General features: G+C 54.8%; 1 protein-coding gene across 2 annotated transcripts; it reads left to right on the top strand.

Annotated features, from left to right (window-relative positions):
• The first annotated feature begins 16,318 nt into the window (after nt 1-16,318).
• Nucleotides 16,319-94,556, top strand: MID2 (midline 2). Of its 2 annotated transcripts, none has more exons than XM_082770425.1 (10): nt 16,319-16,392; nt 40,569-41,290; nt 72,851-72,946; nt 76,743-76,850; nt 81,538-81,686; nt 82,128-82,255; nt 82,761-82,904; nt 85,193-85,354; nt 90,688-90,895; nt 91,427-94,556. In XM_082770425.1, the coding sequence occupies exons 2-10, from the start codon at nt 40,625-40,627 to the stop codon at nt 91,827-91,829; spliced, it is 2,064 nt and encodes a 687-aa protein (XP_082626551.1). In that variant the 5' UTR covers nt 16,319-16,392; nt 40,569-40,624; the 3' UTR covers nt 91,830-94,556. The 2 variants fall into 2 exon arrangements, with proteins under 2 accessions (XP_082626551.1, XP_082626550.1); XM_082770424.1 differs by lacking the exon at nt 16,319-16,392 and adding an exon at nt 27,544-27,612.
• Nucleotides 94,557-113,279: the final 18,723 nt, after the last annotated feature.

Raw genomic sequence — 113,279 nt, 5'->3', positions numbered from 1 at the left:
GAAAGGGTATGGATGGCTGGAACCCCCCCTCCTTGGCTGCAGCCCTCTGCATCCACCGCTCCGAGCATCCCCTGGCAGCCAGAGCCAGCTCGTGACTCCTCGCAGGGCGGGGGAATCGAAGAAGTACTGCAACTTTCAGATTAATTGCGAGTTCAATGACTGTGTGCATGAATATTTAATTACGCACATCTTTCATGAATATGCACGCTATGCAAATGTCAGAGGGAAGAAGCAGTGAGATGGGGCGTAGGCGTGGATGCAGGGGGAGGACAGGCAGCGGGAGTCAGAGCTGGAACCGGCAGCCCAGATCCTTGGGGACCCGCTTGGCCCTGCAGTCTGGCACACTGGGACCACGGATGGAAGGAGCTGTGGGCTGCAGGGGAGAAGCTGGAGCTGGCAGGACGTACGCCTGGGGTCCTGTGTGCACATCGGTGCAACCTGCAGGCACACGTCCCTGCCGTGGGCTTGCACTGTGCAACATGGGCATGTTCCTTTGTGCCAAGTGAGGAGACATCCCGGGCTTTCCTCTCATCCCAGAATACATTTCCCAGCATCAGCTTCAGTGCATGGCCTCTCAAAGAGCTCCAGCAGTGCCCCAGGTCACCACGAACCAGCAGAGGCTGAAGCCCTCGGAGCCCAGCTCCCCAGCACCTTCCAGTTCAAGGTCTTGCTGCACGAGGCCCTTCCACACCCAGCCGTGTCCCAAACGGACCCAAAAGCCCCAAAGCACCAGCCCAGCTCCAACAACTCCCCCTGACAAAGCAGCAAATGGCCAAGGCACCCTCTGAATTGGCCTTAGGACCTGGACTTCTGCACCTGCTGGGTGAGGAGGCCAGGATGGTATCGGCGAGGCCATGGCTGGAGGACAGCACTGCACGCCTCGTCCAGCAAACTGGGGCCACGGTGCGAGGGCTGGCAGGGCGAGCCTTATCTCTAATTGCTGCTGGGATCGTTATCGTGATGAGTTTCAGTGGGGCCTGGCTGCCAGAGGCGCTTACTGGGGTGCTGCGTATCTGTGTGCATTCTTCTCATGACTTGTAATTACGGCATGAAACAGTTTTTTGTTTGTTTGTTTGTTTGTTTTAATTTTATTTCGGTATTAGGGAAAGCTGTTGTGATGTGGGGGTAAGGCTGCTGCTCTCCTTCACGTTCTCATGAGGAACACGGGAGCAGAGGGGGCCGTGGGGGGACAAGGGAGGCGTCTGGCAGCCGGGTCCCACCTCCAGCCAGGACCCCAGCGTGGCTCCTCCAGCCCCGAGCTGCGGGTCCCACTGCTCTCCCCACGCTGCACAAGGCAGGCTCGAGCCTCCCCAGCACCTCCAGCAGGAAAGGTGGGCATGGAGAAACCGCTGCCCCCCCCGCTGTGCCTCCATCCGCCCCAAGCACCTGCAGCCCCCTGGCCGTCAGCCAGTCCCCCCAGTTCCAACGCCACTCGGTTTGGGTGGATTTCCTCTCTTTGATACCATTTCTTTCATTATTTTGTGACAACTCATCTCGTTTTTACATATTTTTGGGATATTCCGAAGACGGGATGTCTGTGCACTTGATTTGTTGGCGTGCAGCCTCTGCAGCAGGGCAGCTAATTGCACCGCGGGGCCTGCTGCGGAGCACTAACACCTCCCGAAATGGGACCAACACCAGAGCAGAACAGCATCTTTTCTTGGGGGTTTCAGACACGTTTGTTCAGGGATCATCATTTGTGTCCAGGAACACCAACGTTCCCTCTGCATCTCTCTGCCTGTCTCTCCTGACAGGGCAGCTGTCAGATCTGTGCCGGGTAGCTGACGTCTCCTGCTGTCATTTTCCACCTTAAATTTGCAGTTCCTCTAATCCTAGCTAACTTCTCCGGATCAGCCCCATCATTATTACAGCCCGGGACTTTCCCCCAGAGGCAGTCTGATTTCCCTTGGTTATTTGCTGTGCTGTCACCGTTTCCCTCCAGGCTTTCCGGAGGCGCACCGAGCCTGGACGCATCCATCCCAAATGAGGCCCCGAGCCCAGCTACACCCACCAGCTCCCACTCGGAGCCGTGTCAGCTCCTTCCAGTTTCCACTTCCCTGAAAAAGCTTTTTCCTTTTTATTTCTCATCCAGCCAAAGCCTGGAGTCCTTATGGAGGAGCCCCCACGGTGTGAGGTTTCTGCTTTAAAGCCGCCTGTATGGATTCCTCTCCCTTTCCTTGGACATTGGTGAGACCAAGCCTGGGCAGTGGGCCCAGTTTGGGGCTCCCCAGTCCCAGAAAGCCCAACTTCTGTCCCCAGCCCTTGCCCACAGCGGGTGCTGCCCCACAGCTCTTTGCAAAGGGGCACGGCCTTGGTGCTTGCTCTCTGCAGAGCCCAGCCACCGCCCGGAGCCGTCAAATTAACCCAGCCGCCGCACGTTTGGATGTTGGAAGTGGGCAGCCATCCGTTCCCGGAGAAATGAGCAGCCTCCTGCAGCACGAGATAGCATTGACGGCCACCTAATCCCTCCTTGGACAGGGATTTATCGTCCACGAGCACCGAGCATGCCTCTGCCTGGCGATGAAAGGAGCACAAGGAGAGGAGAGCTCGGGAAAGCGGGAGCAGATAACTCGGAGGCTGCTGAGCTGGTGGCTGTGCTCGCAGCCCCGTCCCAGCCCCATTCCGCTTTTTATTCCATGCGTGTGGGAGAGCACAGAGCAACGTGCTGATGTGCTGCATGGCTAAAAGGCAACGTTTTGTGTCTCGGTGCAAGCCAGAGTTTCGTACGCATCGCTGCAGCTAGGGCAGAGAGATGCCACGAGCTGGAGCTTTTGCCCCAGCATTTTCCAGAGCGAAGCTGTCCTGCAAGACCGTGGCTTGTTTGCTGCAGGGGTTTTTAAAGACCTCAAACCATCTGGGGGTCATTTTGGTGCATGCACCAAGACAACCCATCATCCGGGGTCACCAACAGGCACGGTAACACGGGGACGTGCAAGCGTCTGGTCTGAGGTTTGCCCGTGCCATGTCCCACAGCACGCCGGGAGTCTATAAAACTGCAATTATATACTGGGGCTGAGCTCCAAGAGGAGACCTCGTCAATACAGAGTCAAGCAGGTGAATACCATCAGCAATATTTGAACAGCATGGACAAGTACAGGCCCTTTTGTATGGTCTGGAGATCAAGCTAAGCCTGTCCTCCTTTCTTTGATGGGGATTTATTTTTACCCAGGCAGTGGGAGAACCAGGGATTGTCCTGGGCACGGGGGTCTGGCCCCTCTCCCCCCTTGAGCATGGGCAGCAGGGTGAGTGCTTGTGGGCCCAGCCACAAGGCAGAAGGGCCGAGAGAGGGCAGCTGCCTGCGGGGTTTACGTGTAATCCCCCCAATACTGGGTGTTTGGCCTCCTGAATGTGTTTATCCCATCCGAAGCCATCCCCGGGGGCACGGGAGGGGGCTGCTCTGCAGGCGCTCGGATGCTTGAGCTGCTTTCCCTTCCCCAGCCCCCGTTTGGAGGGGATTACTGGAACACATCAAAAGCACTCGCTTCCAGCCAGCAGCCTGATGTCCCCTTAGGCAAGCTTTATTCTGGTGTGCGGAGGAGGAGCAGGCAGCACCAGCCCCTTGGGTGTCAGCCGGAGCGATGCGGGGACACGAGCAGTCCCGGGGCTCCTCGCTGGGACGCTGACCCCGCTGCAGCCAAGCCCATGGGTACTGCAGCTTCCACAGCTTTTCTGCAGACAACGTGCCACGAGGGCCTCACCAGCGATCCTCCGCTCTGAAAAATGCCTTTAATATCCCTGAACCAGCCGCTTGCCGAGTGCTTGGCCTCTGGGACCCCTTCTCCGCCCGGCGCCGTGTCATGCGCAGCGTTTCTGGAGAACAACGGGTATTGAGAAGGAAAGAAATGACATCCTTGCAGCTCCCCAAATAACAGGACTCGCTCTGTAAATGATAGGATTATTGCAGCTCCTTCGAGGTTTAAAAATCAGGCACAAGGCACTGTCACCAAGGGCGGAGAGGGGACAAGTCTTATTTACCCACGGAGGGGATGCTCTGGCTTTGAAGCCGCAGCTCTCAGAGGTCACCTTACCAGCAGGGCCACCCCAGCTGGATGCCCAGACCCACATCCAGGTGGTTTGCTCGTTTTTCCAAACCAAGGGCTTGAAGTTTGCTTTGACATCAGAGCCTGTCCGCTTGGACACCGTGGTGAGGCAGGGAGGAAGGGCAGGGCTTTGCAGCTTCTCCCAGTTCTCCTAATATATAAATAAATTGGTGGAGGTTTTTGCTAGCCCAGGTCCTCTCTGTGCTCTGGTTTGCTGCATCCTCACATCAGCAGGAGGCAACACGCACCCAGAGGTGGCCAGGTCCGCAAGCGAGGAGGGCCTGAGGGCTGCAGCAGCGACTACAGGACGTGCTGGATGTGATGGCTCTGGGATTCGAGGGTTTGTTTGCAGATCTCCATGTTAAATGTGAACGTAAAGTTAACTGCAACACAGCCCTGTGGAGCAGAGCTGGGATTGTTGGTCATGGGGTGAGGGGCTGGGTTAAGGAGCACACTGGGGGTCCTGTCTCCGTACGCTGCTGCCTTCCTCCCTGGTGATGGATGGGTGCTGAGGGAGTGGCCAGGATGGGACCTCGGAAACTCCTGCCCCTGCCGTGGTTTCTGCCTGTCTCTGACAGCTTTAATTTTTAAGGGAGCTGAGGGGGATTTAGGTTTGAAAAATGAGTCTGCCTTGGAAAAGGGAACTGTTACCAGAATGGCCATTTAAAAGGAGTCAGCAGAAACAGGATCATAAACAAGATGCTAAAATTAAACCAATTTCTTCTATTTTTTTTTTTTCTTTTCTCCCCACCCTGAGGACTGGCAGCACGTCGTAAGCAGCTGCTGCGCCCTGAGGGAACCACGGAGCCAGCTCGCCCGTGTCTGAGCGGAGGGGAAGCACCGGTGAGAAAACAGCAACACCAGCGGAGGGGAAATTCAGCTTCCAGACGCTGCCTCCACTTTGCTGGCCTCCGGCATTCCTCCTGATTCGGAGGCCACGCAAAAATAAATAAATAAATGGAATAAACTCAAGCGGGAGTATCCCATCAGCACCCCACCGCTCCCCGTGGGCAGGATCTCCGTTCCCCATGGTTCCCTCCCAGCTGGGGCATTTGGCAGCGGAGGAGTGTGCGGGTTGCAGATCAGTGTCCGAGGGATGCTCTGTGTCTCACAGTCTCCACGTGCCCGGTTTACGGGACAGCAAACCCCCGTGAGATAGCATGGGGGGAACAGCAGAGGCGGAGCTGGGGTTGCTGCGCTTCGGCTTTGATGTCTGTTTATTTCCAAAGGAGCTGGATTCAAACAGAAAAGCAGGGCAGAGGAGAAGATCTCTTTAATTAGAGACTTTTCTGACATCACTGGAAGCGTGAGAGATTCGATCTTTCCGTGCTGGCTTCCTTTCAGACTCAGAGCCCTTCGCGTTGAAGCCTGGTACATTTGCAGGTTTGGGAGCAGCACCACCGACAGTGGAAGGAGAGGAGAGGAGACGCAGCCCCCGACGTGCCCCTCAGCCCCCCTGCTCACAACTGGTGGTGGTTGCAGTGGTGGGAAAAGCAACCCAGGGCACCACAGCCCCTTGTCCTCCCCAAAACCACGCTGTGCTCCCAGAGGATATACACATCAGCCCAGGTGCAGCCCTGATCTCTGCTCCTGGTTTCCTGCGAGCCTCCGGCCTCCCCATCACACGCAGCACGAAGGTCAGCCTCGTTTGCTTTTGTGCCAGCGTTGCTTTCAAATAACCCCCCAAATAACCCCTTTCACCTCCTCCCCTGCTGTGTTTACAGCCCCAGCTTCAGCAAGCTCTGGCTCGGTCCCATCCTGCACATCTCCTTACAAGTCCCGCAGCGCACCATGCCATTAGCATTAGGATTTTACCTTTGTCCCTAAAGACCTGCCTCCTTCCGAGAGCTCAGAGCCCCCGGTGAGACCTTTGCAACCTTCGGGACCGACCCGCTGTGGGAGGACTCCCCCCACCCCCTCTCATCCCCCACGGGATATTTCCAGTGCAATTAAAAACTCGACGCAATTAAAAGCCTGATCCTTTCCCAATCAGCAGCAGAGGGGGAACGCAGGCTCGGTGTGCTCCAGAAAGCAGGCAAGTGGTGTCAGGTTGGGGAACCCTTTTCTTTGTGTACCCCAGCGATGCTGCACATCACGGAGGCGCAACCAGCCCTGTCCCGTGCTGCACCCGTTTAGCGATGGGCAGGAATTCCCATCTTGCAGCGACAGGAGAAAGCAAAACAAAAACACACACAAAAACACAACACAAAACACCTGTTTTTTTTTTTTTTTTTTTTTTTTTTAGCCTGTAGAGAAAGAAACAACAGCAGTGCCAGAAAGGTATTTAATTATACCTCATGATTGCAAATTTTATATCCCCAAATTGGAATGCACTGTGTTTAATTCAATTAGACACCGTAAAACTCCCGTTATCCCCTTCAGATGTTAATAAAGCCAAGAACTTCCAACTCGCTTTATTTGTAGCTCTTGCAACACCGAGCTGCTGTTATTTATATGTTTCTAAACATAACAGATTTTTATTACTTTTTGGCCATGTGCCCAGAATCGGTAAAATTTGGGGAAGAAAAAAAAAAAAAAAAAGGGAAAAGCTGGGAACTTCTCTTCCTGTTTTTCTCTCCTCTGCCACTTTCACGGAGTGACTGCATAAACTGTGAAAAAATGTAATAATAAAAGCGGGGGGGGGGATTAATTGCTGGAGAGGTCTTAATAAACGCCACCAGAGGTTGCTCCTGGCCGTTGGAAATCTTGGACGGGGTCTGGTTAATGAGGTCTGGTTAACGCTTGGTCTGCATTGACCAGCCCCAAATCGGGCTGCGTCCCCCGGGCTCGCCGGTGCCTGGAAGTGGCAGAAGCCTCGGGGCAGGGGCACAAGACAGGCAGAAGGCCCCCGGCCCCAGCCGCACGTTCGGTGAAGCGTGATTGCAAAGTTTAGCCAACGAGATCGCCAAAGCGAAATGTTTCCCTTGTGCTGGAGGTGTTGGCGGGGCGGCCAGATCCCACAAGGATTTTTTCCCAGAGTTGGGACGAGATCCTAGGTGACCTCGGGGTGATCTCTGGCGTGACTCAGAAGAGGCCTGGCCACGGCCAGACACCCGAGCCTGGCTAAGCTGCTGCTTCCCCAGGACGCAGCCCACGAAGCCCAGCTCCGCACTCGCTGGTGGAGCAGAGCAGGCGGCTGGAACAGAAAATGTTTCATAACCGAGCAACGGCAGAGGGGATGATGAGCTGGACCCAGACATAATTATTTCAGACACTTTTTTGATGATGCTCCGACTCCAAACTGTTTCAGCTGTAGGATGAAAAACACCCGGCTATTAGTTCACAGCGCAAAGCAGAGCTGCTGGGAGACTTCGGGGCTGGAGGGAGATGTTAAGGGATAATTTTGTACTAAGTTCTTTTTTTTTTTAACTCCCCTGAGGCTTTTCAACTTATAAATTCGTGCACTTGTGTGGCAGCTGCATTGACCAGCTCTGTCACATCAATAACATGTGTCACGGAGCATCCTGCGGAGCTTACTGATATGGGAGAACAGAAGGGCCCAGCCTGATCCCCAGCACACTTCCAGGGGCATCTTCCAAATAAAAGTTGCCTCGAGCGTGCAGGGTGGGAACATCGGGGACAGCTGATTCAGGCCCAGAGTTTGCTGCGGACTGAAAAGCTTTGGCAGAGCTCAGCGGGGATCGTTGGGCACTTAAAGCAGAAGTCAGCAGATAGGAACCAAGACGAAGGGCAGGGCTGGTCTGGAGCCAGCAGCGGGACAGCCACATCTGGTGCTGGATCACAATGGGAGAAGTAAAAATAGGAGCATGGCAGCGATGGGTGCCGCCCAGCAGGGAGAGCTCAGCACAGCTGCTGAGAAGCTGACATTGTCCCTCCCCAGCCTGCTGGTCCCCGTTGGCATGCCAGCCGGTGTGTGGAGAGAGAAAATCCAGGTGGTGACATCTCATGGGCCCAGCAAAGCTTCCAGTAGGTGCCCTTAGCTGAGGGTACTCACAGAGCCCAAACTATCCCAACGTGGTTGTGCAAGCACCAAAACCAACGACACCTCTGCGCTGCTGCGGGCTCAGTGCCGGGGGACTGGGAGTTAGCAGCACGGTTTTGGTGTGCAGAGGTGGTTGGGTGGCACCTGCTTGGTGCCAAGCTTTTGCTAAAATTCACCCTCCTGGCAAGCACACCCTCCTGGTGACCTCGGGGATAAAAGAGATGGCTTCAGATGCATCCAGGAGGCAGCAGCACTCCTTGTTAGGGCCGTGGGACTCGGAATGGGAGGCCTGGGATTCAGGTCAGGCGTTACGAAAACCTGCGTGATGCAAGAGCAACGAAGCCCTGGAGCAAATGGCTGGCGGCCAGGACATCGCCACGCTGCAGGCCCTAGAGAACAGGTTCGAGGAGCACCTGTGCAGACAAAGGTGCCCTGGGGCATTGTCTGAAGACTCAGATGCCCTCGGGTTCTCCAAGCATCAAGCGCTGCGACGTGCGGGCCATGTGCAGCGGTATGTGGAGTAGGTCTCGTGCTTCCCAGGAGCATCAGATGTGCTGCAAGCATGCTGCGGACTTGCATGGAGGTTTTTGTGCCTCTTGCTTGTGGCTTTTGTGCCTCCTGCTCGCAGTCACGTGCAGCTGGCAGATGCTGTCCCTGTGCCCAGGAATCTGGGCTCACCAGATCGCCTGGAGGCAGCTCTCCGGGCCACGGGTGCGCCATGGCCACCAAGTGAACACCTGGATGTGTTGAAGCCACCACGGAGCTGTACCCTGGCACCCATCCCGTCACTGCATGGGCATCCTGGGGAAGGATGGGGGCTCACCCCGACATCCCCAGCATGGCTGCAGAGCCCAAAGCACGCTGCTCTGGGTGCCCCTCATTAAGGGGAAGAAGTTTCAAAGCACTGCTCGTCTACCCAAAGATGAAAGAGCCTCCCCTTACTCATCGCGCTCTCCCCAGCAATTAGCTGCTGAACCCACTTTAATGCTTTAATGAATTCTCCTCATTAAAGAGCAAACGTCTCGGTGCTGGGGGCCGGCAGGGTGAGAAGGCAATTAGAGCAAGCCAAATCCATGCCCACCCACACTCCTGGCTGAGGACTCGGGCTGCTCTTGGAAGTGCCTTATCACCAAGAACTTCTTGCCTGTCGTTTCCTAACGAGGCACGTGAGCCCTAAAGCACCTCCCCGCTCGGCACGGCACAGCTCTCACGTCAGCCACGAAGTTCCTTGAGGGCAGGACATGTTGGGATCCCGACGTTTGGGGTGAGCATCAGTACCTGGAGGGTGTCAGCACATGAGATGAAGCTCCACGTGAGATGAAGCCGTGCACCAAGGCAGTCGGCGGTGGTGAGAACAAGCTTCAGGTGGGAGACCCGGTGCCTGCAGGAGTGGGAGAGGTGCTCCCGGTCTCAATAGGGATGAGCAATTGAGACAAGCGTAGGAGTGTGCTGTGGAAAGTGAACAGGAGGCATCTGTGGCATCTTCACACCGGCCTTTGAAAGGAGAAAGTTTTCCCTGAACTGCCTTTGATTCTGGTGCAATAAGAGGATTAGCACCCGGCAAGCTAGTCCGGGCCAGTGACTCATGTGAGGAATTCAGACGGCAATTCTGTTTGCAAATTGCCAGCTTTGATTTGGAGCAATTTGGTCATTATTCTCAACTATTCGGGGAAAGCATGTTCTTGCTATATCAGCACTTCGGCTGGCGGGCGTTTTGCAAACCCTTCGCCTTTGTGCTGGCCGCACGGCGGGGGCTCGGTCCATCACGCCTTGCGGGGTCTGCACCGCCCTTCCCATTAGCGACAGCCAAAGGAAAATCAGCAGCAGAGCTTTCCACAAGGGTTTTCTCGAACCCATTGGATGCACGAAGGTGTCACCAAAAGGGCAAGGTGTGCGACAAGCGGCTGAGGTGGCTGGGTGCCCCCAGTGACAAGCTGCCATGGCTTGAGGTGGGAAAACCTGCTTTTACAGATATTTTCACACCCCATGAAGGGAATGAGCTAGCAAGCGGGGAAAGCAGGGCACATCTACCCGGGAGCTGTTGTTTTCTTGCTCCTCGTTGGTAGCACAACTGGTGTCTGTAGCAGCTGTCTTCACCTCCCTCTGCTCGCGGATGGGCAGCGCCAGGTCCCAGCACCTCTCCTATTTTGCTGTGCAGAGATCTCACCACGAAAGGCGCTGCAGCCGAGGCTGAGCCCGTCCTAGCAGCAACAGCAGCTCACGAGCACTGGTGGCAAGGTGGCCAGAAGCAGCCATCTGCGCCAGCAGGGCTCAGGCCCACGCCACCTGCCCCAGACATCTTCCCGGATGGTCCCTTCTGAAGACCAGCCGCTATTTATAGTTTGTGACACAGAAACAAGAACATTTGGGAACGCTTCTCCATGAAAGCGCAACCCAACATTTTCTTTTAATTTCTCCGTGTGAAACGAAAGCCAGCTCACCGCTCTATTTTTAGCTTCCCCATAACAAGCCACATGAGCAGGCGAGAGGAACAGCATGTTGATGAGGAAGGTTATTGCACTCCAAACCTCCCCTCGTTTCTGCAAACAAGCTGTGCTGGGAGAGGCTTACCAGCAGCCAGCAGAGGGGCTAGGAAAGCTGTCGGTCTCCTCCTTGTGACAAACAACAAGTTCAGGGCTGCCAGAGAGGATGGGGACGGACTGAGACCTGTTGGTTCTGCAGCAGGGTGGCCTCGAGAAGACAGCCCACCATGGCGGGCTGCTCCTGGGCACCTTTGGCCTCTCTTTTGCCTTGCTCCTGCCTTCAGCTCGAAGGTTTGAGCCCAAGAACGTTGCACGAAACTCCCAACGTGAGAGTGAAGAGGAGCCTGCTTTGGGAAGCAAACTCTCCATAGCCAGCGTTGGCAGTCATCCTGGAAAGAGATGACAAAACCCCGAGCGTGTCTGGATGGCAGGGAAGGGCAGCGTCCCCTGCGACACGCTAAAAAAGGAGGAATACGCTTGACCTAGATACATGAAATAACATGGTCCCTGGCAAAGTGCTGCAGCAAGAGGGAGAATTTCACATTCATTAGAAACCCAGCTCACTCGCCGCCCCCAGATACAGACAGCCCAGAAATAAAGATGCGCGGGGACAAAATGGCTTCAGCACACGCCGGTTCCAGGTTGTGAAGCTCCACAGTGATGCAGCCACCACAGCCACAGGTGCCACCTGCCCTGTGCCACCAGGAGCCACCTCCCCTGACCCATCCTCCTGCCTCCTTGGTGCAGAGGCTCCCAGCTTGCTGCCTTTTGTCCCCAGACCTAGCAGACCATCGTGGGGCCATCTCACACGGGGTGGCACCAGAAGGGCTGTTGCAAGACTGGAAAGGCTGTGCCCATCCCCACTGCCGCCAGGAGTGATGTTTCAGGGGTCCATCCTGGGTTTCCCCCCGGTGCCCAAACAAGCTTGCTCGGGGGTTTTCCTCAGGCCCTGGAGCTGGCAACGTGGACCCGGAGCACGGAGGTCTCTGATCCTCCTGCCACGTGCAGAACATGCCAAGGCTGGCGGAGCCCGTCTGGCAGGCGCTTGTAGGCAGGAGCAGCTCCCGCTTTGGTGCTCCAGGTTCTTATTAAAGCTTGGGCACTGCCTCGCATCCCCACCCAGGAGTGTGGGAAACGTAATTGCTCCCTGGGCAGCAAAGAGCGAGCACGCAGGGCGTGAAACACGGGCCAGGGAAAGGGGGGAACCCAGGCCAACAGTAATTTGGGAAGTGCAAAGAATTTGTGAAAGTCTCCCCATCCCCACCCACAGCCCAAGGGCGTGTTACAACAGTGCTCTCCCAGGTTTCCTTCCACCACCAGGGATGACTGATCCCGACCATGCAGGCTCAGGGCGCCGGGGCTTTGGGGAGCTCTGCTCCGTGTCCTGGGGCAGAGAGGTCTGCAGAGCCTTCTCCTGGGAGATCCATCCTCTCAGCCACCACGAGGTTCTTCCCAACAGCGAGGTTTTCAGCAACCTGGAGGTGACGGAACCTTGTGTGGCGGCAGTTTGCCATGGTCATCAGCATCTCCAGCAGAAACCTGGGTGCGCACCAGCCCAGCGGGGACCTACATCAGTCCTGTCATCCGTGTGGGAGGAAAGGGCTCAGGAAGGAGACTTTTGCGAGGGTCCAGTGTCTCTCAGAGCTGTGCAACATTGGAAAGCAGGGGAATGTCCCAGCCCAGCCCCTCCTGGACCTCTAGGGGGGCACCACTTTGGTAAAGCTGTGCAGAGGTGCAGCTGAAGGCTGCTGACCGCAGACCCACAGAGTGTAACTGCAGCAGGCTGAGCTGGGATGCCCATCCCTCGAGGGCACCATCACATTAATCTAGAGTGAAAAGGTTGAGGGCTCGGTGGGCTTGGCATTTCCTGCTTTGATGGCTCCATTTTTCGCTCTGTCCTCTCCTGGCCCTATGGGAACCTTTTGATGAGCACACTGCTCAGTGCTGGCTGCGGGACCTGCTCCACGTCCCATCCCCTGCTGCACTGGCCAGGCAGTGCTGCTCAAAGGAAAGGCTTTGCTTAAGCAGAAATGCCACTTCCCCTGTCCTACACGGGGCAGAAACTCCCACACCTGGTGCTCACCTCTGGCATTAAGGGGCTTTATCTCTGGGCTGCACCAGCCTGGTGCAGGGATGGTAGGTAGAAGGGGATCCATCGGATCCATCACCCATGCCATGCTGATGCTGCTCTCGGGGGCTGCCCTGCCATGAGGGGAGCACGAGGTTAGTCTGGGAGCAGCCCTGGACAGGAGTCACCATTCCTCCTCTGCAGCAACCTTCCCTCAAGCATTTTTCTCTCTTGAAGCAGGGTGGAAAGCTTCACGAGCTTTCCCCATCACTGATTGCCCAGGAAGAACTCAGCCTGAACCACCTACATTTGTCTGTCTGAAGCCTTCCACGGTGATTTAGAGCCATTTAGAACTTGTCATCATTTTTTTTTCTTCTGAAACGAGTTGAAGTCAACCTTTTCCTGCAGACGGGCTTGGCCTTTTTTTTTTTTTTTTTTTTTTTTTCAAACTGGCGATTTTCCAGCTAGGAGATTTGAACCCAAAAGACCCAGGGGCCATGCAGAAAGCCTGCAGGAGCTCATCTTGCAGGAGCTGCGTAGCCACGGGTGATCCCTGATGGGGAACGGGGAGATCTGGGGCAGGACACAAACAGAGCAGGGCCAGAGGAGAGCGCAGCCCCCTGCTCACCGAGCCAGATGCTGCATGGGCTGCTCCAAGTCCAGGAGCCTGTAGCATGCGTGAGAAGTGAGGGGAAGCCTCAGCTGAGGCCACAGCAGGGATAATAAAATGAAATGAATCAACTCTCATCACCCAGCTGGTGGGGCAGCTGTGCTGGCTTGCCGTGCTTCTGCCTTCCTGATCAGCCTCTGCTGATCCCACCCAGCTCTCTCCCCTGCTTCAGAGGGTTTGCTGTGCAAGGCCAGGGCCAGCTGCATCTCCAGGGGCTGGTATGAGCCTGCTGAGCCCTCGGGCTGTTTTGTGCAACCGGGACCATCAACTGAATGAAGGAGACCACGGCGTCCTGGAGGCTTCAGCATCCAGCACTGAAAGGAGTTGGCAAAGGGAGCGAGATCCAGGTGTGTGCAGTGGAGATGGAGGAACAGGGGCAAGCAGGGCGCTGGGCACAAGCACCTCCTGGGCTCCATCCTGCTGGGACACAGAGCAGAAGACCTCAGGAAGCTCTGTCCTCTCCTGGGGGATTAATTTACCAGGAAGAGCTGGAGGTCAGGGCCGAGGAAGAGAGTGGGGCTGATAAACCTGACAGATTGAAAACCTTTGGGTTTTCAATCATCTCCCTGGCATCGAAATTGGTGAGCAGCAGCCGTGCAGACATGTGCCAGCCCTGCTCCTTGCCCCGTGCAGAGCCTGCAGCTCCACTGGGGAGCGAGACCACCGCCAAGCCTCTGCTGCTGGCACAGGCTCCCAGAACGAGGAGCAGATGCTGGTGTCTCCCTTTCGTTCTCGCTCAGCTCCCTTTCTGCTCCTCCTCCTTCCCGTCTCTGCGGGGATGGTCCCTAGGTAGCAGCCCCGTGGTCCACTGGGGGGACATGGGGCCAGACTCCAGGCACGTGTCAGTGGGGGGCTGGACCCCCCAGATGCCTCTCTTCTGCACCGTGCCCCCAAATAAGGCTGCTTCTAACCCAAAAAGGCCGAGCAGCTCCCAAATCCCCAGCAGGACTCATACCAGCACCAGCAGCGCTCAGCCAAATGGTGCCTGGTTAGGGACATAGGGCACAGGACAGGGACTGTCAGCAGCCAGAGACAAGGCGAGGTGATGAACCCAGTCCAGGTCTACCTCGGGGCAGCAGGACATGGGACCAGCTGCAAAAAAATCAAGACGCAGCCAATGGCCTGGATCCAAATTCCATCCAGGAGACAGGAGCGGAGACAAAGCTACTATGAGCATAGGAGAGGCCCATTGAAAAGACAACACAGGTCCAAGGTCCATGCAGGAAACTGAGCCAGACGCAGACCCGAACGTGGTAAACCTACCACATTGCTCAGGCAAGGGCTGGCAGCCCGCGGGCAGAAGGTGTGAGCGGAGGCAGTGAGCTGCATCCTGCCCTGGGCACTGCTGGCACGAGTCAGGCTCTGTCCTGAACAAGAATGGGGCAGGTCCCATGGGGCACCGCCAGGGTACGAGTCAGAGCAGGGTTTAGGGGAGTGCTGGGGAGTGGTCTTGCCTGTCCTGGAGATGCTGGTGTGCAAAGGCACGGTTTTAGCACCCAGGAGAAGCTGGGGCTGCTGGAAAAGCTCCATCTCTGTTGCACAATATAGAGCTAGACTAGGGCGAGCGTAAACCCTGCGTGGCCACGGTGGAGTCGTTTGCCTTGGGGCTTGGTTCATGGCTGCAGTGGCAGGCGGGTTAATGATGCTGCTTCCAGGAGGCTCCATTGCAGCACCCTGGGACTGTGCTGGGAGCAGGGAGGGGGTTTGTGCCAGGCTGGGGACCCCTATCCTGCCTGGGAAACACCGAGCAGGTATGCCAGCAGCTCAAGAGAAATGAAACAATCCTCCTTATGTTGTATTTTCCTCCTGAACCACGCCAGTCCTGAGGATCCAGAGGGGATTCAGCCCCACGCAGCCAATCCTGCTGCCAGCGTGCCTTTTGCAGACAGCATCGCCCGGTGCTGCAGGTCCCAAAAGCCCTGTTTGCTCCCACCCTTCAGATGATGAGCATTAAGCAAAAATACTGTGCAATACAGAATGCTCTGGAAACGTTTTGGGGCTTTCGTATCTGAAAGAGAAGTAAACGAGGGCCGAAGTTAATGTTTGTAAGGTGTCTTTTGGGAATCCAAGCGAAGAGTGCAGGCGAACGCGTGTTGTAAAGGAGAAATATATCCAGCCATTAACGAGGGGCTGGGGAAGTGCTGCTGCCTCGCACTTCCTTCCCCGTGGATGAGGAGTTTTACAAGGTACCTAAACGTTATTGTGCTTGTTTTACAGCAGGGGAACTGAAGTGTTTGCAGGCAGTGTGATTTGCTGGAAGTCACCTGGCAGCACCCAAACCTCCTGCTGTAGATCACCCTGCCGTGCTTACCCGCTCAGTCACGTGCAGCCCCGAGCAGGATTGGGGAAGCAGCCCACATCGTGCAGCTCAGTGTGTCTGCTTGTACCTACAGGGACAGAGGGGAAAGTCTGCTTTCCTGCACTTGCAGCCAGGAAGATGGAAACAATCAGCATGGGAGCCTTTCGGGGGGGTTCTCCACACGCTCATCTGCTCCTGAGCCCTTGGGTGCCCTGTGGTTTAAGGGAAAAGGTGACACTGGGTGTCACCAGTGCCAGCAGACCTGTCTCCTCCCTGTCTCTGGAAGCAGAGCCCAGCCCCAAGCCTGTGCTACAGTTCCCAGCCGCTGTGCACGTCTCCTCCTGAGACCTCCCAGTCCCTGAAGAAATACGGCTCCAGCAGCACGCAGGCATTTCCGAGAGCTTTCCTGGAGCCCTGGATGGAGAGAAGATGCAGTGCAGCTTTATGCAGTGATGCCCAGCGCCAATAAAACCAATAAGTGCTTCTATTTATCCTTCCTGGTACTGCAGACCTAACTGGGTTTGCACGAGGACAAGGAATAAAACCGGAGGGCGGTCAGGAGCAGCAGCTCCCTGCCCACTGCTCACACAGACGTGTCCCTCGTCCTCACTGCCAAATTTTGCAGACCTCACAGCAGAAATTAAATCTTCCTGCCCTCGAGTTGCTCCTCAAAATCTCAGCCCAAGCAAAGGTTTATTCCCAGTGTTGCATCTTATTTTTTTCTTCCCCTTCTATCTAGCCTGAAAAGGGCTTGGCATTTATCTGCATGCAGGCACCTGATCGGACTGGACTGGTGCAGACCATCTGGGGACGGGCTCTGGGCACCAGCACTGCAGACAAGAAGCTCCTCCAATTAATCCCAAATCTGATGATTTGCAGATCCAGAACAGTAAGGATAATTTTGTTAAGTTCGAGTGCCTGGTTTGGGGGGGGAAGGGGGGCGGTAAGGAGGATTTCACTCCAGGCACTCATGTCTACATGTCTAATGAATTCACCCACTGTGCGCACCCCCGGGACACCAGCTTCCCCTGCTCTGGATCTGTTTTTCCATCTCTGCAATGACTCTTCCCCTAATTAGGAAACCATAAATACAATTTGAAAAATCAAAATGAGACTAGGCTCCATGTATAAAGCAGGGAGGAACTTGTCGAGATAAGACTTAAAACTGAGGAGTGGAAAGGAGATCTGGGCAGGGATTCCAGCCTGGGAACACCTTAGCTCTTTCCGAAAGAGGGAAAAATCGATGGGGCAAAAGCATAAATGACACTGGTCGCTCAGAGCTGCTAATGGAGGATTCCCTGAGGAGGCGAGCAAGCTGGCAGCCCTCCTGCTTCATTTCTTGACAGGTTTGTCTCCTTGATGGCACTGCCCGCTCAGACACCCCAGCACTGGGACACCGAGGGGCTGGCAGCCACTCTGCAAGGGGACAGCAGGGCACGGACAGGACTTGACCCCTGCAGATGCTTCCTGGCTCTTCTGTCCTTCCTTCTCACCAGCTCTTCGTTGAGACGGGTAAACTATTTTATCTCATTCATGGTCAAAACTCAGCTGTGGTGGTGTTTCCGATGTGCAGTGCTCAAGGTGGTGGGGTCTTGGTATGCAGGAGTCGGGGTGAAGGCATCGGCCCCACTCCAGCTCGTGTCTTTCCCTTCCTGCGGATCTCCTGCGCAGCCAGCACGGGGGGTGCACGATGGGCAGTGACGCCTCTCCAAATTGCAGTTGGGCTTAGTGTTCATGGGTTTTGCTTAAAAGGCAACTAAAAACTGTGAAACTTGAAGAAAATCAGCCTGGAGCCTCCTGTGCCTTAGGGCACTGGTATGGGGACAGACCTCGTGTCAGTGCATCCCAGAGGAGCAGCTCACGGCGCTACGGGCGTGCAGCTGAGCTCCAGAGGCACTCGCTGCACACACGAACAAATTAATTAGTGCTCACGGTCTGTCATTAATAGCCTGCACGATCACGTTGCCCTCTGGCGTCTGGCCGTCTGGCTCGAGGTTCAAACCGCTCCCAGCACGCTCGGCTCCGGACGGTGAGTTTGAGCGCTGGAAGTAAGGAGCAAAACCGTGTGTTGGCTAATTTGGGGCACTACCTACCAGGTCCAGGCAGCTGGAGGTGCGAGCGTGTGTGCATCCACTGTGGCTGGTTAGGATGTGCCTAAAATCAGAAATTTGGATGAAAAGCTGAAAGCAGGATGCTCCGGCACTGTGAAGCGCAGGCAGAAGAGCGATTCCCCCTCCGAGGTTGCGCCCGCTTGCAAATGGGGATTTTCAGTGAAAAACTGGAAGCTGCACCCTGCATCAGGGAGTGCTTCTAGCAGGCGCCAGCACGCCGGGCTGCCAGCCCCGCTGCAGTGTGCCAGGAAGCCACGGGCTGCACATAATTGGCATGGAAAGTGCTGATGATTATTAATGACTCCAGCTCAGATTTCACCCTGAAGGAGCCCGAAGCCTTTTATGGATGGAGTGCTCAAGTGCTTTCGGTGTTGGCCTCACTTTGCTCTCCTTTAAGTTGGTAACGAAGCTCCCACAGATGGTGGTGGGGCAGAGCTGGGCTGGCCTCACTGCTCTGGGTGCAGGCTCCTCTCTTGCACAGAGGTGCACGGGGCTGTGGTTTTATTTGGGATGCAGCAGGTCCTGGCCATGGGGCCAGCAGATGACAGCCAGGACCTGTGTCCCTTGGGTAGCTCGGGCACCATGGGGAAGGACACCCCCTTCCCAAGTATTTCTGGGCACACAGGTGATTACAATGAGCTCTCAGCAGTGGTTCTTCACTCTGTTTTCAAAAAGTGCCCTAAAGTGGAGGTTCTTGCTGCCAGCAGCTGGTCTTGCAGTGTTCTTGCAGCATTGCTCACAAGCTGGGTTTCCTTGGGGGCATCCCACAGGTGTCCTCCAGCATGCTGCGAAATTTGGCCAGAGCATTTTAACTGCCCAAGGTGGCCAAATGGGCCAAGTCTCCTTGCTGAGCACCTACACGAGTGAAAGGAAACAGAGAGGCAGAGCAATTGATGTGGTGCCTCCTAGGCAGGCGGCTGCAGAGCGTCCTGTGCCAGAGGGAAGGAGGATGTTGCTGCTGCAGGGCAGTGAGCCCTGGCGGAGACACCGAAGTCACCTCCCACAGCGGGATGTGTGGGCTGCTCTGCATCATTCCGGGAGGTTCATAAGTCCTTCGGGAGCACGCAGCGAGAGCTCTGCTCAGTTAAGGCAGAACAGAGCCACGGCCACTTGTGGAGACGCTGGGGGCTCCCAAAGCCCCGCATCTCCCCCATGCGCAACCAGCTCCAGGTGTCGAGAGGGAAGGCGGTGCGTGTGGCTTCCAGGCAGCGAAACTCCCTGTGGGCTGCAGGGTGAGGCCGGTTTCTGGGTCTGGGATGTGCTGGAGCAAAGCCGAGCTCGCCCCACGCTGCAGCGGGCTATCCATCCCCCCCCAAACAACCTTTGGTCTGGGATGCGTGGGACGCCCGCCTCCCCACAGGGCGCAGAAAAGGAAGATAAGGCAGCGCTTCAAAGGCTGCGCTGGTTCTGCAGGTACAGGGGGAGAGAAAGTCCCTCTTCTGCCAGCACGTGCAAGAGCAGGCAGTGAAGCCCAATACGGGGGACATGGAGTGGCATTGAGGCTTGGGCAAGTGCTGGCCAGGGCGTGGGGAGGGTGATGTCCGTGGGGAGGGAGCTGCAAAGGCAAACTGCTCCTCTTGCAATTGTTGCCAAAAGGCCAGAACCAGCATCACGGCATCTTTCTGCACGTGGGGAGCATCGCCTGGATCATCTCGCATACCTGGAAAACACAGAGCAAAGCTCTTGCACCTTTTTAAAGGACATATTTCAGAATTTCCCCGGAAAATACACTTCAAAATCCTAATTGTGAGCCTTGCACTCCTCTGACCTACTCACCACCACATGGTAAATGCGCCAAATCATCTGGATCCCAAATAATTACAGCCCGGCGCTAATAAGCGAGCAAGAAACCCGTAATTATCTGCAGAAGTTATTTGGCGAATATTAAAAAAACGCAAAACGCAACCAAGGCAAGCACACCAAACCCAGGGGGACGGCGGTGGTGGACGGGCTGCCCTCGGTCGGTCTCGCACGCGGGTGACTCAGGCGGCAGCGATGCTGCCGGAGCAGGCTGGGCGTGCGGGGAGCCCTGCGCCTCCAGCCGGGAGCAGGGAGGGACGGGGCTGGTTCCCAACCCCGCTGCTGCCACAGGGCAGGGAAGGGCTTGGCATCGCCCGATGCCACCCCAAGATAGCAGGAGCACGGGGTAGGAGCCCAGGTGGAGCTGATCCCGGGGCAGGGAGCAGCAGCGGCAGCGGCACGGAGAGGTTTGCTGGTCACGCAGAGCCCAGCAGCAGCACGGAGGGAGGAGGTGGAGGCTGACGCTGCACCCTGCACGCACGTTGGGTGCAGGAAAGGGTTTGGGTGGTCCCTCTGCCCTGTCCCCACTGTCCTCAGCACGGGGCTGAGGCTCAGACCCTCTGCAGCGGGGTCCTGCCCGCAGAGCTGAGCAAGCTCAAGGCACTGCAGCATCCGCAAGGGCCACATCCAGGTACGGCCTGCTGTGGGGAGCTGTTAGACCGTGTGGCGAGGGAGCGTTTTTGCCAATAAGAAAATAAATTGAAAATAAAGATTTTTCTCCCTCCCTCTGTTCAGCCGCGTGCTTTCCACACGGTAAATCTTGGCGGGCTGACGGGTATTTAGAAGTGCTCGTTCATTGACAAAGTGAAAAAATATACCTGGAGCAGAAGGGCCCTGTAAAGGTCCTTGTAGACCGTGATTTGTGGCTGTTTATTCTCAGCAGCGAAGCAGAATCCATTAAAATGGATGTGCCCGTTACGGAGCACGTAGCTTCTCCCAGCAAGGTGCAATTACGATAACGAGCTGCATGAGAGCGGGAGCAACTTTTCAGGTGGCGGGGCTCGTGAGCAGCAGAGCAGCTCCACAGCCTGCAAGGAACAACGGGGACGCTTAGGGAAGGGTCACTGGCTCCTAAAAATCACGGGACTCTGGCAAGGGCTGGGGGCAGCCTCGCTCCTCCGTCCTGATGTGCTGCTGCCCCCAGGGAGCACCAAGGCAGGGTGCTACCTGAACTCAGCTCCTTTTTCTCTTTAAAAACATACAGCCTCTTCACGTTCCTCCTGGGAAGGCTGGAAACTGGAGCATGGTGCCAGCTGGAGACACGGATCCCCGAAGAGCTGCACCCCATTTAGCCTAGCAGGAGCCTCTCAGGAGAAGGAGGAGATAAACCACCTCAGCAGCAACGCTTCAGAGGTCTTAGGTGTGACGTTTTCACCTTTTATCTCCAGCCAAATGGAAAATATTTTTGTTTTGCCCTGTTGGCTCAATGGACCATCAGCCCTTCCCTGGGTGCTCCGTCGCCCGGCTCGGTTCTGCGTTGGGTCCTGCGGAGCTGGAAAAGATCCTGCAGGAGAGCGACCTGGCCGGCTTTCAACCCCCTGATGACAGATTCCACACCATCCCTCGGTTAATTGTTTGAATAGTTAATCACCCTCGTAATTAGCAGTGTGCGCTGTGTTGCTCATCTGAATTTCTGGGTGAAACTTCCAGCTCCTGCCTCCTGTTAGACCTGTACTAGATTAAAGAATCTGTTCCCATCCCATTTCGGCTCCCCACGCAGGTTTTTGTGGGCTGTCAGCTCAGCTTCAGCTGGGATTTTGGAGCCTCGTGCCAGCTTTTGAGCCTCTCCGTGCAGTTACAGCTCTTGTCCAGGATGCTCTTTTGCTTTACCCTCACCATGCCCGCAGCTCCTGTCTCTTCTTCAAGCTCCCATCTCTTCTTTTTCATCAGATCTTTTCTTTCAAGTGCCTGGAGAACGGGATGGCAGCGTTAAACACGAGGTGTAGGATAGGGGCAAAGCATCCTAATCACAAACTCGGTTGTAGGAGCCATGGGTCCTCTGAGGTTTCCACAAAAGTGCATACTAACGAAGCTTCCTGAAATGTATGTGGAGTGTGTTGCTTATCGCCTATGATCCAGAGGGTGATGTATGCGCTCAAACTGTGCCTTAAAAAAAAATACAGGCAGATGAAATCGGCTTTATAAGCACAGTGGTTATCATTAATTATTCCAGCTTGTTCATTACCTGTATCACCTATAAATGCAACAACTCTAGAGTACCTGAGGAGTCTCTCATACTGCAGGATGCGTGGAAAAGCAGCCACGGTGACTGGGGAACTCCCCAGATCCCCCAGAAGCGGGGTACGGCTCGCCCAGAGCTGCCATCTCGCCAGGGGGCTGCTCATGGGACTTGCTCCCGATGGCTGGGCGCTGTCACTGCTTGGTTCTGCCAAGGAGCAGGATGAGAGGGTCTTTATGTGTGCATACCCATGCACAGCGTCACAGCCCTCCTCCTCCTCCTCCAGGTATTCGCTCCCCATTAAGATTCAGCACCGCTTTAATTAAAAAGCCGGCGCACGGCCACCCAGTTCCCCAAGCACCCCGCACCAGTGCTCCCAGTCAGACCTGCTGGGTCAGGGCGTGCGTCGGAGTGGGTGGTCCTGGGGGAGGCTGGATGGGGGCTGCCACCCCAGGAGCAGCTGGCAGAGATGGGCAACACCTGGGGGCTCCTCCTGCCAGGATCAGGCCTTCTCCTTGCAGCACCCCTGGGTGCGCAGAGGGGACCTCCACCTTGGCGCACTCACCAGCTGCCTGCCCTCTCTCTGGTGGTCTTCTCCCTGCTGGGAGAAGGTCAGCCCACCTCTAACAATGGTATCACCGTGCTTCCATAGCTCCTGGGGTGGGCAGCACCAGGGCAGCCCCGTGAAGACATGGCCCTGCCGAATCTCAGCCCCGGCTCCTGGCCCCGCACACGCTGTGCTTGCTCCTGCCCAAAAGTGGGCAAACCCCAGGAGTGCCCCAAAAAAAACAGGAGAAAAGCTGCTGTGACGTGGTTCTCCTGAGACAGCAACAGGCGGGCCCAGGGGGACCTTCCTGGAGGACTCAGAGCCCTGTTGCAGGCAGAGAGGGGATATAAGCTGGGGAAACACCCCCTTGCTTTGGGGGAAGTTGAGAGGTCTTTGAGGTCTGCTGTGTGCCGATGAGGGGGGAAACGTAGGTTTTGAGCAGGCTGGGATGAGGTTATTGGTTTATTTTGATTATAAGTCTGACGTCGGTCTTGCTAAATGGATGTGCACTTTGTTTAATTCCTGGGTATGCTTTACCTGCTGATCCGTGAGGCTGAAACCAGTGGGAGATGCAAGTGAACCTGGAAGGGCTGCTCCCAGAGGGTGTAGGGTGAACTGGGAAGCGTGGGAATGCTTCCTGCAGGATTATAGGGTCAGGGTAGGTCTTGTGGGGCTGTTGTGGCTGCTGCGAGCCAGTTTCTCTTTTGCAAGGCGTAGCGATTACCCTGGAGCATCCTAAAAGACAGTTTCGTGTGCTGCAGGAACCGCACGGTGGAAGTTGAGGCTGTGCTTGGCGTGGAGCTGGGGAGTGCAAGTGCAGCACGTGCCCTTCCCTTCCCTTCCCTTCCCTTCCCTTCCCTTCCCTTCCCTTCCCTTCCCTTCCCTTCCCTTCCCTTCCCTTCCCTTCCCTTCCCACTTGTACTGAGGCTTGTGCACGTCCCAGTGGGTCTTCCTCCCTGTGCAGCTTCAGGGGGGTGTCAGAGGAAAGGGAAACCTCAGCAGCAGCAGAACCTCAGCCCTCTTCCATGCCCTGGGAGGTAACACAATAACACACCCGTCGGTATCCCTGCAGCCTGAAGCCAAGCTGGTGGGCAGCATTTTGGTTGTGTTGGTTTGCTCCTTGCTGGTCAGCCCTCCACCAAACGTAATGTGCTCGATGCCAGGAACATCTCACGTGCCCTGCTCTGGTTTTATTTCCTGCTGAATCCGTTGGCTTTGGCCCATGCAACATCTCCCTGGGCGCAGAGCTGGTGGTCTGCGGCGGGTGGATGGCGCAGATTCGGCTCGGGCACCAAGGCTAACACCACACGTGGGGTGGATCTGCAGGTTCAGGGCAGGGGACTCGTCCTCGGTGAGCACAGCCAAGAGGTTCACGAAGGACTGGCACGGAGGAGGTGAGGTTAAGCAGTGAAACCAGCTGTGGCTCAGGTGGCTCTGGCACCGTGGAGAACCTCGCTCGAGGCGCCGTGTGGAGCCTGCTGGCTGGCTACAGAGGGGTTCCCGGCCTGAGAACTGCTCATCTCCTGTTGCGGCTAATTACCAGCCCTTAAATGCCCTGCAGCTGGCAGTCACTTGCATCTTTTCGCTGCCAGGATGCTGATGGAGAGCTCGTACGACTCCTCCCTGCAGCTAGGAGCCCTGACAGCTGCTTTGCACCACAGCAAGAGGGCTGTGCTGACCCAGCTCCCTCCTCCACCTCTTCGCTCGGTGTGAATGTTGGCTCAGGGCTTGTCTGACCACTGTTTTCAAAGCCACGTTTCCAGTGCTGCAAGAATCAGCTTGAAACGAAGCTTTCCACCCTACATGAAGTCCCCTCGTGCATGTGCACGGTGAGATGCTCTTTAACGACGTGATCCTGGGCGTTTCTTCCCCTGGGACCCTTCGTCAGGGTTTCCATGCGATAATTCTCTTTGCTCTCCAACAGGAGGGTTTCTCCAGCTGGGTTTTTCTTAAGCCCCGGTGAAGTGTTGCACTCGAAATGGCTGCAGGGGTGAAAACCCAGCACGGCAGGTGGCGAGGGAGCCCTGCAGGATTGGGAAGGGCAGCAGGGGGTGGTTGTGGTGATGTGCAAGCAGCAGGGGCTGAGCAGTGGCTGCCCCTTTTGGGCACCCAGCTCCGTATCTCGATGAGCCCCGGGTAGGTTCCACAAGCCATTTTCTAGGCTTAGAAACCAACTAAAAGGGGGAAAAAAACCCTGGTGGAAGGCCTGTGGAGCTGAACCCATTCAGCCAGCTGAGTAGTTTCACCCTGGAGGCACTGTGGGGGAAGCGAAGGCGTGGCGAAACAAGAAATACAGACTGAGGAACTTGTGAACTCGCGCTTTGTTTTGGTGTATGTGGGGGGGTCCCAGCTGCTGCAGTCCCCTTGGGGCCTTTAAAAACCTATTCCACGAGGAGGTGTTGCTTCAGGTTCCTCTGGCAGCACAGAGGGCAGCACGTGGGCTCTGCTGGCGACCCTGGCTGGGCTGCGTTGTGCAACGCACCCGCCCCGTCTGGGAATGGCGAAGGACTGGGGCTTCTTGCTGCAACGGGAGGGTCTTGAGACACCCAGGAGCTTCAGAAACAAGGAGCAACGCTTGCAGGTGTTGTTGCAGGGTTTCCAGCTCCAGTTGCACATCTCCTCCTGTGCTGGCTCCCAGTGGACGCTTGTCTGAAGTGCTTTGTCCCATCCTTTGGGGGAGCGAGGGAGGGTGGCTGAATCGAGGGAGGAGAAGGAAGCAGACCTGGGGACAAGTCCAGCCTTCTTGGTGTGAGAACGGCCTGGGCTCTCCCCTGCAATGCCTCACCTTCCTCCTGCAGAGCCCTTCCTGGACAGGAGAGAGGAGGGCTCTCCCCAGAGCTGCGTGGCAAGGGCTGTGTTTGCAAATGTTTGCATTGCCTTGGAGCAGAACCGCTTCCCCTGCAGCTCGCTGGGGTGGTGTGAGGACACAAACGTGCCCCTCAAAAATTGGAGATGCTCAGAAGATGGCTTAAAACCCGGCGAGACGGTCCTTGCCTATCAAACCACGTCTCCAAACTCTCTCAAGGTGAAAACTTCCCCTCCTGGGCTCGCAGGAGAGGCAGAAGGATGGGGCTGCTCACCAGCACGCCGTGCTCTCCAGCGGTGTTTGGCGTGCTGCAGGGACAGCTCAGCCCTGCTGCGGGTGCTTCTGCAGGAGGACGCCGAACAATGAAGCCTTAATGAAGCACCCAACACCATCACCAGTTCCTGAAGAGGCGTTGGGCAAGTGGATGTGGAGCCAGAAGAGCCTGTTCTGGGGCAAGTCGGTGAGGCCTGTGGTTTGCTCAGCATGGGAGAGAGCAGAAATTTGGATGAGGCTGTGAAATTCCAAGGTTCAACATGAGGTGGTGCAAAGCATCCACTTCCCGTCCCCGAACCGGAGCCACAGCTCCCTGTGCAGTAGCAAGGAGGAGGAACCGAACGTCTCTGGATAAAGGAGGTGCTAGGGAAACCTAGAAAAAATGAAGTCATCAAAATATAAAAAGAAAACGAGAAGAGATTAATCCAGGGGAATTCATCCATCCCTGCTCATCTCTACAGCTGCCTGCTTTTTGGAAGAGGGATTCTGAAGTTAAAATGATTTCCCCCCCCCCCCCCCCAGTGCTTTCCACTGTGAGAATGGATTTTAGGAGGAGAGTTCTGCTTTATAACTGTTAGTTATGCACTAGGCTCCCCAGGCATGCGACACAATTTAAGGACCTTCATTCCCCCTTTGCGATACATGGATGCTAACGCCTTGGGCAGTGCAGTCGTGATTCCCTTGGTCCCAGCAGCACGCAGGGTGCAAAAACCAAGCCAGCCCGTGATCGAAACGCATGGGTCCTCCTGGAAAGGGTGTTGAGTACTTCTTCACCTCTCCAAAACACCTCTGTGGGCGGATGGAGATGATCTCCCCACCCCTAATGAACATGACTCACTCTGGAGTGGTTAGCGCATTAACATAAAGAGCTCTACCCTCCCGCTGCCCTGCTTGCTCAATTAAAGTGTCATTTGAACCCCATCCCTCCTGTGTTTTGAACACACGCACATGCACAACAAGGCTGCGGTGGCGGCTGTTTGCCCAAGGTCACCTCTGACACCTCCAGCTTTCATCCAGGGGCCCGGCTGATCCCAGCGCGCATGGAGCTGGGAGCAGCGCTGGCGTCTCCCGGGGAGCTCTTAGGAAAACTGATCGGGGGCTTAAATAAATAAAACGAGAAATAAATACTCCCGGCGCTGAGCTGCGGTCTGGCGGGGCCCGCTGGCTGATACCTGCAGAGCAGCAGTGGTGCTTTCCTGTGGTCTCCAGCCATCTGCTGGTTGCTCGCGGCCTCATTTCTCCCGCAGCCTGATGTGCCTGCTCGGGGGGCTGCACATCTGTGCCGCTGTCTTTGCTGCTTCGGTGCGGGCACAGCTTAAATCTGGCCCTGGCTACCTGCTGGTGGCCCTCAGCTCAGGAAAGGGGGGTTTGATTTCTCCTCAGCCCAGCAAAGGAGGGTCGGGCTCTGACCTGGCTGCTTGCTCTCTGCACAGATGCACGCGACAGGGATGGGTCCCGGGGCAGCTGTGAGTTATGTGACTTGGCCGTGGCCGCACCGGCTGCGTTTTTGCTGCCAGGAAAACGGAGATTGGGTTTAGCGCCGAATAAGCGGTGCGCGTTACCCACCCCGCTGTCAGATCCTCCCGCAGGCAGGGTTTGCAGCTGCTCGGCGGGGTGCAGGGGGTGCGAGCCTGGCAGTGACCTCCCTGGGAATGGCCCAGCGGGTGGGTGCTGTGTGCTGAGGGCTGGCTGCATGGGCCCAGCCCGTGCGTGTGCGAGCAAAGGGTGGAGAATGGAGGATTCGTGGCTAAATATGCGGCGAAATGGCTCTGACGCCCAAAGCTCCCTCCTAGCCCACGTGCAGGAGCACCAGGAGGCCTTTTCCCTCCTGTTTATTTTAAAGAGGCGCTCTGGGCTGCCTTTGAACGCAGACAACCCGTGCGGCACATCCCCGGGAACGCATCGCATTGCCGCGTCCCCCTTTCTCCCTGCCCTTTGCACCCGCACCCGCACCCCTCCCGCAGCAGCGCAGCCCCCCAGGAGCCCCCTGCAGCCCCCCACGAGCCCCCCAAGCCCCCCAAGCCCCTCCCGGAGCCCCCCACCCCCCCCATACAGCCCCTCTCCAACCCCCGCAGCCCCATCCCTGCGCGCAACCGAGCGCAGAGCGGGGTCCCCCCAGGGCTCCCAGCTGCCGGTAACGGGAGGAAGGGGCTCGGTGCGGGGCTCGGTGCGGGGTTTGGTACCGGGGCTCGGTGCCTCCCGGAGCCGCCTCACCTGCGGCGGGGCGGGGAGGGGCAGCGGCGGCGGCGGCGGCCGGGGGAGGGCTCGGGAGCTCGGCGCCGCCTCCCCGCGCTCCGCTGCCGCCCGCCCGCCGCCGTCTCCCCCGCGCCGCCGCCGCCGCCGCCGCCTCCAAGATGCCCGGGCAGCGGCGGGGAGGCTGCCGCAGCCCGCTGGTAAGGCAGAGCGGCACCGGGAGGGGGGTACCGGGGACATGGGGGGGCTTGGCACACCGGGAGAGGGGTGCCGGGCTTTTGGGGAGGGGGCCCCGAGGTTCTGGGGGGGCCCCCGGTGGCGGCTTCTCCTCCGTTCCGTGCCCCCCCGCCGGATCCCTCCGGCGCCGGGGCGGTTCCGTGCGCCCATCCCGGCTCTTTTCGGTTCCGTGTGTGTGTGGGGGGGTCTCTCTGGGTCCTACCACCCCCTCTCCCACCCCACCCGGGCTTTTTTCCTTTCCTTTTCTCCGAGCCCGGGGGGTTCCCGTGAAGTCCCCGGCAGCAGCCCGCTGCCTCTCGCCCCGCCGGGGCTCTGGAGAGGTGGAGGGGGGGGGGGGAGAAAGTTGCAGTGGAAGTTACACGAGCTCGAGAGGCGGGGGGGTGCGTGGGCCCCGTCCCGAGTGGGGTCCCCCCCGGGGGTCGCCGAGGGTTCGGGGGCTTCCGCAGGAAGGGGAGCGTTGGGCTTTTTTATCCCCCCCGCGGTGAATAGGGGGGGGAAAACTGGCTGCAAAATACTAGGGTGGGCTCGGACCCGAGGGTTTTTTTTTCCGTTCCTGGAAAACCGGCTGGGAAAAGGGGAAGGAGCGAGGAGGAGGAGGAGGCAGAAGGAAACGGCAGCGGCAGGAGCGGCTGCGGGGATCCGGGCAGGTGGTGCTGGTGTCGCTCCAGAGCCCTGGGTGTTGCCGGCGCTTTCCGAGCGCTCCGAGCCGGGTCTGTGCCCTGCGGAGCCTTCTGCGGCAGCGGGGGAAAGCAGCGCACGCACACCGTGGCCGGAAAGTTGCGCTGCCTGTTTTGTAAACGTCGCTTTAAAAAAATAATAATAATAAATAAAAAAAAGAAATTAAGCGTGCGATGGATTCCCACCCTGGAAGGACGTGCTTGTGTGCGCTGCTGGCGCGGGTACAGCTTGGGTGCCAGCAGCTTGCGTGGCGTTAGGCACACGTGTGGAGGTAGCCTGGGTTTGCAGGCAGGGTGGGAGCATCCTTGGGACCGCTGGAGACGCGTTAATGCCTCCTGGTTAATTTTAACGCAGGGTTGCCCTCCGTTTTGGGGAGGGAGAGGTGGGTTTTGAAGCCAGCGCTTGGGGTTTTATCCCGAATTTTGGAGTTGGATTCAGAGCGGGTCGCTCTGCAGGCAGAGGTCGGGGCTGCTGGATAATTTGGAGAGAAGCCTTTTGGGGGTTGTGGGGTTTTATTTTTTTTTGGAGCCTGTTACATCTCGAGTCGGCTCCCGTTGGTGAGATGTGCTGGGTAAAGGGGGGAGGCTGAAGCGGGGATGCCGTAACCTGGACTTTGCGGGGTGCCCACGGCCATTCCCCTCCGTGAGGCTGAGGAGTGGTGTGGCTGTTCCTTGGGAGGGGGTTACCGCTCCCAATAGCGTACCCGCCGTCACTCGCCTCTAGTTTAGGCTGGTGGCCCCCTTCTGGGGGCATTTCAGGAGGGTTTGTGGGTGCTTGGGAGCAGGATTTGGGTGCCCCAGGGTTGGCACAGAGCTTGGCTTGCTCCCCAGCCCTTTACAGCATCCTCCTCGGCAGGAGCAAGCAGGCTCAGGATCTGGCCTCCTCCCCGCAGCTCCAGCAGGGCTTGAACCTGTGCTCGCCGGGTGCCCAGATCACGTTGGCTCTTTCTGGATTTTCTTCCTCCAGAAAACAAGCGCGTGCTGCTGCTTAATGAGAGCCTGCCTTCACCCTCGTCTTTTTTTTTTTCTTTTTTTTTTGCCAATGAGCCTCTCTGATTAACACGGCAGGGAGGCCCGACGAGCAGCCTCCCTCTGCTACCGCCTCCAGCCTGGGCTGCCCAAAATGCCAGGGCCCAGAGGTCAGCGGCGGGGACAAAGCCGTGCCTGTGCGCGGCCGAAAGCTGCCCCGTGCCCTGCGAGGGCGGTGGGGCTCTGGCACGGGGGGAGCATCTCGCCCTCAGATCCCACACTGCCTTCCTGGTTTCTTGTGGTGTTTTTTTTTTTTTTTTTTGTTTTGTTTTTTTTTTTACATGCAGCTGCTTGCAAACATCGCGGTAACTCTTGCCAGTGGGACGTGCCTCCTGTCCGGGATGGTGCCGGCACCGTTTTTGCGTCCTCGAAGGGGAGCTGGGGGCTGGTAGCAGGGGGACCCCAGTAGCTCCATTGGCTCTTGTGGGCTCTGGCAGCTCCCCGCCGCTGCTGGGCAGCAGCATAAGAGCCTTTTGTGCCGCTGGATACGCTGCCCTTTCTCAGGAAATCGCCTATTGTGCAGGCTGGAGGCTCCGGCTGTCTGTCTGTCCCTCCCCGAGCAAGCAAACCCAGGGAGCCCAAAGGCCAAGGGACATCCCCCCACCACCCTTTCCCCCACTCCCCTCTCGCCTTTGAGTCCTCCTCATATCTGAGTCCCCTTCCCTGGGCAGGGATGCTCGCGGGGACCTCTGCTCGCTGGAGCCTCGCGGGTGCCCAGGGTGCGGGGAGCCTCTGTCCCCGGTGTCCCCTGGTGTCACCGGGTGCAGGGGATGTGGCGCAGGTGCCATCGCTGTCCTCCGGTGCACACAGCTTGGAAAAAGCCTGGCGTGCTCCGCAGATCCAGGGCTGCCTCCCTCGGACTCTCCAGGCCTGTTCCGGGGCTGCGTGGATGCGGGCGAGTCTTTTACACTGAAGTGGAAGCGGCGTGCGGGGTCCGGAGGGTGGCTCCCGATGGAAGCCGTGTTTATTGTTGAAAACTGCGCCGGCTGGGATGCGGCCAAGCAGAGGAGCGTGCTCGGAGCCAGCTGCAAAGCAACCTGTCCTGGTGCATGGACGTCTGCTCTTCCCCAGACACGTCTCGGCAAATGCTGCCGCTGCTCTGGTTTTAGTTCTTTTTGTTTGCTTGCTTGCTTTGTGGTTTCTTTTTTATTTCTAAATTTATTTAAATTTTGATTTTGTTTACAGCTGTTGCAGTGTTGGGTGCTGCAAGCTCTCAGCTCTCAAAACTCTTTTTTTTTTTTCTTTTTTTTTTTTTTTTTTTTTTTTCTGTCTCTCTGGGCCCTCTGCTTGAGAGAAAAAGGTGAAAACCTAGCGGGCTGTGAAAAGCCAGGATAAGAAATAATCGGAAGCCTGCCACGTTGGTGCGAAGCAGGGCACATCCAGAGGATGCTGTCTGCAGGCCTCGTAAGAAAGTGCCCAGCAGGGTTGTTTGCCAGCTCCGTGCACGAGCAGCCCGCCATGCACCAGGAGCAGCGAGGCTTGCCGGCTTCCCGCGACGTGGGTTGGGATTGTGAAATGAAAGGGTCCCTGTGCCTCTGCAGAATATCATTACTATTATTTATTACTGGAATTTGCGTCTAACCGGGAAATTAATTGCTAGGTCTGTTTGTTTGTGTCTCATTTTGCAGGCACGGGAGCTAGCCCGCTCTGGGGTAATGGCCTAGAAATTAAATTTCATTTTAATATGCAAACCCAATTTTGAGTTGATCGACCAAAGGGGGGAAAATTAACTTCAGACAGCAGGCAGAGATCTTTATGAAGCCGAGCTGGAGCGCAGCGTCGTAAATGTGAGCTGGCCCAAGATCTGTGTGGGAGCAGAGAGGACAGATGCGTGTACACATCCATGCGTGTGCGCAGGGTGCAGCTGGGCAGCACCCTTAGCGGTGTGTCAGAGGTGATGTGGAATAAACAAGCTTTTGGTTTTCCAAAAGGCCACGAAACCACACGGTTAAGGGACGGGCTGGGCTTCTCCATGGCTGGGTGGAGGCTCAGGTTGCTGCCCACAGGCTCCCATGGCTTTGCTGTTGAGTGCTGACGCTGGTCGCTGCCCTGGTGCCGTGGCTCTGGATGGGACAACTGCACCTTCTCTTACTACTTCTGGTAGTGGAATCTCATGCAAGAAAATCCTTGTTTTTGTTGTGAGATTGATCAAACGCTGGCACAGGCTTGCCAGAGAGGTTGTGGAGTCTCTGCTTAGGGAGATGTTGAATACCAGGTCCTGGGCAGCCTGCTGGAGGTGCCCCTGTGCAGGCAGGGCTGGGACCCCATCTCCTGGGCTCCCCGCAGGTCCATCAGGGAGCTGATGTCCCTGCTTGTCACCTTGGAGGATTTAGTGGCAAGAGGCCTACAGGTGATTTCTCTCCTCGGGGCGGTTTGCTGGGACCTGGTGCAGCCTGGACACTTCAGCTGATGGAGCAGTGCCACGGTGAGCAGAGTGCGGTGCCGGGTGGAGCCGGGCTGAGAGACACGCTGGTGTCAGACTGGTGGTGTGATGGAAGCCTCCGAATGGAAAATGTTCCCAGAGTCAAGAGCACATCCGTGGGAGGGTGGCCAAGACGCTGACCTTTGCCACTTGGGTGTCTGCAGGGTGCTCCAGCCACCAGGACAGCTCTGAGCCGCTGCCCAGCTGTGCTGGCTCGGGCTGCGTGAAGGCGTTTAATTCTCTTAAAGCACCTGATACCTTCTCAAAACCGGCACTCGAGTTCCTCCAGCGGCGCGTCCCGCAGCGCGGATCCCACCCGGCTCCCAGACTCCACTGGCACGGCCACGAGCTTCAGCAGTGCAGGAGAGGGAGCCAAAAACAATTGCGTTTGTTTAGCAAACTCACCCCGACGTCTCCTGGCTCGCGCTTTGCATCACGGTATGGCCGCGGCATGCTGGGACCTGGCCTCGGCTCTCCCCGCCGATGCCTCTGCCTGCCTGCCCCGTTCCTGTTCCCCCTCCCAGGAACGTGCTCCGATCTGTGCTTGGAGGCTTTCCCTGGCTGCGGGCGGCTCCGACGCTCGCTGCACGGCGCCAGGAGCGGTTGCGTGCCTGTAGGCAGGAGGAACGGGCTGGGCCGTGTCTTGCAGGAGGGTGCTGAGCATCTCGGGGGCTTCTCGGGGCTGAGCATCCTCTTCCTCCGTGGTGGGCAGGTTGGCGATGCCCTCCAGGGTCTCCGCTGGCCCCATGAGCACACCTGAGCTTTCCCAGAGCCCCTGCCTCACCTTTCAAGCTTGCTTTCCTCCTGGGAAATCCATTTCTTGATTAGCGTGGGCTATTCCTGCGCCTCCTGCCATCTCTCCGGGCATCGAGGAGAGCTGTGTGTGAAGTCTGCAAGGAGGCACCAAGTTCCCGAGTGTTTGCACGGGGAGCACAAAGCGCAAAGGATGCTGCAGCTTCTGCTGCTGGTAGCCCCGGCGCATGCCCAAGCCCAAGCTCCGTGTCTGGGATTTCCGTGTGCCAGCTGTGAAAAACTGCCTGTAATGTGAAACTGGAGGTAATTAGTGAGGAAAATAAGTTGCGCTGGTCTTTGACTTCATTACATGTTGGAGAAAGGGATCCCAGCTTCTGGTTGTCATCGGAGGTTGCTTTTTCGGGTGCTGGCTGCTGTGCCTTTTTGGCCCCATGCCTCCGTGTGTGACACGTTTGCATTTTTCTGGCATGAAGTATGTAGCCTTTTTTTTTTTTTTTTTCTCCCATCCCTTTTATCTGATTGCTGAAGTCATTAGGCAGAGAATTGCATCTAAGGAGAGCTGAAAGGGACGGCGGTGGGGACGTGCCAAGCCAACCCCAGCTGCCGTGGGGACGCGTGGAGGTGACGGGTGGGATGCAGCCTGTGGTGGGCTGGGGGCAGCAGGTCAGAGAGCTTTGCTGGGCCTTTCACCGAAATCATCGTGCCCGTGCACCCCGCGGGCATCTGGAAATCTGGCTCGTGCACAGAGCGCTGCCACGGGGTAGGTGTAGCAGAAGGCTCCAAGGAGCTGTCATGGTTTGAAAACAAGCCTCGATTTGCCCATCTCCGAAAAGATGGGGTGGGGACCGAGCGTCGTCCTCCCCACCAGAGCCTGGGAAGGACTGAAGCGACCTTCATCCGTCTGCATCCACCATCTTCTGCTGGGGGCAGCCCCAAATGCTTGGGCTTCTGTGTCCCGTGTGAGCCAGCCCTTGGGTTCAGTTGCACCAGTCTGGGTGCCTCTTCCTGCCCATGGTGGGGTGGGAGGGTGTGAAAGCCCAAAATATCTCCTACCTGCATTGTTTCTGCATGGGGGATTACTGCTAATTATTCCCCATTGTCTGCAGTTCCTGCAGGAAGCCTTGTTTATCTTACCCGTTTAGCCAGGAATGCAACCCCAAGGAGCCCACGAGGATATATTTAAACTCGCACAACCCAGCACAATAGCCTTTGAATTTCCCGACTCCGTGGCATCCGTCGTGAGCGCAGCCTCGTTGCATCCGGGCGTCGCGTTTGGTGGTTTTTGGGGTTTGGATGCTGGACCGAGCAGCCCGGCCCCGGCCGGGGTTGGAGCGTGCAGCCGGTAATTAGCGGCGCACGAGGCCGTGGGCGTTGCGTGGGGCGGGATGGCTGCAGGAGGCTTCGAGCAGCGGCTCTGGGAGCGTGTGCTGGGCACAAAATGGAGCTGAAGCGACGCTGCTTGGGGCTCACACCTCCCCGGGCATGTGTCGGGGGTCCTTGGGGATGCACCACGGCCCTCAGCTGGCTGTGAGGGTGCTGGAAACCTTGATGATGGGGGTGCAGCAGGGCTGTGCCCGCTGGCACTGCGCCTTGGTTGGGGTGGGCAAAAGCGCTTCTACGGGGGCTTCACATGAGCAGGAGGGCCCCAATTCCCTTTCGTGGGGTGATGTTTGAGAGCTGCTGGCTCCTGTTGAACTAAAGCAGAGCAAATTGGACAGCACGAAGGCAGGGAACTGGGAGGAGAAGCTCCGTCGGGCAGAGCGCAGGACGGCTCGAGGGGGCTGCACGTGCCTGCTCTGTGGCTGGCACTGCTCCAAAGCAAAGTGGGGAAAATGCCCGCTGTGACGGAATAACCGACCTGATAAATGCTCCTCGAAATGCGATCTGTCTTAATTATGCCTCAGCGTTAAGGTTCCTCCGGTAGCAGCCTCGATGTTTGCAGGGCACGAGGGTCCCTGGGGAGCTCCGGTGTGGGCTGGCTCCTCGCCACGCGCTGGTTGCTTGGAGCAGATGCGTTGAGTGGTGGCAAACATTGCCTTCCTTCTTCAGAGCCTGCTCTGGGACACCCAGGAGCCCCAAGGCTCTGCTGAGCTCCTCTGCCTTGCTTCTGGTCTAGTGGGGGCTTTCACAGCACCGCATCGGCCGGGTGTGTGCCTGCAGCAGCTCTTTGCAGGGCTGGATGTGTCCCCTGCACCCTGGATATCTCCATGCAGTGTCCATCCTGGGGCTAAAAACCATGGCTTGCTCTTTTTTTTTTTTTTTTATATAAACCACGGCATTTGCAGCCGTGCCCTCCCCTTGTCCTTGTGGAGCCAGAGCCCTCTGGCTGCCTGCGGGGACGTGGCTGGGCTCGAGCTGCATTGCAGGCTGCCTGGTGAAGAGGGAAGGGATGCAGCAGCGCTGGAGGGGGACACCAGCTCACCCCGAGCTGGGCGCTGCAGCGAGGAGCTGGCCCTGCATCCCCCGGGGCTGGAAGAACCGGGGCTGGCTGCCGTGAGACTCCTCCGATGGGCGTCCACGCGGGTGTACTTCTCGCAGACAGGGTACTGTGTTTCCACCAGGGTGAGCTTTAATTAAAACGATGAGTGAGCAAGCGGGGTTTAGCTTCCAGAGCGGCTGGAAGCGCTGGGCTGTGAAGGGGAATGGCATCGGGCAAGGGCTGGGAGGAGAGCAAACAGCTTTGGGACGGGTGATGGACGGAGGGAACGCGGCGAGACCTTGGGCAGGGGGGTCTGGGGCAGAGGAGAGATGCCCTGCGCCTTCCTGCACCAGCCAGGCTGTGGGGGAAGCATCAAATGTGTGTCTGCTGGGGCTGGGAAGCAAACTGCAGGAAGCCCAGCCCGGCCCTGCATGCTGCAAACTCCAAGCCCCGGCTTTTTTGGGAGCCATGGGTGCTGTGCGTGCTTGTCACCTGGCTGGGCAGGGCACGGTGCCTCGCATGCATCTCTTAGCCAGGCAGGGTTTGTAGGAGATGGGTAAAATCCTCCCTGTGACCAGAGGGGTGCAAGCAGAGAAGAAAGGGATGAGCTCTGCTGTTTGCTGCTCAGAGGTCCCGAAGGTGACCGAGGTCTCTGCCCTTTGGCCGAGCACCTTTGTGCCGTGGGGTTGCCCATGGCGAGCCCCACAAAGCTGCTGCTGGGCTTGTCCGAGAGGCGAGCGCTGCTGTGAAGTGCTCAGCTCCACCAGGGGAGCTCTGCCATGGATGCTGGTGTGCTTGGATGCTTCCAGCACCTCCCCAAAATCCCCCCCTTGGTGTGCTGCAGGGCTGGCACCTGATGCCGCTGGGCACGGAGCGCAGCTCGGGGGCTTCCTCGGTGACAAGTTGTGCTGGCGTGACCTACTTACAGCAACAACAAAACCTCCGTGCCCCGAGCAGGGCAGGCAAACACGGTGCTAGCAGCTGAGGGCTGGGCACGGCGCCCTCCCCGTGTCCCGTGTTCCAGCAGGAGGATGGCTTCTGCGCTCCCCTCCGGCTGGCTGCAGGTGGAGCGAGCTCGTTCCATCGCCATGGGGCCGATCGATGTGTGCACAGCTGCAGAAACGTCGCTGGGTGTGTAAAATAATGGGAAACACCGAGGATGAGGTAACAGGAAGGATGGCGGGGTGTGCTGTGGGGAGGACAGGGGGGAGCCTGGCACGGGGAGGGCTTCTTCGTGCCTGGGGGAGCCACAGAAATCCATGGAGGTGACCGGTGTGGAGGCTCGTGGAGCTGCCTGATGAATGGAGGCGTGTTATGGGGTAGGAAAGAGGGAAAAAGAGGGAAAACCCCAAAGGGAGTAGCCTGGGGGCAGCATGGGGAGGATGGGAGCGATGCACAGCAGGACGTGCCTGACCCGTGATGCTAACGGGGCTGGGCCCTCATCTCTGCCACCAAGTCTTCTGTGGAGTTGCACGTTGGGAAAGCCCCCATTTTTAGGATGGGGGAGCAAAGGAAAACAACCCCGAGGAGCAGGGGAGGCTGCTGAAGGCGTCAGAGCTTGTCCCAGCCCCGGCCTCACCGGGGAGAAGCTCGGGAGGAGAAGGATGCTGGGAGCGGATCCGTTTCATCAGCCAGGATGACGGAGGCAGAGATGGAGACAAAACTCCCCAGGGGAATGAAAGCAGCGTGCAACTGGAGAAATTAAAGAGCAACAAATCACCGGCACCCGGTGGGCTCCAACCAGCTCGCTGGGAGGAACTCGACAATGAAGCAGCTGAACTGCCAGCAGAAAGTAATCTCTCGTTAGAAGCAAGTGCTGCTCGGGAGCGCAGCCTCTTCTGCTCCGTCTTTAATTTAGGGAGGCACAAGGACAACTGTGGGAATTACAGACCAGTGAGCTTTATTTCAGCACCGAGTAAATTGGCTGAGAAAATAATTAAAGCTCATGTGGAAATGCCTGTGCTTCAGCGTGACGGATTAAGGACAACAAAGCGTGACTTTTACACAGGAAATTCAGTTGTTTTTTCCTTTCCTTTTTTTTTTATTTTTTATTTTTTTTTTCTCCCTTCCTTCAGCATTGCAATAAAGTGATCGGGGAGAGCAGTTGGGAGACGAACTGAGCTATTGAGGAAGCAGCTGAGGCAGGAGCCGTGGGAGGAAGGGCCGGATCCTGCCCGATGCTGGCAGATGGGCTGCGAGGAGGACCCGGCGGCGAGGTGCGCGCCGCTTGAGCTGGAAATTTCGTGGTGAACGAAATTTCCCAAGGCTGCAAGCCAAGCACGTAAAAATTAGGTAACGCTAGGTGCAAATTGCCTGGATGAGCCTGATTGCCTCCCCCTCTCTCTCTCTCTCTCTCTCTGCTTTGAGTATCTTCGTTAGGAAGCTGTCGCTAATTACACGGTGATTGGCTGTTGTTACTGGCAGGAGTCCTGGTTCTCCGGGGGCAGAGCTGTCCCAGGGCAAATTTTGGGGAGCGCATGGCTGCTCCCCAACTTGCCGGGCTAGGGGGAGCAAAGGGGCTCCCCCTGCCCCCCGTCTGCATCCACTGCCCCCCAAATTGGATGCGGCCACGGTGCTGGACGGGGATTTTGATTCTTCCTGAGGCTGAACCGTGGTCCAATTCCCAGCTCGTTTTCCCGAGGACAACAAAAAGCGCAAAGACAACTGCTGCCCAGATTTTATATCCTGCTGTCACGGAGCCAATTAAGGAAAGGGTTGCCATATTTTTTATTTATTTATTTATGTATTTTACATAAGGGTGGAACAGCAGAGCGGATTTTTTTAAGGCTTGTTCTTGGAAGCAGCTGAGCAATCCTGGCTGAAGTTTTCCTTGGGGGGGGGAGAAGAAAAAAAATAAAGCTTGGTATGGAAAATATCAGCCTGAGGAGCCTGTGCTTCCCCAGACTGTGAGCACTGGAAAGCAGGTCTGGAAAGGAAGGGCAGTTTGGTTTTGGTACCCATAGCCCAGGGACAGCACGGTGTGGACGTGTGAGAGCTTTCTTACACCGGGGATCAAGGGAAAAGCATGGGCAGAAGGAGCTGAGGGGACTCAGGGCTGTCCAAACACGGTCGGAGGAACACATCCTTGTGTTGCTAACAGAGCACCTGTGAGCTTCACGTGGGACTTGGGCTCGACCCCGAGGCTGTAAATATGATGCCTCGTGAGAGGCGATGGGGGCACCTTTGCGTCAGGCGCTCCTGAATGCTGTTTGCTGGTACCCCACGTGTCCGCAGGGCTCGTGCCACCGGGACACGGGTTTGAGGGGCTGCCACGGGCTGGGATGAGCACATGGGGACGTGTGACACAGTGACGTGAGCCGGGAGGACGCTGCCAGCCCAGCCTTGTCACACCACAGGAGAAACGCGTGGTGCCCGCCTTGTCCTCAGGGGCCGGCTGACCCTCGGGCACGCATGACGTGGGGCTGTTTGTAAACCGTGTTAACTTCCACGGGTCTTTAACATTTATTTCGGGAGTTAATTACTGTAAACAAAGCAGCTTTAAATCTAATCAGCTATTCCTTGTGCCACGTTGGTCCCGGACATCAAAGTGAACATCAAAGCGAGAGGCATGAAAGGCTTCGAAGGCAGCGCCGCCCGGCTCGCCCAGGTGCATCTCCCCAAGAGCTCCCCGGTCTGTGTCACACAGCCCTGTTTGTGGGGCTCCTTCCAGTTATCGCAGATCTGAAGGATGTTGTCCTGTTGAGGAAAACAAGATTACCATAAGAATAGCCACCAGGAACAAAGCGAAGAGCTGTTTCAACTTGTTTTTGTTTGTTTGAATGTATTTTTGGTGGCTCATCAGTGAGGATGCTGTGCTCAGCCTGGAGTGTCCCAGCAAAACAAGGGACAAACCCCGACTCCGAGGTGTTTTGTAACATCCTGATGTGGGTGAGCACACATTTGGGCAGGCCTTGCTAAGGTTGTGAGCTCTTGGAGCAACCCGGGACGGGCAGAGTTGTTGGGGAGCGATGCAGCAGCACCTGGTGCAGCAAGGTGGGAGATGCCGTGTACCTTGGTGAGCTGTGGCGGGGGCTGTAGCTTGAATTTGGGATCTTTGAGCTCTTAGAGGTGGGACAGAAGTGTGCAGAGGGAAGGAGAGCTCTGAAGAAGCCAGGGTGGCCAGGTTAAGGGAGGCTGAGAGCGTGCATTTTCTCCTGGGTGGTTTCTTGCCGGCTTCTTGTTTTAATTGAAAATCAAAAGCTTGTGGCTGGAGAGACTTCCCGACATCCCACAGGCAATCTCCCTCAGAGGTGTCCCACTCTCCAGAGGCACCTCGCCGTGAATTTTGGCCAGAAATCCCCTGGCTGGCCTGCCCCTTCTGTGCATCCTCGGCTGCAGTTTGCATTTTCTGCTGCGGAGCATCCCCCGGCAGCCGCAGCGCCTGCTCCCCCTGCCGCTTCCCACCTAATTAAGCGCTGCCTCTCATTTGCAGAAGACGTTTCCGGGCTGGTGTCAACCCGGAGCACTCGCATGCTAATTTCGAGCAGCGAGCGGGCTCCTCGAGCGCGTTCCTGCACCGCGGGGAAGCAGCGGGGCCGGATAATTGATTGCAGTTTCACCAGAGGCACGGGCCGCTCGCCTCTAACGCGGAGCAGACCCGGAGGAAGCCCACCGCCGTGCCCCTCCTTGCTAATTAGTCTTCGCTACTGCGTGCGGCTGCGGCGGAGCTGGGGGGGGGGGAAAGCGTGTGGTTTCTCCTGGTAGCTGTCAGGCTGTCGTTCCCTTCCACGTGCAAGCTTGCATTTCGGGGAGGGGTGTGCGGCGCGCTGCTGCGGGCTCGCTCCCTCCTGCGTGGAGAGGCAGCTGCGGAAGGGACTCGGTGCTTTGTGAAACCAGAGCTGCTCATTGTCCTGGGTATTGGCAGTGGCTTTAGGTGCTTGAAAGGAGCCCGTGTCAAGCCTTGAGCTCGTTTTCCCCAGCTGGAGCTGATTTGGGCATCCCTGGTTTGCAGTAGAGGACAGCTGAGGTCTGGGCACGTACAGCCTGTAATTTGGCTGGTCTTCTTTCCTCTCTCCTACAAACAGGCGGCCAGGGGAAATCTGGGAGCAGGACAGTGCGCTAGACCTCCTGACCTGCTTTACTCAGAGTTTCCTGGATGTGATTCACCTCTTCCCCTTCCCCAAAAAGAGCAGGGACGGTGCAGACACAGAGGGGTTGTTTGGAGGCTTGGTTTTGCCCTTGCAGAGCCCTTAGATGTGGGAAACCAGCACGGCCTCCAGTTCCTCTCTTTGGCAATGCTTGCTAGAAGCAGCATGAAATCGTGTGGTTTCTCCCATGTTTTCTCTCGGCCTTGCTGTCCCAGTTGTCTTCCCAGGCTGGGGTGGGAGGTGGCAGAGAGGAGCTTGCTGCAGCCCCTCCATCCCCTCCCAGCACAGCTATTGTCCTGCAGAGTTCCCAGATGCCAGTTAGGGTCTGGACGTGGTGGTGGGACATAGGAGCCCAGTCAGGCTGTAGGAGCCACATCAGGGTGCAAAGAGCCACGGGGTGCAACGAGCTGGGTGTTTCTGACATCCCCATGTGCCTGTTCCCAAAGGGAAGGACCTGCCCTGCCCGGCTTTGCTGCCCCAGCCCACGTAGCTGCTGTCTCACACCGTGCCTCTCTGCTCTCCTCCCCGCCAGGTCACCGACCAGCTTCCTGAGATTCTGACGCTGGATCGGGATCGTTTTAACTAAAGATGGAAACACTGGAGTCCGAATTGACCTGCCCAATCTGCCTGGAGTTATTCGAAGACCCTCTCCTGCTGCCCTGCGCCCACAGCCTCTGCTTCAGCTGCGCCCACCGCATCCTGGTGTCCAGCTGCTCCTCCAGCGAGTCCATCGAGCCCATCACCGCCTTCCAGTGCCCCACCTGCCGCTATGTCATCTCCCTCAACCACCGGGGCCTGGAGGGCCTCAAGAGGAATGTGACGCTGCAGAACATCATCGACCGCTTCCAGAAGGCGTCGCTGAGCGGCCCCAACTCCCCCAGCGAGAGCCGCCGCGAGAGGACGTACCGCAACAGCCCTACCATGTCCGTGGCCGGCGAGAGGATCGCCTGCCAGTTCTGTGAGCAGGACCCGCCGCGGGACGCCGTCAAGACGTGCATCACCTGCGAGGTGTCCTACTGCGACCGCTGCCTGCGGGCCACCCACCCCAACAAGAAGCCCTTCACCAGCCACCGCCTGGTGGAGCCCGTGCCCGACGCGCACTTCCGAGGACTCACCTGCCTGGAGCACGAGAACGAGAAGGTGAACATGTACTGTGTGGCTGACGACCAGCTCATCTGTGCCTTATGTAAACTGGTGGGCCGCCACCGGGACCACCAAGTGGCATCCCTCAGTGATCGCTTTGAGAAGCTCAAGGTAAGCACCAAGGGCGTCCTCGGGCCAGGGCGCACCAGGGAGCTTCGTGGCGGAGAACCGGTGCTGGCTGCAGGGTGCTCTGGTGGCACGTCTTTTAAGCCAAGCAGGGCTGTGGGCTGGAGGATGGGGTCCATGCGCTCATCCAGGCCCTTTTGCATTTCCTTGGGCTCCTTTCAGCGTGCTCAAGGCCTGGGGACTGCAGTGCATGGGGAGCCTCCTGCTGTTCGTGGGCCTCCCCTGCCTGCAAACTGGTGCTGCAGGAAGCGCTGCGGGCACCGCCTCCGTGTCCTCCTTGGTACAGCTTCCCCAGTCCTCTGTACTGCTCTGGGACGCAGGGATGGAGCTTCCCTCTCCTGCCCATGCGCCCTAACCTCTTCCTCCATCCTGTGGGACCTCTGGTTTTTGGCCAGAGCCACCTCCAGCAGGGTGTCCTGGCCGTGCCACTGCGGTTCTCCACGGTGGGAGCCTCTGCTCCGCCACTGTCAGCATTCTCCATCCTCGTATCCCTCGAGCTGTAGAAATGAGCAATTGTTTTCCAGCCCCCTTACCTCCAGCCTATGCCACGTATTGATCCAGAGTGAATTCTTGCTCTGCTGCTCCTCAGGTTGGAGAGAGCAAACTTCCAGGGAGCCCTCTGGGGTGCTTTGAAGCTTAATTTTTATGCAGTGGCTGTGCTAGTGCCGAATAACATGTGAACCCGTGTGGCTGATGTTTGACCTATATAAAGTTAGAAATCCCTCTCTGTCCCCTGTGCATTCTGCATGAGTCTGCAAAATGGTTTTAATTCTTTTTTTTTTTTTTTTTTTTAATAATAATAATAAAAAAAAAAAACACAGAGCTGGTCCAGTTAGAGGTCATGCTGGTGAGGCTGTAACTGTGGCTGCAGTCACGTTCCCATTGCAGCCCTTCTCATGTCTTTACACCTTCTTCCTTGATCCTTTCTCCCTGAATTTTCTGGGCTCGTTCTGACCCAAAAGTGCTTTTCTTAGCTCTTTGTCTTGTTAATGCTTTTAGACAAAATCGATTTCTCTGCTCTTGTGTTTTCCGAGGGCAGAAGAAATAGTTCTATCACTAGCAAAAATTGAGAAGACTTCTCGTGTGCAGGCTGGATTGTTTTAAAAAGAAAAGAAAAAAGATTTTTCTCCAGGCATCGGTCTTCCTAGACGTTTCCTTCCCGAGCTGTTTCCCGGCTGGTTTTCCACCTGCCCTTTCCTCGCAGCTCCCAAACCCAGTGCAACTCCCCAGCAGTGCGGTGCGGTGCTTGCCTCTCGAAATGCAGTGCCAGCAGAGCGCTCCTCGGGTCAGAACATTCTTTTTCCATGAGGAAACGTCTCAATTAGCAAGTTGGAAACCCTAGAAAGAAAGGCCCATGTATGTTTGCATGCAGTAAGACTTGGGGACAGGAATTAAACCCGTTTAATATTTCCCCCCATGTCAGCTAGCCAAGCAAGCTCATCTGAAGACAAAACCCCCAACAAGAAATTGCTTCTTCAACCAGCCAAGCTTTTGCAGGTTGCCAAAAAGCCAAGCTTTTGCAGGTTGCCAAGATGCTTTTTTTCTTTTTTCTTTTTCATTTAAATAACAGCCTTAAGTGGTTTTGGACAAGGAGGGAAGCTCTCCTCTGCTCTCTCTGCTATGAGCACTCCTCCTGTGCTGCTCATCCTGCACAGCTCACCCTTCAGGCATGGCCAAGAGCACAGCCATGATGCTGGTGGGAGCAGCAGCTGCCTCATTCCCTGACGTGGAGGAGCTGTTTTGGGGGGAAGATGCTTTGTTGTCCTCCTTCCCCCCTGCAGTCAGCCTCCCTCTTCCTCTTGCATGCCCTTTAGTGGGTGGGGATTGCCCTAGGTGAGGACTGGTGGCCCACTGGGGATAGATGCAGGGTGTGAGCACCCCCCTGTTCCGGATGAGCACCCGGTGCAGGATGACTCCAGGATAACAGTTCCCCAGCAGAAAGTTTCCCTCTTGGATGCAATGCTGTGAAGAGCTGGTCTGTTTCTTGAGATGTGAGGCATCAAGCAAAGAAATGAATTTTTGAAATGCAAAGCTGCATCTCTGCCTGCTGAGCCGAGCTAAGAGGGATGAGTGCTTTGCTGCTTGTGAGAATGCAAAATTAGCTGCATAGCCTTGTCCGAGCTGCATCCTTGGCTGTGTTCTTAAATCTCTTAACATAATAAGCTGCAAAGCACGGAAAATCAAACCACGTTGACCAGTGCTTCCACATGTCTTTAACTGCACTGACACAGTGGGGATGGTTAATTTTGTAACTAAATGATGTGCTGTGGAAACTTCTTTTGCCTCTTTTTGCATCTGTTGCTATTTAATTTCTGCAGGGATCTGGTTTGCGAGGCACAACTACTACATGGTTATCAGTCCGGAGTGCCTGGCTTGGCAGAGCTGTGCTTTTTTTTTTGGATGCCTTTTCTCCCGATGCTCTACCCCTGGTGCAGGAGCAGCACGAGATCAATAGCAAGCATGCTGGCAAGCCTGAAAATCAGAGTCAATATTTGCAGCTGTATTTTGGCCTTGTCTTCGAACATCCTCAGTCTATACGTTTGGCCATGGTTGAGTCCGTTGCTCTTTCTGGAAATATTGGGAATCCTCTCTGCTCACCCGACCCTGACGCTTTGTCCCCTCCTTGCTCTCGTGAGCACTGAAGCCAGGCTGCTCTCGAGCATCCGTGGAGTGCTTGGGCATTGAAGAGCAAGCGATTGCTCTTGTTTTCTGGCTTCGATCACATTGCTCGAGCTAGCTGGAAACACCTTTCAGATTAAAAAAATAAATAAGTGGAAAATTGGAGCAAATTATTCTGTCAAAAGGACTGCTTTCCACAAGAAAGCTTTGGTTGGGGATTTTTTTTCCTTGCTTAGAAGAGCTAACTGCCTGAAAACTGTACTTTTTTGTTGTCGTTAAATCCTGAAGTGTTTCAGTTCTGAGTGCTGTCTGGGAGAGCAGGGACCTGTGCTGCTGTCGGGGTTGTTGGTTGATGCTGGGGCAGATGCTGAGCACCGGTGTCCAGGCTGCTCCCTGCCCCAAGCCATGCATCTTTAAATCCACGTGTTTATACCACCCTGCCTGCACAAGGCGTGTTGCTTTTAGGTATAGTTCTTGCTCCAGAGGTTCATGAAGGCATCTCCCTGTCCTTTCTCCTCTTGCAGCTCCCTTTATGGAGCTGCCTCTGCTGCCCGGACCCAGGAGGCAGCGCGTGCCTGTGGTGCTCCCGGTGCACCAGCATGGCAACAAGTAGTCAAAATGCAGGGGCTCGACGCCTGTTTTCCCCTCTCTGCGTATTCAGGAAGGGGTGGGATGCTGAAAGTAAAGATGCCCATCACCTCGTCTCACTGGCTGAAAAATCAGCATTAAAAAAATCAAATTAAAAACAGGTGTAGATTAAGCGCAAAGCAACTGGCTTGACCTAGATAAAGCAAACGCCTAGGACAGCAGCACGTTATCAGCTGAGTTAAAAAAATAAAAAGAAAGAAAAAAAATAGTTCTCCAATTATAAATTGAGATGCCTTGAAGCCCATAATTGCAGTCATCTCCGCGGAGCGCTGCCCTGTCCCGTGTGCTGGCTGCCACCCAGCCGGAGCCGGGAGCAGGGTCACATCGGTGCAGTGAGAGAGGTCGCACTGAAAAAGGATTTGGCTTGTGAGCTCCGGACAGCTCTGTGGCAGAAAGAGTTTCAGAAAACGGATTTTGCCCTAAATGATTCGCTGCTTTGCTTCTCCATCTGATCTGTTCCCTTTACGGGAACCAGCTGAGGGCTGTTGCTGAGGTTTGCGTTGACTGACACACTGGGAACAGCAAAAAAAAAAATATTTAAATATATATATATATATTTTGTAACACTTTCATATCTGCTCTCTGCTAAAGGAGGAGAAAAATCCCATCTCCTGTTATGCTTCAGATATAGATGCACTGCCTCCAGTGGGTTAGTGTCAGTGCGATGAAGTTTAAAAAATAATAAACAACCCCCTGTGCTAGACAAATTGTATGCAGAAAGCTGGTGGTTATTGCAGGGCTCTTCGGAGAGCAGAAGGGTAGAAAGAACGAGGGGCAGAAACCTTCCTTGGTGCTGCAGTGTAGGACTTCTTCGCCTCGGGACCAGGGAACGTGTTCCCACTTGCGCTGTGTGAGTCACCAAGATCGCTGCTTAATTTATAATTTACTGTACTGCCATGGGGCTAAACTGAATTTTATACATATATAGAGAGAGTTGGCTTTTATTTTTTTTTCTTTTTCCCACATGTAGAAAGGAGCTGGCTGAGAGCGAGGGTTAACGTTGTGATTGTTGCAACTCCTACACAGAAGGTGGGGGGCTGCTACCAGCAGACAAAGGGAAACCCAAAGCTCTGGCTGTGTGGCAGCAATCAGCTCTTTCCCCCAAAGCAGATCTTATTTGGGTCTGCTTCTGCTCAAGACCTGCTTAGGGAAGGAGATGCAAAGCCTTGCTTCCTGGCTGGGGTGATGCGGGTGGATGAGGCTCCCGAGCAAATCATCATCATCTTCCCGATCCATCCATCCCGGGCTGCCAGCACAGTTCTGCTTGGATTTGCCCAAAACACCCACTCGATGCGTGCTGCAGGCACACGCTTACCTGTGGAGCGTGGATCATATGGAAATACAAAATTTTCCTGGCTTCTTTACACTGCAGTGGGAAAGGGATCAATACACGCTCTGGTTTCTGATGTAGGTCCCAATTTAGATTTTCCATCAGTGCAGAGAATGCAAGCGTTGGTCGCTGTTTCATTACTGCTCCTTTGTTGGTCGCCAGGACCTTGAATCAGCCCTGAGTCCTGGGCTCCTCGGTTTTCTTTCCCAGCCATCAGCTTTTTGGGCAGAGCTTGGATTTTTTTAGTTAATTTAAGTAAGCAATTGCAGGTCCTGAGATAGCAGACCTGGAAAACTGCGTTGGTTAGATGAATCTCCTGCTTTTTCCAGAACCGTGTTCACGTCCAACCGAATCAGGTTGCTGCGGTCTCCCCAGCTGCTAGGGCCCAGAGCAGCTCTGTGGCTGGGGGCAGCTAGAGGAGGACGAACCTCCAGCCTTGGCATCCTGCAGGACGGCAGGCCAGAGCTGTGGAGGAAGCAAGATGGTAATCAGACGGGGTTATTTTTAAATAATGAGCGTTGCCTTCTTCTCTTAAAGTCCCCAGGAAAAACAAGCAAACAAACAGTGCTTTCAGAAAGTGGTTGGGTGCTAACTCCTTCACCTGCCACATCAGCCTTGGGCAGTGAGGAGCCCTTCATCACCTCATCCTGCCTCACCTCAGCTTCTCCCCAGGTGCCTCAGAAGTGCCTCTGAAAGCATGAGGAATAGGCCAGAGGGGCTGCTTCAGCCAAGGGCCCTTTTGCCACCTGCATGGCGATGGTCCTGAGCCCGTGCAGATCGCGTCTGCGCTTGAATGCAGTGAGGATGAGGGCAGGGATGGCTCAGAGCAAACCACGCTTGTGGGGACACCACGAACCTCCCCGTGCTGTCCCCTGCTCTCCACGTAAGTAGTGCTTGCCACGGTGCTTTGCCTTAATTGTAATTAGCGCTGCCCTCTGGGCTGCTGGCAAGGCACCGGCATAGGCAGTCATGGGAGGAGGTTTGGAGAGCGTTGGTTCCAGTTCAAGCAGAGCACGGGCTGCGGTGCTAAGCAGCGGCGAAAACCCTTCCAAGTTACTGAAGGAGGACGGGGAGGTTTTTTGTTTTTCTTTTTTTTTTTTTTTTGGCAGAAGCCGTTGCGCTGGTGAATTAGAAACGAGAAATTTATGAGCGCGTTAAATTGTATGGCTGTGGCCGCTCCGGTTTGTTAGGTATTAAATTCCCCCTTAACTTCCTGCCTCGTGGTGATCGACTCCTTGATGGCAATTAGTTCGGTGGGAATCGTTTGTGGGAAAGCCCCGCTCGTGCCCCGTGCATGGGCTGGGGGGCACGGGACAGGCAGGATTTCCTGCCCCGGGGGGGGAAAGGTTTGCTCACGTATGAAGGAGCAGGGAGCACGCTTCACCTTCAGCTGGACGATATTTTCACTTGGCAGAATGTGGGTTTTATGGCTCTGTGGGAATGTCTTCTCGCTCGAACCCCCAAAACCCAACCCCACAGAGTTTTGGCGTTTGGAGAGCGTCCATACCTAAAGAACAGAACTAAGTCTCTGGGTTTCCCTTTCCTTGAGACCAGGGAACCTTTCCCTGGGCCGCAAGAGGAGAGGCATGAAGAGGAGCAGCAAAACATCAGGGGAGCAGTGCTGTGGTGGCCCAGGGCCAGCGGGTGCGGAGGTGGCTTCTGGAGGTGTCACCCCACGGGTTCTCCCCCCCGGGCCTTCACTCCTGGTGCTGCTTTGTGCAGCTCCATCATGTTGCTCTGGGCCTGGAATAGTATGGTCAAACTAGAAAAAAAAAAAAAAAAAAAAAAGGAAGAAAAAATGGGTCTTAGGCACGTGCAAAGTCCAGCCTTGGCTTTCGCTGCTGGCTTCTCCTGCAGCTGGGGTGGTGGCGTGGTGCCCATCAAGCAGGCTTATGCGAGAGATGACAGGTTTAGCAGTTGAATTTTCTATTTCTGGACGGGGGAATAATCTCTAATACATAATACTTTTTTCCCAGCTGAAACAAGTCTGTGCCAGTCCTTGAGCTACGGCCCTGTAGTTTTCCAAGACAATTGACGTTCCCATCAACCCTAATCTTTGTTGCATGCATTCCTTGTCATGTGATTTAACAGATATATTTTCTTCTCTGTCAACAGATTTGTTAACAATACAGAGGCTTTCATGCTATAGTTTCCTGTAACGTCTCTTTGGAGGCTTCAGATTTGTGTTTTGCAGTTTCTAAATTTCCATTTAGCCCTGCTTCTTCTCTCCCTACCCTGCCGCTGGCTCTCTGAAATAGCAACTATTTCAGGGAAGACTCACGAGCTTGCAGGCGTTTTCCTCCCTGGAACAGGCACTTTTGTTTCCTGAAACAATTGCAAGCTGTTATCTTTTCAGGGCTTCTGTCTGATGATGGCTGTAAGGGCGTGGAGCTGAACTTCCGCTGCTTCAGTTCTGCATCAATAGGTTTTCTCTGAAAAATGAAAATTTGAGTGTAATCCCACCTCCCAGAGAAGGTGTTTACCAGTGTGGGGTTGCCTCAGGTTTCTGTGAGCTGGTTTTGCTCCTGGCAGCTCTGAGCCTTGCCCAAAGGCAGGACAGTGTCTGAGGCCATTTATTCTCAGCTATTTTGCAGTGCTCCTGCTGCCAGCAAACTCGCTCTGCCTCTACCCTTTTTTCCTCTTTTTTTCAGAGATTTTACTCCAGCTTCTCCACTCTTCGCTTCGTGCTTTAATCTCACATACTGGAGCTCACACTGGCAATGCCCCGTGGTCAGTCACGTTCCCATGCCTTCCCCCAAGCCCTGGCCAGCGTTTTTGGCAGCCTCACGCTGCGCTTCACATCCCCCAGGGTCCCTGCATCCTCCCTGCTGCACCCTCATCCTTACGGCCTCAAATCTGTCACGGGTGGTGATCCCACTTTCTGATACTCCTGCCCCGAGCGGATGCCGCTTAATATTCAGGATGTGTGGCGTTACGGGGTTATAATGAATATTCAGAGCATGAATTAGCATGGCTCGGTTAATTACGCGCAGCGTGCGACAGGGAAGGGCTGTGCTCAGCTATTTGCAGTGCGTACGCTTGCTTGGAAAACGCGTCCCGGGAACACTCGGTGTCTTTAAGTAATTTGGAGGATTGGTTGTGTGCGCTGGGGCGAGCGGCGTATGAATTTCTTAGCAGGCTCGAAGTCATGCTCTGAGATGCTGAATATGCTATTATTATCACATTAAACCCTTAAGTAGGCTTACAGGTGTTATTAAGTAATTTCACCGTGATGGCTGACATGCTTTAAAAAAATATATCTGATTTGAATATCCAATCAGTGTGTGTTTAACGTGCCCTTTTGTAGAAATGAACGTACAACAGTAGAGTGCATGCTGATAGAAATCCTTCTGTGTTGGGGCTGGAAAAGGATCTTGGGACCACGAGAGCATGAGGCAGGAGATCTTCAGGGTTCCTGCTCTCTTCTTCCACCGCGGGTCCCTGGAGGGCACTGGTTCCTGCTTTGCACTTCTTGACCCACTTTGCTTTGGTCTTTATAAGCAGGTATGTCCGCAACGAGGAAAGCAAAATCTCTCCAGCTGGCTTCCAGACACACAAGTCCTTGCAGGTCTCTTGTTCTGCTGAGCTCCTCATGGGTCAGTCCAAATGTCCTGTTTTGTCCAAATGTAGTGTTTGGAGAGCCCCATCCATACAGGATGTCCTCCCAGATGATGCTGTGGTGTAACATGAGCATGCATCTTCTGCGTCAGGAGCTGGCAGCACTGCCACGGGGTGGGTGATGGCACCGGGCTGGCACGGGGGTCAGTGCTGGGAGCAAAGTGAGGCTCAGGTGTGACGAGCAGAGAGGTTTCCTATCAGCTCTGTCTCTAAGGTACACATTTGGTGTCTCTTCTGCTCCTACCTGTTGAATTCCTTTTATTTGGGGTGGGTTCCAGCCCAAAAAACATACCTGGAGGGATATCTAGTGCTTGCCACCCTTGTCCCCCCAGCCTGCAGGACCCGGGGCTCCTGCAGTGAGGTGACACGAGCTGTGAGGCTGGCGCACGCTCCTGTCCCGCAGGTGGCCATGGGACTCTCTGAGCATTAAATGGCTTTTTCACCTGGGAAAGCTGTCGGATGAATGGTCTGCATCCCAAGTGCAGCCCTTCCCGAGCGCAGCTGGAGGAGGGCGACGTGCGCGAGCAGTGCTGGCAGCCCATCTCCCTTGGATGGAGCCTCCAGGAGCTTTTTCAGTGCTTCAGGCTGAAAAGCGCCTGGCCGGGCCTCCCATCCATCCTCCACGTGCCAGCACCCCTCCCTTCGGGGGCAGAGAATGCAGTGCTCAAAGGAAGCCTGGATTTTCTGACGCAGCTTGCTTGCTTCAGTAGCCAGCTGGCCGTGGGACAAGGCTACGCGACCGTCCCGCATGGTGTTGGTGCGGCGCACAGTGCTCCGTGGCTTCTGAAGCAAATCTGCTCCTCAGGGGCCCAGACCTGGCACTTCAGTTTCTAAAATCGGCCTGATATGCGGCCTGCCGGATCCCCCTCCGCTCATACGGGCATCACTGATTTACAGGATAAGCTCAGGAAATAATGCGCAAAAAGGCGTGTGTCGTGCAGGATGTGCCAAAGCAATAAATCCGGATTCCTTCCGTGCTCCTCTAAAGGGGCTTTTGGGAACCAAACATCTGGTATCAGAAGAGGTCCAAGAGAAAACGTGCATGGGTTGTCCTTCTATGTGTGCTCTTTGGGCTTTTTTATATATATACATATACATAAAATGGTGATGGTTTGGAAATAAAGGTCAGGGGGTGAAAGAGATGCTTCCTCTGCAGCTCCGCATCCTGGTGATTGCCTGACGTTTGTGGTGGCGTGAGCTGTAAAAATCCAGACTAGAATTTAAAAGCCTTGAAAAATGCCCCTTTGTTGGCCTCCCAAGGAATGAATTATGTCCTGCCCAAAGCTCTCCCGGCCCTGTGAAGGAGACGTTTTCATGAGCATTGTTTCAGGGCAGCAGGGCAAAGGGAGTCTGCAGCAAGGGGTTTAACAAGGAAAGCTCTTCCTATCGTGTGTTTGTAAAGGCTTATCTCAAAATAACTTACCCTAAGTACTTCCATACTGCTGAAAGCGGTGTTCTTCCCGGAGAACTGGTGTGTGGAACCATTTGTATTAACGTTGGATGTGGGCTTGTGGGTTTATTGGGTGTGAAGGCTTAAAGGTGGACCTCGTCGTCAGCATCCGTGGGCATAGAACAGGGTGAGGATCCTGCGAAGCCGTGAGCCCTGTAGCAGTGTACTGGGAGTGCTAGCGTTTTATGAGACTAATAACTCAGTTAAAGCCCTCGGTTTTCTTTTAAGCCGCACCTTGCTGCTGAAAAAAAAATCTCTTTTAGCAGAAACTTCATATACTTGGCTCCTCCATGGGAAGCCAAGCGTGTTGGAAAACTGAGAGGTGCTCAGGTGTCACGGGGAAAGAGGCTTGGATGGAGTGTGTTGGAAATTGTGTTTGCAGCCTGAGCTACTGACCTCGTTCTGAGGTGAGGACAAGCACTGCAGGTTATTTACACACACGTGGGGTGCGGGGGCACAGCTGGGAGGTGGTAGAGGCGTCGTGGTTTTCACTGTGTTCTCCTGGGTGTCCTCGGGCGCAGAGGTGATGTGGCCGTGGTGGGTGGCAGCTGCTGGGCCGTGGGCACTCTCTGGTGGCAGAGAAGAGGCTCTCCAAGCCCCGTTGGCTTGGCTGCTTGAACTCACACCTCAGGCAGTGCCCTCCCTGCTGTGCTTTGCTGGTGCTGCTGGCACATCCAGCAGTGAGACCACGACCTGCTGCAAAGGTTGCAGAAAGCGATCTGCTTGCTGGGACGTCCGGCTCTGGACCTTATTAGACCATCCCAGCACCATCCGTCCCTTTGCACGTGAAGCCCACAGGTCTCAGCTGAAGCTTTGTCGTGGAAAAAAGAATAAAATCATATAAGCCACTTGACCCATTTGCTGAGCATCTGCCCTGCGTTGGCTGGAGGAGGCAGTGCGCAGGGTTTCCGTGCGTGCAGGGCTGTTCTTCTGGCCGGTGCCTCTCCACTGCCTGCAGCCTACCTGAAAAGCAGCTGTGCAAGATGTGAGCAAGAGCCATTCGAGCAGCTTAAATCGGTTCTCACGAAGCAGCGGCTGGCTCAGCTTTTTCCTCCTGCCGCGCTTTGATCTGACAAGCGTTCGCTGAGGAAATTAGCTGGAAGGTCTTTGCTGCCGTGAAAGACGGGCGGTTTGGAGCGTGAAGCGTGAGCTGTGAATCGCTGCACTGCTCCGGCTCCTGTCACGGCTCCTCTGCTCCCTACGTGGGGGTCTGCGTCGCCCCCAGAGCAAGCAGAGCCACTGCTGGCACCAGGATGGGTGCTGGGGTCCTTCCCCAGCAGGGGCTGGGCACGGGGAGGTGACGTCTGGTACCGCAGCCAGGAGAAGGCATCCCTTCCTTCCTGTTGCCTTGAGGAGACTCTTGAGTACGGGGGAAGAGCTTTTAACCTTTGCCAAGGTTAGCTGTGTGAATTTCTTACGGTCACAGGTGGTGTGGGTGCTGTCCTAGGCCCCCGTTCCTGGCAATGTGCAAGCTGGATGCTGCTTTCTCCTGCAGTCCCCCCAAAACAACTTCTTGTGGTTCAGCCTCCTGTTCCTCGCTTGCAAATTCTTTGTTGCTCTGCCTCAGTTTCCCAGCTTTAAAGCCACGCTGCATTAGATTGGCGTTTGAAAGACAGGAAGCAGCGGAGAGATGCTGCTGCTGAAGGGCAACGTGGTCTCCTGAGCTCGGAGCTCAGCTGTGCGGGGAAGAGCTATTGATTTTCCTTTACCTTGCTTTCAAATGGAGTTGTCAGCTTTACGACTAAACATTATGTGCTGTTAATGATTTGCTGTCTCAACTTTTTGTCTTAAAGTCTTGGCTGTTCACCTTTCTGGAGGTGAAGCACGGAAGCGCCAGCACGCCAGAGGCCCGCTGGAGAGCTGGAGGCTTCCCACCTCTTTGGGTCATTCGCTGTCAGCTCCAAGAAAGCAAGGAAAAAATAGCAAAGATGGTCTTATTTTGTTCACTGGGTGTGGAGACCTTTGGGCCTGCTTTCCATGGCGTTGTCCCAACGTAGCAGCTGTACCTGGGTCGTAAGAAGAGAGGGTGTAATTTAGGATTCTGACAGCAGAGTGGTCTGTGCGCCCTGGCTCTCCCTGTACCGTTTTACTCCAGCTCGCCCAGCCCCTGGACCTAACGGGTCTGTTTGTGTGCTTGTTTCCTCCAGATGAAAAGGGAGATGAGACACACGCCCTGGGAATTTGTCACAATGCATCAAACTCCCCGTGCTGTTGGCCCGTGGTTCCTAATAGACTCAAAGGGGAGTAAATCAGCGCCTTGACTTCCAAGGTCATCCGAGATGCCTCCATCTGCAGCGGCAGGGATGGCACGAGTGTCTTTGGGTGCTTCTTCCCCCTCTTCTGGGTTGGAGCAGTGGGGCCACCACGGTGCCCTGGCGTTGTGGGGACGTGGTGCGGGCACCAGCAAGTCCCCACGGTGCTGCTCCAGCTTTTCTTGGGTAGGATGCTGTCCCCATCACGCCGGGGAAATCACATCCCATTGACCCCAACCCAGCCAGAAGCAGCCCCAAGGGACGCCCAAACTTTGCACAGCCACTTGGAACAAAATACTCTTCTATTTTAGGACTGGGAGGAAGGTGCGGAAGGCAGGTCCAACCCCAAGGACTCCATCTCAGTGGGTCAAGGTTGGGGGGACCCCTCTGTGCCCGCAACGCTGCCCAGCCCTCGTGTTGTGAAGCCCAAGCATCCGATTATTCACCGGGACACATCTTTAGGGGTAGCCAGGAGAGCTCAAACCCATCCGGATGGTCCCTGGCTTAAAAACGAGTCTTTCTGCTTCATCATACGCCCCTCAGTTCTCAAAGCTGTGATTTTTTTTTTTTTTAATTTGACATTGTTCCTCGTCAGTCCCAGCAGGAAATATGTTTGGGACCAGTTGGAAAACAGAGGGGGAAAAAATTACCAGAAGGTTTTTCAATTCTTTGATCTTTTTTTTTTTTTTTTTTTTTTTTTTTTTTCCCTCCACAGAAAGCACAGTGAGAGAATGAATATTCTCCTGCAATCTGTTTGCTGCTCTCTGGGTAGTAGAGGATGACACCAGCTGTGCTGGCAGAAATCTTAAAAAAAGAAAAATCCCAAATTCACATTAGCAATTAAACACATTGCTTATTGAACTCTGGAGTTTAATCATATATTTTTTTTCCCCATTTTTATTTTGTTTCCATTTCGTTTTGTGTCTGAATTCTGGTCTGAGGACATGTGAGCTGAGGGTTTTGCATCAGGCAGATGCTGAGTTATTCCATATTCCAGTCAGGCTTAATTAATGCAGTGCACACGTGTGTTTGTGCCGCTGTGGCCACGGGAGCCTATAGGGATGGTAAATTGTTACCAGTGGTGCCAGGCCCCTGTAGGGGTGTTTTAGGCAGAGCTGAGACCTGCGCTGTGCACCACAGCTCTCGTGGGCTGCAGCTCAGCATCTCCTGGAGATGTCACCTGCAAAGAGGATGAGGAAGGGCAAGGAGCAGAGAAATGGGGCCGTGGTTTGCTGGAGGCTGCAGGAACTGGCGGTCTTGTGGGGAGAAACCCTTGCGGAGAGGAGGGAAGGACCAGCAGCCCTGTTTCAAGCTGAGAGCGTTTCTGTGCTTGCACCCCATGCCTTCATCCCCATACCCCGGGGCAGAGGGAGGGAAGGAGGAGAGCATCTCTTTGCTTCTCCTGATGCAAAGCTTGTGGTTGGACGTGGCTGTGCTTGGTCTCTCCTCTCGTTCCTGGTGTGGGATGGCTTCTCCTGAAGCTGCTGCCTGCGGGCTCCATCCCTGCTGCGAACCACAATGCATCGTGCTGCTGCGGCACTGGGTGATGCAGAGTGCTCGGTGCAGCGGTGCGTGGTGAGGGAAGTGCCAAGCAGGATGATGTCTGTAGGGCAGCTCTCGCTGCCTGCACTGGTCAGGAGGTGTTCCCAGATTCAGTTTTCCTTTGGGTTATTGCCAGGCATCCAGCTCTGTCTCTCCTTCCCACTACAATTGCTCCAGAACCAGTCCCGATGCGCTTCTCAGCTCAAGAAGCTGGTCTTAAAGTGCTTCACAGCCTGCTGTACCCTCCTGTCCCACTGCCTCCCGCTTTGCATCCTATATTCCCATATTTTATCCATCATTCCCATGTTTTATCCATCATTCCCATGTTTTATCCATTCCGGCAGCTTCTTCTGTGAGTCCTGGCGCTCCTTCAGCCCGCTGGTAACAGGCAGCCCCTGCTGGGGTGTTGCAGTCAAGCACATCATTGCAATAAATCGTCTCATAAATTATCAACAAAACCAGCTCCAACATCACTCGGTGGCGTCCCCAGAAAGGACGCTGTGTGGTTTTAATGCAGCAGCGTGGACAAGGCAGGTTTTATGTTTGACCACAGCAGTGGGACAGGAGGGCACGGAGCTGTGGGGATGGAGCCTGCTGCTTCTGCACCCACCAGGGCTTTGCCAGTAGGACAATGTGCTGGGTTTTGTCATGTCAGCCTCCAGGGACTTTTGTAGCATAAGGAAATATCCCACCCGAAGTTGTGTGGGCATGGTCTAGGTCTTTATTTTTCTCATTTTGTAGTTTTGTGGTAGAAGGCACGGTGGTGGGCTGGTGCGCGGGTGATGCCGGCAGGGGCTCTTGGTGCACCTCTGGCCAAGCAGCCACAAGGGCTGCAGGAGGAGCAGAGGGATGGGAGAAGGCTCTGTGCTGGGTGTAGCTGTGTGCTAAAAAGCTGGCAGGCATCCCTTCTGGTAGAGGATTTGGGGCGTGTGCTGGAGGAACTGAACATCTATCCCGGCTGGGGGACTCGTACTGCAGAGACCTCTTGGACACGCAGCATTTTCTGGGCACTCGTGGAAGAATTAGCATCATTAGCCTGAGTTCATTGTCATTTGTCGTGGACCCTATAAAACAGAACCTGGCGCTGCTTTCGCTGAGTTTTGCTCCATGGTGGGGCAATGCAGTCACCTTCGCGTAGCGTTAATGGGTGCGGGTGTCTGCGGGGAGCGGTGAGGTTGGAGGTGCCGGGGGGACACAGGGCGCAGCCTGGCTGTGACAGCAGCAGCCGTGAAAGCCATCGGGATTTTAATCACGTTGCCAAGGTTGAGGAGGGAAGATGTTACATTGGGATACAGCTGCTTTGTGCAGGGCATCCCCTCTCCAAGTAGTGTTTCCATAACAGGAGGGCAGTGCATGGCGCTCGGAGGGGGGGCAATGCTATCCCCGATAGAAATTGTCCTCTTCCTTCTAAAAAGGGACATGAAGGGATGGAGATCCCCTGAGGCTGCCATGTGGCCTTACAGATCCCTGCATCGGGAGGTGTGCCTATGCACAGCCCGTCCTCAGGTGAGGGGCTTGGCCTGGCAGCACCCACAGGTGTGAGTGATAGCGATGCTATTTTATTTTATTATTTTATTTTATTTTTATTTTTATTTTTATTTATTTTATTTTATTTAATGCACAGTGCCCTGATGCATGGAGGGCTTGCAGCGCAGCTGTAAGGGGGCAGTGCTGGCTGTGCCACCAGCATTGCCCTGCGCGGTGCTGGACCTGGATGGGGCAACAGCAGCCGTGTTCGTGCACGGCAGCCCCTTGCCCTTCCCCTTAAGGGAGCAAACCCCCCTCGGGAAGGAAAATGCCAGCTGCGATTCAAAATGGCACGCAGGGTTTGGGGAGGAGGCACGTTGTATGCACGGAGGAAGAGCCGTGCCCTGCGAGCTCCGTTCACGGCTGGGCAGGCACCAGGATGAGGCAGGAGGAAAGGGGAAGAAGTGCAGAGAACAGAGAGCAGTAAAAGTGACAGCTTTTTAAATAATTTAAATCCGAGCTGTGCTGAAGCAGGGAGTTTATCTCACGAGTTATCTGCAGCCGAGCTTTGTTTAACCCTGGGTAATCCTTCCTGGGCAAGCACAAGAATGCCCTGCACCGATCATATCTGCCGGTGAGAGTTATTTAGCGCTCAATAGCTGCTTTTTAAAACATTGTAAAACATTTCTATTGAAAAATAAAAATAAAATGCTAATTGCTCTGGTTTCAAAGCCCGTGACAAGGCCTCTTACGGAAGATATATGTTTGTAGACATGCTTGCCAACACATAGATTAGCGGTGTCAGAGGGAACAAAAAGTTCCCGTTAGCAAAGATTAGCTTTTAAAGAAAAATGAGGGGTCTGGGGGAAAAAAACAGAGGAGAGGAAAAAAAAAAAAAACAAAAAACTTGAGAAAGGTTTTCTGAGTAACCCTCTTTGTGGAGGTCTCTGCCAGGAAGATCAATGTGGTTGTTTTGTTATTGTGCCTCGACAGTGCTGCGTTTTGAAAGAAGCCTTTTGAACTGCTTGTGAATGTGCAGGAAAGAAGCTGCTGGAGAGGGGGCAGGGAGCACGCTGGCCCTGCCAGCATTTTGGTGGAAAACCGCCCGCTGCTGCCAGCGACAGCGCCTGGGGGGACACGGCGGGGACTCCGGCTGCTGTGGTTTGCAGGACGTGGGACACCTCTCGCTCCTCCTGCATGCCAGGTGCTCCCACGCCGTTGCTGTACTCCCCGTGCCCTTGGTGCCTTGGGAGTGAGCCCAGGAGGTGAGGAGCCAGGATGCTCGGCGCAGCTCTGTCCCGCTGTGGTCCCCGACATTTTCCCAGGTCCTGCCACCTGGGGTTAGAGGGCTTGTGGCTGGCACGAGGGCACGGTGTGGGGGCAGCAGCTGGGGGCTAGCAGTGCCGGCATCACGAGTGGTTTTGGGAGCCCAGCCTGGGGAGGAGTGGTGCCACGAGAGCTGAGTCGGGTACGGCGTCAAGGGGCCGGCGGGTGCAGGGTGCGACAGGTGACTGAATCCGCGCTGAAAGCTCGCAAAAAGCCACCAGCAGCAAGCGCCGAGCTCTGCAGCCTCTGTTTGCTTTGTGAAGCACTCAGCGTTTTGCAGCGGGCCTCGTGACTGACTCGGGCTCTGACTCACGGGCTCCAAAACCCAAGCTTGGCAGCCGACGTGTCCGCACGCTGTCTGTCTGTCTGTCCGGCCGCAGGACAGGGAGGCAGCTTTCCGCGTGCCCCTCCCAGAGGTGTTTGTCCCAGCCCGGAGGAGCACGGGGGGCTTCAGGCCAGGAGGAAGGAAGCTGCTGGTGCAAGGGGGGCTTTGGCGCTGCGCCGCCCCCAGCCGTGTGCCGGCTGGGTGTTGGTTTTGCAAAGGAAACGTTTTCCTGATAGCAGCTATCTGCAGCTTGCTAGAGATAAAGAAAAATGTTATCTGCAGGGAAAAAACCTTCAGAAATGCCTGCTGGAGGGAGAGCAGCGGGCCTGGCTTGCAGCTAAGGCAGGCGGAGTTTGCAGAGCGCGGTGACACTGCCCTCGGCAGAGCGCTGCCCGCTGCGGGTGCTGCAGGAGGCGGCCACGAACTCGGCAGAGCTGTAAACTGAATTCCGCCAAGCACAGCTACGTGTCAGCTCAGCAAAAACAAAGGAAAGTGCTATCACTCGCTACGCACTCATTTCCACCCAGGCCTGGCTTTCATTGAAATGATAGGAGCCAGGCAGCGCTGGAAAAACATTGCTCTCGACGCCACCGCTCACCAGGCAATAAAAAAGTTCACTGTGGAGCTGGCATGTCCTGCAGCCTGAGCGGGATTTGCCCCGGGCTCCACGATGCCCTGAAACCCAGCTACAACATCTCAAACGGAAATCTTGGGAACGATGTGATAGGCAACGGGGGGCTCCCTCTCCAGGCAGGATGCCTGGTGCGGCACGCTCCATCCCCACATTTTGGGATAGCTGTGTTATTTTTACGGCTGCAGCCCCGGGAATCTCAGGGCTGCCTGGCAATTTCAGCTAGCTTTTAAGCACGCAGTTTGGGGACCTCCAAAGGCTCGAAAGGCAGGAAGCAGATAAGAAAACTGCCGGGTTTCTGTAAACCTTGTGGTTTGGGGGATACTCGCCTGATGTTTATGAAGCTCAGGGGCTGGTGGCGAAGCAGATGCGGGGTCCATCACCCCATTGGGGCGCAGCAGAGCCTGCGAAAGGCTTTTGCTTGCCGGGATGAATGCAGCCCAGCAGCAGGCCCAAGCCCAGGCATTTGGTCTGTGTTTATTCCAGATTCTCACCTGCTACTCAATTAATTCTTTGCTGTGTTGCACAGCTTCAGCAGCTTTATTTGAAGTGTCGCACAGCATGCAGGAGGCGTTTGCCTCTTGTACAAAAGCATTTGCCTTTTCAGCATGCATCCCACCCGCAGCAGCCTGTGCTGTTGGGCAAGATGCTTTTTGGTTTGGGTTGCTGTTGTTGTCTTTTTTTTGTTCCTGTGTTTTAGCAAAAAGATTTGAGTGTATCAGAGGAGAGGGCTGGAGGAAGACAGAGGTTATCACAGCCCTCTGCCTTGCAAAGAAAGGGCTATGAAACTTGAATGTCCTAGGGAAATAACTGAGAATCTGGGGCTTTCTCCCACTTTGGAGAGGTAGAGTGTATTTTTCGTTTTCACAATATCAGAAATGTCTGGGCCATTTTTTTTTAATTTTTTTATTTTTTTATGAAGAAGGCAACAAGGACTGGTGGGAGCTTGGCACTTGGCTGGGTGAAGCCCGAGCCAAGTGCAAAGCAGCTGAAGTGGGTTTTGGCACGCACAGCTCCCCTTGCGCTGGCTCCTCAGCTCCGCTGGTCCCTCCCCTCCACAGCTTCCAGATGTTGTAACTTTCCGAAAGGCCTTTCTTTGCTTTTTGGCTTTACCCAGGCTGCCTAAACACGCTGCCTTGGGACGCTGCAGGGCATCTGCCGGTGCCATGTCCCCGTCCTCAAGCGGCGAGGCTGGGCTCTTTGCCTGGGGCAGGAAAACCTGTTCAGACCTCTGCTCCCGTGCCCGTTGCTGCAAGACGTCGGCACTTGTGCAACCGAGCCCTGCTGGATCAGCAGCCTGTGCACAAGCTCCGTGCATCCCCAGCAAAGCCTGCACCCGCACCCCATGCATTGCAGGGGGAAAAGGGGGGTCCCCAGCAGCACGTAGCCTTTGTGGTGGGTTTAGGCATTTTGCTGGCTTTTCCTTAGCAGGAAAATAGCAGTGAAGGGAAAAGGCACAGGGCTTTCTGCTGCTCCGGTCTGCACAAGGAGTTAAAGAAGTCGGTGAGTTTACCCCGAGGCTGAGTTTGTGCTGGTGCGCGTCTATCTCAACATCTCCCTCTCCGGTTGTAACAGTCTCGCTGCGGCTTAGCATAAGCAACAGATCAGCCAAAATAAGCCCCATCCCGAGCAGCCGGTTGGCGCGGTGTATCTGCTTCCAAGAGAAACCCGAGGGTTTGCCTCCTCCTTCACGCTTTGGCGGTGCTCGCGGATTGCCCTGCCAGCACAGCTTTAGGGATGACGTGGATGTGAGCGGGATAAAAGCCGGCGCTTGGCTTTCCCATGGCCCTGGCCTCTCCCCCAGCAGCCAGGTGCTGGGACAGGGGTGCTGGAGCATCCCCAAAAGCTGCGCAGCTGAACCGCTCCTTCCGGAGCTGGAGAGGGAGAAAATCCAGGGTGAATTCCCCGTAAAACGTGGAATGGCCCCACTGAACGTGGCCATCACAAACGTGCCCCCAGAGGCTTTTGCATGCTGGGGTTGTGGAAAGGTTTCTCTGGGCAGCACAGGAACAGGAATTTGAGTTCAAGTTACTCCTCCATCGTTGCAGCAGTGCTCCTCGTGCCCTGCACTGCCCTGGGTGGGATGGTGCTGGCCCTCGTGACTAACGAAGCAGCCTAGCAGAAGGAGCCAAGCGCAGACAAATGGTCAAGTCTCCCCAAGGGCGCACTGTGGTTAAGCCTTCCCATTTGTCACCCCTGCACAGTGGGTTTCTAAAGCAGCCCCAGGGGCTTTGCAAACCAAATTTTGCAGCAAACAAAATGTTGGTGCAGCGGAGCAGGGTTCAGTGCAGGGCCGCGTGGTGAAACAGCAGAAAAACCCTGCTTAGAGAGCTGGAGAAGTGAACATGCTTCCCTGTAACCACTTACAACACGTCTCGTTATTTGTCTTCAGGTTATTAAAAGGGAAAGCAGTTGGCTCCATTTCCTTCCAACAAACCGTTCAGCGGAGCGATTTAAATCTAAAGCAAACACAACGGCAAGGGCTGAGCAGGGACAGAGCCTCCAAGAACATCCCGGCCTCCCCCAGGGTCTTGAAGCACGCTCGTGATCAGGGGGTGCTTCGCATCGCTCAGCGCAGGGCTTTGCCCTCCTGCCTCCTGCCATGGGCTCCTACCCTGTTGGACGTCATGGTGCATGGGGAGGATGGTGCACAGAGAGGACACGCAGTGTGTGGCCTTGAGGGGTGCCCAGGGGGAGCTGCGGCCAGTCCGAGTGGGAAGGAGCCTCGGGGAGAGATGAAGGAAGCCCCCAGAATTTTTTTTTCACTGCTCTCTGTTCTGGCCCTGGTGCCCGAGTGCTGACAAACAGTGGCAAGGCTTGGGGATGCCTTTCAAAGATTGATACTGATGTTTTGTGACAATTAATCTTGCTATTTATATCAGTATAATTAGCTATGTTATTAATATTATCAAGGCGCCACAGTGCTAATTATATGTCTGCTTAACATGTGCTATCAGTGCTGTTTAAAATCCAATGTAATTCTGTTTGACATTATCCCCACCATTAGCGTTATTTGTTGTGTGCTGCGGAAGATAATTTGATGCTTCTAATCGCTGCGATACCAATTATGTAAGCTGTCCCCACTTGCCAAAGCTTTTGAGAACGATGCCACCAAGTGGTACAGCTGTCCTAGGGATGTGGCCCTGAGATGCCCGCCCTGTCTCTGGGGTGCCCTGTCCGTCGGGGGCTTCTTTGGAAGGACAGGGACTCTTGGAAAATCCTGCCCCCCAAAAATAACGTAAGTAGGTTTTTGCTCTGGGCTCTGTTGGAGCTTCCCTGGGCTTTTGTTTCCCTTTTTTCCCCCATCAAGAGCTGAAATATTTCACATTTGAGGCGAAATATCTGTGGGGAACCCAACTTTAAGGAAACTTCTCCATCTTTTACCCTCAAGTCCTGTCTGCCAGCTCTGCAGGGGTTCTCCTCCTCTCCCACCGAGCTCAGGAGATGGTGGCATTTGATGGCCCATCCTCCAAGTGCTGTTTGTTTTCTTAGGGGCCAGGCAGCTGCCCTTGCCTTCTCCTTGCCCCGTGCGTGTCTCCTGTGGCTGCAAAGAGGAGCCAAGAGCTCCCCTGGGGAAGCCTTGTGTCTTTTCTCCCCTTCAGCTGGCCTTTGCCATGGCCTCGTGCCGGGTCCCACAACATCTCCTTCCTCTGCCCGTGCCGCAGGACCCTGGCATCCTCCAGCTCCTGGCAGAGGTGGAAAACTGGGCTAAACCTGTAAATATGGGGGCAGAAAGGGAGCCACGTGGCTTCAGGTCTGCGCGCTGCTGCCTGCCCAAATCACGGTACGGCGGGTGGAGGAAACAGCTCGTCAGCACGCACAGGAGTTAGCGCAACAGGGAATTCAAAGCCAGCTGCTGGAGCGTTTGATCGTCTCATTTGATCCTCGGAGCTGGGAGCTGGGCTTTTTGGGGGCATGCTGGGAGAGGGAAGGCACCGATTAGCAGGCTCTGTTTCATTATTCATTTGCAGCCGTCTCGGTGCCCCGGCTCCAGCGTGAGGTGCCGAAGGAGGGAGCAGGCAGGAGGGTGGACTGGTGTGGGAAAGGGGGGAAGGAGCAACTTGGGGCTGGGGGAGTAGTTATTGAAACATCTTTAGTGATGTTTCTCCTGCCAGGGACAGCCTCTGGGGTGCTACAGCCCCCGAGCAGGCAGCTCCTGCCCCGTGCTTGCTGTGGGGCAGCCCTCTTCTGGCTGCGGTGCCTGGGAGGGGGCTTGGCTGTGGACTGAGGTTTTTAGGGATCCGGGGTAGGTTTGGAACCATCCTTTGGGATCCCCCGTGGGGTAGCTGTGTACCTGGGGAGAAAAGGGGACTCTGGACCTGGTGGGCTCTCCTTGTTGCCCAACCCCTCTCCGTCAGCGGGATGAGATGTGGTGGGAGATCCCAGCCAAGCCGTCGGGAGCCCCGCTGTCTGCCTGGCAGTGGTGGGCGGTGGCAGCTGCTTGCTTCTTTCCTTGCAAGCCTCTGTTACACAGTACTTCAGCTCCTCCGAACGAGGTCTTCTGGGGCTGTGAGAAAGGCTGAGCTCGTTCACCTGCGCTTTGGTGGCCCTTTTCTGCTGGCCTTCTGTTTTCCAGAGATGGGGCCGTTGGCAGTGCAACTGGCCACGGGGAATGCTGGCATAAATAAACTCAGGGAAGAGACCTGAGCCTCTGTCCTCGCAACGCTAGATAGAAATGAAGCGGCGATAAAGGTGATAAAAGTCTCAAGCGCAAGGAAGAGGAGAGGCCGAATAAATGCACAACACAGGAAAGCTCTCCCTGGAGCTGGGGAGGCAGTGGGGATGCTGGAAAACACCCCGTGGTGCATCCCACCACCAACCCTAATGATTCGAGGTGATATTGCCCTTGCATTGCCATGGCTGTTTCCACCGAGGAGCAGTGGTTCTGCCCTTTTGCTGCCAAATCTTTGGGGTGGTGGCAGCCCCGTCTGCACAGCCCCGCTGCGAGCAGCCACGTCTCCATCTCATGGAACAAACGAGCTTGAGGACGAGCCATTTGGAGACAAGTTTTATTGCCAATTAATATTTCAGGTTAAAAGCATGTTCCGCAGTATTTTCGCTTGGTGAAGCTAAACTGTGGGACGTGGACATAACACAAGTCAAGCTCCCCCTGAATTGATTTCTTCCCCACCATTTGTCATCGACCTCTGGTGCTGTATCTTTCTGATCTCTGCAGAATTCAATACATTTTCTGCAATAATTTGAAATGCAGGAGCTTTAGCTTCACTTTCAAGGTAATTTTGTATTTGTAATTCAAAACCTATCTCCCCGTTGTTTAGGCGTGAATTCTACTCCTAATTCATTTTCTGCATTTCATATTCAGTTTTTGAAAAGCTGAATCTCAACGTTGCTATGCAGACCAGGCAGCTAGGAGAAAAGGATCTTACAGGTACCTTCCTTGAATTTTTTCATTACTTTTTGCTGGAATTTCATCTCTTCGTTTCCACAACAGAAGGTTGATTCTTCATTAAGTGCAAATACAGATTTGAATAAATCTTCTGCCAAATTCCAGATTTACTTTTTGCGAGCTCAGATTTAGTATTTCATCTCTTTAAATGGTATCATTAATTTGGAAAATTAAAAGATTTCAAATAATTTCAAAACCCAAGCCATGCACTGAGCCTTGCAAATGGCCCACAGGGTGATTTTGTAGCTTCCTAGGGTGCATCATCCGTCACCTCAGCTGTCAGACCTTCCTCAAAATGCAGGTAAGAGCCAATATAGTCTGCTATGATTTTATGTACTTAGTACAACTTCTACCGAGGAAGGAATCGCAGGCACTGTGCTATTAATCATTCAATCGTGCAAATGAAATAGGTATGCTAATATATTCCTCTATAACTGCATTCTCCAATTTCAAGAGGGTAAATGCAAGCCAGCATTTGACTAATGAAGCTCTCTTGGTTGGGAATCACACTGGGATCTTCAGGAGGTGGGGGGTGAAGGGTGTCTTTAATCAGAGCAGCTCAGGAAATTACCAGCAGAGCAGCTGGCCCTTTTGGAAGAACCCAAATGGTTAATGGAAACCAAAAGGCTTCAGCCTCTGCCAGGAGAACCTGGCCCAGGGGATTCCTAACTCACATCGGGAGCTCCTCGGTCTTCTGTTACAATTCCCACGCCCTCCATCATGGTTGTGCTTTCCATCACAGTTATGTTTTTGGTTTCCATTTGGTTTGTTACAAGTTGGAGCTTCCCAGGAGCAGCCAGGTGCTCAGCCTGGGCCTTTTGTGCTGGCCTGCCCATGTCCCCTGCCCTCTGAAGCCATTGGGATCCCCCCTCACTTACTCTGTCCCTTTGTAGGCCTCCTGTGGCTCCTCCTTAGATTTTCACCACACCTTGTTCATCCTCATGGTCCAAGTTCATTTTAGTGTTTCGTGTTCAGAGATATTTCTGGTCTTTTATTTTTATTTTTTGCTTAAGAGACCTTAACAACAAAAATTATTGTTGATTCCCTTTTACTTAGCTTGTCCTCTTCTGTCTTTAATAACCGAGCTAAAACGTTATCAGTGGTGTTCAGTGCCCTGCTGTTCTGAGTGTTCCCTGTGTGCCTCGGATCACTATTTGTCACATTTTTTTTTTCCTGGAAACCCCATCAGTGCATGAGATCCTCACATACCCTTGGGAATATTCTTAAGGGCTCTTCATAGCCATACCATTATCTGCAGCAGGAGTAGTTAATATAATTGCACTATTGTTAGTGAACCCATGAGGACTTACATCCGCTGGAGTTGGTTTCCACCCACCTGCCCTTACTTTTCGAGCAGGGCAACTTTTATGTCATCCTTTGTCTTTGCCTACCATGCATTTATCCACGTCCTTCAAAGGATGCATCTTCCATTCCACCAGTCATTTCTTCCACGAGGTTATGCATATTTATGGGGGTGAAGCTGTGTTGTCTACCTGCAATACTCTGAAAGGAGCTTTGTTCACTTTTGGCTTCAAAGCCCCTGGCAGCGTGGTGCTGCTAGCTGCAGTCCCAGTCCCGTTCCACGCCTGGCAGTCCTTCATCAGCTGTGAAGCAGTGGCTGTTTTCTCATGGCCTCGTTACTGCAGGGCTGCATTGTTGCTAGCTTTGTCCTCTGGCTACTCCTGTGCGTTCAGAAGAGATCCTCCAAGCGGTCGGTCGGTGTGCTCTGGTTTCTAATCCTTTTTCCACGTCTGAGGTTGTTAACCCGCATTATGGCTGTGATTTGTTGTCCTTTGGCATTTCTGCTTTCCAAGGGTTGTGTGTAACTTCTGTCTCGCCTTGACCTGGGTATTGGGTGTGTTTCTCCCTCTGGCTCACGGGATGCTGCCAGTGTAGCTGTCTGGGGACAGGACCATGTAAGCCTTGTACCCCACCGAGGTCTTCTCCAGTTATTTTCTCTGAAATAACTCTGCAAATGTCAGGTGCTGGGACTGTGCCTCTCTAATCAGCTGGCACAGGGCATTTTGACTCAGGCCATCAGTGTCAGCAGCACAAGCAACCTTCTGGACAGATAAGGACGCACTTTGAAACTGCCTTGATTTTTCCCAATTTTAAATCTGTTGGGGTGGGTTTGCTCTCCCCATCTGGGAGTTGCGTGCGCTGGAGATGTTGTACCCAAGGCAATCCATTGGATGTCCTTCCTCACTGGTGGAGAGGGGTGCTTCTGAAGCATAGTTTGCTTAGTTTGTGATGTCTCGGGATATCATTGGGAGATTTGTCTTTTGTTAACACCTTCTGCTTCTCACCGTTAGAAGTTTGGGAAGCCCAAGCACGGAGGGCTTTCATTGCCAAGCCTACTTGTGATTCCTGCCGCCACGACCCAACGGGATGATAAACAATGCTAACCCCAGTGAAAACTCACAGGCAGCTCCCAAAAAATTTCCAAGTCCCCTGTGCTCGCCCAGGTCTGATGACACCTCCCCGAGATGTGAATAGGCTTGGCCAGAGGCTCTCAGGCTGCTCCTGAAGATGCGCAGCGGAGACGAGGTGCCCAGTGGGTACCAGTCCTGCAGCCGCATCCTGCCTGTTGATCTGGTAAGATGCTGAGGTATAGGGTCATTCAGATGCATCAGAGAGGCAGAGACACAAAAAGGCACCTAGAATTATGACCAAAGGAGCAGGGAGATCCACGTGAGGGCTCGGAGATGGGGGAGGTTGCTCCCCCTTGGGCCTGGTGTCTGCTGGTTGTGCTTAGCACAGAGCATCAGGGAACAGCCCCCTGCACCTCCTGCTACTGGATTTGAAGAAAGTGAGGTGGAATTGCTCATTAGAGGAACATTTCTGGGAAAAAAAAGGCATTGCTTGGAGCAGTGGAAATCTTTTCCTTCCGCTCTGTCTTTTTAAAGGAGTAAATAAAAGTAGTAGAAGGTAAACAAATAAGCTCAGGTCTCACCATAGCTTGGGAATTTTTACATCAAATGTAGCAAATTTAATAAGATGTCTGAAAACCACATCCTTTTAGGTTGAAAAGCACACAGCCTGAACAGGGGAGTGAAATCTTTTGGAGTATTTAAGTAGGACAGCTCAAACAGCCAGATAATGGTTAGATGGCTTCAGGAATAAAAACCGACTTGTCACAGTCGGGATGAATTTAATAAAATATTTAAACAATTTTCAACAGTGCTGCAGTGGTACAGAAAACCACGATAATATCCAATAGCAGAAGAATGGCTTTGAAAAGATTAAAGGATGTAAACACTGAAGGACCCAAATAAGCCATGTGCATTTCTGCAGTGTTGTTGGATAAGCGTTCGTCAGGTGAGCCCGGTAGTGCCTCGTTAGTCCCCTTGTTTTTGGCTGTTTTTGGCTGTTTTTGGCTGTTTTTGGCTGGAAGGTGAGGGAAGCAGGGCACTGGGATGAAGGTCAGGGTTGTGGGCCAACTTTGAACCCAGCCTTGCTGAAGGCCTCAATGAGGATGAGGGGAAAGCCCTTGGAGATGCCTTGTCCTCCAGGCTCATCTCTGCGGTTGTTTTTTTGGGAAGGAAGCTGCAGGGATGGGGGGGCTGCGAGGCTGCTGTGGGTGCTAGGACCGCTCTGGCTGCCCCAGGGTTGAAGGTCTCGCTGTGTCTTGGCTACACGGGTGGGTTTCCAGCCAGAGCCAGCCCCATACAGATGCTGCAGAGATGCTTCTTCTGATGCGCCCAGAGGGACCTGGGTGACCAGCACATGCGTTACCATCTTCAGGGCTTCCTGCTGGAGACCGTTTCTTCACACCGCTTGATCCCGGGCAGCTTGAGGAGGTCTGGCCACCCCGTAACAGAGAGGAAAATCAGCAGGCTCCTTCTTGGCCTTTTGCTCATTTTACTCAGGAAAACAGGTCCACGCAGCTCGCCAGGGGACAGCTCGTTCTTTGGGCCCCGTGCTTGTGGGGACAAGCTCCAGCAGCCAGAGGTTATCCATCCTCACCGGTCCAACGCAGCCGTTCCTCATCTCTCGAAGAGGATGACTCGAGCCAAGGGCTTGCAGGTGTGAGGGCTCTTACAGGATCTTTGCCTGCAGGAATAATTTCGGAAGCAGAGTCCCTGTTTCTGTTAAGTACCGCAGGGACAGAGAGAGCAAACAGGGGAAATGTAAGTCCTAGAGACGCACGCTAAGCAGCCAGACAGCAAAACCTGCCAAGAGGATGCTTCAGACCGAGTCTGCAACTAATCAGCAGTTTTGGAGGAATGACAACATGAAACTATTTCGTGAGATATTTTTTTCTGCCCCTTGGAACTGTACAGACAGCTTTGATTTACAGAACTAGCAAGCTCTCCCCTACCCTGCTCCTCAGGTTGCCTTTCTGCAGGAGCAGAACCATTTTGTCATGTTCTGGGGGTAAAGGAGTGAAAGAGAGAGCTTTGGGGAGGAGGCCAGCGTGGCCCCTGCTTCGCACCCAAGTGGTGAGCTTTGGTTTGTGGAAAGCTGGCAGGGAGGCAGAGCTGACCTGGTTCCCAGCTGCTAATGCACACGACAAAGCCTCTGCAGGTCAGGGGACACGTCCAGGAGGTGCTCCAGGATCTGCGAACCCTTGCAGCTCAACATCCCGGGACATCTCATCCTTCAGGTCTCTTTTCCAGAAGCTACCATCTGGGGCAAGCGCTGGCTGCTGCTGCCAGTCCCCAGTGGGTTTGCCAGAAGGATGAGATGTGCTTTCAGAGGCACACTGCGTTTCCAGAAAGCATCATGGAAAAAAACATCGGGTGTTCTCAAATCCCTTGGAAGAGAGGAGGCTTCCCAGCGGCGGTGTAGGGCAGAGGCTACAGCACAAGGCTCTCACTGGCAAGGTCCGGGGCTGCCGTGCTGCTGGGCAGGCTTCAGAAGTGCAAATGAAGCCGCTTGCGCAGCGCTGGCAGCCTCAGGAACCTGGGCTTACGAGGATACGAGGCGTCCTTTCATTTCAAGTGCCTCCCTGCGCCGGCTGCGGGGTTTTCGGGCTGCCCCAGACACGTCTGTGTGAATCGAACACGATTGCTCTAATTCTCCTTGCGAGCGCTGGCTGCGCGGTTTCCATTCCCCCTCCTGACCTGCCAAAAACCAGAGCTCATGTGAAGCCGCGGGAGGAGAGGAATTTCCTGAGCAGGGTAAACAAGCCCATTCTCATTACCACGTCTCTGCTGCTGTGGAGTCCTCTCCGCTTTTTATTAAGGAGCCCCTCATCACTGCTGTGTCCCGAGTGGCCTTGGCTGGTGGCAGGGCAGTGGGGAGGGAGAGGTGCCTGGAGAGGAGCCCGGCAGGAGATGGGGTCGGGCAGGAGCACCCCGGGGCTGCCTGGCACCGTGCGTCCCATGGCACGGTGCGTGCAGCTGCGGTGCCACAGGGACCTGGAGCGCGCACCCTGGGGAGGTGGCCACGGGGCCAGCAGCACGGCACAGCATGGCACGGCACGGCCAGCAAGGCAGGAGAAGGGCCAGCACCATGTAATCGGGTGAGTTAGAGCAGTGCTGGTGAGCTCAGGCTGAAAGAAGATGCTTGAAAAGCACCGAGACTCCAATCCAATATCTGCTAATTAGGCAACAACATACAGCTGCATTTTTTTTTTTTTTTTTGCATTCAGTTAGCCCTGTTTACTTGAGCTTTTTTTCCTTGTCTTTTTCTCTCCTAAATATCAATTCCCAAGCAGGCGTTGAATGAGGATATGCTAATGCAGGCTGCTTTGAAAGCCTCTGTGGAGGACACGTGTTTGGGATCTGTCCTCCCCTGGCTCTTCCCTCCCTGCTCAGCCCAGCAACACTTCACCTCTGCGCTCCGGGCTGAGACTTTCCTCTGCTTTATCTCCTTGCAAAGTGGGAGCGAGGCCGCTGCAATGCTGGATTTGCAGCAGCAAGAGCAGGGCCCAGCCCCAGGTCTTGCTCTAGCGTGCGTGGGGTGAAAGGGGTGGGCTGAGGACACCCAGCTGGGGACAGGGGACCCGGCTTGATGGGACAGTCGAGCCTTCTCCAGCCTCTCTTCAGCACAATTAGAAATGCCGACAGAACAAATTGCTTCATTTTCTAGGTCAGCACTGCTGTTTAAGGTGATAGCAGGCACTGAAAGCTGGCATTTTATTGCAGCTTTTACTGAGTATGTTTTGCTGCAAAGCGACTTAAAATGCATTAGTGTCACAACGCGGGAGCTGCGCCGGAGCCGCTCGGCAGGCTCAGTCATGTCTTTCTGTCACTTGTCCTTTTGTCTACTGAAATTCTCTTAGCGTAGAAAGGCAGCTGGCTGGCTTATCATGTGTTCCCCCTGATTTTTTTATATTTTTTTTTTCCTGGGAGCTGGTTACAAGCATTGCATCAAAGAGCTGTGTTGCTACCAGCACTGGAGTCAGCAACGAGCAGGCAGCCCTGGCTCAGTGCTACCACGGGGAGGGAGATGGGGCAGGAGCATCCGTCCCTATGCCCTGGACCTGCCACGGCCCCAGAGCCGTGCCAGCTCCTGGAGGAAGCGTTTCCCATCTGCTCTGGCTTCTGTGGATGCGTGCACTGATGCACACCCATGTGTTTCGTGTTTGTGGCGCCTGGAGGGAGGGTGCAGGGACGTCCATCCTCCATCGAAAACAATTATAAATGAACAAGGGCAACAACAGCAACCTCCAAATAAATCACTGAGTAAACACTCTCCAGTTTTGGCGGCCTTTGCATGAAGATAAATTTGGAAACCCAGCCCTGCAACAAGGCAGGTCCAAGTGACGTCCTCCCAAGCCTTGATGCCGAGCTCGTTTGGGGGTGAGCCCTCTCCCACTGCCCGTTTTAATTGGTTCTGCAGTCTGGGCCCCCAGTAGGAGCCCCCATACTTTGCACTCCACAGCTCAGTGTTTCCACAGCCTTCATCCAGACCCTCCTTTCCCTCGCCCAGAGCTTTGCACCAGCAGAGCAGAGCTTCGTGCTCAGCGCCTGCAGGATCCCACCCCACATCCCCCGAGGCTCCAGCGCAGCGGCCGCAAATTGTGAGCGGAATTGTTTGCCTACCAGCCTCGTGCTGCTCAGCCCAGCGTATTAATTTTGCATCTGGTCACCTGCAGGTAAATCAGGTGCAGCCCTTGAGCTGCTCTCTCGGTGCTGCAGGAAGAGGTTTGCTTCTCGCCACGCTTGCAGCCAGCTGGGGCTGGGAAACGCTACCCGGTGCCAATCCAAGTGGTGCAAGGACGTGGTGGTGTTCCCCTTTAATCTCCTTTTCTCGCTTCTCCCCATTGTAGGGAAATCAAATATTCGGCATTTCAGTCCAGAAGGTGGATGTTTGAGGAAATTGTGAGTGCTCTATAACGCGATTTAACAAAACCCCTATTATTGCTGGAATTTATATGCACCTGCGAAATAACCAGCTGGTATAGTCAAAGCTCCTTGCACGTTTTCCTTTTTTCAGCACAGCGAACAGAAGGAAATGGTCTCATCGCTGTGTTCAGGTGCTGCAGGAGGTCTTACAGCAGCAGCAGGAGCCAGATGTGCCTCTTGAAGGAAGCCCTGCAAAGGCAGGGAGCAGCAAGAGGGGTGCTCGGATGCTCCCCATTCACGCCATCATTAACACCACTCAAACACTGCCAGCTGCTTGCAGCATCCCTGCACCACCGGCGTGCACTTAATGAACGGATAAGCGCTGTGTGTTCGTGTATGGGGGAGGAGTGACACTGTCCCTGGCAAACTTGGGATGCTGCAAATACGTTTTGGGCTCATGTGCTTCAAAGCACACTCCTCGAGCTCGTTTCTGCCTCCCCCTCTTGCCCTCCGCCAGCAGCCCAGGAACATGAAAGCAGATCGGCCGCGATTTCAAAGCTGCGACTTCAGTGCAGCCGAGTCGGTGATGAGGAAGATAATTAGCAAGTTGAATGTTCGGTGCTTTAGTGAGATGATGTTTAATAATACTGAGCTGTAAGGAAAGGCGGTGGCAGGAGCGGTTAGCAGCTGGCTTTTTCATTATCGATACAGCATTGTTGTGCAAAGCACTTCCAGTTAATGAAGGCACCCAGGGCTTCGCTGCATTTTTCAAGCCTGGTTCTGTGTTCTGCTTTACCAGCCATTGGCTAGCAATTTGCAGGCTTGCGAGCGAGCTTCGAGTATTTTAGGAGCCAGTGGTTTTCAGGAATTAATGCTTTGCCTGTGCTTTATGACTATGATTCAAGTTCTCTTGGCTAGCTAGACCCCAAATTATCCGTGCGTGCAGATGTTTATGGGTCTGCTGGAGCCTTGATGAAAGCCTTGGGCCGCGCTTTCTAGCCGAGTATGAATAAAACACCGCAGGGATCCTCTCTCGGCCCTGGAGTTTAAAATATTAATAGGCTATCAGTTTCACGACAAGCGGTGCAACAGGTAGCGAGCGCTTTGCTGTAAAACATTTTCTCTTAGCGAAACCACAGATTTTAATGGCAATGCAGTGTCGCTTAAATTATTGATACCAAAAAAATGCCCGTCCACTGTGTGTCCACAGATATCAAGCTCTGTTTTTCAGCACTCTGCTGGCTTGTGTTCTCCTCCCTGGAGGCAGCACAGCCCCAGGGGCACAGCCAGAAGCAGCCTGGTCGGGGAGCTGGGGCGGGAGACCCCAGCCTGCTCCCAGCCCTTCGTCTCCAGCACCAACAGAGGATGCTGAGGGGAGAGCAGGGATGGAGAATAGCAGCTATTCATTCCCAGCAGGCAGACTTCCTGGCTGGAAATCGCAGCAGAATAGCTCTTTATACCCTCACAAAAAGGCAGGACGTGCTGGCAAGGGGCGGCCAAACTCTGTCGGGTCTGGGCAGCGCTTGGCAGCAAGACCTTGGCCCAAAGTTATCCAAGTTTTTGCTCCCTCAGGCAGCACGTTGGGTGACAAATGGTCTGGTTTGGTGGTTGCAGTCCTCTGGCTTTGTTCATCTTATGTTGTGTTGTTTGTTTTTTTTTCTTTCTCTCTCTCCTCCTGGTTGTCTGGACTCGCAGCAAACCCTGGAGACGAATCTCACCAACTTGGTTAAACGCAACAGCGAACTGGAAAACCAGATGGCCAAGCTGATACAGATCTGCCAGCAAGTGGAGGTTGGTGAGAGTGGCCAGGGGAGAGGGCAGGAATGGGGAGGGGGCCCCGGGGAGCTCCCGGTTCGGCTGACGGGGTGCACGGGACTGCTCCCATCTCCTTTCCCAAGCAGCAGGACCATGGATGGAGTGGGAAGGAGTGAGGGTGGCTGATGGAGAGGGCTGGTGAGGGATGAAGCCCGCAGCTGCTTGCAGGGATTTAGAGGTTGGCTGCAGCAGGTCCCCATCCCAGTGAAGCCATGCAGCCGGAGCACAGGCAGCGATGCTGGGAGCATCTGAAAGTAAGGGAGTGAGTGAAGCAGGGAGGGAGAAGGCCCTCAGCGGGGCCGGGGCAGGCTCTTCGTGGTGCCACCCAGGGCGTGCGGCCAGCATTTCTCTCACTGCATTCAGTGGGGACAGACCCTCTGGGTGCAAGGCTCCTGAGGCAGAGCTGCTGAGGCTGATCCTGCTGGAGAAATCCTGACTCGTGTGAGTCTGTCCCACCGTCCTGAACATGCGATGGAGATGCTGCCTCTTCCACAGCCTCTGGCACCTCATCCTCAGCAAGGCAACGTGAAGCCTTCCTGCTGCAGTTCAAGCCTATGGCTCCCTGTGCCATCCCATCCACCCTGGGCACAGGGAAGGGGTTGTTTTGCCCTTCCCTCCACATGCCTGCAAGCAGCCCATCCGCCTGCCCCTCTCTGCTGTCTCATCGAGCCTCAGCCTTGTCTGCAGCAGCCAGCCTTCCTCCCTGCATCCCTTCCTCCTCCCAAACACGCACAGATTGCCTCCCTGCTTCCTTCCTGCTGTCAGAGGCGGTGATTGCAATCCCGCCCTGCTGGCTGTGGCAGAACAGCGGGCCAAAGCCATCAGCAAGAGGGAAAGGCTTTGTCCAGGGGATTACAGGGAAGCGTCGGCGGAAGACAGGCGATCACCTTTAATCCTGCTGAAGAAAGGGGCTCGGCCGACCTCGTTGCTTTGACCACTTGGTCTGTAAAACCCTTTGTGCTGGCGGTGTGCAATCAGGCATCATCCTGTGTTTGCATTTCCGAGGGAAGCACTTGGCCCGGCGCTGCCCTTGGCCATGGCTGCGATGCGCTCCTGTGAGCGGCACTCAAGGGGAAGAAGGCAGCTAACACCTTGCTGTTGTTTCCAAGTGCACGTAGCCGTTAATAGCAAATTAATTTGCAGCTTTGTTTGCTGAAGTGATACACGGAGAGCGGCTGCTGCAATTAGTTTCTTCTTAACAGGCTATTGATTTTTCGGTGCTAAATTGAGCGGCGGTTCCTTGAACCAGAACCTTGCCGGGGGGAAAAGACACTGGTCTGCTGCAGGGATCCCTGACGTGGCTTCAGGGGAGCTTTGCCAGGGCTTGAGCAAACACGATGGTTATTTATAGAATCACAGAATCATTAAGGTTGGAAAAAGCCCTCCAAGATCATCTGGTCCGACCAGCCCCCTACCACCATCACCCACTGAACCCTGTCCCCAAGCACCATGTCCGACCTTTCCTTGAACACCCCCAGGGACGGTGACCCCACCACCTCCCTGGGCAGCCCGTCCCAATCCCTGACTGCTCTTTCTGAGCAGAAATGTCTCCTCATTTCCAACCTGAACCTCCCCAGCACAACTTGAGGCCATTCCCTCCAGTCCCATCACCGGTTATCTGTGAGAAGTTAGGTCCTAGTTATCTGTTAGATCCAAGTTATCTGCGAGCAGGTAGACCCCCGATGTTCTTTCCTTCTGCACAGCTTTCCAGCCACTCTGCCCCAAGCCTGCAGCGCTGCGTGGGGTTGTTGTGGCCAAAGTGCAGCACTCAGCACTCAATTTTGTTGAACCTCATCCCACTGGTCTCTGCCCATCGATCCAACCTGCCCAGGTCCCCCTGCAGGGCCTTCCTACCCTCCAGCAGTCCGACACTTCCCCCTGGGCCCTGTCTGGGGGGTTTCCAACCCTGCAGCTTCCCCTGCATGATCCTGGAGCTGCCTCATCACCCAAGCAGCTGGCAGGGACGCAGGGGTGCAGAGATTAGGGCATGGGGGGATGTGCGGATGCGAGGATGCAGGGATGCTGCATGCACCAAGTGGGATAATTTCCCCGTAGCACAGCATGCAGGAGAAAAGGCGTCTACACAGGGAGCTGCATTTTGTTCCTTACCACCTACCCCTCGGAGACTGGGGCTCTGCCTTTCCTGCAGGCAGCAGCAGCGTTTTGTTCTGAGGGTGCCAGCAGCGCCGCAAGCACCGGCAACAGCCTCAGATCAGCTCAGTGCATGGGTAGGAAGGAGCTGGGACAGACTGCGAGTTTAAGGGCATTTGCATCTTCGAAAGACTTGTGTCTGAATCCGTCCACAGCGTCCAAAAGGACAGGCCTCTGATGTTAAAAGCCATTTGGCATTTCGTGTGGATTCTGGAAGTTTCAGACCTCCCGGCTGTCGTTTTCCACACTGTTTAGGAGTTTTCAGCTTTGCCAGTCGTTCTGCCTAAAATAACAGTCAAAATACATTTCTGAGCCTCACTAAATATGCGGTCCTGGCCTTCAGAGGCAGCTTTAGAGAGAGAGCACGCTAAAGTGTGAAGCAGAAAATATCTTTGCCCTTCCACGCTTGCCGCAGGCAGGGGGCTGCGTTGGAGCTATTTGTGGGCACCGCGGGGCTGTGCCAGGCCCCAGGCTTAGCACAAGTCCTCCGTTGGTGCTCAGGAGGCTGTGCTGCCGTGTTCTGGCTCTCAGAAGGGAGGCCAGGGCCACACAGGGAGGACGGTGGGTCCGTGTGGGTCCGAAATCCTGGCCCTGATTTTGCGCTCCTGGGAAATCCAGGGGATGTCGGTCTCTGGCTGCACCGATGCCTTCCCTTCTGCCAGCACGGATTGCAGCAGGCTGCGAATCCTGGGCTTGATTTCCACCCCCTGCCACTACCTTGCAGCAGATTTGGAAGATTATCCACTGTTTTTCTCAGCGGAGTTATCTTTGCAGACCATCAGCTGTCTCCCACTTTGGCGTTGCATAATCTGCTGGCCAGGTTTAAAAAAAGATCTTATATCAAATGTGTTTAGCTCGGGGTTGGCTTCAGACTGCTCTGCTGTTTCAGATCTTTTTGAGAGTACAGAATGAAGAAAACCTATTTATGTCCTTCAGGACACTGTTTAATTCAAGTGACAGGGCTGAAATCCCCGTCTGTGGAGTATATTCCCAGTTCCCCATCCATCCCCCGAAAGGATGCCAGTCTTTCTCAGAGAGAGCAGAGTAAAACCTTTACCTGTGCTTTCACTGCACTCTTTGCATGTTTTTAAGATATTTTTTTTTCTAATAAATCTGTGTATTTGAAGCCTGAAGAAGGGGTCCAGCAGGGATTAATTAGCCTGAACGAGGCAGGACACCCTCACCACCGTACGTGGGCATTTTGCAGGGGCATTGATCTCACGAGGGTTTCTTGGTGGCCGCAGGGTAGCAAAGCCCCGGTGGCTGTACCTATGTGGGAAACAACCCAGCAGGACACTTCTTAGCACTTCTGTCCTCGGGGCCCAGTGCGTTATCTGAAAATAAGGGTGCAGGAGGTGCTGGTGGTGCCCGGCTGCCTTCAGAATTTGCTCGCTCCTGGGTCATGGGCTGACGGACACAGCTGCAACACGGGGGGGCTGGAGGTTGGGGGTGAGCAGAGGGGCTCAGGGTCTCGCCTCCCAATTTCTGCCCCAGCTGAGGAGGGCTGCAGCATGGCAGGGCCACCGGTGGTACCCCAGCTTTATTCGGAAAGGGGTGCCACCGTGACGGCGGGGTGCTGCGCCTGGGTGCAGACACATGCGGCTCCGCTCCTCCTGCCCAGGTGAACACGGCCATGCACGAGGCCAAGCTGATGGAGGAGTGCGACGAGCTGATGGAGATCATCCGCCAGCGCAAGCAGGTCATCGCTGTCAAGATCAAGGAGACGAAGGTAAGTTGTGCTGCCTGGTTCCCCGTGCCCCTCGCTGCCACCTCTCCCCAGGGCTGTCCCCGCGAGGACGAGCGTGCGCTTGGAGGAGCGTGGCCAGAGGAGGGTAGGCGCAGCCTTGTATCAGCCCAGACGGCCTCCTCGGGGCTTTTCTTACACCACGCTGCTAATATAATAATGTGGAGTTAATAATGAAGGGCCGTCCGAGCTCTGCTCTGCGTTGTGGCCCTAGGCGAGTTTTCCTTCCTTACGGAGGCTCCCGCTCTGTGCATCCCCTGCAGCACCGAGGGGTAAGCCAGGGAGCTCATCCTGCTGGGAGCACCAGCACCCCAAATACAGGGTTTTTCTGCAGACAACGGTTTGGGAGCAGGTCACGCCATGTGCATATGTGCGAGAGCCAGCCAGCGTCACTCTGGGACACCACGGACCCTCTTCTGCAGGAGCGGAAGCTTTAAAATGTGCACTTTTATCCCAGGCACTTCAGGAAACATATTTTATGTAACGGTGCCTTCTGCTGGTCCATCTGTCTGTCTGCCTCTCACTTCCCACCCTCTCCCCCTAACGTCTTTTGACCACGCTGTCCAGTTTCAGCCGTACTTGGCAGAGAGCTGGGACTCTTGGAGCTGGTTTTTCCTGCAGATTTGGCTTCTGGGAAGCGCAGAGAGGCCCTGACTCGTGCCCCAAAGCAGCCTGTAAATTCAAACAAGCAACCTGGATCCCATATAGCTCCAAGCACTGCTCCTGTAGGAAAGGGACAAGGGGAGAGGGAGGACACTGGTGGCACTGTGGGGGAGTGGGCGGGTGGGGAGGATCAGGACACCCCGGGCATCCCTGGGATGTTTAAATCCCAGCTTTTGGGAAGCCCCTCAATGATGCTGCTCAGGAACAAGGATGGGAGGGCAGTGAGCGGTGCTCAGGGAATGGGTTTGGGAGAGACACCTGTGGGATGTGACAGCATCCACACGGTGCTGTGCACCATCCATGGGCGCTGTGTCTGTGGGGAAGGCAAATCTACAGAGCAGCCCCTGCCAGCTTCTTAGCTGTGGTCCTCAGACGCCTGCAAGACTGCCAGCATCTCTGTTCCGAGCTGCTCAGGAGCAAGGCGAGATGCAAGACATCTGGAGAACAGTCGAGCAGAGGGGTTTTCTCCATGGCTTTCAGCAGCGTAACACCTACGAGCAGCGGTTTCCAAGCAGCCTTTCTGAGAAACCCCAGCTGCAAACACTGGAGAATTAAAAAAGACAGAAAAAAAAAAAAAAAGGCAAAAAAAAAGCAGAAAGGGGGAAGCGCTGGAGACTGCGGCTGCTTTGATGCGCACAGACAGCAGAGCAAGAAGCACTGCGCTCCTGCTGAATTCCCATTTGGTTTCCACTTCTGGGCTGCTTTTGCTGATGGACAGCAGGACATACAGTGTGGGTCGCTGCTTGCTCTGCCGACGAGCCCCTCTCTCTGCCATTTAGAGACGAAAAAGCCCTCAGCGTGCAGGGCAGGCAGAGCATTGCAATGCTCCCCTGTTTGGCAGGGCACAGCATGTGGTCCCAGGGGGAATTGGCTGCTCCGGCCCTGGGTAGCTGTGCGCTGGAGCTCCTCCACCTGCAGAAGGCAAGAAGAAACGTGCGAGGAGCAGAGCAGTGGCCTGAGGTTTGTGTCGTGTCACACGTGGGAGGGGAGGCAGCCTGCAGGAGGAGGCATCCCCGGGAGCAGGCTGGTGATGCTGGGGGTCAGGCACCACCACACAGCACCCCATGGTGAATGGGGCACTGAGGCGGTGGAGATGCATGGGCAAGGCCCATGAAGCTGTGAAAATCCTCAGGGATTAGTGCTGCAGGCTCTGCTCGCTGCTGGGATGTGGTTGGAAGGAGCTGGTAGCCAGGCACACCGTCACAGCAAGGGCAGGGGCTCCCCTCGCTGTGTTTGCCGTGTCCTCTCTTGAACCATTTCTTCCCATTTCTCTCCCTTATTCTCCCTTTGATTTTTTTATATTTTTTTTTTCTGACGAAGCTGCTCTTAAAACGAGCCATCCATCAGCCCATTAAGCCCCAGCAGGAGCCTCCCTTCCTTCTGCAAATAGCCATTTGGAGCTGTGCCGCCTGCTGCTAGCCGAGGCGAGCGCTTCTCCCCGCTTCTCCCTGCAACGTGCCGCCGGCGAGGCACGGCTCGCGGGGACCTGCTGCTCCCTGCCCTCCCCACAGCCCCCGGCACACCGCTGGGGCATCAGCTCCCCCAGCCTTGGTGTGTGGGGGGCGCAGGGCTCCTGTTATTCACCCCTGGAGAGGTCACATAGAACGGAGACAGAGCGTTCTGGGGGTACACGCGGGTCCCCTTGGCCCTGAGCGCGTCCCTTCAGCTGTCACAGCCCGGTGAGGCGACTGCTTAGCTGCAGCCCAACTCCTTGTGCCATTCATTCCTGCATTTCCAGGCATGGTGCTTTCATTGTCAGCTCTGTGCCCCCGTCTGACCCCCGTGTTTCCTTTCCTGCCTCCCCTCTCGCCCTGTCAGCCTCCTGCTCGCACCGCACCTTGCCCAGAGCTATGCTAAGCAAGGGCGTGAGAGGCAACGGCTGTGGGGCGAGCCGTGCCATCGTTTAGATGCTGGCTTGATTCATCTGTGCTTTATCCAATGAGGCAGCTGACTCCTCCGCTCACCGCAGGGCTCCCCCATCCCAGTGAGATGCTGGTAGGATGGGGCACATCCCCACGGGGATGCTCTCCTGGGGGTGTGGAGCAGGGTGGCTCGGTGCAGCAGCCTTCCTCTCGCTCCCGCGGGCATTACGCATGGCTCTGAGCCCTGCGGGACAGGAAGGTGCTGCCTCCTGGCTCCAAGCAGCTCCCTGCAAGACAGGAGGCCTCTCCCCTCAGAAGACACCCCCCAGGTGCTGGGTGTGCCACCTGAGCTGGCTTTAGACGCAGCCTGGGGCACGGGGATTTGGCAGGAGAAGCGAGGTTTGGCAGGAAGGGCACAGCCGGGTGCACAGCCGCTCCTCTCCTGCAGTGGGCACATCCCAGGGGATGCCTAAGCCTGGGTGCCATCGCAGAGCTTGTGGCACTGGCTGGAGGACACCCCAGTGTCCTCACTTCGTGGTAATTCACCCCAAAGTCCCTTCTCTGGCAGCTGGGCACGTGCCACGCTGTCCCCGTGGAGCTCCATCGGCCATACCTCAGGCTGCAACGGGAGTCCTTGGATGCAAAGTTGGAGCTTTTCCTCAGCTGGAGCGGCTCAGAGCTCATCTGCTGGCTTTTCACCCTACTCCTGTCTATTCTGAGGTCCTGGGGCAGCGCTGGGGCTGGGAGGTGGCAGAAGGACACCCCGCGAAGGGAGCGGGGCCGCGGTGTCAGCCAAGGATTAGCAGGCTGCTTAATTGTGAGCGCGATGACAGCGCTGGCACCGGGGAGAGCAGCTCCAGCAGCTCCTGTCAGCAGCCAGGGCTCATGCTCGGCTTCTTGACGGATCGTTTCGAGTCACAGGCATGGTGGGCACGGGCTGACAGCGTGCCGGGGGGGCAAGGGGCAAGGAGCTGGCAGCTGTGGGAGCCGCTGTCGTGGCAGCGTGGTGAGGGCTGCAAAGCGCCCCGATCTCTAAAAAATAAAACTTAAAAAATTCTGGCAGTTCAAGTCTAGCACCATGCTTGGCTGCAAGGGTCTGCTAAATAAGCAAGGGGAAACGGTGTCTCTCCGGTTGGTGCCATTCCAGAGGACTGTTGGTTTTACTTTAATGCACGGTGCCTTTCGGGAAAGTCTCAGGTGGCTTGGAAGTGCAGGGCAGAGGTCTGGAGTGGGAGTCATTATTTCAGAGTCCGCTGTTTCAGATATTCCCAGCTTCTGAACCTCGTTTTCTCTTCCCCTGGGTGTCTTTGCTGCAGATGCACGGAGGAACAGGGCAGTAGGAATTGGTATTTCATTTGCAAGTGCCTCGTTGACCCTCTCGAGATGCTTTTCCAGACAGAGAATTACTTCCAGCTCTGCTGGTGGTGCAGTTCCCAGCGTGCTGATCCACCTCCTTTCTCCTGGAAGAAGGGGGTTAAATCTTGTGATTATTTTATTGTTGGAGCTGTGTGCACTAGTTCATCAGACCCTCCAGAAATGTTGGCTTGGCAATCCATGAGCAGTGCCAGGGATGACCTGGGTTTGGTGCCTGGGATTGTTCCTTCAGGTTGGTCCTTGCTGAGTGGAGGACTTAGGAGTTCCTAAGGAGTTCCTAAGGGCCTTTCACCTGAGCTTTTCCCCCACATTTCTCCTAAGAAATGATGTTTCTTCTGGTTTCTTTGCTCCCCTGAGCACTGACACTTTGCAAGAAAGAAAGGGGTGCCACCAAGCCCGTTGTTATCGCTTTGTGGCTTGTTCAGTGGTGTCTTAAGTCACCAGTAAGTACCCTCCAAGGAGCCCTATGGGAAGGGGGCTGAAGGATTGGAGTGTCCCTGAGTGGGTCGCAGGACTTGCGGGATGCTTGTGGGGATGGAGCCGAGCCCACTGTGCCCTATTTTGGGGTACAAGCTGATGCCTGGATCAGTTTTCCAGCTCCTGTTCCCCCATGCCACGGACACCCTTCCTGTCCTTTCCCCTCTTACTGCAGCCCCTCACCCCCAAAAAGCAGCGGGACCCTGCTGGAGGTGGTCCCGGCCACCGGGCAGCTCACAGCCCCCCTCCGCGTGCCGCTCTCTGAGCACCTTCGCCTCCCCCTGCTCCCTCTGCAGGTGATGAAGCTGAGGAAGCTGGCCCAGCAGGTCGCCAACTGCCGGCAGTGCCTCGAGCGCTCGACGGTCCTCATCAACCAGGCGGAGCACATCCTGAAGGAGAACGACCACGCGCGGTTCCTGCAGACGGCCAGGAACGTGGCCGAGAGGTGGGCTCGCTGGGTGACACCCGGGGTGCCCCCTGCCCCGTCGGTGGCCCAGCCACAGCGAGCTGTCCCCTGAGCGCAGAGCCAGGGGTGCCCCCTCACACCCCGCTGCGTGCTGCCCTCGTATTAATTCTGGCGGTGGGTGGCAGGGCAGGAGGAGCACCGCAGGTCCTGGTGGTGCTGAGCAGGGAGCCGACGTTGCTCCCTGGTGGGGAGGAGTGGTGGAAAAACCAACGGGGTGGGAACCAGCCCAGGGTGCCGGGACCCCCAGGGACGGAGCCCCCCGACCTCATTGCCTCGTCCCTGCCACCCCCGGGGTTCCCCAGTGCCAGGCTGTGGCACCGCGGGCTGCCCGCGCCCTGCCCGTCGCCCACCTCACCCCTGCCGGGAGCCGGGAGCGGAGCGCACCCTGATGCGGATGGATGGGCTCTTCTTTTCTTTCAGGGTCGCCATGGCAACTGCATCCTCTCAAGTTCTGATACCAGATATCAATTTTAATGACGCCTTTGAAAACTTCGCCTTGGATTTTTCCAGAGAGAAGAAGCTGTTGGAGGGGCTGGATTATCTCACCGGTGAGTGCACGGCTGCGCTCCCACTGCCTGCGCCCCGCTTCTCCCCCCGGCCCTGCTTCTTGCATCCCACCGAGGGCTGGGGGGATGTTTTAGGGCACTCTCGTCACCGGTAAGTGGTTGACCCCAGCAGAATAAAGGCCACCACGCTGTCCCCAGGGCAGCGACCTGTCCCCATCCTCTTCTTTGCAGGGTGCCTCTGCTCCCCTGCAGCCGTGCAGCAAGGTTTTTGTGCGTAAGGCGGGGGGCTGGGGACACCCCGGGTGAATTAGCTGATTGCGGTATTGTGCCAGGGGCTGGCAAGTCGGGGGGAGGGCTGCGAGCTGCGGAGAAGCAAGGACATCATTACTCAGTGACGTGTAAAACGAGACGGTTGTGTGCATCGAGAGGCTGCTCCCTGCATGAGCCCGTCTGTCTGTGGGAGCAAAAAAAAAAAAAAAAAATCTTACGCATTTTAAACCAAGAAGACACCAACTGACTGAAACGCACCACCTGTGGTCTCCCGCAGCGCCCAACCCGCCGTCTGTCCGCGAGGAGCTCTGCACGGCCTCCCACGACACCATCACGGTGCACTGGATCTCGGAGGACGAGTTCAGCGTCAGCTCCTACGAGCTCCAGTACACCATCTTCACCGGCCAGGCCAACTTCATCAGTAAGTCGCCGCTCGCTGAGCAAACCCCCTGGCTCGGATGGGCACTGCTGGGTGCAGCTGAAAGCAAAGGGCCAGAGCATTGCAGTCCCTGTCCACGCGGGAGGGCAGTGCACAGCTGGCAGGGCACATCTGGGAGCACACATCCAGCGGGACACACAGCTGGCAGGGCACATTTAGGAGCACACAGCTGGGAGCACACGGCTGGCAGCTGTGCTGGAGTTTTGCCCAAATATCAGCCAGGCAGAAGCTGACGGCTGGAAGATAGAGCACACCAGAAATCACCAGGGGGGGATAGCTAGGTAGTTTATTCCCCTCCGACACCTGAAATGATCAAAGCAGGCTTAGACTCCCAGCTTCTTAGCGCCACGGATTGTCGTTAGGGAGCGGTGGTGAATTGCAGGTCAGAGAAGCCAGGGCTTGAAGCTGTGACCCACTACGAGCCCCCCAGGACAGGCGTGTCACATCTGCAGTCTCCTTTTAGTCTTCCTCATTGTTCATTGTCAGGAAGGCTTATTAAAAAAAAAAAAAAAAAAAAAAGAGAGAGAGAGAGAGAACATAGAAAAGGGAGTTGTTCGGGTTTCTGTGGAGGTACAATTAATTGGGAAAGAGCAACTTGGTCAGAAAGCCAAGGACGATTTGCCAGTCTCAGGAGCAGGGATTTATTCCTCTGGGTGCCCAGGAGTCCTCCATGGCAGTCCTGATATCAGAAATAACACACGCATTGCAATTTCTTGTAACACTGCCTTTTCCCTAAAATTCAAGGGAGGTTGCACAAGCACTTAAATGGAAGAAGGAAAATATATCTTCCAGTTTTCCTGTCCTCAGCACTCAGTGCTGTAGGGAATGAGGTGTCCCCCTGCCCTGTCCCCCTGCCTTTCCCTGGGGGCGAGGGCTGTGTGAGGAGCTGGGCAGCAGGGGCGGCTCTGGGGGAAAGCCCAAGGAGGCAGACGTCAGGAGCAGCTTCCTAGGCTCCTCCGCTAGCTCTTGGTAGAAGGAGGAAAGAAAACATCAGTTAACACCTCAGAGGAGCAAATGAATAATATATTGTCACTTGCAATAACGTGTTCGGGGCCGGGTGATGAAAGCGTCTGAGTCCTGGCTGAACTCCTGCACAGAGAAACGCCAAAAATAGTGCGCTGGGCTCACCTAGCAGGAGCACCAGGAGGCTTCCCAGGGAAGGAAATACCTTTTCGCAGAGCACACAGTTGGCCTGTGGAAACTCTCCCCTTTACGCTGCCTTTAAAGCCAAGGGCTCGGCAGGAGTCAGGCATTTTACGGATGACGAAAGCTGCAATAAAAAGGTTTTTTTTTTTAAGCTTTGGCAAGGAGAAGCCCTCAGTCTGCAGGGACAACCCCTCCTTGATAGTTTTGAGAAGGAAACCTGCCTTGGAGGCCAAATCACTCCCAGATTGTCATCTCTCAGCCGCCCTGTCCGTTCCAGTGAAGGACCCAAAGGTGGCCCTTGTCTGCAGGGAGATAACTCCTTGGCCATGCAGCACGCGTGCGAGGAAAGCAGCTCAGTGTGCAGGATGCTGCCAGTATCATAGCTCTTTTATTTTCTACTTCATATAGCATTTCTCCGCTCCCCTAGGCAGCTTCCACGTGTGTTTCAGACCAAATCCAAGCTGACAATGACTGCAATCTGCCCTTGTCCTCCCAGTGAGCAAGCCACAGGGGGGTAAATAATCACCCGAGCAGCATCCCCTTGCGGGCACGGTCCCGCTGTCCCTATGTGAGCCTATAAAGAGGGTGTGTGCAGCATCTCCCGGGCTCCTGGCACACCGCTGTGCATGCATTCACCAGCGACGGGAGGCTGAAAACCCTCCTCTGTCACCCTTCATTCCCAGCCCACTCCTCATGAATTGTCTCACACTTCGCCCCCAGACCTGCTGGATCCAAGAAGCCCCCAGCTACTCCGTCTGAGCTGCCTCGTTTTAAGTCTCTTTTGCTGAAAGCGATGCTCCCGCGTTGCAATATCTGCCCCAAAGCTGCTTGCTGACAGCCCAGAGCTGGCCCCTGGTGTCAGCGCAGGTTTTGCCCCCAAAACCCACAGCATCCTCTTCCCCCTGCAGGTTGCCCTCGCCCCAGCCGTGCTGGTGGCAGTTGCAGCACCACCAAGTGCTTTTCTCCTTGCCCCGTGCCATCCCACCCTCGATACAGCACAACCTGCAGCGTTAGGCAGTAGAGCCTCCAGATCTCTGGGCTCCCAGCTCCTTTCCATTTCCAGAGTCCTTTGGCTCCGAGTCCCTTCCCTGCGAATAACCCTTCTCCCCTCTCCCGCGCCGCAGGTCTCTACAACTCCATGGACAGCTGGATGATCGTCCCCAACATCAAGCAGAACCACTACACCGTCCACGGGCTCCAGAGTGGCACCCGCTACATCTTCCTCGTCAAGGCCATCAACCAGGCAGGCAGCCGGAACAGCGAACCCGCCCGCCTCAAGACCAACAGTACGTGCCCCGGGGGCTCCTCGCGTTGGGTGGGAGGCAGAGGAGATGCTCCAGATCACAGGGCTGTGTGTTTGTGGGGTGATGTTCGGAAGAGAGACGTCAGAGGGAGCAAATAGGTTGGCTCATCGGGTTTTGGCCCAAATCCACCTGCTGCGTGACTGCATCTTCCTGACGCTCATCAGAAACCCTCCCGGCCCCAGCGAGCGCAGCGCTCCTTCGGGTTTCCCTCCCCGGCGCTGCTATCACATCTGCCTTGAGCAGGCTTTCAGAGTGATTTATTGCCTCCGCCTCCTCGTTTTCTTTGCGAAACCTGTGCGCCTTTAAACAAAATGAAATTAAGTGCAGTCGGTGCACTGGTGGGGATGGAGGGGAGTTGCCGAGATGCAGACTCCAATCCAGTTCTGCCTTGTTTATTAAAATTGCATCCCTCCTGCGGTTGCTGTTTTTAAGAGCTTTCCCGTGCTTTGAAAAGTGCTCGCTCTGGAAATAAGAAATCGGGGACTTGACAAGCCAAGAGCGATTATGTGACACAGCAGTGCAGAGGGGAGCGAAGGCGCTTTGCTTCAGCAGCTCCCCGGGGACAGGGCTTGCTCCTGTGTTTTTTTAAGTGCGTGTCAGTCATCGGAGACACGGGCTCACTGCTGAGTGCTCCGCTTCGCAGCTGAACTCGATTTAGTAGATTAAATAAGTGCCCAATCGGGTTTTGAACTCCCCTTGTCGCTTGGATGTGTCTGCAGCAGCTTCCTGCATTTATAAAATCTAGAGCAGGCATCTCCTGGAGCGCTACACAAATTATTCTGTATTAGTGTAGCTTTGAGGAGCTCCTTCCTCGGGAGCAAGCGGCCGCAGGAGCGATCCCAGGTGATGGAGGCTCCATCCTCTCCGCTCTCCTCGGGCTGCTGGTGGCCAGCCCCATCGCTCACCTCGTCTTTCAGCTTCCTCTCTTGCTGTCTGTTTTCATGCACTCAGAAGCGTGAACTCTTGATGTTTTCGGAGCAGTGACTCGTGGTTTTGGCAGCAGGGATGAGTTGTGCATGCAAAGAGGGCTCGTTGGCCAAGCTGCGACAAATTTATGAGCGATGCCCAGGAGCTTGACTGTGCCTGGTGCCCTCCAGCCTGCCCACAGGGGCAGCATCCACGCAGCTGGGTGGAGGGGACCAGAGAGGGGCAGAGCCTGTCTGGGATGGAGAGATGCAAGGAAAAGGGACTGCAGGGATCTGGGCAGGGAGCTGCCCCATCTCATGGCCATTTTGTCCTGCTTGATGTCCGTGGGGCAGGGCGCACCAAGGGGAGGGGGTCTCCCCTTCCTGCGTGCCAAATTTCAGGTACCCAGGATGCCACGTAACGCTGAGCATCCTGCACAAATCAGCCCTGGGGTTTTTTATGTGTTTTTCCACAGCTTCCAGTGGAAAAAAGAGTGTGATTAGTGACTGCCACAGTGCCAACAAGCATGGGAGTGGAGGTGTACTGCCCATGAAAAGCATGGAGGGAAAGGTCTGAATTTCTGCCTGAGTCATGTGTATTTATACAGTCTTCTTTCCGTGGCCAGCCCTGGTGTACAAGACTCCTCGGGGGTGTTTGCTGCCCACCACGGGCACGTGCGTGGCACTGGCTGCGGGTGCTGCCCATTCCTCTCGTTGTGCTTGCTGCCCATTCCTCTCGCCCGCATTTGTCTTCAAGCGACGCGTTTCACTTCTTTTCAAGCGGGCAATTAGGAGACAGCACACACTTTCCAACTGCCGTAACCTTCGTGGAAGTGTCAGCAGCTTGACGAGGAGAAAGGCCAATTAGCATATTTCGCAGCCCTCTTTCTGCTCCTGAAGTGGTGCCTGGAGAGATGCCTTCACCACCAGAGGGTCAGTGTCAGGATGCACATTGATTTCTGCAGCATCAGCGCAGGCACTAAATCTGTGTTCCCAAACTGCCCGAGCAGAAGAGCTGGGTGAAATAATTTTGGTCTAGTGACAGAAAGAAACCTTCCTTTGCTGAGGCTGGGCTTGAGGAGGTCTTGTTTATTAGCAAGTGTCCAAAAGTGGTTTAAAACTGCCAGAATACAGGGAGGGTACAAGTGACGGTAGTAAATAAAGTGCATGGAAAGTTCTTTTCACGGTCCTTGCCTTGACCGTTGTGGAGTGGTCTTATCCTCACTCATGTCTCCTGCCCTTAGCAGCAGGAATGTGTCAGTGCTGATGCTTTCTAACAAGCAGGGTGAGACGCATGCGATCCCAAAGCAAGCTGTTTGGTACAAAGTCTGTTGGGAGATTTGTAGCTTTGGACGGACTTACTGCTTTCCCTTGCCTTGGCAATTCAGCATCGTGGCTTCCTCGAGGTGACGGGGGGGACAATAACCGCTGCTTTCCAGTGCTGGTGGCATCTTAGGTGGCTGCCCAGAGTGGGCACGCTGCTGGCTCTGCTCCCCTGCCCATGGAGAGCAAGAAGAGCGAAGCAAGCAGGGCTGGCACAGCGAGGAACTCTGGCTTGCTTTGTTCTTCTGCTGGGCAGAGCGGGGTGAGCACCTGCAGTGAGCACAGAGATTGCTTCTGGAGCATGGGAGAGCCTGCCCACCCCGTCCTTTCCCTCTGCAGCATGCTTTCAGCACCAAGCAGTCCCCTCCATCCCTCCTCCCCTCCCTCAGCCCCTTGCCCTCGCCCTGGCACCTCTGCACGGACCCAGCTGATGGAGCAGCTCCTCACCCGTTCAGCTGGACATCAGGTTTGTCTCTGGCTTCTGGGCATCGCGGTGCAGTTGTTCCTGCAGCATTTAGCCAGCCACAGCTCACGTAACTCAACCCACAGCCCGTGCCGGCTGTCCCTCTGTGTGGCTTTTTCACCCTGCTGCAGCTGGCACAGTCAGCCGGACCTGCTGGGCTTCACCAGCATTTATTCCTTCCAAAAAGCATCGAGAAAAGAAAATCTGGCAGTGCTGCTGGCCCTTTTCTTGCCAAGTACTGCTTAGGTAACAGAGAACTAAATGCTCTTGCCTGCACCCAGCATGGGGAAGGGCAGTGGCCGTGCTGGGCACGAGGCTCTGCCTGGCCCCAGCATCGTGGACTTGATTAACCTTTCACATCATCCTAGAGGCAACGTCCACCCACTGCTGTCTTTGGTCTTGCGTGCCCAAGGCCAGCCAGGATTTCCTCCTCTCGCTGCTCTCTGTCTGCAAATTGTCCTCTAGCCCTTGGGCCAGGATGTGCCAGCACCAGCAGGCAACAAGGGCTGGACCCAGTTGTTCAGGTTGACCTTAGAGAGGGGTCGGCTTCACCAAAAGGATGAAGGGAAGAGATGTACCCGGTGGAGCTGGGTATTTTTATACCTCCCTTCCTCTGGGCTTGTCTCTTCACATTACTGCTGGGAAAAGGCAGATCTCAAAATATTCAGATAGCTAGAGGAGAGGGTCACTCCCAACCTCCAGCTTTACTTTCTGGCCTCTCCACTCATTTATCTTGCAAATGGGGCTCCAAGGAAAATAAACACGAGCTGTCGGCGTACTCAGGGAGCAACGCAGAGGAGCTCCATTACAGAAAGCTGCCTTGGCTCACGCTGCCGTCTGTTCACAGCATTTCCTAAGACCTGGTTTTGAAACAGCCTTGATGGTAGCATTGGCTGTGGTGTTCCACCTCACGAGCATCGTTTAGCATAGCTGAAAACGCAGGAGGGGTGGCTGGTTGTGCACCACGGTGTCTGCCTTCCCTCTGCAGGTAACAAAGCCATGGTTCGAGTTGGTTGTGGTTGTTGAAGGTGTTCTGCTGCAGCTGCCCCGTTCGCTTTGATTTGTGCTAAACCAGATGAATCCCTCTAGAAATCCTATCCAGGCTCTATACGCTATTTATATGCTGATGTGACAGGGCCAGGTCCCTGCTGTCGCACATTGCATTTGCAAATCCGAGAGGACGGGATTTGAAAAGCACCAGAATTAAGTCGCCTGTGCAGCTGAATGTCATGCCTGCCATCCCTGCGCTAGGCAGCACGTGTGGTCACGCATCTGCTCGTGGCAAACCAAAATGTAGAGGTGCCCTAGCCCCTTCCTACCCGTCAGCAAGTTGCTGGAGGTTTCAGCAGCACCGGGAGCTCCTCCACCTCCAGAGTGCAGCCAGCGCCTGCGGAAGGGTTTTATCAAAGCGAGCAGGGCGGCGAGTGCGTGTCAGTTTGGCTCCTGTGGGCTGCTAACATTACAAGGGAGCTGGAGCTGTGTTTCAGTCCAGCCTTAAAGATCTGCAGGATCCATCAGACTTCTTTGTGTTGGTGGAGCAGGAAGCCCCGGGCTGTGCGCTCGTCAGCTGGCCCTGTGCTCTCCCCTTGCTTCCAGACTCAGCTAAACACAGGCTGGACCCAGCGCCTTTGATTTGCTTCCACCACCTCGTGCACAGCCCAGACTATCTTCTCCAAGCATCCCGGACCTTGTTTGGCAGCAGAGAAGTGCTGAGAAACCTCGGGCATGTTTCCTGTAAAATGTAATAGCAGCCTGCGTGCCACTGGGAGCGAGCTGTGTTGTCTGCTGATGGGGATTTGGGGATATGCTCGACGCTGCAGTACTTCTTCTGTGATTCAGTATTGTTATACCAGCACTTCAGGGTCCACTCTCCCTTCACTGCGCTCGTATAACTCGCATTACTGCTAATAGAGTATGGATCTGTTGAGGGATTCAGGCAGGCTACGCGCCTTGCCCAGACTTGGTTCGCGGTGCTTGATGGCTTCTTCAGTGCCATTTCCATTAGCTGGCAACATCCCCCTCGCTCCTCCGCAACGTTTTACACCATTAACAGAGGGCAAAAGGGAATTGTTGTGAGGAGGGAATAATGCACTTGAGCGGTGCAATGTGCAATAGAGAGGTCTGCAGCATTCCCCAGTGCCAGGATGACACATCCCCGGCGGATGCATTGCCTTATTTCTCCACATTTCTGAGTTTCGCACCCTTCCCCTCTGTCTGGTCTGGGAATAAGCCCATGGTGCAGATGCTTCTCCTGGCCCTGCTCCTCTGCCTCGCAGGTGGTGCTGACACCCTGGGTGGTGGCTTCCTTGCAGGAGCCACTTGTCTGTGGCTGGGGACACTGCTGCAGGCGCCAGGGGCATGGAAGCATCACCAGGGCAGGTGGCTTATGGATCAGCCTGTGACAATAGCCGTGCCAAGGCACAAGGGTGCACCTCAGCATCCTGCTGGGCATCCATGAGTACAGACCATCCACAGACCATAAGCAGTGTCTCTGGCTATTCCAATAGCACCCGTGGCTCATGGAAAACGTCCAAAGAGCCCGGGGCAGATGTTTCCTGCCACATTCTGCCTGCACGACGACGGTAACAGACACAAATACTGATGCATATGTCCTCTTCTAACAGGTCAGCCTTTTAAGCTGGACCCCAAGATGGCTCACAAGAAGTTGAAGATCTCCAACGACGGGCTGCAGATGGAGAAGGATGAGAGCTCCTTGAAGAAGAGCCACACGCCCGAGAGGTTCAGCGGGACAGGGTGCTATGGCGCAGCAGGCAATGTCTTCATCGACAGCGGCTGCCACTACTGGGAGGTGGTGGTGGGATCCTCGACCTGGTAGGCAGCCCCCTTCTCTTCCCTCCTGCTCCTGGAGGCCCTTGGATGTCCCCAGAGATGGCATGGGATGTGCTAGGTGTAAAGGCCAGGGTTGTTCGTGATTAGAAAGGTGGCTGCTGCTGTCATCGCTGGACCTTAAGTCCAGGTGGCTGTGGGTTTCAAGGAGCAGCTCTCTCCAGCTGAAGGCCAGCATCACTCTGAGGGCATTAGGGCCCCAGCAGCAGGTGCGGAACAGCGCTGGTAGGAGCTGTTCGAGTGACTTGGAGCCAGCCCAGGGACCCGTGTCTTGGGGAGGCTCACAGCCAGGATGCTCAGATCAAAGGTGGAGCAGGATCTGCGTGCGGCAGGCAGCGTGCCTCCCACCGCCCCATGGCAGTGTGGTGTCCCTGTGGTGCTCTGCTCAATCCCTGCTGGAGCACCCACAGCGAGGCTTGCTTGGAACAGGGCTTTTCAGGCATTTGCTCACAGGAAACTGGGGTTGGGCTTAATGCCACGCTGAGGTCGCTAAGCAAAGCTTCTCCCCTCTTCCAGGTACGCCATCGGCGTGGCTTACAAGTCAGCCCCCAAGAATGAGTGGATTGGGAAGAACTCCTCATCCTGGGTCTTCTCCCGCTGCAACAACAACTTCGTGGTGAGGCACAACAACAAGGAGATGCTGGTGGAGGTCCACCCACAGATGAAGCGCCTCGGCGTCCTCCTGGATTACGACAACAACGCGCTCTCCTTCTACGACCCGGCCAACTCCCTCCACCTCCACACCTTCGAAGTCTCCTTCATCCTGCCCGTGTGCCCGACGTTCACCATCTGGAACAAATCCTTGATGATCCTCTCGGGTCTGCCCGCCCCGGACTTCATAGATTACCCAGAGCAGCAGGAGTGTAACTGCAGGCCCCAGGAGTCCCCGTACGTATCAGGGATGAAAGCCTGTCACTAGGATGCTCAGCCCTGCCCATGCCCCGTGGTGGCACTGGTGATGCTGGTGGGTGTTGGTGGTGGGTGCCAGGAGCCTGCCAAGCTGGAGAGCCGCCGTGCAGCCGGAACGCTCCGAGGAGAGAGGACCTGCCTGCCTGCCCGCCCACAGCTCATCTTATTTTTAAGGGGAAAGAGAAAGAACCCCTGACCACGTCTGAAAATAAACTCCTGTCGGCAAGCTCAGCGCAGCCATGCACAAGGCTCGCGCAGCATCTTTGTGGGGTGCGCCAGGCTCTCCCGAGGCAGATCATCACGCGGATGGTTCTGTTTCCCCTCGGGGGCTGGAAAGGCTGGGGTGGGGATTGGGGTGACATCCTCAGGTGCTGCGGTGAGCAGGGGGACGACTCGCGTGTCTCCGCACGGCGCAGGTTGGGGCAGGAAGGGGTTGGCTTTTTGGAGACCTGCAGAGCCAGGTGGGAGCTGGGCATCATTTGCTGGTGAGAGCTTTCTGTTTGGCCAACATTTGGCAGCTTCCTTGATAAAGTAGGTACCCGCGTGGGGTAGGTACCCACGTGGGGTAGGTACCTGCGTGGGGTGGGTAACTTGCACTTGGAGAGGCCCCCGCGGGGGAAGCAAGGCAATGGGTACGTGGTGCATTTCTGCTGCTCCCTGTGCTTGGCTGGGGCTGCAGTCCCATGCTGGGGGGTGCAACCCCCACCCCTCCGCCCCACCGTTTTGGGAGGTCCCAGTTCACCAGGATGCAGGGAGGCCCCCACCGAGCACTCGCTCAGGAGCCGGTCGAGGTGCACGTTGCCCCCAGCACAGATGCTCCTCCATTAGCTTTGCATCGGGTGTCCCTGAGACACTGGCACTGAGCAGAGGGGCACACCGTGCCAAAAGACCATCTTTGTGCTTTGTGGCCCCAAATCTCAATTTAGGACCCCAAAATCTCAGCTCTCGGTTTGTTCTCCACCATGGTGGTGTGAGCATGGGGCTGTCCTCTTTGCTTTGAGGCAAAAGGCTGAATTTGGGGCCCCAGCAAGCTCCTGAGCTGCCACCAGTGCTCCCAGTAACCGCAAGCACCAAGTCCCCCACAGATGGGGCCAGCAAGGACGTCAGGCAGCACAGTGGCACGGAATGTGCTGATGCTCGAGCTTTGGTCCATGGTATTTGAAAATCCCTTTTTCTCCTCTGGATGGGGTCCAGCCTTGGTGGCATCACAGATGGACCAGGAGGCTGAGACCTCCCAGCTCCGCCAGCCTTTTCCTTGCTTTTTATTATTATTACTATTATTATTATTATTATTATTATTGCAATGGGGAGAGACCCCTGGACCTTGCTGACAGGAAACTACCTCAAAGCCCAGCCTTGGAGGGGTGGGTGGCCGGTTCAGACGGGGTGACAGCACTTAGAGGCTCTTCCCACAGCAAGGAGCAGGCACGGGGGCTGTGGGAAGGGGTCCCCACCGGCGAGCCATCCTGGGGGACTCGTGTCATTGCGGGCATCCAGGCAGAGCGGGTACACAAAGAGCCCATTCCTCAGCACAGCATCCCTCTGCTTAACCGGGGTGACATTTTCAGCGACCGGTTGCCCAATGCTGTGGGGAGAGAAGAGGAAAAGGGACTGCCACTTGCACTGCTAACTCAAGTTTTGCCTCCAGTCTGGGCTGCTTTCCCATTGCTCGTGGGCTGGTGGTGCTTGGCAGGGGCTTGTGGCACACGGTGCATCCCTCCTGAGCAGGCAGAGCAGTTTTATTTGCTTTTGGCCCCAGCATTTGAAAGCACGGGGTGGGGATTGAGCAGGGATTGAGCTGCCATTCCCTGCAGCTAAGCACACAAACACAGTTCATTTTAAGAGGCTAAGTTGCCATTTTTGGTTGGATGTCTTTTTCCAAAGCCACGTGGAGCTCTCAGTAAAGTCTTTTCCCCTTGTGCTGACCTCAGCCAGGGCTGCTCGCACTGCATCACCCTCCAGCAAATGCCCAAGCACTGGAGATGGATTTTAGCTTTTGCAATCCAGGTGCCAAGCTTTCCGCCGGCACCGGCACCGCTTTGACCGGCTTACTGCTAGCGGACTCAGCACACCCAGTAAAGCACACGAGCCGTTAATGTGACATTTGCACCTGATGAAATTGCACTAATTGTGGCAGGACCCCCGCACACCTTTGCGCGTGTCTTGTCCCACGGGGAGCCCCGCACCCCAAGAGTGCAGGCCTGGGGGGGTGGGAGTGACGTCTGGGTCACCCACACCGTCCTCTCCTGGGGGTGGAAGACCAGAACCTGCCCCAGCACTGCCAGGGGGGTGGGAGCAGCAGCCCCCTCCCTGCCCCTCCGCGCCATGCTCCCCTGCTGCCCCGCAGCCTTTGCCCCCAGCCCACGAGCGAGCCGTCCCTTTGGCCAAACCCGTCCGGCGCACGATGACACGACAGCAGTTGCAGCCAAACCGAGCCCCTCGGGCTGTGCAGCCCGCTGTTATGAATGAGCACGTTTCCCACGGCCCAGCAGAGGGGCAGGAGGTGGGCAGCGGGGTCCCCGTGGAGCTGGGGGTGCTGTTGGCCCCGCTTCTCCTGGCGACCCCGCTCTGCAGCCCTGGGACGTGGTGAGACCTTGGTTAGCGTGCTGCCCGCCTGACTCTTCTTTTCCACGTGTAACATACTCATTTCTGGGGGAGGGTTGCTTTTCCTTTTTATGTTTTCTTCCCTTTTTTTTTTTTTTTTTCCGGTTTTTCTTTTTGGCAACTCTTTTGTTAATGTGTATATATATATATAAATATAATATAATATATATCCGTTACTGAATGTGTCTGTGTGTGGCAGAGATTGCGTGACGTGTGACACCCGCGGCCCACAAAATGCTCCTTCTGGCCATCGCCAAACCTCTGAGAAAATGCAGACTGCAGACCTCGGGGTCACTGAGTTGGGGCATAGCGAGAAATCAGTCACGCAGAAGAAAGAGCCTTAGCTTATAGCCCAGGCTGGGGATGAGAAGCCTTCCCGTTTGGCAAAGCCACCGAGAGCACAACAAGCTCCACGGGGCAGCTCAGCAGGAGGTGGCGGGAGGGTTTGCTGTCACCAAGGCTGTGTGTCCCATGCGTGTCCATCCCTGCGTGCCAACCAGATGCTGTGGGGACTTTGTTTCTGCTGCCCAGCAGCCCAGAGCCCCAGGAGCTGTGGGAGGGCAGGGATGGAGCCCCTGCCCTGGTGCCGTGAGGCTGATGGCCTGCTCCTCTCCTCTCTGCCCCTCATTTCCCCTTTCTGCTGCCCGTGCCTCTGTGGCAGGAGGGCCATGCCAGCCCTCTGGAGCCCCCCCAGTCCCAGCACAGCCCTCCAGAGCGCTGAGACCAAGGTGAGCAGAGCACTTTGCAGAGACGTAGCTGGACGTGGCCGCAGAAATGTCCCCTCACTGCCAGGAAGGTGTCAGCAGAGAGTGGGGAGCCCCAGAGCTGCCCCGCCGCAGGGACATGAAGACATAAAAGCCCATGGGAGACAGAGCCTGCTTTTGTTGAGCATAAGTGCCTAAAATATTTACGAAGTGGAAAACATATGGTGCAAACCAACACTGTAAAATTAAATATTTCTTACTTTATTCCTTTGCTCTAGGCTTTTTCCCATTAAACATTAAATGCCAACACATGGAAACCGGCCTCAAGATTGAGTAGCTGCTTTCATTACGGGACAAACCTGTGGTATTTGCTTTACCTCAGACTGCTGCTTTTGCTGCGTGGAGCTGACAAACACGGCTGTAAAAAGCCACTGGTGGGGCCTGTTGCTGGCTCTCCTGCTCCTTCCATGCAGTACCATCAGCCTGAAGACCCCCCTGATCCAGAGTCCCCCAACAAGCTCCCCACAGCCCCAAGGACTCACAGCCTGCTATGCTTCTGGCCCTTGCTTTTGGAGCAAACCCTGCAAAGCCCTCCCATACAACGGCAAGTATGCTAATGAGGTTGCTAATTGCATGACCCTTGTCTTTGGCTGGTGATGACTGTTCAGTGCAGAAGCTGGGGGGCTGCAGCTGCCCTGCATGGCAGCACGTGCCTGAAACACCAGGAGAATACTACAGTTGACACCAGGGACAGATAGAATAGGACAGGGAAAACCAGGGATCCTCCTGTGCATGACTGTGATCCAAAATAGCCAGGACACGCTGCCACCCCTGATGCCTGGGGACCAGCTGGAGAACCTGCTCTCCAAACGATGCCCAAATGATGGTCAGCATCTACTCAGCTTCCAGTCCTGGAAGCTGCTGTGTGTGACTCCCTGGGCAGCAAGAGTCGGATCCTGCAGGGGATCCTAACACTGTCACCAGGTAGCTCGGCCCTTGCCATCAGCTCAGGCCTGCACTGGGAGATGGACGCTGATGGCTGTGGGCTGGAGGTGATGGGGGGCTCTCCTCGAGTGCTCCTGGCTTTCCTGGCCCCCTCAGAGGGGTGCCAAGGTGCTGGGACTCAATGTGGGAGCTGTGCAGCCCTCTGAAGCAGATCTGGGGGCTGGGAAGCCGATGGTCCTGGCCGGGCCCGCAGCTTCGGTCACCAGGCTAAAAATTCATGGAGATGCACTCAGGCTTGAGAGCGAGGAGATGTTGAAGCAAGAGGATGGCTCAGCAAGCCAAATACCTGCCTCAGCCCATCCTTTGTGGATTCTAACCATCTGGTCAGGCCCTGGACTCGCAGACTTTTGGCCTTCCAGCGAGGGATGAAGAAGCTGCTGAAGATGCCATCCCTGCTGTGCTCAGATCACAGATGTCTTTCTGTGGTCCCCTAACCACACGCCTACTCCAGGCAGGATTTCCAAGCAGAGGCTAAATAGGAAATGAGCCTAACGCTGCTTTCATTAACAGCACTGAGAACTTGGCTACCGACATCAGCAAGACGGGAGATAAGCCTCAGCTCTTGAAAAATGCAACCCTTTCTTCATATTTAATGTCTACCCAGTCTTTCAAGTTTAAGCAAATACTTCTCAGCCACCTAGGAGGTACCAGTTAAGTGAAATCACGTTTTGAAGCGTCTCCAACCCTCCTTCTCACATTGGTAATTCAAACGGATGGCGAACACAGGTTAACAAAGCTGGAGCCAGGAGCTGGGGTAGGGGCAGTGACCAGAGCGCCCAGCAGACATCACTGCAAGCTGAGGGAGATATGGGCAGCTTCTTTGGTGGCCAGAGGGCCCACATCAAACGTCTGAAGCAAGAGGATGAAAACTGGAGATCAGCCACTGAAGCCTGGAAGCTTGATCCCACTGAAACAGCTGGATTTTTGGAGCCCTTGGGTTCACACCAGGGATTTGGTATGTAGCACATTCATTGGAGCCTTTCAGCAATCCCCACACCACCCTCTCAAAAAATAAATTAAAAAATACGTAAAAATTAAAGGCAAGGACAAGGACAATAAATGAGTGAAAAATGGGAGCAGGTTTTCCTTTAATGTCAAAATCCCCCTTCCAAACCCTACCAAATCATAAACAACATGACTTTTTCTCTCTCTCTTTTTTTTTTTTTTTTTCCTACTTGGCCCTAACACAAGTCCTAAGAAGAGTGCAGAAGATGAAAGGCAACCCTGCCACCGTTGACCAGACCCTGCAGTAGAAGATACAGCAGCCCTACACCAACCCAACGAGTAGCAAGGGCATGAACAGAACAAGAGGTGGTTGCTCCTGAAACCTGCACAAGGGGACGCAGCTCCTGCCCACAAATCAGGGGCAAATCACACTGCAAACACCATCTGAGTAAATCCCACTGTCAGCTGGCTGAGGGTGGTCACTGTGGGGCAGCAGCTGCTCTGCACATCTCAATCAGCAGAGCCCTTCCCACCCTCGGTGCTCCCATGCCGTGCAGAAAGCATAGCTCATCCTTTCCACGCGGGCTTTTGGTGGTGCTTAGCACCACGCTGGCAGAGCAGCTCACAAATATTCATTTCTTCCCGCAGCCCCCACGAGATGCAGCAGTATTATCTCCGCTCTGCAGAGGGCTGGCACCTTAAGCACAGCAAGATTAATACAGATGCTTTCAAGAGTGTCAGCGAAGCAGGGGGCTGTTTCTCGGGGCTGTTAACACTTTCAGAGGATGGCGTTTAATGTTTGCTGCTGAGATTGACTGAGCATGTGGAAATGCCATTTTCAGAGGCTTGTGATCTGGAGAACTGGGACTGAAGATTTTTTTTTTAGAGAGGCAGTGAAGGTTAGTGCACTCGGTGAATTCCACAAGCAGCTTTTGGATGTTCCATGGTTGTTTCCCGGTTGAAGATCATTGATTAGTGTTACGCTGGTGCTAGCAGGTGGGTTTTGCCCTGGCATTTTTCTTACACACAGAAGGCCAGGCACCACTCCTGGTTCTGCTCATTTTTCCACCCAAAACTGCAGCCCAAATATGCTCTACGCAGCCACATCTGTGTGTCAGATGGACCCCCAGAACCACCAGAAAGTTATTCTTCTTTGGCTTGCACCCAGCTCTCAGGGCAACTCAACAGCACCATTGCCACAGGACCTGGTTTGCCTCCTTCATCAGGCACAACAACTGAAAAATGTTGGAAGGGAGGAATTCTTCAAGCCAGGAACAATTTAGGGGCTTTAGTGCAGGAGGCACTAAACCCAGATGCCTGAAGAGCTGCAGGGAAATGGAAGCTTTGGAAAGGGATGGTCTCAGGGGTGCTGTGCATCACACCCTCCCCATCCTTCCCCTCAAAGCAAACAACAGGAGCCTCCATCCCTCCAGAAATTGCTTCCCGTTGCCTGAATTTACTGTGTTAATCAGGGAAACTGGATGAATGCACCCAGCCCCAGTGTGGGGATGCTTCCTCCAGCCCCCCCAGAAAGCTGGGCATGGCCCAGCGTTCCCCATCCACATTTCCTAGAAGCCAGAGGAGGCTTTATCCTATAACCAAGCGTAATTTCTGGCTGTCTTTATTGTCATGAAGCAGATGGTGCTCGGCAGAGCAACAAGGACCTTTTTCCTCCTCCTTGCTTGATTTGGAGCCCTTCTCCATTAACCTCTGGTTTCTAGGAAACAATATCTCTTGTGGATGGGCACCTGCGAAAGTCAATTTAAAACCATCACTGACGTGGCAGGCTGCTTCTTAGAAAGAAAAAGACTTTGCTGAGAAGATGAAATTGGCTTTGCTGCTGCTTTCCAGGAATCTGCTTTTAAACACACAAGGCTTCAGTGTCACACGCACAGCAATTCAAACTAGAAATTGCTTCCTCGAGCCAGCCAGGAGGGGAAAGATTGGCCTGCAGTTGTAGGGTGGGCTGAAGGGAAGGTTAATACTGTTTTGGGAGCCTTGTGTGTTTTGTTTGTTTGGTTTGGTTTATTTTCTTTTGCTTTGATTTGTTTTGCTACTACTATTTGCTTTGGAGTTCATGAAATAGGAGATACAGAAAAGCTCCCTTGCCAGTGCTCAACATCCCCCTGCCTGGGAAGCTGCAAAGCAAAGAGACAGGACAAATTATTATTTTTATATACTAAGTGACATCAAGAGACTGCCTCATCTGTAGCTGTTCACCAACAACAATGGCTTGCGCTGAGATTAGATAATCCTGTCCAGCAGTACAAAGCTGCAGTCCCTCCATCCATGAATGAACATTCCTTTAACCAGCGAATTATCTCCTGGTTGGGGAAAACAATCAAAGAAAGAAAAACAGAAAATATCATTTGAAAAAAGGACAGAACGGAAAATTGCACACAGGAGCAGCTAGCTGATAGACTGTGTGGGGTAAATGATCTACAGGGGCTGAACCGGCTCCAAATTAGTCCTCCTTAGCAGAACTCTGAGATCTTAAATATTCATCTGAAGTGCCAGCCCCTAAAATTGCCAGTTCTTGATCTTTAACCACATCAAGAGACATCCCTGTGTCTGCAGGTGTGCTGAAATGGGGCTTACAAAGAGTGGCACCTGATGTCTGTTGGCGCCTGGGGCAGTGGGCACAGGGAGGGTCACCAGGACATGCAGCCCCTGGTGTCCTCTGCTTGAGAAGGTCCCAAGAACCAGCTGAGCCACCCAGCAGTGCAGCACGTGCCGAGCCACCCAGGTCCCATCAGTGCTTGTCTCCTGGGAACACCGGGCCAGGACTGGCTGCAGCATCCTCCTGGTCACAGCAGTAGCAGCACCAAGACTGAAAACCAGAAACGAGCCCAGTTCTCCATGGCAACGAGGAGGAATTGGGTCAGCTGGAGGAGGCGAGCATGCCCAGGAGCTTTAAAAGCAGACACCCAGCCAGAAAGGCAGAGCCAGCCCCAGGGACAGGGCTGGGAGCAAGGGACACGGCCAGGGCTTCTTTGTGTCAGCATGGGGACTCTTGGTGGCTCTCTGGTGGCACAGAGCTGTGGGTCACCAGGTGCCGCTGTGCCACATGTGTGCACCTGAAGCCAGCGCCTTGTGCTCTTTGCTTTGCAACTTCCCTGCAGTTTTAACAACCGAAGTAAGCATTTTACAGCAAATTAAGCAATTATACTTTGAAAGCTATGCAAAAATTACCTGCGAGATTCCCGCAAGGCCTGCCAGAGCCAGGAACTCACCAGCACCGCAGGGAGGTGTCAGCACTTTGGGGAGATTCAGTGCTTTAGATGACACTTGGGCTCTGATGTCTCTGGGCTCTGATGTGACCCAAAATGTGTCAGTCACTTGTTGCATCTTTGCCCTTCAACTGTCATTAAAAGGCCTCGGTTCTGCTCCCAGCTGTCTCAGCATGTGACCTGGAGCTGAATAACTCCTCTTGAGCAGTACCTTTGTCTGTAAAATGTGTTTCTTAATGCAGCTCTACCTGGTAATGAGTTACACACAGCACCTCAAAAACCAAGGGGAAATGCTGTTGGTGCCAGAGTTACAGTGCTATTTGAGCTCGGCAGCACACAGTGACTGCACGGATGCTATTTAGGGGTGGTTAAAGGCGTGGGAGCCCTTTGCGGAGCATCCCTGTTGAGTGGGGCATGCCAGAGGCCTCCTACATCTTTGTGGGGAATACCTATATCCTGAAGCGCTCGAGGTGGGACCCTCTTTCTGGACTGTGGTTCGGTGAAGACGAGGTAAGCAGAGCTTCCCATGCACGCAGTCCCATGGGAGATGGGATCCACTTCCCCACATGCCTCCTGCACAGCCCTGCTTGCAGGTCTGCAGCTCCCAAACCCATCCTGTACAGGCTGTGCTCAGCACAGGTCTTGCTTAACTCCTTAAGATGGGAGCCCCTTATGTCTACCCTGTCCTTTCTTCCTGATTCACAGCCAGTTAAATGGGAGCTGCTGCTCCAAGAAAGGCTTTCAGCAACAAAAGACTTCTAGACAAGGATATTCAGCTGTTCAAGCTGACTATGCTGCAGGGTTGAGCACAGCTCAGAGCAGACTGAGCTGGAGGACCCAAGCCTTTTCAGCTGGGGTTTCACCATCTCCTGGATGCCTGCCCTCCCAAACCAGGTGGGAGGGGAGGGTTTCGTGGGCATCCTGGCCTGAAATCCCCCTTCTCAACCAGAGCTTTGCCATGGCACACCACCTATGATGTTGGGTTGCATTGCGTTTGACCCCAAGAGATGCCCAGTCAAGCCATGGACCAGAGCAATCAGAAACAAAGGTAGTGAAGGAATTTGTAATTAAATTGCCATTAGATAGGTAACAGATTGTCTGACAGCTGACAGTGAGTGAAAATGCTCTACTCTGTCATGTTTTATCAGCATGAAAACCATTTGCAAGTGCTCTAATTACATTCCTAATTGCCAATGTGATTAGGGACCTGCAGCTGTTCATTAAACGTGTGTCACCCTCAGCCAGCAATCTGTAGGAGAGAATATTTAATTAATCAAATAGTGCATTGGATGAAAGCAGGAGATGGACAAACCTGGAAGGTGAGTGAGAAGTGGACGAACCTTGCACCAAAAGGAGCTAGTGGGTCGTGGGGTCATCATCTTCCAGCTCTTGGCACCATGTCATACAACCTCTGTCAGAAGCTCAATAAACACCATGACAAAAAAGTCGCCTTTCTGTCTATATTACTCCCTCTGGAGCATTCCTGCCCTGATGAGCAGAAACTAACTTCTAATTCCAGCCAAATGTTTATCTTCCAGCATCTTATTCTCTTTACCTACAGGTCGGTGCTCTCCTTCTTGCTTCTGCTTCAGAGACAGCCTTGGCTCCCTCCTTGCTCTTCCCCCAGTGCATCAATAGGCAGTGACCAGAGCTTGCCCTGCCCACACTTGAAGGAGAATGAAGGAACCCTGATGCCCACCAGGTGCCCTCTCTGCTCAGCTCCTTGCCCATGGCCCTTCATCTCTCTGCAAGTCTTCCTCCCCCGGTTCTTTCTCAAGCATGCTGACAGCTCGGATGGGGCTCCTCTTCTGCTGTTATGGGCAGAAGGGTTGGTGGCCCTTCAGAGCTCTGCCGTGCCATGCTTCCCCTTGGCTAATTAAATACTCAGGATTGCAGTCCTAGACTGGCCTGACTTCAAGAGCAACCATGGGGCAGAAAAATCCAATCTCAAAATCTCTCAATCTGGCAGCTGGAAGAAGAAGGGTTTGGAAGAGATCACCCACAGCCCCAGCTGGTAAGGCACTCGAGAGACCAAGCTGACTGCAAGCCCCTGAAAGTCGGCCAGGAGCAGCCAGTCCTGTGGGCTAGGCTGGGCTCGGGCACTCTTGCAAACCTGTGGAGTTTCCTCCATGGCCTCGGGAGGAAACAGCACTTCTGAACACACTGGCAGAGGGGTGAAACCATCCAAAGTGACTTGGCCCAGGCGGACTGATTTTTTCCTGCAATCCTTCTCCAGGCAGGGAGCAGAAGTCTTCTGGAGAAGGTTCGTCTGCCTCTAATTTTGCCGGTGGCAGAGAGGTGTGTGATATAACTACACAGACAGGTGCTCGCTGTGCCTCGTTGCTGCTGCCGGCAGGAGCTGCCCTGGGGACGAGGCAGTGGAGGATGTCACGGGGATTCGGCTGCAGAAACTGCAAGCGTGAATGGAGCCCTCGGCGTGGCACAAGGAAGCTTTTCCCTGCCTTGCTGGGCTGCTGTTACTACACGAAAAATAAGAGCAGTGGGGAACCTTCAGACCATGAAACGTGGCCGTAGACACAGTGGTGGGGCTCCTTATCCACAGCGTCGTGAGCCAGCTGCTGATACAATGACACCAACAGAGCTTCTGCTGTGTAGACATGCCCTGGATAAGCAGAAGGCAGTAAAACAAGTCAGAAACAAAACAGAAAGGAGCGATGAACGGGTCATTGTTCTTTCAGCGTACCTCCTGATTTAGGACACTTCTTCCCAGGGTGTCTCCGTGCCTTGGCATCGCTGGTGCGAGGGGTTGAGCAGCTCCATCCGCACCATCACTGCATCCTCCCTGCAAGGGACACTTTCTGCTGGCTCCCCAAAAGGCAGGAGGGGAGCGTGGGCTCCTCCAAGTACAGGCAAGAGCACTGGGGGGACCACAAAGGAAAATGTCCTTTCTTATTTTACCTAGGGTTTCCATCCCAGAGCATTTCTTTTCCCTTCCCATTTCAGGCAGCTCTTGAGAACGTGGCTGAGAGGCCAGGGCTCAGAGGAGGACCCCGTTTTAAAGGCATCTCTTTGCTTAGTACCCCACTACATCCAGCTGCCTCTGCTCCCCTGAGCAGCAGGACAGGAAAGGCACCAGAGTGCATCCAGATCAGCTCATTTCTTCAGATTTAACATGGCCTGGTGCTCTTGCCTTAAAATATTCTGGATCACAACAGGGAGAGTCTTAGGAGGCTTCACCTTAATCCCTGTTTAATTTCCACTTAAGAAAATGTCACTGTGGGTGTTTAATAAGAATTAATTCCTTTTTTTTTTTTTTAATAGTTACTTTCAATTAAACAGCCCCAGTGTTTCCTGGCTCTCCAAACCACCCCGAAGCACTCTGAATCCTGCTTCCCATTCACTAACCCCAGCTCTGCTCGGCGTCAGAGCTCCAGTTTCTGCGGCAGAGCTCTCGCAGTGCTGCACAGGTCACCCCAGTGCCTGACAGATGTGGGGGAGCCAGGGCTCCTGTCCAGGCCCTGCCGTGCCAGTGGTTTATTTGGGCTGACACCAGGCCCTGTCCCAGCACAGGGGCTCATTTCAGCCACAGCAGCCAAGCTGGGTGCGAAGGTCGTGGAGCTGCCTGTAATCATCTCTGACGATGGCACGGTCTGTCTGTGAAATTGTCACTGCACCATTAGCTGTTGGCTTAGGGGGATGTAGTTCAGGATGTGGCTACTTCTCCATATTCAGGAAAAAACAGACAATGTCCTCACTCTGCACTTAAAGGGCAGAATCAGCTCCGTTTGTTTTACAGTCCCACTGGTCCCAGTGTCCTCCAGCTTTAGAGGCTGCTTCCAGAAAGGGTCCCCAGCACCTGCTGGGCAACCTCATCTGGGGCAGAGGGAGCCCAGAGCCTGGAGGCTGGGCAGGGAGGGAGGTGTGACCACAAGGAGGAGAGGAAACGGAGGATGTCCCAGCAGCTCTGCATCCCCTGGCCGTGCTGGGGACTCCTCACACGTGCTTCTGCAGGGCCCAGCTGATCACACAGTGCTGGGCATCTGCAGCACAAGGCAGCGCAGCCTTGTCACTGTGCCTTTCCCATCCACCAGTCTCGTTAGCATGGAGCTTTTGCCTCACAGGACCACTCAGTCCATGGTAAGAAAGCCTTTGGTGAAGCTTGCTGCTCCTAGATATCCTCTCTGCCCAGCGCTGCAGTTCTGCTGCAGAGCCAATTATTCCTCCTTTCATCATGGTGCATTGTCTTTTTATTTCCCTACGAGCAGCGCTTTGCCCTTGTCATTACTGCATTTTCTCTTATCGATTTCAGTCCATTTTTTCAGCACGTGGAGATTACCAAATACCAGACCCGCTCCTCCCACTGCAATCCCTCAGCACCCCCCCACCGTTGTCCTCTGCCCTCCCCTGACCATTTGGCCAAGCCCTGTCCCACTCCAAGCCGCTTTTTGGGGTGAAAGCACCAGTTGTGACTGCTGGTCCCTGCCCCAGCTTCAGCAGGTGCAGCACCACCAGCCTGCAGCCACCACTACCCACAGCAAGCCCCCAAGGGCTACTGGCCTCCAGGCTACTGCTGGCCTACAGCAGTCTTCCCAAGGGTGGACCAACATTTGCCCACTTCCCAAGGCTTTCTCTAGCAACACACAGCAGACCCTGCCCTGAGCTGGAGGCTGAAGTGGAGATGCCCAGAAGTCCCTTGAGAGATCATCTAGTCCAATCCCCCAGCCACACAAACAGAGGAGATGAGGAGGCTGCAGGAGCAGCTCCCAGGATGTAGCTGGCTCCCCGTTTTCTCCAGGCTAGCAGCAGTGGGGTGATTAGCAGGCTGAGTGGCAGCAGCAGCGTGTTCCGCTGGCAGGAGGGGAAGATAAGACAGCAGCCCCATCACAACGAAACACATTTTTATAACCGCTGGTGAAAATTGATCCAATAAGTCTCTCTCCCGTAGCCTCAACTGACAACGTCACCTCCTGTAACAAAGACCTCTTTCATCTGCCGGCTGCCCGGGCACTGAGTATGCTCTCCCATTAATGAATCATCAGCTTGTCAGGGAAGTTTGACTACTCTGATTTCTGAAAGTGATGGACGTGGCAGAGCTCTGCACACTCAGCACCCTTCCTCTCTATTCCCCCATGCCGGGGGGATGTGGGTGCTGAAATGTGCATCTCTGTTGCTGGGGGAATTTGCAACCTTGGCTGCTGAAGAATAATGCACAAAGTTGACTCTTCTGGTTACCTTTTAGATCTCCTTCTTCCCCATCGTTTCATGGGGAGAAACTTCCATCAGACTGCAGGGCACAAGGGTGGGCAGGAAGCCCTCTCCAGTGGCAGAGCAGTGTCTTTAAGATGTGTTTTCCCAGGGGCCAAGCAGCCTCTTGGACTCCTACCAAGTCCTCCCAGGGCCTGGCTGGTAGCCGTAAGCTTCCCGGAGGTTTCCAGCTGAGCCTCTCATCCTTGGCACTTGGCATGCCGTGGCCTCCCAGCATGGGCTGTGGGCAGCGTGGAGGTACTGAATCAGAAAAACAAGCAGGGTGGGCTCTCTGCAGGTCTCACCCAGCTTCCAGGTCACAGCAGCGCTGACTCCAGAGCTGAGGGCCTTATCCACAAGAGTTGTTATCCTTCCTCACCCCTTGGCACGCTCGTGTCCCGCCAGCAGGACGTGTTGCTGGCCCACACTTGCGAGATGCCCACAGCCAAGAGGCAAGGTATGGCAGAACCCAGAGGGGGTGAGGAATCTGCTGAGCTTTAGCCCAGCACCAGGTCTGATATGCCACGAGTTTGTCTCCCAGGCAGTGGATTACACCTGAGCACTGGCTTTTATCTTTCTGAGGATCTGGCAGAAATTGCCTGCAGAACCTACGTGACCCAACCAAAAAGCTCCTGCCCTGCAGGGCAGCAGATGCAGGGAGAAGAGGCGCTTGGTGTTTATTTCTTCAGCTCACGGTGATGTTTCCTAGGAACTCCTGCCTTTGCTCTGTGATCCTGTACTCCTGAACCTGAGATCCCAACCTCCTCTTTGCTGCACTCCCCGGATTTTTCCTGCCAGATCTGCGTCTCTGTGAATCTCACCCTCATCACAGCTTGCTGGCCCAGCCTCGTGGCATGCTGTCAGCACTGTGGAGGTGCGGAGCTGAGCCAGCCACCCAGCTGCTCCACCCCAGCAGTGGCACAAGATGGAAACATCTGGACTGGGATTCCTCTGCCCCATCTTGGATGTCTTCTTTGTGAGGAGCTCAGCTGGACTTGGACACCTCACTGCCCTTGTGCTCCATTCTCTCCCCACCAAGCTTGACAGATAGCAAGGGGAGCCCTCGCCCTGGCACACCACTGCCAGGGTGTAGGGCAAGAAAAGGAAAATGGCTCTGTAGGTGCTCAGAGCTCACCTGACCTCATTTCTCCTAGGGATCATCTCCTCTCCAGCAGCTCTCTTCTCTCCTCCCTGCAGCTGGGGTGTCCCGCTCCCCGTGGCTGCCTTGTCCTGGCCGCCACGTGCCTCCTTCCACTGCATCTCGCTCTAAATATTCCTTCTCCTTGCATCTTCAGCACTAAGCCGTGCAGAACTTTGTCACGCTCCAAATGAAGGGCGAAGCATAAAAATAAGTTGTGTGTTATTTACGCTCCTCTGAACTGTGTGTGAATGGGAGTGCTGCAATTTTAAATGCCTTTAAAATCAGTGAAAGATTTAGATTTCTCTTGGTGACATTTGCAAGTTGATGTTGCTAAACACTGGAGTACAGCTCATTTGCAGCCACTAACAAGCACATCATAGGAGTCTGAAGCATTAAGAGTGTTGCTAATCTCCCATTATTTATAATGCTTGGTCTCTGGATATCACCAAGCCAGGAGCTGTTAGCCTGCAGCTGGAGCATGCATCTCCCTTAAACCGAGCAGCAGATCCACAGCCAGCCTCGTTTGCTGCACACATGTTGTGGGAAGCAGCGCTCGTCCCCAGATCCTCCAGCACCGATAGCTCAGGGTGTAAATCCTTCTGGTGAGTGGGGAGGGTGCAAGGTGGGCTGGTGTGTCGACACGTGCTGGGGAGGAGAGGAGATTTCTCCTTTAGACGAGGGGCCGGGGGCTCTTCAGGTCTGGTTCCTCGCATGGCAGAAGCAGGGCAGCTCCACCAAGTCCACCCCCTGCTCTTTCCTGCCTGCCAAAACCCAGCTTCTAGTAACGAGGGTTTCACCACCCCAGCCCCTGCCAAGGCTGGCTGGAGTCAGACAATGACTTCATCACAACTGGATGAACGTGAAAAGCAGCCTTAAAACTCTGCTTTGCTTCAGTTCCAGTCTTCTGCGGGGTTGGGACCCAATTAGGGCTCAGTGCCGTGGACATCTGACCACCGGCAGCCAAACCAAAATGACTGTCTTCTTTCACATTAGAGTGACTGAAGAGCTGTGAAGCCATGATTACTTCCTCTAATTAATGGCCAGAGTTTAAGCAGGGCTAGGTTTTACCCAGCAATTCAAAAATGAGAGACTCCACAACCACCCTGAGCACATGAGAGAGTCATTCCCCCATAAAAAGCTTTAAATGAAGATCTTTGAGCTCCTACTTACACGGGAGGCAATGAATTACTTGCTGTGTTTAAGACAGACACATTATTTATTGAACTCGGAGAATTAAGCCTTTCTAGTCTATTGGAGATGAACCCAAGCAGACGTGATTTAGGAGCCAGGCGCTACTGGCAGCGTTTAGCATGGCACGCAGCAAGGCTGGCGGCTGTGCCACTGCCTGGGTAATTTACAACTCTTTGTTGCCGGGGCGTAATACATTATTAATCAGTCATATTTTAGGAGATCCAAATTTATATTGGCTTTAATTAGGCTGGTCTCTTTTTAATCTCCAAGTATGCACAGGGCTAATGGCAAAACGGAGTGTAACGCAGAGGGGTGTATTCTGGGACACCATTATCTTCGCCTTTCTCAGATTGATCTGAAGGTCTGCAGGTTGCCATTAAGATTCATATCCATGATGACAACGCCATGCACCATCCCTCGTACCTCCCGAGTCATCAGCGAGATCTCTTTGGAACTACTTTGAAAAGGTAAAACCGAGGCTATTAGAGAAAAGACCTTGAACTGAATACGTCGGAGGCAGAAGCGGCGCGTTTGGTATGCAGCATGGATGCAGAAGCGTGAACATCCCTGTGCAGGAAAATGAATACTGAAGGGGAATGAGGCACTTGGAATAAGCGATCAGCCGTCATTTCCATCACACGGGGGAGGAGGAGTGCGGGTTCACCCTCACCCACAGTGGTGCTGGCACGGATGGGTGTGCAGAGGCAGGCGTTTGGGGAAGAGCGGAGACCTGCATGCAGAGCCAAGAATATGCCAAGGGCCTGTGCACCCAGAGATGTGGCTCCTTCCAGAGCAGCAGCCTTCTTAGATGGCTTCTTAACTTGCAGGTCTGTTCTGGCAGGCCTGCAAGACCTCCTCTCTTCTCACATTAACTTTGCCTTTGGCACCAGTAAGACATGCCCCTCGATGAACGCCAGCACTTCCAAATACCAGCTCCAGAAGCTGTTTCTTCTGCCATGAAATAGGACCAAATGCCCCCGTTCTCAGACAAGGATAACCATAGCTGGTCCCTGTAGTTTACTGCTGACCCACACTGTGGCACAGGGAGCTACTCTGCCCAATAAAATAAAATAAAATAGGAGAAAGAAAAAAAAAAAAAAAGATTTTTTTTTCAGCAAGTTCCTGATGTGCTTCAGAGCCAAGTCCTCCTAAAATATTTGAGGCAAAGGCAGAGGGTGGGAACAAGCAACACAGAGCAGGAGACCCCCTGAGAAAGCCTGTGGGAGCCCCAGGGACAGTGAGAGGGGCTTGCAGGAGGGGTGAGAAAAGGGTGCTCGAAGGCAGAGAGAGTTCAGAGTGCATCTGAGACACGTACAGCAGGTGGCTGAGAATCTAAATGAAATTATGCAGAAGAAAACAGATGATGGTAAAACAGTTCAGCAGAGCATCAGGATGGTAAATCCAGCAGGGCTGTACAAGTTGGAGGCAGTCGGGAAGCTTCCATATTGCGTTATTATCTCCTTCCCCATTTAAAAACCCAATATGAGGTTTAAGCAGCATGCCATGCTGGCTTCCTGGGAAGAAATGCACTTTAAATAGATGCAAACCATCAGTGTTGCTCGCATTAAGAAAAGCTGGCTCCCATGTTTCACTCATCATAAAATGCTGGACTTACATCCCCCCAAACGCATTCTTCATTCCTGTTCCCCCCACGGCACAAACCAGGACCAGAAAATATGTGGGGTGAGCAGGAGAAGCCCCCGCTGAGCCCCGGGGGCTCGGGCTGCTCCATCAACAGCAGCCTCACTGAAGTGCTCCAGGAAAGCCAGAGCTTGCCCATGAATGATTCATCACCCCGCCTGACTCGGGAGGTCAGCTTGGGTGATGATAAAAGTCTGTTGAGATTAATGACTTTAAGAATTAGCTGGGAAGGAGACAACATCCCCGCTCAGATTGCTCAGCCCTGTGCTGTACAACACCTCCCTGACGCTGGTAATGGCAAATGTGCCATGTGTTCACACCGCCGCTGTGTAACCCCTTATTTTGGATGCATTTGCTTTGCACAAAGATTTTGTCTGTACCTGTAACACATCAATACTAGCACAGGTGCTTTCTAGCACTGCCAGCCTTAGGGCACTTCAGTATCTTAAGCCAGGCACCTTCTGCACTCCCCAGGCTGCTGACAAGTGGAGAGAGCTGTATCCTGAGCCCATGAACACCTTCAAAAAAAATAGAAAGCAAAAGCCTTGTTACAAAACCAGATGAAAAGGAAAAAAAAAAAAAAAAAGAGAAAAAAACTTGAATCAGTGTTCTCTTTCTCTCTTTTTTTTTCCTCTCTATATGGACATATGTATATATACAGAGAGAGAGAGAACTTCAAACAATTTTGCTGTGATTTCAGCTGATCTCCTAACCCATTTCCAAGCACTTTTTCAAATGAAAAGACACTGCGGCTCCTCCTCCTCCGAACACCAAGCCGCAGATTTTGTATCAGCCGTTTCAAACCATTTATCCACTCAGCAGCTTTTCAGCCGGAGGACTCAACAAAGCCGCACATGCTTCACCAGGCACCTGTAATTTTAAATTAAAAGAAAGGGGGAAAGCTTCATCCCCCTCCTGAGAGCAGCAACCCCTGCAGCACCTCCCACCTGCAGCAATGGGGGCTCCACGTCCAAGCTGTCCCAGCCCAAAAGCTTTCCCCTGCTGCAGTTCACCACCCAGCCAAGCCTCTCAGCCAAACATTTGTTTTAATAGAAGGTTATTACTCGGGTGATTATTTCATCCTTAAAAAAAAAAAAAAAAAAAAAAAAAAGTGTTTTTTTTATTTACTTCCAGGAGAGGCAGCGTGGGAGCTTGTGTTGTGTGAGGGCTTGTCTTGGGAACAGCTGTCCCCTCTGCTGCACGCTCCCCACAAATGCAATGAATAAAAATGGCACAGAGAGAGTGAACAAATCAGGGAACTATTATTGGGTGATTTCGTTACACTAGCAAGCATGACTTGGACGGATTTTAAACCACTCCGGCTTCTTCCAATGACATTGCACTGGGGCATTGTATTTAAACCAAAAAAGCACAGATCAGGAAGCTCTGTCTCTGCCCAGGAAAAAATAGGAGACATTTTTTCCATATGAGCCATAGCTGTAACTTTCTGTCTTAAAATAGCCAGATACTCACAGAGCTCTGGGAGCACTCAGATAATATTTGCAGCTTTTATGGCAAGGGTTTTTGTCTAGGGCTAATTTTCTTTCTCGTATTCCTGTGCTTGTGACCACCTCAGCTGCTTTATGCAGCAGTGGCCATAGCTTGCATGTGTCCCTGGGCTTGCAAATACGAAGAGCACACAGTGCACTGCATGCTGAAGTTGGGTCTGCAGCGAGCACAGTGCTCGGAGGCTCCTGGAGCTAAGGGTTGCCTCTGGTCAGGGTGCCAGCACTTTGGGCACGTGTGCTGAGCTCCAGGGTCTGTTTCTCTGCTGGATACCAGATGGGAGCTCTGGTCGAAGGCGGTGTGGGGCTGGAGTGGAAGGGAAAGCATCAACGGGTCAGGCCTGAGGGGTGCCAAGGCCACCCGGGAGGAGTCAGCATCCCCACCACCATTTGTGCCAGCTGGCATCAGACGAGCAGAGCCCTTCCTTCCCCTTCAAACCACAGCAAGTTGCACACCCGAAAGCTCGGGTGGGTCCCTCTCTGCCCTCGCTCTGTCCCCAGAGTGTGCATTTCCCACACCTGGCCGGTCCCACGGCACCTTGGCTCCCGATCCCCCGAGGAAACACCAGGAGGAAGGCTGCCCATCGCAGAGGGTGCTTGGCAGGAGCAGCAGAGGAGGGCTGCAATGCCCTGCCAGGGCAAGGGGAGCTCAGCCCGAGCGAGCCCAGCCTGGCAGCGCAGTAATTAGACGGCGGCTGTGTTGAGTAATGGCTCCATTACTGATCTATTATGGAAAATGATGGAACAATATTGAGCCGAGAGAAAAGCAGCCACTGCAACACCGAAGGGTGCAAAGTAGCTCAAAATTATCTGATACAAATACTCCAGAGGCCCTAACAGGTGGAGTCTGGAAGGAGATAAGCTGGGGAGAGCCTTTCTGAAATGTTTCCAAGCAGGCAGCAGAGTCCTTCAGAAAGCAAAAGCTGTTGCCCACGCCACGAGGACAGCCGTGGAAAAATGCTGCGCGTGGTATGGGTGGCCCCATCTCAGCGGGGACGTCCCTGGGTGAAAAGTGGCTCCAAGCAGAGCAGCGATGAAGATAGATGTCCAGACACACTGCTGCGTGGAGAGACGCTGAAAGGACTGATTGTTTCCTTTGGAGGGGAGACAAATGGTCTGGAGGAGAGCTTGTGAGCTGAAGCCTTGTCTGGGGAAAAAAAAAAAAAAAAAAAGACAAAAAAAAGGACAAAAAGCTTCTAACCACAAGAAGTCCTAAAGCGTCCAGGCGTCCAGGGTGCTGGTGCCAGCAGTAAGGTGGCTCCAGACACATTGCTGGAGGCTGGGTCGAGTGCTGCACGGCCAAAACGAGGTCAGGTTTGCCTGCATGTCCTGGTGCCGATGGCATCCAGCCCTGTGCTGAGTCCTCCTGGGCAGCCTGGCAGAGCCCTGCTGGCCTGCTGGGCCACGCAGCAGACCCCTGGGGATCTGCTCAGGAACAGGCTGTGTATTTTTGCTGGTTTAGGCAAGAAGGTTAAGGGGAAGCAGAGAGGGAGCAGTCTCACCACGGAGGGCTTTGCATCCTTCTCAGGCCAGTTGCCCCATAGGCAATTCTCCCAGCTGAACCAGTTCAGCCTCTGCTGTCAAAAGCCTGGGCTGTGTGATCTCCAGTCTGCAAGCTCAGTTTAGTCTCTAAAGTAGCTGGGCCTCGATGGGATCTTGGCATTGGGCTTTAAGGTGGCAACATGATCTCAAAGCTGCATGTAACTTCAATTTTGGCCTTGCTCTGAGCAGACTTCACTATGTCCCATCCCTCTGTGACCACTGAGTGACTCCACCACATGCCTGGGGTGGGTGGTCCCAGCCTGAGGAGTCCTCCCTGCTGAGACAGGTTACCTACCCATCCAGAAAGGAATGGCTTCCAAGTTAAGGTCTTTGGATTTTTTATTATTATTATTATTATTATTATTTTTAACAGCAACACATCAGTATTACTCCTAGATGAAGCATACAGTTTGTGTCCGGACCCTCATGCTAAATGAGCTGCATTTTCCCTGTTTATTTTTTACTGTTCAGTTTGCATTTTTTTTTTAGCACCAATTTGAAATTAAGCAAAATAAGAGATAATGAATGGTGTTTGATTTTTATTTTTTAATCAGCAGGAAAGAAAAAAAAAAAACAAAATAAAAAAGAACAAGCTGCCCACCTTGGTGGATAGCCATTTCACCACTCTTTTGTCAATGGCAGAATCCTCTGGCCAGTTCTGAGTTGTGTCCAGAAATGCCTTTAGCAAATTCGTGTAGACTCCTGTCTGAAGACCTGGAATCTCAGGCCAAGCCCCTAGACAAGCGT

Source organism: Aythya marila (assembly GCF_965140915.1).
Source record: "Aythya marila genome assembly, chromosome: 13".
Taxonomy (NCBI): Eukaryota; Metazoa; Chordata; class Aves; order Anseriformes; family Anatidae; genus Aythya; species Aythya marila.
This window is presented reverse-complemented; position numbering and strand designations above follow the sequence as displayed.

Coding starts and splice junctions, on each gene's coding strand:
- MID2 (XM_082770425.1), top strand. CDS start 40,625: ATGGAAACACTGGAGTCCGAATTGACCTGCCCAATCTGCCTGGAGTTA. Junction 82,256..82,760: donor GGGGCTGGATTATCTCACCG/GTGAGTGCACGG, acceptor GGTCTCCCGCAG/CGCCCAACCCGCCGTCTGTC. Junction 90,896..91,426: donor GTGGTGGGATCCTCGACCTG/GTAGGCAGCCCC, acceptor CCCCTCTTCCAG/GTACGCCATCGGCGTGGCTT.